Here is a 144179-nt window from a genome sequence, read left to right as displayed (position 1 = left end):
TCTCCTCTATTATTGTGTCTCTTGGTATGTCTCTTATCCTTAAGAGTGGTTTCTCTGGCTAGTTATCACCCTTAAGCGTCTTCTTTTGATGTGTCTTATCAGGACGCTGGACAGCACCCTCCTCTTGTAATATGGTGTTTTCACTTGATGGACCTGCAACTGGCTCAAGAGACTCTGTCACACTCCGATTTCTCTCTACCATTTCTCCTTTTTCTTCTTCTTCTCCTTCTTCTTCTGGGTGTGTACCGAGTTCGAGTTCTAACCCGTATCTCTCTACTTCTGGGAGAATCTCTCCTTGATTTAGTTCTCCTGCTGCCTCTACTGAGATAGGCACTGTGTCACCTCTCTCGAACTCATTAACTGTTTGAGGGACGAGGCTGTTCTCAGTGGGCTCTCCGGCAGTCTCAGTTCCTTCTTGACTGTTTTCTTGCCCTGAGACTTCTCTTACTGAAGCTGTTGTGCCGGAAACTTCAAGTTCCTCTTCAACAGGACACATTACCTTTTTTGTGTGACTGGCATGTATCCAGTTTGGAACTCCTGCACACTTTACAGCAGTAGTAGTTGTCAAAATTACTTGATATGGCCCTTTCCAACGTGGCTCCAGACACGTCTTTCTCACGTGCTTCTTGACAACCACCCAGTCACCAGCTTGTAGAGAGTGGCCTGGATCGCCAATCGGTGGCAATGTGTTAGCTTCCACCTGGTGAGAGAAAGAGCGAATCACATCAGCCAAACTTTTGCAGTAGTCCAACACCATATCATCTGTGATATTCACTAGAGCATTTGCAGATACTGCTGGTAATCTCATAGCTCTACCCATGAGAATCTCATGGGGAGATAGTCCCGTATTCTTGTCTGGGGTGTTTCTCATTGACATCAGCACTAAGGGCAATGCATCTGGCCATTTCATATTGGTAGCTGGGCACATTTTTGCCATTCTCGATTTTAAAGTACCGTTCATTTGCTCCACTAGTCCTGATGCTTCGGGGCGGTAGCTACAATGCAGCTTTTGTTCGATGTCAAGTGCGCCACACAGGAGTTTAATCACCTCATTGTCAAAGTGTCTGCCCCTATCTGACTCTGTAAAGACCGGAAACCCGAACCTTGGTATCAGTTCCCTAAGTAATAGTTTTGCAACTGTGAGACTGTCATTCCTACATGTGGGGTAGGCTTCAATCCAATGACTGAATACACACACAATCACCAACACGTACTTTAATCCTCCACAAGCAGGCATCTCAATGAAGTCCATCTGCATTTTGCTGAATGGACCACCAGCTCTCCCAATGTGGCTCAAAGTTACCACTGTCCCTTTCCCAGCATTCATCTGTTGACAGATGATGCACCTGTGACAAATGACTTCGGCAGCATGTCTGAATTTTGGATTGAACCAGTCGATTTTAAATGACCTAATCATTGCATCCCTCCCGAGGTGAGCCTGTCTATGATACAGCCTGGCAAACTGAGATAGAAGGCTGTTTGGTAGGACTAGTTTTCCTTCCTCTGAGACCCACAAATCATCAGCTCTTTGTACACATTGCATTCTTTGCCAGGAGCGTTTCTCTTCTTTACTTGCACGACTCTGTAATGTCTTTAACTCATCTAATGTGTCAACCACCCGTAATGCAAGGTTTAAACATGTGTCACTTTCAGTTTGCGGTAACAATTCCCATTGCTCCTTGAACGATATACAGTTCAATGCGCAAAACCTTGCGACTTGATCTGCATAACCCTTTCCCATGGACACAAAGTCTTGTGATCTAACATGAGCATTGCATTTCACCACGGCAATTTCAAGAGGTAACTGAATTGCATGTAACAAGTCCTTTATTTGTTCACCATTTTTCACAGGAGAACCAGAAGAGGTCATGAAACCTCTCTGTGACCAAAGTTGGCCAAAATCATGTACAATTCCGAATCCGTATCTGCTGTCAGTATAGATAGTGACTCTCAAGTTCACAGCTGCGTGGCATGCCTTGGTAAGGGCAATTAATTCTGCCACTTGAGCGGAAAACACTCTCTCGAGCCAGGAGGCTTAAATGATACCAGCTATGTTACATACCGCATAACCAGCTCTCAGTGTTCCAACAGAATCTCTTAAACAGGACCCATCAACAAACATGATACAGTCATTTTCTTTCAACTGTGTGTCCTGAATGTCTGGATGTGGTTTGGTACATAGTTTAGTTACCTCAAGACAGTCACGTTCAAACTCTTCCTCATTGTTAATTTCAGTGTTTTCAACAGGAAGTAAAGTTGCCGGGTTTAACACGGTACACTGCTTAAGTGAGACATTTGGTGACCCCAGTATGATTGTCTCATACTTAGTGAGACGAGCATTTGTCATGTGCTGAGTTTTAGTTTGTCAACAAAATTTCAACTGAATGTGGAACCATTACTGTAAGGCTGCTGCGGCGGGGTCCAGGGTAGCTGAAAAATATGCTACAGGGCGATTTGCACCTCCATGGACCTGTGTTAAGACAGACAAAGAACAAGCATCACGTTCATGACAGAACAACAGAAAAGGCTTCGTATAATCAGGCATTCCTAATGCTGGTGCCCTGCAAATGCATTCTCTTAACTCCATGAATGACTCAAGCTCTTCCTTAGACAAAGCTATGGTATATGGCTCATCCTTGATGTCTTTGCCTGTCCGTTTTAGCAAAGGTTTTGAGATGATCGAGAAGTTGGGTATCCACTGGCGACAGTAGCCCACCATTCCTAAAAACATCCTGACATCTCTTTTTGTAGTTGGAGGGTTCATTTGCAAAATGGCTGTTATTCTTTCCTTTGATATTCTCCTAGACCCTCTTTCAATCAAATGCCCTAGGTATTTCACCTCTTTCTGACAGTATTGTAACTTCCTAGGTGACACCTTGTGCCCATTTTTCCCCAAATGATTTAGTAACGCAATGGTATCATATTTACAACTGTCCCTAGTTTTGGATGCAATCAGCAAATCATCAATGTACTGCACTAGGGTCGAATTAAAAGGCAGTACCAAGGACTCCAAATCCTTTTTCAATATCTGAGTGAAGATGGACGGTGATTCAGAAAACCCTTGAGGAATTCTGCACCAAATGCACACCTTATCCATGAATTTGAAACTGAACAAAAATTGGCTATCCTCATGAAGAGGTATCGAAAAGAAGGTTTGTGAGAGGTTTACAACAATAAACCATTCAGCATCACAGAGAACCTGGAACATGATTACTGCTGGATTGGGCACCACAGGGCAACATTTTACCACAATTTTGTTTATTTTCCTCAAATCCTGCACAATTCTAACTTTCCCACAGGGCTTCTTCAAACCCATTATGGGAGAGTTACACGGACTGCTCAAAACCTCTTTCAGGACTCCCTGTCTCAGAAAATCTGCAATTATTTGTGACTCTTCGATGAGAACATCTTGTGTCATATAATATTGTGGCATCTGAGGGAACACCGCATTTGGCTTTATCTGGACTCTAACTGGTTCTACCCCTTTTATTAGACCTACTTCTTTTCCGGTCAGGTCCCATACTTTCTCTGTTACCGTCCCCTGCAACTCAGCAGGTAGATCAATCATGGTAAGCATCGGGAACAGGGTAATCAAAGGGTAATCCTCATTGGCTGTCCCTGTTTCTTCCTCTGAGAACTGACCTTCATCTCCTTCATCGTCACTATTTGTCTGTATTTCGATTCCGTCATTGGAACATGTAATCGAACATTTTGTCTTGTACAGTAAGTTCCTTCCCAGTAGGGATACCGGACTTGAATCGCAGACTACAAACCTATGTAGCCCTTGAAAGTTGCTGATCTCAACCTGTACTGGATCTGTAATCGGGTTTGTCAGATACTGGTTTGCTACTCCGACTACCCTTATGGTACGCCCTGAAAGTGGCAATTTTGGAACTTCTGCACTTCTGACTGTAGAGCGTGTCGCTCCGGTATCAACCAGAAATGAGACCTTATAGCCCATCACTTTTCCTTCCACATATGGACCCCTCTGATCAACCTCTAAGGATGCTGCAAGCCTGCATTCTTCACTGTCTGAGCTATCGTCTGACCATTCCCCATTCATGCCATTTTCACCTCGTAATGGGAACTGTTGTACTGTATTATTTTGACTCATTACCTGACCTGTGACCTGTTGAGGAAGCATCACCTGTTGCTGTCCCATCGGAGCCATTGGTAATTGCATTTGCTGTCAAGGTACCACAGGAATCTGCTGTTGTACTGGTTGCATTTGCACTGACTGAAAACGCGGCATTTGCATCTGCTGCATGGGCTGTACCCCTTTCATTTGTACCAGATTGTTCTGAAAATTCGGGTTTTGATGTCTCATTTTCGGATCCCTTACATTTTGTAATGTACCAACATTAGCACTTTGCTGAACAACACCATCCTGCACCATATTCGGGCACTCCCGTGTCCAGTGCCCCACACCCCCGCACGCGTGCCATGGTGACATCTTTTTCGCCCCTTGTACGTCATTGTGAACCACAACAGTATTCAAGTCCGGACCGTGATTCACAAACCCTTGGCCTCGACCTCTCGGCTGTGTCTGAAACACACCATTCATTTGCGGTTGTTGTTGTATCATCTGTTGAACTCCCTTTCCCAGTATTCCTGGCTGTGCAGCCCTTATCTGCATCACCATTACTTTCTCTTTCAGCTTTTTCTGTTTCAACTCAATCTCATCACTACAGTATTTTGCATACTGTAACACTTCATCAATCGGCTTCGCTTGGCAACAAATCAAATGATTCTTAATCATCTGGCTAACTTCTGGTCATAACCCTTCGACAAATCTAAACACAAGATGGTTCATGTCCTTCGGTTCAATAGTCTCAGTACCACTAGAGTGTTTGAAGGCTTTTAACAACCTTTCATAGTAAGCATGTATCAATTCCTTAACCTCTTGAGAGGTCCGGGTGATTTTCTGCCAATCAGTCACCTTGGGCGACACATTTTGCTTCAAAAACTCAATCACCTTATGATAATACTTCATCACCTCTTCAGAGGGTGCCCCGGTCACCTTATCTCTTGCCGGCACCTTCGTCGGCCAATCTACCCCTCTCTTGCATTCAAGCCACAAATCAGGCGGAACAATGATCTCAAACAAGGTATTCAAGTCTTCCCAAAGACACTTTGCAAGTTTCACAAACCTGTCTGTTTGCTGATACCACTCGATCGGTTTCTCTCTCAATCTGGGATAATCATTGGTAAAAGATAGGATGTCTCCTCTGGACCACGGTACATGGACTAAGACACCGCCAGCTGTCTCTCTCATAGGTAATATTTTTACTGAATCCACATCGGGGGAGGCCTTAGATTGGTTAGACCCTGGACTGTCACCCTTTTCCTTGTCTCTTTTCTTTGCCCACCTGCCTTCCCATTTTTCCAATGCACCCCAGATTTGTGCACTTTGCAACAATTCTTTCAAATGTGCCTTCATTCCTGCAGACCTCATGTGCTCAAAATCTTTGGAATCAAAGTCTAATCTGTAACTTCTTTTCAGATGTTTAGAGTTTCTGATGTCAATATTGTATTTATCTGCCAAATTTGCTAATCTCTGATGCACCTTGCCTACTTCTTTGGTAATCTTAGGACACAGGAATCTTAATTCTGCTTCCGTGTATGACTCCAACCTATTTACTCCCATCGTACCTTCCACTAATTCAGCAGTTTCTGCCCCCAATCTTACAAGGTTAAGGTACTCGTCTTGCTTTTCCTTTTCCGGTTCGACTGTAACCACTGCAGCCTTTTGTGAAGTATAAGTCTTCTCTAGCCATTCATTTAGCTATTGGACTGTGAAACCCTGCAGTGAAATGTTCCCTGCATGTATCATCGGTGAATGTGAGGTGTTCGTACTCATTGTTTGTGGAGTTAAAACTCCTAACCCTGATTGACGCATTGCTTCTATGGGTGTCCCCACTGGACTAAGGTCCATTAAAGACCTGGGCTGTTCAACTGCTTGCTCTCCCGGGGCCATTATCTGGGGAGTTCCCATAGACCCTATTCTTATCACATCTTGAGTCATCACTCCCTGATCACATACGCCAGTTTTGCCCTGCGCATACAATGGCACTGGTGGACCAACAGTAATTGGCAACGATATGGCAGCAGGTGTCTGACCTGGTCCCAGACTCCGTGGAGCAGTAATTCCATAGGTCTGTTCCCAGGTACTCGGGACAGGTACTAATGGCGGACCAGCTACTAGGTTATACCCTGGTATCAGCTGTGGCTGCCGTTGGGACAGTAATTTCGGAGTTCACTCAATCTGCACTAATTTTGATTTCAGGTATATCGGGTCTGGCGGCACTATCAGATTTGTAGTAGTCTCAAGTACTGGGACGTCTGGGTAGATTCTCTGTATCTGCGGTGGAGGTTGCAACTGTATTGGTATGTCTGGTGCAGTGGGCACACTGACACCATTCTGTATCAAAGCTGTACCACTAGCCTGTACCGTATCAGCAACTCCCTTTTCCTGCATCTGGTTCCCAGGATCCATGCTAGTGGTTGGAGCACTATCGCTCACCGCATAAGGCGGCAGGCGATCATGTAATAACCTGTCCATAAATTCCTCATCGTCTGAATCATCTTCCTCTTCCCAAGGTCTTTTATTTTCTTTAGATTTGCCTGAGTCTTTGTCTGTCTTACAGGAGGCTTTCTTTCCCTGCGTTTCTTCTCCCTGTGTTATTGCTGGGAACAGTTTTAGTCCGTCAACAATTCCCCTTCTCCACATTTTATTCTCGTTATCCCATCTAGCCTCAGCATAGGATTTTTCTGCCCTTCTCAGCCTTCTATGAAACCTTTCTTGTCTATGTTTAAGAGCCATCAAATCCCAAAGCCTCATATTGAGCTGGCCTCGAAGGTGGTTTCTGTGTACTTAACATCCATCTTAAGTTTTCCAGCACCTTTGGGTTGAACGTCCCATGCTCCGGAAACACTAAACATCCCTCCTTCTCTGTTCATTTGCGCCATTGCTTCATCCATAAACATGGCGCAACACCCTTCTCTTCCATAACCATATAAGCTGGAGTACCCTCGGGTGGTGTAGGCTCCCCATCAGTTGCTACGATATATGTGTCTCCCTTCAGAGCACTCTTAAATGCTTTAACAAAATTCATTTTTGCGATTTTCCCTTGTTTTGTATTTAATCAGAAGTGAATTAGTTCCCAGGACACTCTTCACCCACCTTTCTCAACCTATTGCCTCCCACGGATGGCAGCCAATCCGTGTGCGACCCCTCTAAACAACTGGCCTATCTCAGCGCGGCACCACTGACGTCACACTCACACACACTGCAGCTGACAAAGTCTTGCGGCTTGTCCGCTCCTCACTGAATCCACACAAACTAATGCAAATTATTGCAAGCTCCTTAAATGACAACACAAACCTGTCGGTTTACTACAGGAAGGGTGACACATTCGCTTCAGAACTTTACAGAGATTTCACTTGAAGCCTCAGCCGCTACTTTCTCCTTATCGGCTCCCGCATACGCAAGCAGAATTCGACCCGCAAATTCTACTCTCGACTTGTCAATGGCTCGTCATAGTGCACTTTAGAATCTGCCAAATCTCCATCGAAGGTTTCACACATTCGTTTTGACTCAAACTTGACTTGTCAACCACGCCCGATTGACCTATTAAATTGCACAGATTACAACATAAATCCAAGTGTCTCCTACACTTGTCAACATACTCCAGAGTCTTAGACCACGACAGGTCCGTACATAAACAACCAACCACGTGGATAATTTTGATCACCAAGCGCCACACTCATATGAAGTACGCCGACTTCCCTACTCTCATACTGCGGAGTACGCCTACTCCTACTTAACAACACATACTTGACCTAAATACACACAAATCTCACAATCACCTGCAAAAAGGCATAAGCTAAGCAAGCGCAAAAACCCTAAACCACACACATTATGGCGCCGAGAATATCCCCAACTCACTTAGGCAGGCTCCGAGATCCCGGGAAAGTCATGGTAAACTTAGAAACCCATCATATCTCCAATTTGCATTATCACAGAAAAACAAATTAAACAATGATTTTCCGTCCTAGGGCCTCAAAGGGCCAAACCGTTGCTCTGCTACCAGAACTGCTAACGCGTCCTTCTATGTCAATTTATTACACATTAGGACTCATTTTAGGCCAATGAATCTTGTGACCCAGTGGAGAGACACCGTAGGACGAGATAACTGATCAATATGTCAAGCAATATATCAATAATATCATCAATATTTACCACCAGAATGTACTTTACTTTGGATAAAGTCATTAATCAAATTTTCGACGCAACCATGACCTTTCAGCCATGAATACCCACACCTTTTGATAGGATTTTATGAATTTTATTCCCTATTGATTACAATCTACGAGGAGAAGAGTTAATCTCAATACCAAGAAGGATAAGAGTATAGTCACAATATGGCAACTGTGATAAGATTTCATTAATGCAAGAATCACAAACATAAGAACGTAGCACGGCACGAACATAGATCAGAATACAGCAAATGTCATATACGTCTCAGTTCAGCAAAGAGTAACGTCAGTCATTTGTCTATTTACGTCAGTCAGAGTGAATTTCCTATCCTAACCACTAATTAGCATCAGCATGTTGGGCTTCATGCAAAGCAATTTAGAACACCAATTTAGAAAACATCTAGCTATGGTCTCTATCAAAATGAGCAGTTGGTACCTAGAAAGGAAAAGCAAACAGACAAATTACAAATTGCATTGTCATAATTACCCTCCAAGGATTAGGACAGCACACAGGATCAGTCTTCGTCTTTAGGACATCAGTCAAAACGCCATCAGTCTAAGCTCGTCTAAAGGACGGGGACACTTCCCTCATAAGGAGGAGAAATGCAAAGGGCAGTCTATGGGTGAGGATGATTTAATAAGTCTCAAGTCACCCCACAGAGTTACAGAGTTTCTGGATAAAATCAATAGCATTCCCTACCTAGTTCTTACGACCCTTCTGTGACATGGGTTTTTATCCCTTTTCCATAATACCTTCCCCCAAAATTCTATTGGACATTCACTATACCCCACTATCTTTAACCTATCAAATTATACATTAGGTTATTCCAATTGTCACCCCACGATAATTCATAACATTTTGATTGGTCTTCATAATTGATGCCTTCGGAGGTGGCACATCCGTGGGTTTACTTCACAGTTTGGCACGTCTTCTCGGGCCATGAGTTCCTTTGTCCATGGTTTAAACGTCCTTGTACATTACATTAATCAACTTTTGTTTCAACTTTGTATATAAACTCATACTAAAGCAGCAAGCATGCAGATGAGAACAGAATCCGTACTGATACATTCATCTTTCCAAGTTGAAGAATAAGAACATTTGCATGGTCATGGCCCTTTGAGAGTCAGCACACTGAAAAACAGGAAAATGCTTTTAATATGAGAGCTAGGCAGCTAAATCCACAGCTCACGCTAGCTTAAGGCCTATAGGATTTTCAATGCAATATCGTAAATACTAATATAAGCTTGATTTATCATATCACAAACAATTTTACTCATTATTGTCATTAGTTCACATTAGTAGCTCCACATATCATAGTCATAATTCAAATGCACGTTAAGCAAATCACTAATTATTGTCGTTTTCTATGCAGCATCGTTAAGCACTGATATAAGCATTTTCGTATTTAGTATATGTATTATTTAAACTACGCTCTCTCAGTCTTATCTTTGTTTTCAGTGTGGGTGACCTCTGTCATTTAAGTTATTCTATGCCCCTTGGTCGATGCTAATTTGTAGTCTTACTTTCATGTTTGTGAAATGTCTCCGGTTTTGGTTTTCAAAATCCGATCACCTTATTTGTGCATCATCACTCGGTAACCAGCGCTTGACAAGCTACTCTGAGTCCAGAACCTCCACTCTTCTGCACTGGAAGAGTGTTCAAGTTAAAAAGAACAGATGCCACTCCGTTTAAGGACGCTCCCACATGGTGACCCCTCCAGTGTCCATATGTCACGACTTCACAAGAAAGGGGATGCAGACACACTACTTCAAGACATCCTTTCATTTTGAACTGTACGCAGAGGTGTACACATGTGCACCTTCTCTGCGGGTCAGACTACAGGGATGTATGCATGGTATCTTAATAGGGAATACATCTTTTCTTTCTGTAAGATTTCAGCAAGGTCTGCAAAGATTCAGTTAGTTTGGGGGACCGCTCTCTTTCATCCAATGCCTTTCATAATTTTGCATTTAATATTTGTATTGTTTTTTAGGAACACACAATTAAATACCTTTTAGTATGGCATTGATGTCACAATCTTCTTAGAGCTTGGTTTTGATCCAAAATGTGTAATTTTTAATATATTGACTTCTTTTGTAACGTGCCCGGACAGCACATGGTCAGCATAGGGTGTTTACAGAGCAAGGGAGGAAAATGAGAAGGAGGTTCAGGAGAAAATGCAACCAACTTAGATGGATAATCACTGATGTGGGTTGAAGGTTTGTGATGAGATATCAGAAGAGAACATAGAGGGCACAAAAATGTGATGAAGCAAGACAAGGAACAGTCAGAAGACTTTATTACAGAGGCGAGAACCCTTCATCTTGAAAGGGACTAATTTAACACAATACATGTTGACATTGGCCAAGCCAAGATGAAATACTTATCATATCAAACAAAACACAATGCAATGACACCCCAATTGGATTACCACCCACATATCCATCCAGTGAACATCTACCCTTGTCCTGGGTGACACCAGCACTGCACCCACAGTCAGATCTTGCCAGCCACAGCAAATAGATCGGCAATCAGGGTGAATCTCACACACCTGTAGACATACAACACTAATTACTCAGGAACAACAAAAAGTAGAAAAGTAATGGCAAGGCAAATTAGTACCCAGAAAAACACAATGGATTTATTAACAAAATAATGATGATGATTAAAGCCCTTTGGCCAGTCCATAGCCTGACTACAAAATCCACACCACAATGAATCAGCTAGCCCAAGGGAAATGACCTCTCATAATTGGTACTCCTGAAAATACCCTACTCAGATTGCACAAGCAAAAACCAATAGTCCTTTGAATGTTATAGAGGCCTAGGGGTATTCAAGTACCTGTAGAAGGCCCTTAACATGTTGCTCAAAGGCAAGGCACATCACTGTCTTTTTTTGTCATGCAAAAACAGATTCCCTTGGATGAATGGTTGTACACAACCACATATAATTCCCACATTACTGCAAGTCACTCCCTGATGTATGTCAAAAGGTGGGAAATGAACCTTCACCATTTAACATGTGCTAAGCACTTTGCTAAACGATTCTACAACAATGGCATGGAAATGCTCATTTAGAGTAAAAACTGTTGGCATGCACACATATGTGAGGGAATCAGACATCATCCTATGACAACAGGTAGCCCGTGCATTAAATAGCTGTGAAAATGAAATAGCGAAAGTGAAAGGTACAGACCCTAACATATAGGCACAAGGAATGATGGTCACCAAAATCATCTCACTGGACAATCACTACTTACCAAGGAACAGTATTGATTTGAGACTGCACCCTAAGGGCAATGTATTCTCTGGCACATGTATGTTGGCAAGCTTCACATAACAGACTGTAGTGAGGCACCAGCACTTGTCACACACTGAAGACAAGTGGCCTGGGGGGACAAATGCCAATAGACTCACTTGAACAGACAGATGGATGAGTACAGTGATCTATTACTCCATGTTGTTGTGGGCTGACGCACTGAAGATAAGTGGACTGTTGGGTACAAATGATACCCACAACAACAAACATCATAACCTGCATGATCACTGTATTCAGCCCTGTTTTGGCTTTGTTGAGTTAGTTAGGTGTGGACTGTACTCTGTTGTGTCCTAGGTCACTGGGCCAATAGGCAAGACACATTAGCATGCACCAACTACCATACCTACACAAACAATCACTCATCTTGTGTGTCACACATGGCCCATCTTCAATCTTCAGGAGGAGATGACAGAATTTAACACATCAACATGCCAAAGTAACAGGTAAGAATATGTACAGGATTCACCCCTTGTAGCTGCTGTGCCCCCTTCAAATGCCCATCAAGCTCGGGGTAGGCCACTGCCAGAATGCGGGCCATTAGGGGGTTCAGGCTCCGATTTGTGCACCCCGCCCTGGTTGGGGGGACAGGCCCAGCTGGACCTCTACGATCTTCTTGGCCCAGCATCTCAGGTCTTCACACTTCTTCTGTCAGCAGGCACTCCACTAGCTATGGACTCCCAGGGTCCACACCTTCTAGGTGATGGCTCTCCAAAACCCTTTCTTCTGATAGCCATTGACATGTATGGATGCAAAAGACAAATCAAAAGGCTTTCAAACACATTTTTTGCCCAAATGGTTATGTCACACACAATTCAGAAACACCAGGCACAAAAATGTTTTAACCACACCACAAGTATAAAGCATACATGCTGATAAGTACAGGGACATGACTACACACTTTTGGAGTCATCTAACGACTAACCCACTACCCTGCTCATGGCCTGCACTGACTAGGCAAGTCTACTGACATCAGGTAGCCCAGGCTCATGCAACATGCACTGTGATGTGAGCCACAATGAAACAGAAAACAACATTGTGGCCTTCTGAAAGGTAAACGCCTTGGGCCGGACTGGATGGTCACATGTACATCCAGATACATTGACTCAATGCATACAGTCCCTCCGGGCAACTGCCATAGTACAGAACTCACCTAAACACATAAGTGACAATTAAAGGGCTGCCATGGGTGGCACAGAAAATCTCTTCCTTGTGTGGGTGTGGTTATGTGGGCTACCCAATGATAACTTATACCACTTCAGGGTGGGTTTGTGTGGTATGTACTTATAGCACAGAGCACACTTTTTACCATATGTAGCAATCCTACAGAGTTGGCATCCAACATACTAAGGCATGTTTGCTCTGATTTGGTGCATGTAACTAAGTTAATGAGTCACACGTCATGCCCTCCTGGAATCAACCATCTGCACTCAATGACAGTCAATGACATACATTGAAAATGAGGCAAAATGCACAAATGTACTAGGTCATGGAGTTACCTTAGTACCCATCCCTAATGTAGTCAAGGGACAAAGGCTTTCAGGCCAAGGCTTGCCACTGGAGACTAATTTTGGCCACATGCCAGGATCTGCAGGTCTACAGGGAGTGGGCCTGGTGCCACAGTAGCATAGTCACAGTAACTCTACCCCAACTTGGTGTATGCCCCATGCTGGGAGATACATGTGACAGGCCCTGGTCTCTGCAGGCTCACATGTCCATCACTTCTATGCATGACAGTACATCACGTGCCCAACCTCTATATGGGTTGTGGCTTGTGTGGCACTCTGAAGAGCACAACGATTTTGATATGGTTCTCATACAACAGTTTGCCAAAGCCAGATCTGAGCAGAGTGCTCTGTGGCACTATACACATTGCTTACAAGATCCTCAAAGGACTCAGACTGTATACATACACAGCTCATGCTGTGATGCACAAACATGTAACTTAACATTTACAACCATCATATCCAAAGATATTTCAGCGTATGGATGTAATGTCTCCTTGCCTAAATATATGAATGCAACACAATGAGTGTCTAGGCTTTATCACACATCACACAACACAATTTTAATCTGAAAACATAGAGTAGTTTTCTCCAGTACCTTCACAATGTGCATCCCATGTATGGCACACAAAATGTGACAACAGGTACCCAAAAAATCTAACTAGCACACAGAGGCACATTGTAGTCTATGAGGAAGGAAAGGATGGTGCTGAACAGAGTCAAATATGGTTATAAGATTCTTACCTGCTCCTCTGGTGAGCCACAGAGCAGGGGTAGGACCTCCTCAATGAGCCTCTCCAGCTCCTCAGGAGAGATGGCAGGGGCCCTTTCACCTCGTTGGCTTGGCAATATTGCTCCTAGAGGTGGCACACAGCAGCTGAAGTGGTGGAGGTGTTGATGGAAGTAATGTCAGAAGTCAAGTGAGCGAATTTCCAAAACACGGTGTACATGTATGCCACATATGCAGTCATCATCGCCGATGCCCACAGCCATTGGCCCGTGACCGTCACAAGCAACAATATTAGGCTATGGCTGTCCACAGCAGTTGGAACCGCCCACTGTGCGATCAACCTCCACCAGCCCCCGCGGGTAGTTCCTAATGTCCAGTGAAGTTCATCAGACATCCGCATTTTGGTGGTCGGAAATATAGTATTGAGCTCTGATAAATGCATCACAACACCAATATATGTGTTGGATCATCACAAACATTCTAAAGCAGCCTTGATGTGTAGGTTCTACTACACAATCACAAGTGTAGTGTGTCGCTGGGCACAGATGGCATATTATGGTGGTGCACTGTCCACCGTTGCTGATGGTATTTTTGCCAGTCAGAACAGACTGTTACATTTTGAGGGGCATTTGAGGAGCAGATAGTTGGGTGCTGCTCAAATCCATGTTGTAATCACATGTGCTGACAACCAAGGGGGTCACATTTGACCTTTGTGTAGTTGACAGCTGTGATGTGTGCTGTGTGTAATGTATTTCCAGTCAGAAATGCTTTGTCACCTGATTTTGTTGTATACATCATGTATGTTGGTGTGGACACAGTGACTAATGCTCCAACTCATGTATTCTGACAAATAGGTACCCTGGGTTACAACCTCCAGTGCACTGTCCATTGCCAGACCTTCAAACAATGGAAGAATGTCACATCATCAACAGTGCCATCTGAATAGGCAAATCATTGTGGATTTATGCTGTCAGTCCTAGCCAGATCTAATGCCTGAAAACACAAATCCAACATGCATATCACTAATTGTTCAACTCATGGCAGTATTACACTTCCTGGCCATAGGGTCCTTCCAATGTACAGTGGCCATATCTCATGGTATGTCCCAACCAATGTTCAGTGGTGTGTTAGGAGACGTGCTATCAGCAATGATGAAATACATTGAAAGCTGTTTCAGGTTCCCCAGACAGAAGGATTTAGCGAATGAGAAGGCTGACTTCTATGGTTTTGCTCACCTTCCAGATTTGGTGGGAGCCATTGATGGCACACATGTTTGCTTGGTGCCCTGCAGGCCAGTGAACAAGTCTATCACAACAGAAAACATTTCCATTCTATCAAAATGCAAGTTGTCTGCTTGTCGGATCTCTGCATCTCAAATGTCTGTGCCCGGTTCAGCCCATGAATCCTTTGAATGAAAATAGCACATTACCACAGCTTATGTCACAACTGCAACCAGAGAGGGCTGGCTGGTTGGTAATTCAAATCTGTCCAGATTTTGGCAGTCATTATAAACACGGCGGTAAACACCGCTGACCGCTGTGGCGACGGTGAACAGAAGACCGCTATTGGCGGTGAACAGAAACCCGCCATATAATGAACTAAAAAACAGAATCTGCCAAAAATCACCAGTCCACGAGTCACTGCCAGGACCCTGTCGACGGAAATGCTGGACCTCCCACCCCGCCACCGCGGAGCACACCCACATCCCACCCTCCAAATAATGACGCACAAATCACCATGGCGGTCAGTGGAAGCCGAACGACCATTGGCGGTGCAGACCGCCACGGGCGGCAAGTGGACCCAACAGTAAGAAGTGTACACATTGGATAAGTTAGAAACCCACACACCTGACAAACATACGCAACCCCATAAAAAACTCACACACACCCCACAATCCTTTGCAACAAAAGTAGGCCAACGAAGACAGAGAACACCAGAAGCAGACACCGAATGCCACAATACACGAGACTCACCCCGAACCACAGAGGAGCACTCTCACCGCAATTCCACCCCCGACACCATTCACCACACTCACCATGTCACTCCCCAAACATCCACGCTTTACAGAAAGGGAGCTAAGGACCATGGTGGACGAGATCCTGAAGGTGGAGCCACAACTATTCGGGCTGAGGTGCAGCACACACCCATCGCCAGGTAGATGGAGCTGTAGCAGACCATTGTCAACAGGGTCAATGCAGTGGGACACCATCCACACACCAGGGACGACATCCACAAGAGATGTAACGACCTGAGGTGATCTCTGAGGTCCTGGGGGCCTACCAGCATACCCATGACAGATTGGCCCAGATAGTAGCCACCCTGGAGCAGAGTCAGAGGATGCAGCAGGAACACCAAAAAGAGGCCATAGAGCAGTGAAAAATTCACAACTAAACAATGGCCAACATAGCAGGAGCGCTGCAGCCGCTTGTACAAACCCAGTCTGAGACCCACACAGTACAGGAGGCCCCCACTACAGCACAGGAGACAGACCGGACAATTACAGCATCAGCAGCAACATTCTACAAACTACCCTCAGAGGAAACACAAGGAACAACCATGTCATCCCCTATAGTTCAAAAGCAGGCTCCCAAACTGACCCTCAGGCCAAGATATGGGACTGGAACCCCTGCCAAAAAACAAGGCCCCCTCAAAGAAGTGACTCTGCAACAATCTGTCCACCAACTATCCCACACAATCAACCACCAAAAAGTGCTAACAATCAATAAGAACTCATGTTAGCATTGATTGACCTACCAATACTTACAACAAGGCTGCTACCAGGTTGGCATTTAGGATAACCACCCATGACCAACTGCCATCACTGTAATTTGCACTATTCAATCCCTGCACCTAATAAAACACATATCACACCTATAACAATGTTCCCTGTCATAATGTGTGAACAAAGTGAAGTATGGATGCAACTGGCTGATAACTACTTTATTTGTACCTGGGTAGCATGAAAGTACACACGCACCGTACATGTTGTTGGTCCTAAATATATTAACAAAAAGAACCACAACATTTTATTCTGTCCTATGCAGACCTGAACACAGTTGCAAGTAGTACATTCAAACCCCCCATAGATGACAAGGCACACTGACAGTATGTTTCACAAACACAAATGTCAGCCCTTAGTCCCACATAGTTACTGGAAGTAGAGTTGTATCAGTTGGGTCCTGGAGTTGACATCTTCCCCTTCCTCATCATCACCATTACTCTCGTCCCCACTCTGAGGTAGCTGGTCTGGATATACAGCTCCATCCATTTCCAAGAGGGGGATAGAATTTCTCAATGCCACATTGTGCAGCATGCAGCAGGCCACCACTATTCTACAAAACTTTTCGGGCCCATAGGCCTGGGAACCCCCAGAGATATGTAGGCAACAAACTCTAGCCTTCATGAGACCGATTGTGCGCTCTATCACCCTCCTAGTACGTCCATGGTCCTCATTGTAATTCCTCTCTGCATCTGTCCCCGGATTCCTCACTAGTGTCAGGAGCCAACACAAGTTGGGATAGCCAGAATCACCTAGAAAAAGGTGCAAAACAGAGCAGTCATTGTCAAGCCTCAGAGTCAGACAGCCTGGCTGTCTGCTAGGTGGCAGTTAGTGACAGAAACACCTGCCTATGATCCGCCCTCTGTCCTCTTGTAGTGTCCATCTTGTGTGGCACACTACTGTTCCTCAGCACAAAGGAATCATGGACTGAACCGGGGAGCATGGCATTCACATGTGAGATGTACTGGTCTGCAGTACATACCAATTGAATGTTCATGGAGTGAAAGTTCTTCCTGTTTCTGTACACCTGTTCACTGACTCTTGGGGTTATTATAGGTATGTGGGTGCCATCAATGGCACCTATCACATTGGGAATGTTGGCAAAGCCATAGAAGTCAGACTTGATGGCAGGGAGGTCAGTACTTTGGGGAAACCTCACAAAGGACTGCAGGTGTCGTACAAATGCATTCAGAAATCTTGTTAGTATCATGCTGAACATTGGCTGTGAAAATCCAGCACCCATGCCCACAGTCACGTGAAAAGAGCCCGTGGCCAGGAAATGGAGTGTAGAGAGCACCTGTACTTCAATAGGGATGGCATGCTGATTTACAGTTTGCCAGAGTCAGTGCAGGATCCAGTAATACACAAAGTTCAAGAATAGTTGCAAGGGTGAGTCTGTAATAGATTATGATGTGATGCTCCACCATGGTCCGCATATCCACAAGTGGTCTGTACACCGATGGGGCCCTTTCTCGCCACAAGGGTCTGTACCTAGGAGGATATTGAAACACGTGTGAGGAGAAAACATACATTGGCACACCTTGTCAGTCATTGAGCACTGCTGACTTGATTGTAGGGACCCAAATGCTAAATGTTTTTGACATAATATCAACTAGACCATAATTATTGATCAGGGTATGTAATGTGTGGTATTGTTAATGGTTACCTGCATAGGTGTGTTAGGTAAACATTAGGGCCTGCATTGTGCAGATAGCAGTATTATAAATGCGTAGTTAAGGCCAAAATGTCTGCCCACCTGTAATCCAGAACTGTTGTGGTGGAAGTGACCTCATACCGCTAGCGGTTGACATAACGTCGTAAGGCGGTGTTTACCGCCGTGAGCACAGTCATTGTTTAACATGGATGCCAATGGGGAATCCTGGCGTATCATGATCGCCGCCATGGAAGTGGCTCGTGCTGCAGGGGAAAGGACCCCGGCCTTCACCCAGGAGGAATTGGAGAGGCTAGTGGACGGGGTCCTGCCCCTTTATGCCAAGCTCTACGGACGGCCAGAGGTACAGGTGAGTAGAAGGATTGGGGGCAATGGTTGTGTGTAATGGATGGTGTTGGCAGTACATATGTGTGCACCTCTGACCTTGCATGGGCCATGGTTCATGACATGCTGCGTGCATATGTCCTGTTATTCGGTTTGTATTGTCAGTCTCATAGTGGATGTCTAGCCAGCTGTATATATTTGCGAAGTGCCTGACCTCTGTGTCACATTTCTGTGTCTCCCTTTTAGGTAAGAGCCCACCAGAAGAGGGCACTATGGCATGCCATTGCCAAGGAGGTGTGGACCCTGGGGGTCTACAACCGGCGGAGCACCCACTACAGGAAGAGGTGGGAGAACCTGCGGCTCTGGGTGCAAAAAATCTATGAGGCCCAGCTGGGGAAGTCCTCCCAACGGGGAAGGGGTGCCTGTCGGGCACTGACCCCCCTCATGCTATGCATCCTGGTGGTGGCGTACCCAGACCTGGATGGGTGCTTGAAGTCACAAGGGGGTAAGTACACATACCACATTTTTAACCCCCAATGGATGTCTGTGTGTGTATTTGGGTTTATGCTGCTTAGTTGCAGGGACTCTGACTGATGTCCATCTACATGATAGCCCCCATAGGGAGCAGGGTTGTTTGGGTCAGATCTCCTACACGTCGGGTCCTTAGGGTGTTTAGGGAATTGGTGTAGAGCAGAGTTCCCTGTTCTCTTGTGTTGTTTGTGTACATCAGCATCATCTGGCGAGGGAGCTGAGGCACCAGCAAGTGGAGATGCAGCAGCCCACGGATCCTTGGAGGCAGAGTCATCCGACGCTGAACGGACCAGTGGGGTGGAGGGCGAGGGGAGTACCACGGGGGAGGCAACTACCACTGGAGGTAGTGACTCCGATGCCTCTTCCAATGGGGGCTCCCTGGTGGTGGCGGATTCTGGTGGGCACACCCCTACTGCATCATCTTCCGTCCCCCCATGCCATTACCGCCCTCCCATTTGCTCCCCACCGAGTTGCGTGCCCGCTCACCCAGAAGGGTAGGCATCTCCTTCACCCCAGGCACCTCCTCCCCTGCCCCTGTCAGCCCTGCTGCCCTCACGGAGGAGGCTATTGACCTCCTGAGAATCATCTCTGTAGGGCAGACAACCATTGTCAATGCCACCCAAGGGCTAGCATCAGAGATGCAGCAGACCAATGCCTATCTGGATGGCATTCACGGTGCTGTGTCTGGCCTACAGAGATTTTTTCAGGCTCTGGCCTCCTCATTGACGGCAGCCAGTTTCCCTGGTCATTCTGTCCCCCTCCAACATCCTCTACCTCTTCCAGCACCCTACTCCTTTCATCCATCCAAAGCACACAATCTGACACGCAGTCAAGGACCTCAACACACAAGAAGCACACTTCTAAACACAAGCACCACATCTACCATCACAAGCATTCACACAGCCAACATACACATGCACACATAGCAACATCCACTTCCCCTAGTGTGCCCACTTCTTCCGCCTCCCTATCTGTCCCCTCTACATGCACACCTCCAGGCACTGCAACTTCAGTCACTGTTGCTGAGCCTATTCCTGCACTCACCACAATAGCACACATTCATACATGCACCCCAGACACCACATCTGCACCCACCGCAACTACTGTAGTTGACACATGCAGCACACTCACCAGACTTGCAGACACCCACACAATATACATTCACACTGGCAGCCTGTCTTCTCCCACTGTGACCACCCCCCTCCTCCAAAAACACACAAACACACCAAAACACCCACCCATCACACATCTACCATACCTGAGCATACTGTCCAGCCACCTGCATCCCCAACATGCACCCCTAAACCACTTACGTCCATATCCTCTGCCTCCACTCCCACCCCCTCCTCCAGGTCCAACCCAATTACTCCTAAAAAACGTTTCCTCTCCCGTGCTGACCTCTTCCAACCCACTGGCCCACCCCGTCTTGTCCCTAAACGTGTGCACCTCCTTGCCCTTTCCACTCCTTCCACTTCACAGCCCGCCCCTGTCTGCCCTCACATTCCCATGCCCCTTACCCAGAGAGGAAAAAGCCCTGTGCAGAGCCAATGCCATTTGGCTCCACCCTGGCAAAGCACACTCCCACACCTTCCAAGGCCAAACCCAAACCCCCTCCACCTTCTGAACGCAAATCCAAGGCCCATCCCCGTCGTAAATCCCCACCCCTCCCCCCCTGACCCTCTTCCCTGCTGTGCCTGGATGCCCCATTGTTGCCCCTATAAGGTGGAGTACCATAGCACTTTTGGGAGTCAGGTTGGGACCATTGTAGCTCAAAAAAGTATGGCACTATGGACTGGCCATTGGCCTTAATGTGAATTGTTTGCTCAGAGAGCTGCATTAAATGTTTATGTGTTGCCTGTGTTTTGGCAGCACACTCTTGATCTCTGGTCTCTCGTTTAGATTTTTGTGGGTGTGGGGCATTTGTAGGTACTATGGTCATGTTGGATTTGCCTTGTGTTGGGTAAGTACCTCTTGCTGTAGGATTTATGGGTTGTGCTGTTGTGAAAGGTTGTGGGAGTGTTGCAGGGTGGGTGGAGTGGGTGGGTATGTAACTGTGCCCTTTCTTCCCTTGTTTCATAGGTTGCGGTACTTACTGTCATCGTCTTCATCAGCGGTCTTGGTCGTGGAGGTATATGGCAAGGATCAGGGCTGGCATGATCTGCAGCTCTCTATCCATGTCTTCTTCTGCGTATTGTGTGAGCCTTCGGCGAGTGTTTCCTTATATTTGGTTTGTTTCCGCCTGGCTTTGCATGGCGGTGGTTCCCGCCCCGGAACTGACGGCGGTCTAGTGGTTCATTATTTGATGGGCAGGTTGGGCCTTTCAGTCTGCCTGTGGGCCGGCTCTGCCGTCGTTGTCGGCTCTCCTCTGCTGGCGGTGGGTGGTTTTCAGGATGCCTGTGTTTAAGTTGGTTCATTATTTGGCAGTCCGGACCGCTCTTCTATTGGCGTTTTTTACCACCGCCGCCAGCAGTGCGGTGTTTACCGCTGTGTTCATAATGAGGGCCTTTGTGTTTGCAATGGTAGGTATTACAATCATGAAGCGAGTGTCTCAGTGTGGCACTTTTGTCTCATTCCTAAGCGTTAGAATCAGCATATCCAAGCCGTCCTGGTTATTGATTCCACTGAGAAATCCAACTACGCCAGGGGAAGTCCACTTCATTGAGGCCCATGGAAGAACACAGTGGGCAGTTGAGTGGGCTTTTGGGCTCCTGAAGACCAGATTTCACTGTCTATTCAGGACTGGAGGAGTCCTTCTCCACTCACCTGGGAAAGTGTGTCAGACCACTGTGGCATGCTCCATAACATCGCCGGTGGAAGAATATCCCAGAGAAGGGGGACCCTGTGGTGCCACTGGGTGAGAATCCTGAAATGCCAAATTAAGGTGATAGTAGTGATGAGGAAGGAGCTGACTTGTGACAAGATCTCACTGACAGCTTCTTCTCATGAGTGTAAGTATGTCATGAGATGTCATGACTTTGACTGTACTATGAACCTTAGTTGTGATAATGTGTGGAGTTAATTCTTTGAAATAGGGATGCTCAGGTAAACTCATCTAAAGGGTGTTCAGTGGGGTAGCTTTTGACACATCCACATCTTGATGATGATGCTTTGTTTGTGTAAGATTTATTGTAATGTACTATGTTCTTCAGATGCTTGCTATGTTACTTATGTCATATGTATGGTTTCATACCTATACTCCTTGTTTTGCTCTTCGTTCAGGTACCTTCACCATGACATCTTCTTGTAGGCGTTTCAGATTTGTGACATTGGCAGGTATGTGATACTGTTTGGACATGCAAAGTGGACATGGATCGTTCCTGGGAAGGTAGGTCACAGCCTTTGGGGTACAAGACCTATGCCAAGAAAGCTTGCACAGTGATAGGATGGAAGACTCCATTGGATTTGTCCCTTGTTCTGTGGTGGCCCTGATGCATCATGTTTATCGTCATGTGAAAATATGAAGTCCTAGGCCAAATTCATGTTAATTTCTCTTCACATTGGCTAAACACTCTTTTTGTATGAACTGTATGTTGCTGTTGACGTGTTTCATCATTGTAGGCCAAAGTGCCTGTGGCACATGAGTGACTTTTGTTTGGATCATACCACAAGATGCAGAAGCACTGGATTATAATGACCCTGTGATCAGAAACTGTTGTACTGCCATCTGTCTGAGAGTTGCACTATATGATGTTGAATTACTTTTGGGTGGTAGGCGATATGGCTCCAGATGATGACATAAACCACTTCAATGTTTGCCTATTCTACAGGACAGTGTCTGATAAATCCCTTCCTTCCATAGTCTGGAGGTCTGTACCTGTGCATTTGATTATTTACCCAGTATGATTAGTCATGTATGATTTACTATGGTTCAGACATATTGGCAGCCTATGCGCTGAAGAATGTAATACAATGTCTTCTTTGATAAGGCACTTGTATGCATGTTTTGTGTGGAAAGGTTGTAATCCTGAGCTGGACAATGTGTACATGCAACATATCCCTGCTTGCACAAGTAACTTGGATCATCATCATATGGTTCACACGGTCTGACATATCCACATGGCTACATGTAAAATTTACGACAGCTGACAGTGATGGGTGAATTTATTGCAATGTCACTACATACAAAAATATTTGTGACAGAAAGAAACAAAAATGTAAAATGAAGGGGTCAGTCATGGAGATGAAATCATTGGAGTAGATGCCACACCCTTGGAAGTCCAAAGTCCAGAGTATTCCTCCCATTGGAAATGGAATATGGTTCAGTATCAGTCCACATATTATATGTGTGACATACAAAGAAGGACATTAAGGAAGAGGTTTATTGCTGGCAGCGAAGGGGGTTTTCCAGCCGCAACTTCTGGATTCTTGCAGGGATGTCCCCACTTGCGGGGGTGATCAGCTACTACAGAAGCAGGAGTGTCTGTAGGTGGTTGTGCCTTTGGCAGGGCCTCCCTTCTTGTGGTTGGCACTGATGTACAAGGTCCTGATGTTGTTGACCCAAAGGAATGGGAAGATTGGGTTGTAATAGTCCTGTTCAGGGTTGTATGATTGACCCTCAGCACCCGTGTTAGGGAGGCGATTGTTTAATTGTGGGCTTCCATTTGTTCACACATGTTCCTATGCATGTCCCTCTGCAGCTGCTTCATTTCCAGTCAATACCTGGCCCATCATGACCTAGGACTCCTCATAGACCCCCAAGACTTGGATGATGGTATCCTGGTTGAGAGTGGCCTCACTCTGCCAGCCCACAGTATCCCTCCCACACACCCTACCATTACAAGCCTGTGCCCTTGGCACAGGGTGCCCTCTCCGACTGGGTCCTGGAACCTCAGTTTCAGGATTGTTGGGATGTTGGGACCCCAGGATCCATGACTGGGGGCACAAAATCAAGAAAACTGTGCTAGGCACACAGGTTAGGGGGGTGTTGTTGCCAGTGATGTGAATGCAACAAGGCTAGGAGATGTAGTTGTGGGCACAGTGAGACTCACTGTTGCTATCTGACCAGGTTTCCTAGATTTGCCAGGACCATCCTCCATGTCCACAAGTCCAGGAGTGTTGTCATCACTGAGGACTTCATTTGGGGGTGAATTAGTAGTCCAAACGATGGGAGAGGTCTGCCCAGGGGCTGTGCCAGTTTGACTTGTTGAGTAACAGAGTTCATTGTTATTGGTTGAAGTGTCCCATCTACCTTCAAAGGTTTTGTGTCACAGCAAGTGGAGAGATTGGACATTCTTAAGTTGTAGGGAAGCTGATTGTGCTATGTTAACATGGTATTGGAGTACTTGACATGATGTGAAGCTTGCCTAGACTATTGGACTCAAGCAGCTCAGTAGATGTGCTGATGATTTGTGTGTGGATGAGGGAATTAAAATGACATCTTACCAACGGTGAAGCTGACACAGTGGAGAGGCAACATGAGCATTTTACCATTTGGAGGCCTAGTTGAGTGTGATACAGGCAAACACACAACTGTATCTGCAGTCAGCATGGGTGCAGTGGTGTGTCAGTGTGTTTGCTGCTACTACCAATCTGCTGATGCAGCGTAAGGCCTAAGGAATACTTGGTGTGCTGACTTGGAAAGGTGTCATTCCTGTCCTCACTAGTTTCATTTTGGGATGCCAGATCAAGATGAAGCTAGTTATATATACACGCCTCTGAGCTGAGCATGATCTGTATATTGCTCACTCCCAGGAGAGTAAACTTCGTTTCGGAGCTCACTAACAGATGTACTTGGGCAGGTGAACACTGACTGGTCTTTGGAGTTACAGAAACAAGGCCTCCTGGGAGTTGTAGTCAGGTCACTCCTTTTAATTACTAACACTTGCAAAATGGTATACTCCTAGATGAGTAAACTTAATTTGAGAGATAACTAACAGATATATTTGGGCAGGTACACACTGGGCTGGTGGTTGGAGTTAGAGCAACAGGGCCCATCGGGCTTTGCAGTCAGGTCAATCTGCCTATTTCACAACAATTGACAAATGGCATAATACTAGGTGAGTAGACTTCATTTGAGGGTACACACACAGGTGTCTTTGTGCACATGAACACTGGGCTGGTGTTTGGAATCACAGAAAGGGGGTCTCCTGGGAGATGTAGTGAGGTTAATCCCTCTTCTTCCAACACTAGACAAATGGATCCTCCTATATGAGTAAACATCATTTGAGAGTTCACTAACAGATGTATCTGGGCAAGTGAACACTGGGCTGGAGGTTGGAGTTAGAGAAAGAGGTACCTTTGGGCTTTGCAGTCAGGTCAATCCCTCTACTTCCCAACACTTAACAAATGGCATATTACCAGGTAAGTAAACATCATTTGAAGGTACACACAAAGGTGTCTTTGTGCAAGTAAACACTGGGCTGGTGTTTGGAATCAGAGACAGGGATTCCTGGGAGATGTAGTCAAGTTATTCCCTTTACTTACCAGCGGTAGACAAATGGTATCCCCCCAGATGAGTAAACTTCATTTGAGAGTTCACTAACAGTTGTATTTGTGCAAGTGAACACTGGGCTGGTGGTTGGACGTAGAGAAACAGGGCCAATTGGGCTTTGTAGTCAGGTCAATCCCTCTACTTCATAACACTTGACAAATGGCATTTTAGCAGGTGAGTAAACTGAGTTTGAGGGTACACCCAGAGGTATCTCTGGGCAAGTGAACACTGGGATGGTGTTTGGAGTTAGGGAAACAGGGTCCCTTGGGCTTTGCAGTCAGGAAAACCCCTCTACTCACCAACACTTGACAAATGGCATACTACCAGGTGAGTAAACTTCATTTGGGAGTACACACAGGTGTCTTTGGGCAAGGGAGCACTGGGCTGGTTTTTGGAGTTAGAGAAACAGGGCCTTCTGGGAGTTGTAGTCAGGTTACTCCCTCTACATACCAGCTCTCGACAAATGGTATTCTCCTAGATGAGTAAACTTAATTTGAGAGTCCACTAGCAGATGTATTTGGGCAAGTAAACACTGGGCTGGTGGTTGGAGTTAGAAAAAAGGAATATTGTGCTTTGCAGTCAGGTCCATGCCTCTACTTCCTACCACTTGTCAAATGTTGGGTGCTAAATATCTGATGCCAGTCTGCATTTATGTTGGAGCATACATTTACATGTTGAAACATTCCATGAATCCTGGAATGAATTTTTGTTATTGAAACACTTACAGGCACCGTTCAAACATATGGCTTGTGGTGGACCTTGATCGCTGTGATGTTAGGTCCAATAATACACACTGACAGCCTTACATCTCAGATACTCTGGGTATTGAATGTAGTTAGAGTCAATGAACAACATAATGGTAAAAGCTGAGCCGTGAGCATGCAGTTTAGCAACAGTTTTTGTGATGTAGCTTACCAGACTCAATTCCCCCAGGTATTCCTGTCAAGCCCTCAGTGTGCATGATGGCCAAGACATGCTCCTCCCAGGGAACGATTTGTAATGGGTCACTAGGAGAGCCACTGCTAGTCTTGTTGGCCTCGATCTGTTACCTGGTGGCCAGGGAACGAACCTTGTCCCTCAGGTTTTTCCTCCTCTTCCTAATGTCCTCCTATGTGCGCAAGGTGGTGCATTCAGCATTCACTCTGTCAACGATCCTTTGCTTCAGTTCCATTTTCCAACTGAGAGGAGTGTGCTGGTCTTGGGCTGCAAACCATTGTGGCTCTACTCTTATGATTTAATTCACCATGACTTTGAACTCATTCTCTGAAAAACAGGGATTTTTTTGACATGACATGGTTGAACCTTGCCCCTCAGGTCATTCATCCTCATCCTAATGTCCACCTTTGTGTGCGACGGTGCATACAGCATTCACTCTGTCGATGATCCTTTGCTTCAGTTCCATTTTCCAACTGAGAGGAGTGTGCTGGTCTTGGGCTGCAAACCATTGTGGCTCTACTCTTATGATTTCATTCACCATGACTTTGAACTCATTCTCTGAAAAACAGGGATTTTTTTGACATGACATGGTTGAACCTTGCCCCTCAGGTCATTCATCCTCATCCTAATGTCCTCCTTTGTGTGCGACGGTGCATACAGCATTCACTCTGTTGACGATCCTTTGCTTCAGTTCCATTTTCCAACTGAGAGGAGTGTGCTGATCTTGGGCTTCAATACAATTGTGGCTCTACTCTTATAATTCCATTCACCATGACTTTCATCTCATTCTCTGAAAAACAGGGATTATTTTTGACGTGACATGGTTGAAAGGGGTTTAATAGGATAGTTAAAAAAAGGGGTGCCTAATCGCTCTGAACAAAATCAAATGTGGTCTCTTGGTTGCAGTGGAGATGCAAAGGATCATGGTCTGTGAAGGGGTGTGTTTTATAGTGTGATTTCCAAGTGTGCTCACTGGGTCCTAATTGTCAGCTGTACTCTTTTTGAATTCATCCAATGTGCACTTGACTGTTACTTTGCTGAAAGGGGAACCTGGTGGTAAAGTGCCATTGGCTACCCACCACAAGGGGACCACCACAGTGACTGTGTGTTTGTTATAGGCTCGGTGGTTTGCTGTGGTGCTGATGGCAGTAGAGGTTGGACCGCCTAGACAGCAGACCACTGCACTGCTGGCAGTCTGCCTGCTTACATCATAATATGGTGGGCTAGGAATTGCCGGCACTGCTGTGTTTTTAGGACCGCCATCATGGAGGTCTGACGGTCCAAATGCCAAACTGGTAATCAGGCCCTAAGTCTTCAGTTGCATCTGTAACTCTCCTGTTAAATCTCTGCCTTGAAGCTAGGGAACCGAGGCACAGGATGGTAGCACAGATTAATTTGTTCTGTTTGGCATACAGATCATACACTTCCATTCTTTCTGGCTTCACCCAGCTTCCCCTCAATGATGCCCAGGAGTCTATCATTGCTCTATTACTGCATTTCTTTCAATGGAGTGCCAGGTTTAGTGCGTCTGGCCTTTATAAGTAAACTTACAAGGGTACGCAAAGAGTTCGGTGAGCCTTTTGACTCGCAAATAAGATGTTCCCACCATACATCCAGTACAGGCAGATCAATAATCAATCAGTAACATCAATAATCAATGATAATCAATAGCATTAGTGATCAATGGAGTCAATAATTTTCATACACCATAACTAAAAGGTCACGAAAAACCACACTTTTTAGTACAGTTAGAATGTTTATTTCCCTATCTTAACAATGCTAAAGTCACGCACGATAATCTCAAAATCAAATGATACACATACAGAAACATCACTGGCTGTCCAAATCTGCAAAAGAAACACAATCTAGTCAAAGCTTGAACTACTACAGATACTAAAGTTACAGTGCAAATTAATGACAAGAACAATTGCACAAACTACAGTATATCACATACATTTAGATTCAGCAAAGAAATACATAACGTTATTCCCGATAGCAAATTCTCATTTGTGAGAATCCTTATCTAACATCATATTAGCATCAGCATGTTGGGCTTCATGCAAAACAATTTAGTAAACACAAATTTGGAAAACATCTGTCTATGGCTCTATCAAAACAGTGTGGTTGGTACCTTGAAAGAAAAAGCAAATAGGCATAACAAACACAAGTGTAAAGGAATACCTCTCCTCAATTAGATCAGCAAGCTAAGATAGTCTTTGTCATCAGGACATCAGTTCGGTCAGCAAGACATCAGGATTCAGCATCAAAGTTCGGAAAAGGCAAAGTCTTTAAGCAACTCGAAAGAATAGAGGTAAACCCTCAAGAAGAAAGGGGAGAATGGCGCATCTCCTCTTGGTGCAGTCCTGTTAAGTTAAAGTCCCTAACATTACTTCCCAAGTCCCTATTGGTCAAGGGATCACATGTCCACTTTTCCAATAAAAATAAAACAACAAATCTATGATTTCTACTAGTACTCCTTTCACATGTTGCTGATTGGCTTCTCCTGTAATGTTCTCATCATCCGGCTTGTCAGGTAATAATATTGTTGCAGCTTATACTCCAGTCAGTGTCTATATAGTTCTTCTCCTGAGAAAGTCAGTCTTAAACACATTACACTCATAATGTTACATTTAGCAAGAACAGCATCTTCTCGCAAGTGGTTCTCATGAGAAAGACTTTTAGCTAAGAGCACATTTGGACAGTACAGTGGAAAATCACAGTTTTATTATTTGAACAGCCATTTCATTAATCGGTTTAGAAATACAGCTTGACATGAGGCCGTGGAACTAGTCCAAGACCTCCGCTAAGTTAAGGCCTAAAATTAATAAAACAATTTCATAATGCATAACCTTCAATATGACATATTACTAGATTAACCAAACATATGCTCAACATTTCATATTAATAAGCCATCAATAAGTGTACTTCATGAACATTGACGGCCACTCATCGTGATCACATTTTCAAATGCTTGCATTATTTTTCTAGGTTAATACATTTTCTACACAAATCTATTCCTCATAATACATGAATATTGTTATTATTAATTGTTTTAAAATATAGCGTGTGAATGCAAGTGGTTCTGAATGTATTTTTATTGAATTTTTAACAGTAATTTATAGTGTCATAGCAGGTTAATAGGTTTGTAGGCAGGGGCGGCCGATAACTACCAAGAGTGCTGGGGCGGGCAAATGAGTGGGGGAGGGTGCATGCACATGTGCATGCTACATTTAAGGAGGGGGAAATAAAATAAGGAAAATAACAAATAACTTACCTTGCTTGCAAAGTGACTGCCATTTCCTCCTCGCTCCAGTTTCCTTCTTCTCGCCAGGCTCCAACTCCCTTAACGAGTCTTGGTGCTGCTCTCACGCTGTTAACCAGCATGAGAGAAGAAACAGGGTTGGAGGGAGTGGCCTCTCTTAGTGCTCCCAATGGCACTGGAGGCCAGTGCTTGCTCTCAACCCAGCTGTCTAAGACAGGAGGATTGAGAGGTTTAAGGTGCGAATGTCTAGCCATCACAAGACAGCCCGCCAAAGAGACATGCACACTTAAAACAAGTGCACTGGCAGCCCACTACTCCTCCATGCTACGGCACTTACAATCACCTGGCTCTGCCCCATCCTGACACTAGGTTCAGGATGGCTGATGAAAAATAAAATGGTAATAAATTAACTTTATTACAATTTTATTTTTCATCTCTGAGCAGTGTCTGGGGGGATATTTGTCACTATAGAGGGATAAGCTAGGAAGTTAGTTAGGTTATAATTAATTAAGATTTATTTAATACATTTTGCTTAATTCTATGAGTGACATTTATTATGCAATATTATGTAATACTGATTTATTTTGCTTTATGGTATTTGCGGTCTATTAGTTTTGTAGAAGTTTTGGGTGGGAAGTTAATGAATTATTAATCAACAAACAATTATTATTAATTGATTATTGATTTTGGGCTAATTTTTAATTATGTAATTTATGGAATACGTATTTATTTTACTTCTATTTTGGTTGCAGACTGCTAGGTTTGTAGTGTGGAAAGTTAAGTAATAATTAATTGAAAATATATTGTTAAGTAATTATTTATTTGATTTTTAATAATGTAAAATATAGCATTCTGATTTATTTTACTCATATTTTAGTTGCTAGTTGCCAGGTTTGTAAGGGCATAGAGTGGGATGTTAATTAGGAATAACAAATTACCTACTAATTATTATTTGTAAATTAATTATTCAATTGAAGTTTAAATATGTAAATCACAAAATACTTTTTATTTCCATTTTATTTTAGTAGTGGGATGCTAGTTCTGCAGGGGTTTAAGGTGGGGAGCTAAGTAATAATTATTTAACAATTATGTATAAATTGTTAATTCATTATTTGCTTATTTTAAATGTGTAAGTTATGGAATAGTTATCTTGTTATTTATGGTTTAGGTGTGGACTGCTAGGTTTGTAGGGGTAGAGGGTGGGAAGTTGTTGTAGGACTCTTACTATGGGGGTAAGACTGCTGGTATTGGGTGAAAGTACCACTGCATGTGGTTGACTGAGTCCATCCCACATCACCACAAACCAGTGGGCCTAACCCTTTTTGCAAGCTAGCAGCACCTGATCCAAACCTAAAAGCAAAGGTGGCTTGTGGCAGCCTGACGCATGACACTTTGACTCCTCAGGGTAGGCGTGGTAGAACAGATTTTTACCCCTTTCTCTCATTTCTCATACATGAGGAAACGGACAGAAAAATGCAGGACAAGTTCTATCACGTTTTATTGAAGGAGCTGCATTCTGTTAAAAACATCACAAGCTATGTTTATTAAGACAATTAAACACAATACAGTTATTATTGTGACCATGAATGTGAAAAAAATGAAAAGTCCCAGCATCCTGGTACAGTGGTGAATCTAAAATCCCTACCTACACTTCTAGCATCTACATAAGAGCATAGCAGTGATAGCCCTTTTCTGCTGCCCGTTCTAGTCCCTGGAAGGAAACCCCAGCATCATACCTGAATAACAAAGCAGGGGTCTTTGCCTGTGGTCTTATGCAGTCCTCACAAGTGGCTGGAGCGACAAGGACAAGCTCAGCAGAGCTGTAATGTCATGATACAGCTTAAGATGGATGCCTGGAATGTCCCCTCAAACCTTATTTTGCCAGTGTGGAGTTTATTGCAGCAAAACTTGTTGTGTTCTGAGAACTGGCCTGACGTGGTAATGCATCTGTCTAGGTAAGGTTGACTTCGTACTCTTGGACAGGCAATACTTGGTAAACTATGATGTGCAGCCTTAAACAGAGGCACAAGATGAAATGTTGTGCAAAGGAAATAATAGCACTGCCTGCATGAAAAGGCAGCTGATAAAAATAATAAATCATAACTGCTAAAATGAAGCCCTGCTCAAATATTAAAAAGGAATAAATGGAATGAACTGGGCAAAAGGGCACAGGCAGCAGGCCCAAAGCTAAAATAAGTGTGGCCAAACAAACAGCTAAAATGAACTTACAACAAAGATAATTGAATAACAGATATGCATTAACTAATGTTTTGTTAATTGAATAGTAATTATGTAAATTGGTTAATTGTTTTGAGATTCTTTTAAACATATACATTTATTTTAATGTTAATATTTTTTTTATATTAAGAGTTTAATATTTTCTACTTTTATTGGGTTATACATATATGTAATGGGTCTAATGTGAAGTACTTTCCCTACTCTTGCTTAGACTGCAGTAGAACTAGTAAAATTATCCTCTTCAGAGTATACCCCTTTGAAGTCCTACACTTTCCCTACTGTTGCTTGGACTGAAGTGAGAATAGTAATTTGACCCCTACGAAGTTTGCTGCTTTCCCCACTGTTGCACTGACTAGAGTAGGAATAGTAAATCCAACAGTTTCTTTATTATTGTAGTGACTCAATCAATCAATAAATCAATCATTTGTTAAGTGTGCTACTCACCTGATAGGGTCTCAAGGTGCTGGGGGAGGTGCTACTGCTCGAATGGCCAGGTCTTGAGTCACTTCCTGAAGGTCAGGCAGTCCTGGGTCAGACGTAGGTTGACGGGAAGGGAGTTCCAGGTCTTGGCAGTGAGGTGGGAGAAGGATCTGCCACCGGTTGTGGTACGGTGGATGCGGGGGATGGTGGCGAGGTTGGAAGGGCAGAGCTGGCATGTTGGGACGTGGAAGTTGAGATGCTCGTTGAGGTAGGCAGGGCCGGCGTCGTGGAGAACCTTGTGAGCATGGATCAGGAGTTTGAAGATGATCCTTTTGTTGACGGGGAACCAGTGGAGGTCTCTGAGGTGGGCTGAGATGTGTTCGTGGCGAGGGAGGTTAAGGATGAGTCGTGCTGAGGCATTCTGAATGCGCTGAAGTTTTCTCTGGAGCTTGGCTATTGTTCTCGTGTAGAGTGTGTTGCCGTAGTCCAGTCTACTGCTAACAAGGGCGTGGGTGACTGTTCTTCTGTTTTCAATGAGGATCCATCTGAAGGCCTTGCGAAGCATGTGGAGGGTGTTAAAAAGTGAGGTTGAGATGGCGTTGACTTGCTTGGTCATAGTGAGCGATGACTCCAGTATGAAGCCGAGGTTGCATGCGTGGGTGGTGGGATTGGAGTGGCTCCTAGAGTGGCAGGCCTCCAGGAGTCGTCCCATGCTGATTTATTGGAGTCGAGGATGATGATTTTGGTCTTATCCAAGTTCAGTTTGAGGGAGCTTACTTCCATCCAGTTGGCGATGGCGTGAAGTCCGTTGTGGAGTTTGGTCTTGGCAGTGGCGGGGTCCTTCGTGAGTGAGAGGATCAGTTGTGTGTCGTCCGCGTAGGAGACAATTTTAAGGCAGTGGGATCGGACGATGTTGGCAAGTGGGCCATGTAGACGTTGAAAAGGGTGGGGCTGAGAGAGGATCCTTTGGGTACTCTGCGGATGGTTTTGGTGGCTTTAGACAGGAATGGATGGAGGCGGACTCTCTGAGTTCTGCCAGGGAGGAAGGATGTGATCCAGTCCAGGCCTTGTGGCAGTTTCCAGCATCGTGGAGGCGTGTGCGAAGTGAGTGGTGACAGATGAAGTCGATGGCTGCTGAGAGATCAAGGAGGATGAGGGCCACGGTTTCACCTCTGTCGAGCATGATCATGATGTAATCGGTAGCAGCGATGAAAGAGGTCTTGGTGCTGTGGTTCTTGCGGAAGCCCGATTGGGAGATGTCGAGCAGGCTGTTGTCCTCCAGGAAGCGTGATAGTTGCCTGTTGACTATCTTCTCGATGACCTTCACTGGGAAGGGGAGTAGGGCGATGGGTAGGTAATTCTTCAGGTCTTCAGGGTCTGCCTTGGGTTTTTTGAGCAGAGCGTTGACTTCGGCGTGTTTCTAGCTCTCCGTGAAGGTGGCGGTCTCGAAGGAGCTGTTGATGATGGTACGGAGCTGGGGGCGATGATTTGGCTGGCTTTATTGAAGACATGGTGATGGCAGGGGTCGGCGGGTGATCCAGAGTGGATGGTGCTCATGGTCTTGGGGTTGTCCTCATCGTTGGTGTGGGTCCAGGCACTCAGGAGGTTGGTGTGTTTGGCTGTGTTGGGGTTGGCGTTGGCAGTGATGGTCGTGGGGATCAGGGAGGCGAGACTGCTGTGGATGTCTGTGATCTTGCAGTGAAAAAAAGTGGCGAGGGAGTCACAGAGGTCTTGTGAGTGGGGGGATCTGCGGAGCAGGACTTGGGGTTGGTGAGTTCTTTGATGACGCTGAAGAGCTCCTTGCTGTTGTGTGCGTTGTTGCCGATTCGTTCTTTGTAGATTGATCTTTCGGTGGTCGGGATGAGCTGGTGATGCTTGCGGATGACAGTCTTGAGGGCAGCGTGGTTGCTCTCTGTTTGTTCTTGGCGCCAGATCTTCTCGGTTTTCCGGCACTCCCACTTGGAGGCCTGAAGGTCGGCAGTGAACCAGGGTGCTTTCTTGCTGGTGCGGGTGTTGGTTGATTTCCTAAGTGGATCGAGGGTGTTGGTGCAGTCGTCTAGCCATTGTTAGGGGTTGAGGGCGGCGGTCTTGGGGTTGCTGGTGTTGGGTGGCAGAGCGTGGGTGAGGGGGGAGATCAGTTGGACCTTTGGTATCTTGTTCCAGCTGTGGTGAGGGGTCCATTTCTGGTGGTGGTTAGCAGTGGGTTTCTGGAAGGAGAAGTGGACACAGTGGTGGTCGGACCAGTGGAGTTCGGTGGTATGGGTGAAGGTGATGTGTCTGCTGGTTGAGAAGATAGGGTCTAGTGTGTGGCCGGCTGAGTGGGTGGGCATTGTGATGAGTTGTTTGAGACCGAGGTTAGCAAGGTTGTCGAGCAGGGCTGAGGAGTTGCTGTTGTCAGTAACTCCTCAGCTCCAGATGAAAATTCAGGTCGCCGAGGAGCATGTAGTCTGTGGAGGCGAGGGCGTGGGCACTGATTGTGTCGGCGATGGCATCGCAGAACTTTAAATGGGGACTTGGGGGTCTGTAGACAAGGGTTCCTCTCAGGGTGGTGTTGGCATTGACGTAAATCTGGAAGTGCAAGTGTTCGGCGGCATCGAGAGTGCCATGGGTGTTGGTTGAGATCCTGATGGTGCTCCTGTGGACTATGGCGATACTGAAGAAAGAATAGTAAATCTAACACCTCTGAAGTCCAACACTTTACTTATCTTTGCATAAATTAGAGTGTGAATAGTATGTTTAATAATCTTAGGCTCCATAGTTTTCATATTGATTAGATAGATTTTATAGCATTAATTGTTTTTTACATTTTATATTGTTTGTTTTTATTTGAAATGCGTTTTTAATATTTACAGTTTTTTTAGTAAATGTGTTTTTTTTTACTTTTCAATACAATATTAAAATTATGTCACACTATAAATATATATATTTATATACATACAAACACATATAAATGAATCTGTGTGTTCATATAAGTATATATTTATATATAACATTAAATATCAGTGGGACAAATTTAATTTATATTAAATGGAATTTATATTTCATAATATTTGCTACTTTAAACTCTATATGAAAAAATATATCTATGTCTACATTAGGACGATATTTTTTCCAAACCTTTGTACTTACCGTTATTAATACAGGCGCAAGATATTGTGGTAAACAATATTTTTGAAAATATATTTTTGCCAACAATATTTTTTACCACAATATTGTGTCAGCGATGCTTGGTTCAGCATAGGCACAGGGACCACGAATAGTGGTAAAAGATATCTCTGAACTTAGAAAGAGCTCAAAACACACAAGCAAACCGCTGGTTAAATGTAACGTCCAGGAAGGGTTCCATGAATTTAAACTATTCAAGTGGAGTTCCTTATAAAAATAGCTTTTGTTAATGAAACTAATGTAGACAATAGGATGATCCTTGAATTCCTGAGCACTGCGAATATTAAGGTTAGCCTCTTGAGTTAAATTTGGATCCAGCAGGATTCAGCAGTTGCCCCTGCTCATTCATTTCTAAACTCTGTCACTAGCTCACAAACAGCCCAGCACATCAGTTGATGAGCACACAGGCATAGGTGCTAATATCAATGACCTGTTTTGGGCTCTCAGGAGCATTTCATTTCACTGGCCCCCTCATTAATTTTCTTGTGCACACCTGGTCAGTTCTTCTATCACCTCTCATTTTAACTGACTGGGCATAACAGCTACCAGACTTTTCTCACAGGGCTTACATGCATATGGTTGCAATAAAACAAGCAATTAAGACAGGACTTCAGCTCTGGGGATAAAAAGAAGAAACTGTCTCTCCTACTTATGTCTACTACCCCTCCTGGGGTAAAGGCCATGAACCAGGACTCTCCAGCTTTCTCTGTCCTGTGAATGTCTTTTAATCTGAATACAGGTGTAGACATCTCCTTGCGGTCACCTTCAAGGCCTCAGCGCCAGGTGTTTCTTGACCTTCATCTCCACTGCCATTTGGACTGTCTTGCCTGTCTCGTACATGGTCCTCATGTTCCATGGCCCTATAGTGATGATCTCAGTTGAAAGCAGGTGGATCAGCTTTATGGCTTCCACAAATTTCTGCCTTTCACCACAAGGTGTAATAGCTCTCCTTGAAGGAGGGTCCTCTTGCCCCAAGGCTAGGCTGTCTTTTGGTTGATGTTTCTGTATCTAGGATGTTTTTACATGGTGGGGTAGCTAACTTCATGCAGAAATCTCCTCCTTTCACCGCTAAGCTTGGGACTGGCCATGGTGGAGTTTGTCTCTCCTAAATCTGGTAATAATCTTCACTCTAGGAGGGACTCAAATGAGAATAGTTTCACCTCAACCAGGCAAAGATGTTACAAAACTTGTGGCATCAGTCTGGAGCTGTTTGTGATTATGCAGTGTTGCCATTCTAAATAGCTTAATGTCAATGCTCCTTGTACCAGTGCCCATCAATCTTTTACTACAGAATAAGGAGTGGGAGGAAGTCACTCTTACAATTGTTTCTTAGATTAAAAATATGTTGAGAAGAAGTAGAAAGAAGAGAGACAAAGGCAAACTAACAGAAACAGTATTGCGTGGTGTGGCATACAGGAAACGCCCTCTAGGGCACACATGGAGGCCATTTTGTAATCTGCAAACCACACAAGGAACATTCAAGTAAGCATATCACAAAGATAGCAGCAGTGCTTTGTTTGTAACACAATAAGTGCCAGGGTACTTGTGGGAGGCCACCACACTTCACACCACTCTTTGACATTGCCAGCGTATCAAATTGCATACTTACACAACTACTAACTATCATACTGCTACAGATGTGACAATTCGGGCTGTTAGAGGCCCCCAAAGCTCCAAGAATGGCTTGGGCGCAGCAGGTATTATTTGTTTTTAATTTACTATAAATTCACAAATAGCTGTTTTGCTCATCTCAAAATTATACAAACAGCGCCATCATATGGCAGCTGTCACAAGTGCCAGTGCTGATAACTAAGTGCCATTGCAGAGGACCAGAAGACCCCGGCTCAAATTAAGCAGTGGCTAGCAGTGGTAAAAGAAAAGTGTTGTTGTACATCCACATCAAGATCTTTAATGTTCAGAAAATGGTATATTAATAATATAAAAAGGTGGGGGGTTAAAACCATTAAACAACTATCTACTAATGATGTGTACCAGTGCAGATAGAGGTGCCGTTCAACTCCACAACAAAATCCTAGAAAGAAATGGAAGGAAAGCTGCTATTATGCCATGTCAAATATTTAAAGAAAAATTAATATATCTGTTTACAATTTGTTCTTTATTGAAAAAAGTGCTCTAGCACCATAAAGGCCATGGGATGACAGGTGCTAGTTAGATTGACCTTAATGACCATAAGTGTCTGACAAAGTGAATTACTGTGACTTCACTCTGAACTTTTTCTCTGAAGGTAAGTTTCATACCCACAGCAAGAATTTATAATAATATTTTGGGATTTTTGTAGTTGATGTGACTCTAGTGTCAATCACTATTATACTAATAATGCACAGGTGTCGGAATAGTTCGGAAATATTGTGCTTCACCATGAGTCCTTCTTCAATTGCATAATGGTCGTGCTTTCGCCACTGACTCAATACAATCAGCTGATCAATACCATAAGAGCACCACAATTTCGTATCATAAGGAAAATCAGCTCTGGATGCAACATCCTTCAGTTACCACATCATCCCAACCAGGAGGTAAGAAGTACTGAGGATGCAAATGGTGAGACGTGGGCTTTGATAGAACATGCACACATCACACCATCATTAGGGACTTTGGCCACATGATACATGAGGTTAACACTCAGACAAAGATGGAGGATGTTCAATTACCTGGGTATACTAGTGTGTCTTTGACTCTGTTATATGTAAATAATATGCAGTCCTGTCACAATGTACTGCTCATTCATACCCATGATAAACAAAGACGTGGCAGGCACCTTTACCATAGGACAGACAGTAAACTGCGTTGACGCCCCTCTATTGAAGTACTAATTCGCTTTGTGGAACGCTGACTGACATGGTTACTAAAGTCATGTGAGGGGTGATTTACGTGACCTTTAAACTGGTGCAAACACAGGGAAAAATCACTGAGGTCTGTTTTGCTGCTTGTGTAGTGCAGATTGAAGCACACAAACTTTACCCAATCTGTATTACAGAACCAGGGCAAGAATGTCCGCATGGATCGTGGAATCAGTGCCGAAGAAGTAAAACATACGTGTTGGCGTATAAATCTGCTCATGTCTGCCTAAGAAATTTTTAATAAAAGACTTCCTAATCCAGCACACTTTGTCAAAAATGTACCTTTAAGAAAACTGTGTTGACAATCATTTTAGATTTATGTAATGATGACCAAACTGAGTTTGCACCTAACACACAGTCCCACTTGTCAGCTTGTGAAAGTGGAAAATATATATTTTGCACTTTCTATTATTCAACCGTATCAAAATTATTTAAAGCAGCTCTATCCCATGTTTCCCCTTGTGCAAATGCCATTTAGTCCATTTCTCATTAGAAAATAGCAAAACAAATGTTGACAATAGACTGCCCTGTTTTCTTTGCACCAGTGCAAATCTTCTGGAATGTGACCCTGGTTGGTATTGTAAGCGGATGTCTGTATTTTTATGTGGAAACGTATTAAATTTGGCAAAAAAACACAGGCAAAACGTTATCGGTCTAATCCGCCCGCACAGCTACATTAAAACACGCAGAACCAGCACCGATAGTTGTAAATACTCAAAATCTCATCATATGAACAAATGACCAGTGTTTTTCTGGAAAAGGGTGTCAACCATTCGGGTGATGAGTGTTCTTTGAATCGGTCTCTGCTTGGGCTATTTTCCTCAAGCTTCACTTACATCTTTTTTTATGTTCTATCGAAGCCCATGACAGATCTAATTGTGCTTCAACTGCCATTTTTGAATATTTGTCATCCTAATTACCACTGCAAAATGGCCACTGTCTTCAGAGAAATCTTTGTGCATTGCAGAGGTATTTAATATTAGAACCCTCTGTTTTCAACTATTATATAATTTTTAGATGGTGCATCTCAAGGCTATAATGGAATGCCAACAGGCCAGAAATTAGCTGAATCTTTAAAAATATGATAACTTGTTTGAGATCCTTGTAAACTAATAAGACACGGAAATATGCGCTGCCTGCTCTATCACCCAAGGCAACACTTCAGGTTAATGCTGATTCTGAGCTAAAGAGGGCAATTAGGCATGGAAAAAGGCAATAAGTGCTCACATTCCACAACTGGAACAAAAATGTGATTGCATTCAACTTTGTGTGCAGAATTCAGCAAATATCTTTAATATTAAAATGTAATGTACCAGTTTAGAGCAAGTTTAGAGCAACTTTACATACATTTGGCTGACACTGCAAATATTGCGTCTGGGCTTTAAAAATGTATGTGGTCTTTTGACAGGCTCTGTCAAGGGGTTAACTCAACCAAGTGCAACGTAATTCTCAGTTACCAATTGCAGATTCTGAATCAGTTGCGCCGTGATCTGTGTAAAAGAATGGGCAGACTGAGGGCCTCATTTTCAAGGCCATCGCGGTACACTGCGCCAGCGGGCGTCATCTTTTTTTATATACGGTTGTCCATCTTCAAATACAAAATCACAACTTCCTTGCCTCAAACCAAATTTCATCTTTAACACAAAACACACTGGATCCCACATTCCATGTATGAAATGAAGTTAAAAGATAATTTTTCTAAGTTGGAATTGTAATGTTCTGATTGGTGATTTAACTCATATGTTGTTTTATTGTCACCTACTAGAAGACCTTTGGCAAAAAATAGTCTTATTCATTGAATATACTTTACAAATAAATGGCCCACATGACCCATGTATACCGACTGTGAACGACAAACATCTTTTGCACCTTATTCTTACCAGTGGATGGAAGCTCATTCTAAGCAACTGGAAAATACGACCTAGATTTATTTTCAGTCTTGGAAAGAACTTTTAATATATACAAGAGAAGTGGATAACATCTCACTTCAAGTGTTTCCTTGAAAATAAACCACTAAACCTATCTGGGAAAAACTGGACTCTTATTTAGAACAAATGAAACCTCCGTGAATGTTTATTTCACTTTTGGAGGGCGTGGCTTAGCAATCAAAGATGGCAGGCATCTGCTCTGGCCCTGGGACAGAGCAATTCGCAATAATCCTGTCCCCATATGTAGTTTGTGACTGCATCAACCAGCACAGAGTGAGTGCTACAACTGCGTCTAAAATTGCGCTTAACAAATCGCACCGGGCCCCAAGCATGGCACATAAAAATCTGCCAGATTCTACCCTCAGAAGCTGTGCAGCGGGCCCCCAAGGCCTACTGTCCAGGGAGTAGTACAGGACCAAGTGGTGCGAGAGTCCTGGAGGCAGAGCAGAGTGCTGATCGGCCCCCGCACTGAAGGGTACCCGCCTATCACAACCCACCTGCAGATGAAGAAGCACAATCTGCCTGGAACGGCATGCACCTGAGCTGAGCCCTGCTGGAGGACCTGAGGAGAGACGGCCGGGCTGCTGGGATATGAATGCCGATCAATACTCCAGCACTATCCTAAGGTAGAAGATCAACCTCACTGAAAGAGTAGCCCTGACCGCTGACTCTCCCGGTTGTGGTCCAGCCCCATCCCAGAGCCCCCTTCTCTTGTGGAGAGGCCCGCTGTTAGACCTGACAGACTTAGGGTGGTCACCCCTAACTATTTGCCTGCCTCCCTCCTCCTTTTGGAAACAGTTTTTGCTGGTTTTAGGACTCTGCACACATTACCACTGCAAACCAGTGCTAAAGTGCATATGCTCTCTCCCCACCCACCTAAGTAGCCCCTTAACCATGCCTCAGTTCTGCCATTGCAAGGCCTGTGTTTGCAGTTTCACTGCCACTTAGACTTGGCATTTAAAAGAACATGCCAAGCCTTAAACTCCCCCTTTTCTACATATAATTCACCATTAAGGTAGGCCCTAGGTAACCCATGGCAGGGTGGTATGTAGGTAAAAGGCAGGATATATACCTGTGTAGTTTATATGTCCTGGTAGTGTAAAACTTCTAAATGTATTTACACTGCTGTGAGGCCTGCTCCTTTCATAGGCTAACATTAGGGCTACCCTCATATACTGTTTGGGTGGTAGGTTCTGTTCTGAAAGGAGTAACACAGGCATATTTAGTATGGGCAGAATGGTAATGCAAAATCCTGCTGAATGGTGCAGTTGGATTTAATATTACTGTTTAAGAAATGCCACTTTTAGAAAGTGAGCCTCTCTCTGCCCTTAAATCCTTCTGTGCCTTACAATCCACGTCTGACTGTGTTAGTTGACAGCTCCCTTGTGCATTCCACTCAGACAACCCCAAACACAGGATACTCAGTCACACCTGCACACATCTGCATACTGAATGGGTCTTCCTGGGCTAGGAGGGTGGAGGGCCTGACATTTACATATCAAAGGACAGTAGCCTGTCCTCACACAATGGACTTCCCGACCTCCTACTGGGACATGGCAGACAGGATGTAACTGAAAGGGGATCTTGTGTACTTCTAAGCCACTCTTTGAAGTCTCCCCCACTTTAAAGGCACATTTGGGTATTTAAACAGGGCCTCTGACCCTACCAACTCAGACACTTCTGGACGAGATACCACTGGTGAAGAAACTCTGAACCAGACCCTGCAACCTGCCAAAAGGAACTGCCTGGCTGCCTAAAGGACTCACCTGACTGCTTTCTGCAAAGGACTGCTGCCCTGTTGCTGCCCTGCTGCCTTACTGTCCTCTGGCTCTACTGAGAAGTGCTCTCCAAGGGCTTGGATAGTGCTTGCCTCCTGTTCCTTGAAGTCTCAGGACCAAAAAGACTTTCTCCTGCAAGGAACTCCTTGTGCGGCGAAAATTAGATGCACAGCCTGCCAGATTCGCCGAACAGCCTGCATCGCAGTGAGAAAAGCACTGCATGCCAAACCGGAACAATGTAGCTCGGATCCCGGAGTGGACCGGAACTTTGATGCAAGGCCAACTGAATCGACGCAAAACCGAGCCGGAACAATGCAGCCCAACTTACTGCGAGCAGAATCTACGCAGTGCCTGCCATGCAACAGAAATGTCCACTCATCGCCCACCGGATCGACGCAACTCCTGTGACCTCGTCCTGCACGGCAAGTATTTCTCCGCATCATCCCCAGGGTGTCTGAAATCCTGCAACCCGGAGAGGATCCAAGTCCGCGCCCCGGAAATTGACGCAAAGCCTTCCCTGCATGGAAAATTATCGACACATCATCTGTGTGCGCCCGAAGAAACCAACGCACACCTCCCCGTTTTCCACGCATATCCACCTCTGCGGTTCCTTGCAGAGAATTTGAACTCAAACCAGACATTCAGTGCTTGCAAGAGAAACTTGTTGCTTTTTGAAGACTAAAGACTCTTTTTATCAATCTCTAAAGTAATATTTTTACTTGTATTCATCAAATCTTGATCGTTTTGACCTTTAACCAGATACATATTATATAGTTTTCTAAACATTGTGTGGTGTATTTTTGTGGTGTTACACTGTGTTATTGCATGATTTACTGCACAAATACTTTACACATTGCCTTCTAAGTTAAGCCTGACTGCTCAGTGCCAAGCTACCAGAGGAGGGGGCACAGGATAATTTGGATTTTATGTCACTTACCCTGACTAGAGTGAGGGTCCTCACTTGGACAGGGGGTAACCTGACTGCCAACCAAAGACCCCATTTCTAACACCTGTGAGCTGCATACCACAAACCCCTGCAACCTTGCACCACCCAAAAGATCTTATCTGCCGGCCTCCTCCACAGATTGTGCCAGAGTGCTGAGATGAGGAAATGAGATTGCCCCCACATGCCGAGGACAGGCCCCAATCAGTGCAAGATTGGCGTTCAGGCCAGTGCAAGGAGAGTTGGGTGCGGAAAACCCTGGAACTGCATAAGACTGAGCGAGAGGGGAGGTTGGCACAATTCTTCCACCCTCAAGACTGCCACTGCCTGGGCCACAGGAGGCCCTGTGCGAGCCTGAGCCCATCATCCCTTTCCACAGACTTTAGCGACTACCTGCCTCTGCATCAAGGTGATACACTGCAGTACCCAGTGACCTGGCAGGCCCTATTTTAATTTCCCATGGACATTTCTCCCCTTCCCCTCATGCCTGAAAGAATGAGCTAGAGGATGGATATCAAGAAGGGGGCCCCCCAGACATAAAAAAGGGCCCATCTATGCATGTATTGAAGGCCTTAGTTCTCCTGATTAAATCTGCACATCTGGAGACACTCACACACAGTCCCAGCACTGAGGGCCTCACAACAACAAGCCCATACATCTGGTTTCCTGGCATGCAGCAAGGCAGCCTTCTGGGGGAAGAGACACAGACCTGTCCGCAATCAGAATAACCCCACCTTCCGCTCTTCCACCCCACATCAGTGCTCTACTGCCTGGCACAATGTAGGTGGTCTCAAGCAGTGGCTCCTGATGAGGACCCCCCTCCACCAGTATATCCTAGATGAACAGCCAGGCCTACAAAAAGTTGCTCTTCCTCAAGGAGTCTATCAAGATGCATGAGACGATACCCGCATCACATACCAGTCAGTTCACTCACCCTGTTCCCCAGAGATACTTCGGGGAGGAGGGGAGAACCCCCAAACCACTTGTCGGGTACTACCAGCCCCAGACTCACAGACATGAGGCGACTATTGCAATCTACACTGGCCTAACTGTGTGGGAGTGGCACAATTTCAGACTAGGCCTCACAACCGGCAGACCCTGGTGACTGTGGACAAGGAGAGTCCCACACCAACAAGGATCTTGACCCTCCCTGGAATGGAACGTCACAGGGGCATCATACAAAAGAACTCCCTTGTCACGCACCCCAAACACCCCTAGTTCATCAGAATGATCGCATCATTAGATCTCAACCTTCAAGACTACAGAACAGCCCCTGCATTGGAAAGCGTGGGCGGATAGAAGACAACTAAGGGTCCCTCCAGCCCACTATCACGACAACTGGCTCCCCGGACCACCAGGAATGAGGAGACCCAGGATCCCCCCAACCCCAGGATTCCGCCACTAAACTAGATTTTAAATGCCATTGAATCATCAAATACATCTGTTGAATCTTGCATTGAGGAGGTCCGGGTGCAATTCAGGCTTCTTTGCGAAGACCACAAAATACTACCCTTTACTACCCTCTACGATCACAAAGGCAGAGAGTGTAGATTCAGACATTCACGTGCAAGTAGAACACCTAGAGAACCGTGCAGAGGACGTGGCGGAGAGAGCTTGGTGAAGTATCAGATGCATTGTGGGCTTGCCGAAGGGAGCAGAGAATTCCCGCTCAATGATCGATTTCCTCAAGTAATGGGTGAAGGCCTTCACACCAGAACAATTCCTCTCTCCATATTTTTCAATGGAACGTGCACACTGCGTGCCCGCTTGCAGACCCATACCGGGGGCACCCCAGTGCGTTAGTGGATATGCTCCTCCACTTCAAAGATAGGGATGTCATCCTCCAGGCAGCGAGGCAGTCAGGCCCGCTAGAATATGAGACTGGTGAATATCAATTTTCCCAGACTGCACCATATCCATGCAGCTCTAGCGTTTCTCATTTCTTGCTGTGAAAAGCTGGTTCCATGACTTAAATGTCCAATACTCTCTACTGTTCATGTTGAAGCTCAAGATCATGTAAAATCAACTAACTCACTTCTTCACTGAACTGGCCTCTGCTTCAGACTCAGTGGAATCCCACTTTGAGGACACCACTTGCCCTCCAATGACTAGCAAACCTACACCCTACCCAGGAGAAAGGAGAAGTTGGAAAAACAGACCATGGAATAGACCAAGGGAAACTCCAGAAACACTTTCCCCCCATAAACTACACCAAAGCCAACAATCCACTCTAGACACTGCATTTGCACTCCATCAATCCCCTTCCATGTACAACACAAATACTAGCACTATAACAAGCAAAGATGACTTGAGCCTGGATGAAATGCAACACAAAGGACTGCTGACTCACCCACTGATCATGACACAGTTGGCAGACTACCTACTCTAATGTCCCTCACTCTCGTAGAGGGGACCTTCAGCAGCTCATGTTTGATCCTCTAGCAACATGTCATGGATTGCATTTCAAAGGCCCTCACACTCTCCCAACTCTTGACACATGACAGCTGCAAGTCAACACCCCTGTTATCTGTACTAGCCCCTAGAGCACCTGTTTGGGTGTGCGTCCACCGACTGCAGACCCCAGTTCTGGTATATGCACTGGTATATGTTATTGCCTGCCTTCTCTTTCCCAGCACGAGAACCATATGATCCTCCTTGTAGCGGGCCAGCATGAGGATACTGGGAGGGGACCCCCACACCACCTCTATACCCCACCCACACACCTGACACTGCTTTATGGCTACTAGATGCACCACACAATTTCTCAGGCAAAGTGTGTGAAGGATGCCACCTGCACACCACAGTTTTTCAGTATATGCTTACATCAAATGCCAAGAAGCACATCAATTTACTGTCCACCTTACATCGGGAGAACTCCAATGCCTTAGCAGACCATGGAGAGCCATAGTCCATGACAACACATTCTCCACATATGTCCCAGGTGTCCTCCTCTGGAGACGCCCATGCACCCCCTTCCAAACCCTAACCAAAGTGGTCGACAAAGAGGGGTGGCATGTTTTTGCTGACAGCTATCTTGATGGCGATCCTGCCCTCCTAGACTGCAAATACGCCCCCATCTTGGAACAGATGGCATTCTTGCGCCCACTTGTCAGGAGTTTTAGCCCAATCAGTGGGAATCCCATGAATGTTAGACGGTGATTATAATAATGTCCTAGACCTCTCTCTTGACCAGTCACACTCCCCCACTCTGTACCCCAGCCCATCAGCACTTTCAACAATTCTTCCACTGGGCAAAACAATGGTCCCTATTCGATGCATGGAGAACCCATAACTCAACCCTACACATTTTTCTCACTACTTGCCCCACATGATCTTTTTGTATGATTAGACCACTTTCTGCGCTCCCAGAATTTGATCCCCCAGCTGATCCACTCCAACTCCTTAGACTGAGTCTTTTCCTATAACGCTGCATGCGTTGTTGATATTGAATGGGGCTCCCCTCACCCAAAGGTTCCCAACTATAGACTCCCCAAAGAAACACTTGACGACCAGGCTTTCTGCAATACCCAGCAGACCCACATTTCCCAGTACTTCAAGGAAAGCCACAACACTGCCAGTACTCGTGCCATCAAGTGGCACACTTTAAAGCTGGTCTTCGGAGGCCTCTGCATACAAAACATAACGGGTTGGCAGCGAACTAGAAAAGACAGTCTACGATGCAGGCGTGTCTGTGACAGCTTTAGACAACTACTCCCCTATCCGGTAGCAGGAAGTGTTGTGCCCTAACGTACGCCAAGAAAATCCAGGCTGCTGTGGTGGAGGGCCTCCTCTGTCATAGCTACACAAAATGCACAACCAGACTCGATGCCACAGGTGACAACCCGGCCACCTACTGGCATGGCTGATTCGCCAGGAAGCCCAAACTCCCCCATCACCAAAATCAATATGGACATGGGCCTCATCCTAAGATCCCAAACACCTATCTTTCAAGCATTCAGATCCTACTACACAGCACTGTATAGGGTACCTCAAGTTCCACCCCTTGAGATAATTAGGAGCTTCCTAACCCTCCCTCTACCATCCATCAGTGCTCTAGAGTGAGAGGATTGGGACAAAGTAATTACCATAGCAGAAGTGAAGAAGGTCATACAGGATTTAGCTCGTAATAAGAGTCTGGGGCTGGATGGGCTTCCCATAGAATAGGACCGGTTTGCGTCCAGCCTTGCCCAACGTTTAGTGGAGATCTACAGTGAGGCCCTCACAACAGGATCTCTCCCAGCCTTCATTCAAGAGTCCCTTCTTATACCTTTACTGAAACCAGATAGGGACCCCACACATCTCTCCTCCTAACATCTAATGACTGTACTGGGAGCCGACTACAAGATAATGGGAAAGGTCCTAGCGCAGTGCTACCAACAGGTACTTCCAGACCAGAATGGTTTTACACCTGGTCACAGCACATCTAATAACATCAGGCGGCTCTTCCCTTCCATGTGATAGATCAGGCCTCCCTCCAATACCCAATGGCAGCATGTCTCATATTAGACCTCTAAAAAGTGTTTGATTCCTTGTCCTAGGATTATCTATTTGACATCCTACAGGCGATGGGTCTGGGACAGCGTCTGCTAGTATATGTGAAATTGCTATACACTAACCCCTCCTCCAGGGTGTGCATTGACCACCTGATTTCCTTCCAACTTCCCATAAGCCAGGAATATGTCAGGGATGCCCTCTTTCCCCATTCTCTTTTCCATAGCCATAAAAGTCCTGGCTCATTGCCTTCATCAAGAAGGCCATCAATGGGGTATTCCCTTAGACGACCTCACACATGGCATGTCACTATATGTGGATGACCTCCTCTTCTATATCTGGAACACTTCCAAGGACAGGGCCTCGATCTCAGTGCCCTTCCCTGACTTTGAAGCAGTGGCAGGACTTAAAGTGAATTGGCAAAGTCATGCGCCTTTCCGTTCAAACAAGATGCTCCCCCCCAAATTATCTACATAGGCAATACCCCAGAGGCCTAGAAATCGGTGGCAGTACAGTACCTGGGAATTTGATTGTATCATACTCAAATGATCCTCTTCAAGGGCAACCTGAAACTATCTTTTACTGCCATCAAATCCCAAAGGTGGTTCTAGCAGTGGCTTCTTCTGGCCCTAACAGGCAGAATTGCATGCCATCAAATGATTGTCCTCCCCCGCATTCTATATGACTTTGCAAACGTCCCTGTGCTTCCTCCTTGACATTTCAGCCAAAACTTAGACCAGCTTCTGGGTGATCTCTTGTGGGACAGAGTGAAGAGAAGGGTAGCTCTTCATAAACTTTCTGATGGGACAGGGAGGGCTCAGGGCAACATCTATTGAAAATTACTACCTCACAGCACAGCTCTAATGGGTTTACCCATGGCTGGCAGGTAGAAACAAGCATGGGAGAAGGTCTACTCCCCATTCATGCCATATGCCAACTCCACCATACAGTCATTAAATGACTTACTCATGGTCCTTGCATGGTTGGATCACCCACAAGTGCCTTGTGAGGGTCTTCCAGATGATGAGAACGGTAACCCCCTGCTCCCCAAATATCCCCCTCCCGGGCCTATCAGGCCATCTAGGACCTTTTTACTACGGATCAATTAACAGAATGGTACGCACACACCCTCGATCCAGTAGATACAACCTCTTTCAAGAAGGCCAACACCTGACATTTGACCAACTCTGCTGAGAGTAAAAACCTCCTGTGGGGCAATTCCTAACACATGGACCATTATTGATGGTGCTCCATTCACTCTGGGAGCACTAGAAATAGAGCCACCTACCCACACAGTTATGCACATCCTTTATCTCATGGGAGGGGGGTGACACCTCATTATGTGGCTATACAAAATCATTAGAAGTCACCCAGTCACCACACTTAGCCACCTATGGCACCTTTGAAAAGAAGACCTAGCAAGACCCCTACATGTTACAGAATGGACCAGAGGCCTACAGTCACCACAGACTGTCTCTGGGATTGCCCACCTTGAAATATATCCAATATATGATACTTCACAGGGCCTACCTCTCACCCTTACAACTAAACTGCATGTACCCCACTGCAGCCCTATCCTGCCCCAGATGTTACTCCCGGACGACTGACGGCTGACCTCCAGCACATGCCCTGGTCCTGTCCGAACATAGCAACCTATTGGAACACAATCCACACCACACAAGCTATACTCACTACATGAAACTTTCTGAAGGCCACATCCCAAGGCATCTATCCCTGATGCAAACACCAAAAGATGCGGGTGCACTTCACCAGTCTTGCACTTCTCTTGGCCAAGCATCTGCTTACCATGCACTGGAAGGCACCCCAGCCTCAGACACTTTCCCACTGGTGCAAAGCATTGCTCCACTGGGGAGAGCCCGAGAGCTCGGAATTGACCGATGAGGCCTTCCAAGTTCTACTGACCTGACGCCTTATGCCCCTGAAACACTAAACAACGTCACTGTCTCTGAATCCCAGATATCCACTAAAGGGCCAATCTAATGCTCTCTCTTAGGAACCCCACATCCACACCACCAACTGCAGATGTTACGACTCCACAAAAGGGTTCTCACCCCCAAAAACGCACCCCTTCACATGCCCCTCCCCCAGTGCTTTGACACCTAACCCATAACTCCGATATCATTCAATCTCCCCTACTAGTAAGTCTCATGTCCCCCTCCAAGTGATTCCCCCCTTCGATATATTTTCCCAGCCCCAGCCTTCCGTGCCATTTGACAAAGTCCCTATTTACTATGCATTCTCAGATGCCCGAACACGCAGGACAATGCATGGAGGAATACACACCGCAGCGGCACAACTCTTGGCAGCAATGTGTAAAAGATAACACACTACACAAGGCGCACTGAGTCAGCACATTTCGTATCCTATCTACCCACCAGCACATAAACCATGCAGCGTTTCCCGATAATATACGTTATGTCATCCTGACCCTCGGAATGGACCCGTTGAGGCCGCTCTTTCCCATAATTGTTTTGTATATTTCTGCAATACTGCTGTCTTTCTATTGTCATCCTTTTTTCAATCTGTGATTTATATAGTTGTAGAACGATAATAAAACCCTAAGAAAATGGTTTAAAAAATGTTTATTTCACTCTTAACCCGTAAGGTGCAACTGACAACCATCGGCCATCACCAGGGAGGGCTTTAAAAAAATATATTTTTTTTAAATGTTTTTTTAAACCTTGGAGGAGATCTCCCCACCCTCCTCCCACCCATCTGTGACATCAGCATGCCACGAGGCACGCTGACATCCCAAATCCCCACCGGAACAGCCATCGGGAAGCAGTTAAGGTTTGCTCCCACCTCCTGCGGAGTTTTATGGGGTTTTAGATGCACCCCATGTTTGTGGGAGGCATCACTCGAAATGGGTAAGTCTTACCCTTCCATTGATGCCTCTCACAAACAGGTTCCTGATCATGGATCGCTGCGTTCTGCAATCTCTAATTAGGAATACCACTAGGCCCCACTAGACCACCATGGAATTGACAAGGTGGGCTGGGCCCAATCCACAAAGGTAAACGTAGACTTTTGATCTAAGGATACTACTTGTAGCTTACCTTTGTGAATACCAAAAAGTCATAAATGTGACTTTTTGTCCAAACTTAGACCAAAAGTCTAAGTTTAGCTTTGTTGTGAATAGTGAGAGAGAGAGAGAGAGGGAGAGAGAGAGAGAGAGAGAGATAGCTCTATACATATGTGTATATGTAGATAGATAGATTTATATGTATGTTTATATATATATATATATATATACAGTATATATATATATATATATATATATATATACACACACACACACAACTTTCTTGCAGAAATAAAAATGTCAAGATAACGCTTGTGATTATGTCCCTGCTAGAGAGATATTTTTGTGGTAATTATGGGCACTCTAGTGGACTTCCACTTCGCCACTTCGCTATAGAAATTTAAGATATTTTTGGGCCTTATGCTCAAAATGGGGTTAGGGCAGAAATCAACCTTGCAGTCCTACTGGTCGACTCACATCGTTTGTGTAACCCCCATCTTCGCACCACACATGGGCAGAGATTGTTTTTTGTTATTGCACCACATGCTGCATTTCAAATACAATTCTGCTTCATTGTCCTGGGACTGTCCAGACCATGACAGGTTGTTCAAAATTCGGCCTGCTGTGGAGCATTGAGCTGCCAGGTTTCCAGGGATTTATACTCCTGGAAAGAATATAGCATTCGATGAGTCCTTGATCCTGTACAAAGGGCGGCTGCTATTCAAGAAGTATATTGTGAGTAAAAGAGCTTGCTATGGCATCAAGCTGTACATGCTGTGAGCGCTCTTTTGGCTATGTGTACCAGCTTGAGAGTGTATACAGGGAGGGACTCTACTTTAAACTTTGTAGGTTTCCCTCCCACGCTAGAACTCACAGGAAAGATTGTATGTGAGCTTGTCCAGCCATTCCTTCACAAAGGTAATAACCTTTGTGTGGACAATTTCTGTAAGGCAGTAGATCTGTTCAGTGAGCTCTACAAAGCTGGCACTGTGGCCTGCAATACATTTTGTTCTCACCACAAAGGATTCCAACAGGAGCTTGTTTGCAAGAAGCTCAAGAAATCCCAGAGTACTGCATTACATTCCAACACACTGCTTGCACTCAAGTTCTCGGATAGGCGTGATATGTACAGGATCACTACAATTCATGATGAGAACAGTTTCCACATCACGGTTTGGTTCAGATGGCCGAATTCCATAAGCCTTCTTCTATACTTGATTACAACAAATACATGGGCAAAGTGGAGAAGAATGACCAGGTTCTTCAGTCATACAATGTGAATTATGAAACATGTTTTGGAAGGGTCCAAAACTTGGTACAAGAAACCGTTTACCCACCTGTCCCAGATGACAACATACTATGCATATGTTCTTTATCATCAGACAACCACAGGAAGGCTCATGTCTTTCCTTGACTTTCAGTTGTCTGTGATTGAAAGTCTCACTGCTGCTACAGAAGCAGCAGCGTCCACTTCATATATGCTGGAGGATGTGGAAAGGTTGCAGAAGCCACACTTTGCTGATTGCATTCCTAACACACCCAAAAAGGATCAACTATGTCATTGTTCTAGATTGTACTCAAAGCATGAAAAGAGGCAGGAGAGTCCTTCTTACTGTCTCCAGTGCCCATCTCAGCCAGGTCTGAATGTTCCTAATTCCTTTATGTTGTATCATACTAAAGCAAATTTCTGGGAAATTGACTGAGGTGGAGCTTCCATTGGTTAAATCTTTCAACAACTTTGCATGGTTACTTGACGTCTGTGGACCACAACTTCGTTAGGCAAGCAGACAAAGAATTTTAGTTCCCCCACCTCAGGAAATCATGGACTTCCTTATGACTTGCTTGACATCTTTATCCAACATCAGAACGTGGTAGGTCTGCTGTTCACTGATTGACATGTTCTTTAGAGTCCCCACACTGCACATACTGGTGGGCAGAACATATGCCACATTGTCACGGAGTACCCTGTGTGGCAAAGTGTTAAATGCATGACTGCATTTTAAAGTGCTTGTTAAGGAGCTTATGTATGCTAAACAAGGACTACCCTGATTGCCCATGAGAACCAGAGTAAGTGTATTAAGCCAAACAAATGTCCTGTGGGACTTATTCACCAACATTTCTACTTGCTTTGAAAGTGTGCAAACTCAATTTGTAACTTGTATCATAACCAATGTTACAAAAACTTACAAAGTACAACAGCGCTAAAAAAGTATAAATATGGGTCTGAGTGCACTAAAAGTGCATGAAAGACATGTCTTCCTGAGCCTCATATGGCTGTGATGGGAGACATTAGTAAAGGTTCACTACGCATGCGTCTGGTAATGTTCAGGAAAAGGAGGCAGTTAATTGACAGGTGGTAAAATATATTTAAACGTATTCTGTCCTGTAGTGTATGAATGTGATGGGCCCTTGTCTAGCGGTGGTAAGTTGATATGAGTGCACTGATTGGTTGGATTGGGCTCATAGCTGGTGGTATGAAAGTCTTGTGTGTTATGCATGAATGGCGTGTGAATGGACCATAAAGAGGTGGGTGCTGTGAAGAGGCGTTATGACTCATCTTCATAAATATTCAGATGCTTTGAAACCAGAATTTCTGGAGGTGCTAAATCCAACCAGGGTGAGTAGTGGATTAACTTTAGTTAAGATAGCCCTTACTTAGAATTTCTTGTTTTTTGTTTTTTTTCTCATTATGGGCAGCTCTGGATTTTGGGCCCTCGCTCTGCCAGCACCTAGGCAAACCTGCACGTTTAAAGAAATTAGACAGCCAGGGGATTTCAGAGGTGCAAGACTTGCATGGCTCTCACAAGCTGTTTTTACCCAGAGTCTCCTGCAAAGCTCATACTTTGCCTAAAAATCAAATTTCCCTTTCATTTCCCTGAGGAAAAGAGCTGGAATCTGTGGGTAGCCACAAATGTCCTACCACCCAGCATTTCCCCAAGTCTCCTGAGAAAATGGTGCCTCATTTGTGTGGGTGGGAAAGTGAGCGTGATAATGAAGGGTCCAAAACGTATTGTGGAGTCATATAAATGATCTATCACAAAACAAACTGGTTTTGAAAGGTGGCCATCTGCGTTTTTGGTCCCAGGTTCGGCGGCCACATATGGACATTTCTGAAAACTTGACACCATGGAAAGTCAAGGGAGGTATGACTTGTGTGGATTTCTCAAAGTTTTCTTAACCAGAATACCCTGCCAAGTGAAGCCACACCCACAACTGCTCCTTGGAGACGGTCACCTTCCCCAAAGTCTGGAAGCACACCGAAATCCAACCACTCCTGAAAAACCCATGGCCGATCCTCTTGATCTCATGAACTACCACTCCATCTCTCTACTGCCGTTCTCAGCCAGCCATCGAAAAGGCCATCAACACAGAGCTCCGCAAACACATTGATAATAACAACATCCTGGAGATCTCCACGTCGGGCTTCAGGAGCAACCACAGCACGGAGACCACCCTCCTCTCCGCCACAGGTGACATTCACTCGCTCCTCGACTACAGCCAAACAGCAGCCCTCATCCTACTGGACCTCTCAGCCACTTTCAACACGGTCTCTCACAGCACCCTCTGCTCACTCCTTCCTGACCAGCAGAACACAGAGAGTCAGACTCCCACCCTACCGGTTGCAAACTTACAGAGATCAGCTGTGGAGCGCCCCAGGGTTTCTTCCTGAGTCCCACACTCTTCAACATCTACATGGCCCTGCTCGTGTCGATCTTCAGAAGCCATGGACTGAACATTGTCTCCTATGCTGACGACAGCCAGCTGATCATCTCACTGACCAAAAACCCTTCAACTGCCAAGGTGAACTTCCACAATGGGATGGAAGCTGTAGCAGCCTGGATGAAGGAGAGCTGCCTCAAGCTCAACTCAGACAAGACCGAGATCCTCATCCTGGGACCCTCCACATCTGCCTGGGACAACTCCTGGTGGCCTGTGACATTCAGCACCACTTCATCCCAACGAACCACGCATGCAACCTCGGCTTCGTCCTGGATTAATTTCTCTCCATGATCGCCAAATTAACTCTCTGAGAGTTGAAAAAACCTCACGGTAGCGTTATCACGCGCTCCTCCGGACTACTGGCACCGTCTCCATCGCACTAAACTCGCGGAAACTGCAAGGCTTCAGACTGGGGCCTCTTGGACCCCTTGTTAGTATTATCGGGTACTACGGATACACCATAGGACCCATTCCCATGAATACGGCAAGCCTCATATTATAACGACAGAAGTGCCAGCCTTAAATTTTTGCGAAGACTAATCGTAACCATTGGATATAAAGTATCACCCAAAGGGGCGACAGAAGCCTAATTGGAATTTATCTTCTCACATACTTGAATCTATGAGCCTTGAAAAAGTCCATGAGGACGAAACACGTGTTGGCTGTTTTCTGATCTCTCACTTGCTTTATTTCACGTAAAGACACGTTCACCATTGGAATACCGTGTCTTCTTTTGCAATATCATGGATTAAAATATCTTTTGCAACTCTACTCATCTTGGACTGCATTTCTACTATACAGATTTCGAGTGCCCTGGTCCTTTGTTCTTTGCCAAATTAACTCTGTTGCATCCTCCTGTTTCCACACTCTCTGACTTCTCTGGAAAATATTTAAATGGATCCCAAATGACTGCCACAAGACCGTAACCCATGCCATGATCACCAGCACACTCGACTATGGCAACGCCCTCTACACCGGCACCACCCAGAAAAATACAAGGAAACTACAGCACATCCAGTACGCCTCCGCCAGACCCATCCTGAGCATCCCCAGTTGCAAACACATCACAAAACACCTGAAAGACCTCCACTGGCTTCCCGTTGAGAAACAAATGTTCTTTAGAGTCCTCATCTACACATACAAGGCTCTCCACGACTTAGGAACTACCTACCTAAACAACCGCATCATCTTCTACTCCCCCACCATACCTCTCCACTCCGCTCAACTTGCACTGGCCACCGTACCCTGCATACGGAAGACTTCAGCTGGTGGAAGATTCTTCACCTAACTCATGGCAAAGAGCTGGAACACCCCGCCTCTTCACCTCAGGCAGTCACCATTGTTACCTGAATTCAGGAAGGACTTTAAGGCCTGGCTCTTCAACTGATTCACAGAGGACCAATTCCCCACAGCGCCTTGAGACCCTTATGGATGAGTAGTTGCTCTTTACAAAAACTAATTGAATTGAAAAATCATTTTTCCTTCTGTTTCTGTGATGTAAACTACAGGACTGTGCAGAGATCCACAAAATTCCTACCACCCAGCATTCCCCCACTTGTTCTGGTAAAAAAGCTACCCCACATGTGTGCCTATGCCTGCTTCCTGTGTCAGAAATGGATCACCCAAGGGTCAACAGTGGCCCTCATGCAAACCTACAATTGACCCTTGTGTCTAGTTTTCAAAAATGTACAGGTTGGCTACGTTTCTTTAGGTGCTGACTGAACTAGGGTCGAAAATCTTGAGCTACCCACATTGGGGGAAAAAAGGTCAGTTTTGGGTGTAAAAATGCACTTCATGCATGTTGCATTTTGGGCCATTTCCTATTGCGGGCACAAGGCCTACTAACACAATTGAGGAACCATTTTTATCAGGAGACGTGGGGGAATGCCGAGTATCTGGAGGTTTGTGGCTGTCTGCAGATTCCAGAACTTACCATCACAGAAATTTGAGGAAAAAGTGTTTTTTTCATCAAAGTTTGAAATTTTCAAGGGTTTCTGGGTCACAAATGTGGTGTGAGCCGCACACGTCAGCACGCCTTGGATACCCCTAGGTGTCTAGTTTTCAAAATTGTACAGGCTTGCCATGTTTCCCTGGAGCTGGGGTCCAAAATCTCAAGCTACACACTTTGGAAAAAAGGGTCGGTTTTTGATGGACAAATGTGGCGTGTCCATTTTGCGTTTTGGCCCATTTCCTATCAATGGCACTTGACCTTCTCACACAAGTTAGGTACCATTTTTATTGGGAGACCTAGGGGAGTGCTGGGTGGAAGGAAGTTATTGGCTTCACGTAGATTCCAGAACTTTTCATCACAGAAATGTGAGGAAAACTATCAGACATTCAGATCAATCTGCCTTTATGCCCCGCATAGGGACATGGTTAAATCTGAGGCGCCTATAGGAGGTCTTACATCTGACCGTTGACCGACAAACATAACCCTCTAATCTTCTTTCATAGGATGTCAAAATGGCCTTCGATAGTGTAGAATGACCCTACCTCTTTGCAGCCCTCACTAGGTGTGGGTTTGGCCCCAACTTTTTTGGATGGGTCAGGTTGCTTTAGCAGGCCCCACTGGCCAGAGTAAGAGTCAAAAATGCTTTCTCCCAACCATTTGTTCTATATCGGGATTGAGAAAGGGCTGCCCTCTATCCCCAATGATTTTTGCAATATCTCTAGAACCTCTTGCGGCTTGGGACTGCCAGCACCCTCTTGATCAGTAGGGGAGGGACTGGGAGGAACATATTTTGCTATAAGTGGTTGACATCCTTCTCTGTGCCACACAGCTGTGGCTTACAGTCGTCAGGCTCCTTCACATCTTCCAAATCTTAATGGATTACAAAGGATATAAGATCAACTGTGACAAGTCACACATTTTCCCTCTAACAGGGGATGTTCCCCACTTGCCAAAACGTGGTGTTGGCCCCGGTGGTGAAGGATGGATTCCACTACCTGGGCATCCACGTGACACTAGACCCTGGGAAGTTCCTCAATAGGAACCTCTTTCCCCACCTGGATTGCCTCCGCAGTGAAATGGCCCACTGGTGCACACTCCCGATCTCCTTTATGGGCAGGGTCATCCCCCTCAAAACTATGACCCTCCCTAGTCTGCTCTTTGTACTACAAACTACACCCTGCATGACCTATTCGAAAAGATTAATCACAAGCTCCTCCAGCTCCTCTGGGATGAAGGCAGCTCCAGAAAAGTACTCTGCAAGCTGAAAAAGGGTGTTTACAAGAGCGGGCTAGCGGTCTTTGATGTACTCAGATACTATTGGGTGGCACAACTGATAGTTTGAACGACTGGGTCTAAGCGGATCCTACAGAGCTGGCTTACGGAGTCAACAGGGAGGCTATGGGGGGGTCAGGCTACCTGCTGCTGTTGTACAGTAGAGGAATAGAAAAAACCCTACCGCTCCACACCCAGACGGTGGTACGACTCTGGCTCTAGGCAAATAAGTTCCTGGGCTGGAACTATAAGTTGACAGAGAAAACCCCATTATCTGACAGTGACCTGTTGAGGGAGGTTAGGGGGCTACCAGGAGTTTCCAGGTGGACAAATGCAAAAACAACAGTTGATGGACGGAATGTAGACCAAATCATACATTCACCCCCAGTCACAGATCTGGGTTTAATCCATCAGTTTTTTAGCTCACCATGACATTCCAGTTTGGACCCAGCCATATGCAAATCAGTCTTGACCCTGTTCCCCATGGGAACAGTCCAGCCCAAACTGCCAGGCCAGGTTCTCCCTAGACCAGAAACAAGCATCCTGGGACTGGTTTCGGGGTATCACCCCTCTTCAGCCAGGCTAGCTTGAATCTGGTGGCATAGTGAGCACGGGACCCACGTCTGGGCATACCCTTCCCACTTGGGGTGACAAATGCAAAAACAACAGTTGATGGACGGAATGTAGACCAAATCAAACATTCACCCCCAGTCACAGATCTGGGTTTAATCCATCAGTTTCCAGGTGGAGCCTGATTGAGATTGACTATCTGACAAACATCTGGAGAAAACAGGTGTTTCTCTCCTGTGGACCCTAGAAGACTGTCTATGAGGTGGGGGAGACTAAACACTACCACTGCTTGCAAGTTGGAGAACCATACTATAACAAGGGAGCAGCTGCCCAAATCCCCGCCATTCGAGGACCATCTTCTTCTCCATCCCATGCTGAAGAAGGTGGCTTCCCTAACATTTTGAAAATTGACGTACAATTCCACTGACCTACTAGTCACGTTTTGGTAGGCCTGGGAGGGAGACCTTGGACTCATCAAGGGCAATGAATGGGCAGAGGTGGAGCAGAGTCCCAAGGAGGTGGCTATCAGATCCCAATTTCTTCTTGTCCAGCTGAGATTACTGCAGATAACCTACTATTCCAGAACTCTTCTGTGCATGCTGGGGAGGTGTCAGACGGATCTCTCTGTTAGGAAGAGTAGCCAGGTGAGAACATTGTATCACATACTGTGGGACTGTCTGTCTCTCCAGGGCTACTAGAGGGGTATAACAGAAATAATGACCTGGGTGACAGTCCTCACTGTCCCACTGGAGGCCCGCTGGCTCCTGCTTCAAATAACAGGTGCGGAAGTGTGGCCAAGGCACCAGAGGATCCAGCTGAACTTGGCGGCTGGGTAGCCAAACTATATAGTTTAGTATATCTATTTGTATACTACTAGTATGGGCTTGGGGTGCAGACAGACCGCCTAGAGTGGAGGATTGGGATTTGGATCTTGACCGGTGTCAGTACATGGAACACATGGTATATCAACGTAGGGGCTGCCCAAAAAAGTGGAAATAGATTTGGGGCAACTGGCTAACCTACAGAAATCAAGATTAGGTGGGTGTGGGATCTTGCAATTAATAATGGGATTTCAATGCCGCTACAAACCGTGACTCACAATGAGGTTGCTCGGCTGTATGAACTACAACTGTGAAACCAGTATTGTCGATTATGTCAATGCTATATATGGAACACTGAACATTGTTTTAATAAAAAGATTTACAACAAAAATTTCTTTTTTTTAAATGTTAATTTGAGGAAAATTTGTTTTTTTTAGTCAAGGTTTGAGGATTGCAAGGGATTATGGGTAAAAAAATGTGGTGTGGGCCATGCAAGTCAGCCCACCTTGGATATGCATCTGTGTTTAGTTTTAAAAAATGTACAGGTTAGCTAGGTTTCCCTAGGTGGAGGTTAAGCTAGCGTCAAAAATCTCAAGCTACCCACTTTGGGAAAAAGTGCCAGTTTTCAGTGAACAAATGTGCTGTGTCCGTGTTATGTTTTGGGTCATTTTCTGTCACAGGCACTAGGCCGACCCACACAAGTAAGGTACCATTTTTATTGTGAGATTTGTGGGAGCATACAATAGTAGCATATTCGTTATTACCTATTGGATGTCACTGCATTTGTCCCTTTCAAATTAAAGCTAGTGTATTAAAAAGATAGCATTTCGAAAAATATCCTCCAAATCACCTGGTAGTATGGGTACCCACAAATGCAGAGATTTAGAAATGACCACTGCTCCTAAACTCTATATCTTCGTCCCATTTAAGAAATACACAAGTTTCCATTCTTCACTCTGCCTATTTTACTGTAAGAACTGGTCTATACTCGGTACTCAATGAAATTTTTTTTTACAGTGCAGCTCAGTTTTTGGCTCTTAGAACCTTGGCTTCTTGGAGAGCCTACAAACCATATATTTACTCGCAACCAGAAGGTTTCTGTGGACGTAATGGTATATTGCTTCTGATAATCAATCATTGTTACAAAAATTTACAGATGAAAATGTAGTCACAAATGCCTGTTTTTTCCTGCTTATTTTCAATATTTTTTTTATTTCAACAGTTCGTTTCCTTGGCAAAACCTTGTGGGATCTACACTGATGACCCCTTGCTGAATTTTGAACTTTGTCTACTTTTCAGATATATATAGCTTTTCTGGATCACCCATGGGTTTCACACTGGTTTTTACCACAAACTGTAAGTAAATTTGAGACCACAAAAAATAGGGAAAATAGGCTACCTTCTAGAAAAATGCCAACACTGTGGTACAAAATTTGTTTTTTGGATTCAGCTCTGCATGTTCCTGAAAGCTGGGATGATGAGGATTTTAGTACAGGGAACCGTTTCTGTATGTCATTCATAGGGAAAAAACAGACACTTTTATCTGCAGCATGTTTTCCCTATTTTTCTAAAAGAAATCAAAATGTTGCTATATTGTGCCTATTTTCTCAGTCCCCTCCAGGGGAATCAACAAACCCTGGATACGTTTACAATCCCCAGAATGTTGAAAAAACAGGATGCAAATTTGGTGTGGATCCCTTACGTGGACAAAAGTTATGTAGCCCTAAGGCCGAAGTACCCAAAATAGCCCAAAAGGGGCTCACCTATGGGGGTGAAGGTAAGCAGCTAAGGGGTTTGTTAACATGATATTCTGGATGATATTGTTTACCTTGATGTTTTCATGGCTAGTCTTTTTCTCTCTTTTATTCTTCTTTTCTTCTCTTTTTCCATTGATATAATTGTATTTAAGTTTGGATATTCTACTGCTTAACCATGCTTCGTATAAATTAACTTGTATGTGGGATTTGCGGCTTTATACTTTGCATATGGCTGTATTTCCATTATTTACAAAAGCTAAAGAGTTTTCTGAAATAAAAAAGAAAAAGTGTGTAGAGGTAAAATCAGATGAAGATTAAGGGGGTGATTCTAACCCTGGCGGTCGGTGTTAAAGCGGCGGCCAACCCGCCAACAGACTGGCGGTAAAAAATATGGAATTCTGACCCTGGCGGGAACCGCCAACACAGACAGCCACTTTAACACTCCGCCCGCCACGGCGGTACAAACAAACAGCGCGGCGGTCACCGCCAACAGCCAGGCGGCAGACAATGTACCGCCCACACTATCACAACTCACCAATCCGCCACCTTTTCCGGGGCGGGAGCACCGCCGATAAAAACACGGCGGAAACAGACTACGAACGGGAAAACGCTCACCACTACGCACTCCAGGAGGAAGGAGGACAGCATGGAACCCGAATTAAACATCCTACCTGCTCTCGTCTACCTTCTAATCTACCACGAGTACGAAGTCCGGCGCAGACGACAACGGTGAGTACTGCACCTACGACACACGGGAGGGGGAGGACGAAAGGTTACGGGCACACACATATGCGACCCCCCCCCCAACTATGTACACACCAATGCAGAGCAACAAGTCACAGTGACACCACCCAAACACCCCTGAAAAATGCTAGGACATAATCAAATTTGGAATAAATATTTATGTACCAAAAAGCTCCTGAAAATTATCGTACAACCATGAAAGATATTCACAAGAAAACAAATGACATACACATCAGTGTATAACTGAAGTAACAAGTCCTGCACATCCTACGAATTCATCATGTCCGTGGGCCAAAGTTTTGAGAAACAAGGGCAAAGCCCACACAGGAGACCTGAGTCCTTTGGAGAGAACACTGCAGGGGCATCAGATGTAAAAACTACAGGCACCTCAGGGGGAAGGGAAGGGAGGGGCACCACAGCCACATGAGTCCACGACGCCAGATCCATGAGGAGCTACCATGCCCACTGTACCATCCTGGGGAGTGCAAAGCCACAGTCTCTCAATGTCTCTACAGTGGGTGGGCTGCCCACTGTACCATCCTGGGGAGTGCAAAGCCACAGTCTCTCAATGTCTCTACAGTGGGTGGGCTGCCCACTGTACCATCCTGGGGAGTGCAAAGCCACAGTCCATCAGGTGGATGACAGTCTCCACTGGTCAAGGAGGAGGCATGGTGGGCACAGTGAACCATAAACAGTGATTGAGACGGCGGTGCCCAGCGGAGCGGTGTTTGAGAAGAAGGGCCCAGCGGAGCGGTGCTTGAGATGAAGGGCCCAGCGGAGCGGTGCTTGAGATGAAGGGGCCCAGCGCTTGAGTGTAGACGTCACAGGGAGGGAGGAGGGAGACGAGGAGGAGGGGGACACAGAGGTGGTTGTGACTGTTGGAATGTCTGCATCTGGGTGTTGCTTGGGTGAGTGTTTGTGGGATCTGTGGTGCTTGTGTTTGGATGAGCTGCTCTTGGGTGTTGAGGTGTGTGCAGGCTGGTCTGATGGTGTGGATGGGATAGGCTGAGGAACAGGAGACAGAGAAAGGCTGGAGGCAGAAAGAAGAGGGAGGCTGGAAACAGGGACAATGGCTGCCGTCAGTGCTGAGGCCAGAGCAGTGAACGCTCGTTGATGGGCAGCCTGACCCGAATGAAGGCCCTCCAGGTACGCATTGCTCTGTTGCACCTCCCTTTGCACACCCTGGATGGCATTCAAAAGGGTCGTCTGCCCAACAATGAGCGTCCTTACCAGGTCAATGAGCTCCGCACTGAGGGCAGCAGGGGCAACAGGGGCAGGGGCTGAGGTGCCTGGGGCAAAGGAGACGCGCGCCTTCCTGGGCGAACGGGCACGGAGCGAAGACTGAGGGGCTGCTGGGAGGGCGGGGCTGGTGCGCTGAGTGGCGGCTGTACCTGTGGAGGCGGGGGGCACGGATGTTGCCGCCACCGCTAGGGAGCTCCCATCCGAGGACGTGTCGCTGTCGCTGCTCTCACCAGCGGTCCCTGTCGTGGTGCTCCCCTCGCCCTCCGGATCACTGGTGCCCTCGGTGTCTGTTCCTGGACCCACCGGGGCCTTGTGTCCTGCAGCTCCCTCGTGCTCCGATGCCAAATCTCCTCCGCCTGATGATGCTAATGCACACATGCACAAGAAGATGAAGAGAAAGGGTGGGGGGAGAAAAAAGAAGGCCAGGTTGAGTGCATGCAATGTCAACACCGTTGGCGGAGAGGACAGACACAGGAGCCTAATGCACTAAGCCGCGCATTCGGGGTACACTACTCAGTACTACTGACTAGGACAACAGGCCAAGAGACGTCAAACGCGCACATGGGAGATGCTGGACCTTCAATGGCTGTACTTGTCACCCTACAGAGGTGGGGGCCGGGGGCACAGGGCCATGCCTAAGGGAGAGGACTACACTACAGAAAGCGCCCTGGCCTAATGTCACCCACAGCCCTCCTCCCCCACCCAGACGCCTCCACTGCGCAGAAAGATAGGAGAATGTGCTGATACTCACCCCCTTGTGTCTGCTGTGATGTCTTAAGGCGCCCATCCAATTCAGGGTAGGCCACCGCCTGGATCCGGGACATCAGGGGGGTCATGGTGCGACTGGCACCCCTCCTAGGTTGGGAGGCCATCCCCAGCAGTGTTTCTGCGGTCTTCCTTGTTCCGCGGCGGATGTCCTCCCACCTCTTGCGGCAGTGGGTGCCCCGTCTGTTGTGGACCCCCAAGTTCCGGACTTCCTTGGCGATGGCACGCCAAATCTCGATCTTCTGATGGGCGCTGACCTATTTGACATGTACAGGGTGGAAAGGAGGAAATCATCAATGACCTGCATGTTAGATGTGATTGGCCCCCCCCACCAACTTTGCCATATGGCACATGCTCTCATCTGTCGGGCGTTGCACTCCTCATTCGCCCCCCACCCCACCAACTTACATCCACCCCAATCCACACAGGCATAGCCCATTCCATGTGCACCCGGTGTACTCACTTGTTGGTCTGGAGGACCGTAGAGTAGCGCATACTGGGGGAGGACCCCATCCACGAGCTTCTCCAACTCTTCAGACGTGAAGGCAGGGGCCCTTTCCCCAGTCGCAGCAGCCATTGTATCTTCCAGACCGAGGTCACAGCAGCACTTGCAGTATAGGTCCTCTCCTGTGGATGATCAGGTCTCGAGTGATTAATCAGATAGAAAATGGCGGTCACGCCCGCGGCGGTGCGTACCGCGGCGGTGTGTACCGCGACCGCCGGCGCACATCGTCATTGCCTCCTGAAACCCATAGGGTTCAATGTTAACCAATGCGGCTTTGCGCCGCAGTCTTCGACCGCCTACCGCCACGGTGTGCCCCGCCAGCGCATTGACCTCACATCCCATTGTCCCACTTCACAGGTCAGGCAGCCGCCATTTCAAGGGCCTACATGGCTTAATTTTGACTGCGACACACAGGCCTAGGCCTTGCATTGCCACACATACACGCCTTTCAACCCATTGCCATTCTTTAACTGTGCAAGCTGTCTGTACGTACCTGTGGTTTGCCTGACTCTGTGCTCCATGTTGTCCTTCCTAGGCACCGTCCGCTGGGACTTGCGAGGAGAAGGACGAATCCTCGCGTGTACCGACCGCTGATGGACCTGTCGACAATGGAAGAACGCCATATAATACTTCGATACAGACTTGACCGTGCCACTATCCATGAACTGTGTGCCCAGCTGGAGCCAGCCCTGATGTCCCCCATCCGCCAACCCACAGGGATTCCCCCTCTGGTGCAGGTTTTGTCAGTCCTCCATTTTTTGGCAACTGGGTCATTCCAGACCACAGTGGCCATGTCATCTGGAATGTCTCAGCCTATGTTTTCAAAGATTTTGAGCAGAGTGTTGTCTGCCCTGATGAAACTCATGCGGAGCTACATCATTTTCCCAGAGGAGGGTGACTTGCCTACAGTGAAGGGTGATTTCTATGCCCTTGGACATATCCCCAACATCATTGGTGCCATTGATGGGACCAATGTGGCTTTGGTACCCCCAAAAGACGATGAGCAGGTGTACAGAAACAGAAAAAGTTATCATTCGATGAATGTCCAGGTGGTCTGTTTGGCTGACCAGTACATCTCCCATGTAAATGCCAAGTTCCCAGGGTCAGTGCATGACGCGTATGTGATGCGAAATAGCAGCATCCCCTATGTGATGGAGCAGCTACAGAGACAACGTGTGTGGCTAATAGGTGACTCTGGTTACCCCAACCTGCCTTGGCTACTGACCCCAGTGAGGAATCCCCGGACCAGGGCAGAGGAACGGTACAATGAGGCCCATGGGCGAACTAGGAGGATCATCGAAAGGACCTTTGGCCTCCTGAAGGCCAGGTTTAGGTGCCTGCATATGACTGGGGGATCCCTGATGTACTCACCAAAGAAGGTGTGCCACATCATCGTGGCCTGCTGTATGCTTCACAATCTGGCATTGCGACGTCAGGTTCCTTTCCTGCAGGAGGATGGTGCAGATGGTGGTGTTGAAGCAGCTGTGGAGCCTGCGGAGAGTGAAGAGGAGGAAGACTCAGAGGACGACACAGATAACAGGGACAGAGTAATAGAACAGTATTTCCAGTAGCACACAGGTAATAATCACCCATGCCATTTTACATTTCCTGAAAGCCTCCTGCATCTCAACTTTGTCGATTTCCCCCCAGACCTATAAACATGATGTTTGATTTCCCCCTCCCTTTTCTGTGCTGTATGAGCCACTGCGTGACCTCGGCTTGGTTGGCCCATGGACTAATGCTAAGTTACCTCGGTATGTGTAATTCACAATGTTAATAATACGTAATTGATATGTAATGTGTCATACATTTGTAAATAAGACAGGCTGAGTCCTGATTGATTTCAGTGCAATGTGTGATTTATTATTAGTGCATAGATATTGGTACATGATAGTGAAACAGTGATGGGTGGGGGTGGAGTAATGTCCATGGCGGAGTCCAGTTCTCAGTCTCACAGGTGCATTGTCCATATGCCTGTGGCAGGATGGAGCAGGGGCAGTTCAAGGTTTGACAGGGTGGCAATGTGGAACAGTGGGAGGACTTTAGGGGGTATGTGATGCTGGCGGGGGACTTGACATCCTACTCTGTCGGTTTTTTTGATCTCAGGCTCCTTTTGCGGGGCGGTTGTTGTTCAGCAGGAGGTGGGGTTCTGGTGGGCTGTCGTTGTGGTGGGGCCTCCTGTCCACTAGCGCCGGCGGAGGTGGTAGGCTGTTCCTGTTCCTGGCTAGTGACAGGGGCCCTGTGTGATGCCACATGGTCCCGAAACGTGTCCTCTATACGGTTCAGGGCCTGGACTATGCTCCCCATAGCGGTTGAGATGTTGCTGAGTTGGTCGCTGAACCCCATGTAGCGTTGCTCCTGCTGTGCCTGGATCTCCTGGATCTCCTGGAACCTGGCCAGTACCGTCGCCATCGTCTCTTGTGAGTGGTGGTAGGCTGCCATGATGGTGGTGAGGGCCTCTTGGAGAGTGGGTTCCCTGGGCCTCTCCTCCCCCCCCCTGTCACACAGCAGCCCTCCGAGTTGCCCTGTTTCCCTGGGCCTCTGTCCCCTGGACGGTGTGCCCACTCCCACTGCCCCCAGGTCCCTGTTGTTGTTGGGTTGGTGGGTTACCCTGGGGGCCCTGTAGTGGTAGACACACCGCTGCTTGATCTGTCCTAGAGACAGAGGCATGGGCCCGCTGGGTGGGAGCTGTGCTGTTGTTCCCAGAGGGGGTTGGGTCTGCAGTGGCTTGTGTCTGGGTGAGGGGAACCAACTGCCCAGAGGTCCCCGATGGTCCGGGCTGGTCGTCAGGTTCCAGGTCGACAGAGCTGCTGTCATCACTAGGGGCCTGTTCCGGGGGTGGGATGGACATTTCTGGTCCCTCCTGACCGGTGTGTTGTCGTTCGGGTCCTGCATGGGGTAAGAGGGTATGGTTATTGTTTCTGTGTGTGCATTAGCTTGCGTTTTATGGGTGCCCTTGTCCCCCAGTGCTGGCATTCCCTTGGGGGAGGTGTTGTGAGGGTGTTTTGTGGGGGGGGGATGGGTATGTGCAGTGGTCATGCTTAGGTGATGGGTGTCCATAGTTTGGGGGTGGCATGCAGGGGTTGGTGTTGGGTGGGTTGTGCTGGGGAGACATTCTCAGGGAGGATGTGTGCTGGGGGGTTGGGGGTGAGGGTGGGGGTTAGCATGATGGGGGGGGGTGAAGTGGTTGGCCTTGTACTTACCAGAGTCCATTCCTCCGTGTACTCCAGCGAGGCCATCAGGATGCAGGATGTTTAGTACCTCTTGCTCCCATGTTGTGAATTCGGGTGGAGTGGGTGGGGGTCCCCCGCCAGTCTTCTGCACTGCGATGTTGTGTCGCGAGACCATCGAGCGCACCTTCCCCCGTAGGTCGTTCCATCGTTTGCGGATGTCCTCTCGATTTCTGGGATGCTGTCCCACCGCGTTGACCCTGTCCACGATCCGCTGCCAGAGCTCCGCCTTCCTTGCTATGGTGGTGTGCTGGACCTGTGAGCCGAAGAGCTGGGGTTCCACTCTTATGATCTCCTCCACCATGACCCGGAGTTCTTGGTCCGAAAAGCGTGGGTGCCTTTGTGGTGCCATGGGGTGGTGTGTATGAGGTGTGGGGTGGTGTATGTGATGATGTGTGTGTTGGTGTGTGGTGCTTTGTGCTTCTATGTGGTGTGTGTGATGTTGTGGTGTGCCTCTGTGCGTCTGGCTCTCTATTCTCTGATGTGTCTCTCTCTCCTTCGTCTCTGGTTTTTGTTGGTAGGGGTTTGTGGGTGATGTGGGTGTGTGTTTTATATGGTATTGGATGTGTGGGAGTGGTGTGTGTGTATGTGTTTCAGGTGTGTGCCTTTCAAATTGTCCAATGTGGTAGGGGTTTGTAAAGGTGTGTGTATTTTGACCGCGGCGGTGTGTACCGCCAATGGAATACCGCGGTTGAATGACCGCCGCGTCGATTTGCGGGTCATAATGGGATGGGCGTATTTCTGTTGGCGTGGCGGTGGAGGTTTGGTCTTCTCCAGTTTACCGATGGCCGCTGATGTGGCGGACTGCAGTGGAGGGCGGATTTTCTGAGGTTTTGCAGTTGTGGGTCAGAATGTCCGTGGCGGCTGACCGCGGCCGTGGCGGTATTGTGGCGGCCTTCTGACCGGCGGTAAGCGGCTTTTACCGCCTAGGTCAGAATGACCCCCTAAGTTTACAAATACCACTGTTTCTCGAAATGAAAGTATTTTTCTTATTATTATTAGAAGTAGAATTATTAGTATTATTATTGTTGTTTAATAATAGGAAGGGATAAACTATTCACTCATCAACAAACAACTCTACTTTAAAGGCTCCTCTTCCAAAGACATCCAATGGTTTAAACACTGGTTGCACTTCATACAGACCTGGATATCCAGTAAATACCTGAAACTCAGTCCCAGCAGATAGAATTCTTGGTACACATCTGCCGTGTTCATTCTGATTCAGGCCATTGAACTAAGGGCAGTGTGTGCTGCTACATGAAAACATAACAAAAGTCAATTTCCTCGTGAGAGCATGGTTACCTAGCCCCTTCACAACCACCTACATACTGCACAATGGGTAATTATGAGAAGTGTCTGAGTAAATTACACTTTGAAACCTGCTAGAGTCAAAGAACCTCTGGCTCAGAACATATGTCCAATAGCCCTGATCCTAATCCAGTTATAGAAAGTAGCAAATATGATGTGAAATCATTGTTGAGGCTATGCAAGTAAACCTTCAATATACGGATAATAAAATGAATACCTTAAATGCTCAACTTAACTGATAGGCGCATGAAGTCACATGAAAGGCAGAATAGAGGATCTCAAAAACGGAAGGCAGCCTCAGCAACAAGAGAGTCACACCACGCAACATGGACAAGTTGCTCCATGTTATAGCAATGAAGATTTCGAGCCATAGTCGTGCTGTAACAATAGCTGCATCTTGGGGATCCTGGAGTCTAACAAATATGGGGAAAATGGAGGACTTTTTGTTACTCGTCCAGGAGACCTTCTAGAGATAAAAAGCATTCACAGATGACTAGATGCACAATCTCCACTTGGAGCTCTAGCTCGTCCCATTACAGCATGGATCCTTAACTTTAGGGATTGAGATACAGCTCTGAGGGAAGCCTAAGAAAAACACATCCTGTCATTTGATGACAACACAATCTCTTCATCTGGACTTTACTGTAGCAATCCAAGAAGCACATAAAAAAACATCTAATGAAAGAAGGAATCCCATCTGCAATGCTATACACAACTTGCCACAAACTTACCATGGAAAACACCACATATTCTGGGCCTCGCAGCAAGCTCCAAACTATATGAAGAACTCCACACTGAGTGAATCCTAAAGAAGTAGACCTCTCAACTGACCTGCTGTGGTCCAGACCACAGTGACACAGAATGACTCTTTTTCAGTTGCCTATCCTACACGACATTGACAGCTGAAGTTTGGGGCTACTCCTCCTGTTTGATATCAGTTTCCCTACAGGTTGAATACTGCAGTCTGTCTGTCAGCTTACTTCTGTAAATGCACTGAAGTGCTTTCCCCACACAAGACACTTCCAAAATGAATCTCCAATAGGAGTGACTACCTTCTCATTGGCCTAAACCCATGGACTATTCGCCAATTGGATTACCTAGTAGTTTAAGCTGTGTAGTTGTTAGATGCTGTCTATTGTTTGGTCGTTGTTTCAATCTGGAACATGTCCTGGTGCAGTTGAGTCCCCTGAGAGGAGGGATTTGGGTTTGGGATTGTTTGAAAGATTCACTGTAATGTGTGACACAATATTTATATCCATTAGTATTGCAGATAAGAGAACATACCTCTCCTTAATGTGACAGAGCAACAATCAAATGCTGGATAATGGCACACATAAAATACCATGTGCAACGAAAACAAGACCTGAAGCCTCACTTGTCTAACATGGATTGATAGGGGTCTTAATGACCCCCGTACATGCCGTCAAGTGCTACCATTCCTGGAGAGGCACCATGGTGATATACTCTACTCCAGGAAACTCACTTCACCCCCAGAACACAGAATCCCTTTGCCAACAGATGGACTTCCCCACGCACAACCCCCTCCTATTCTGCATATGTTGGAGGGGTAATCATATTGTTAAAAAAAGGAACAGGATTTCATGTGCAGGGAGAATGTGTAGACAAGCACCACTGCGGCATGCACAATGCCATTCTCATCCCCATAGTGAACTGTTATGAAGAGTATCTATAAATCCCTAGTTATTAATATGGGGGTGACTTTAATTGCACACCAAAGGGTCATTTTGACAGATCCTCGAATACACTGAAGAATCGATCAGAAGCATCCCATATACAGCAAGAAATTATGTACACAGTCTGTTAGATACCTGGCACTAGAAAAAAACAAAGAAAAAGGAAGCACTTACAACTCAGCGGTACATCACTCGGACTATTGATTACTTGCACTCGTTGTGATGACCTGAATACACATGACACAGCATATGACTCATACATTAGCTGATCACTCTCAGTATTGTTTGGACTCTCCCCACCAGACCCACTCCCATATGGGGTACTTGTTGCTTCAATGCGATATTTCTAACAAATATGATGTTTCAGGAAGACTCGGGCAGGAGATCCTGGAGTATTTCAAAACCAATATAGGTATGGTAGATCAAGTGGGTACAGTTTTGGGAGGCTTTTAATTCTACGATTAGGGGAGCTAAACAGAACGTAGTTCACAAGACATTATACCGATACCTGAATAGCCTCGACTGCAGCATAAAATGGCTGGAGAGAAAACCTGAACAACCTAATCCTTGAAAGAATTAGGGCTAAACTCAATGAATGCACAGAAACTGTAGAAAGTGAAAGGAAATACCTTGGTAAAAATAGCAGGTTCCTAGCACATGGTGGGGGTGTGCTAACAGTAAAAACTTTAGAGACACGGTGATTAAGCAAACATGGGCCGGTATTGATATAACAGAGCTTAAAGACCTTCAGGAAATCATGATCAAATGACAGAGCAGATCTCAAACATACTTTCGAATTATTACTATTAGTTCTCCACCTCAAAAACAGCCAGACTTCGACACGCAGATAGATGAATACCTCGGGGATACCGTCATTGACTGTCTAAGAGATAGATGAGATTAAAATTGTCATAGCTGGGCTCCCAACAGTTAAGGTTCTGAGGAGAGATGGATTTCCAGTAGAATATTACAAGTGTTATGCCGATATCCTTGCGCCACATTTACTGGCATGAATGAGAAAGTCAAACAGCAAATATTGCTCGCACCTACCATGCTCAAAGCATAACTGATCATACTGTTGCAACAGGATAAAACAGAAAATAAGTGAACATCTTACAGGCGGCTGTCACTAATTAACTGCACCGTTAAGATTTTAGCTAACCACCTATGCCTTCTACTATCAGATCTAATAGGACCTGATCAATCTGAATTGATATCGGGCTGCTCTACATCCCACAATTTGCGCACTTTTTTGCACTATTTAATGATTTAGAACCTGAGCTATTGGCAGTGGCCTTGTTCCTTGAACTAACCAAGCCATTGATTATCTCTAGTGATTCTACCTTTTCACTATACTGAGCAGAATGGGGAATCTCTAGTTATTCCCAGAAGGGAATAGACGTCTGTATACAGTCCCTACCGCTAAATTTCAGATTAACAATGAGGTAGCTCAACGTATATACATCTCTTGCCGCACAGGGCTGCCCTCTCATGCCAGTGCTGGTATTATAGCCATTAGCGGCATAGCTCCAACAATGTCCCTCCGAATATGCTTTACACTATGCCAGAGGACATTTCCTGATCTCTATGCACGCTGCATGCGGACGACACAATACTGCAATATTGCATCCTTGATATCAAATAATGAGCTTAAACCCAGTGATGCAGGGGCGATGTTTGCTTTGATGCTTTATATGGAGTGTTGAATATGTGGTGGAAATCTCATAAATAACAATAACATCTTTACTCCACCTTTTCTATTGCAGTTTTGCAGCGCATTCTCGCAAATATCTAGGTATCTGGATACACCAAAATGTATAGGTGGTTGTACGTGATATTTATGGAGTAGCACTCACCAACATCACAGAGCAGATCACACATTTGAATGCCCTCAAAATATCCTTAGCAGGGTGCATAGGCATAATAATGGTAATTCTACCCAAACTGCTGGACCTATTTGTAAATATACCTATAACGCTCACTTATTCATTCTTCCGCACAATAAAAACACAACTGATATGACTAGCATGTGCAGGAGGACACACCAGGATCAGCTGGGACACTCTTATGCTCTGATTCAATAAAGGAGGAATTGCAGGCCCAAATCTTGAACATTATCACGTATGCACGGAGGCACATTTTGCCCACTACTGGCACTGTCAGACCCCATAGAAACCTCATACCCCACTAGAAGCACACAAAGTGGGCCCTATGCCAATTTACTCATTGATTGACACACTTAGGGGCATATTTGCAAGCCCCTAGTGCCACCAGAGTGTCACTTTTTGTGACGCTCTTGTGGCGCTGTGCACTGCACAATATGTACAAGGCAGTGCTAAGCACTTTTTGTGGCTAAAAGCCACCTTGTAAATATGAGCCCCTTCAATGCAGTTTTCTGCAGCAGAGGGGCATGCAATGGGTGTTGCTGTGAGGGCGTTCCACAGTAACACCCATTGCTTTTGCCACTGCCACAGATTTACAAGGAATCTTAAATCAGAGGCAGTGCCAAAAACTAACGCCAACCGTGGGGTGGTGTTAGCATGGCTCAACAAGGAGAAATACTTCTATTTCTCCTCCGTTTTTGCTTTTTCCATGTGTGCTGCATTAGCACACATAGAAAGAGCAAAATGCCATGAATGATTGTTTATGTGCAGGAAGGTGCCCCTTCCCACACATAAACAATCATTCAATAATGACGATTTGCTAGTTCTATGTGTGCTGCATTCTGCAGCACACATACAAGTGCCAAATCGCCATTGTCGATTGCTTATGTGAAGGAAGAACACCTGCATTATTCCCTTCAATGCAGACACCCTTGCACTTTGGTGCAAGGATGCCTGCGTTGGGGCTGGCAGCTAAATTTAGTGCCAGCGCTAGGGGAAACACAGAGGTGAGCTGTATTTTTGTGAATATGACGCATCTCAGTGTTTCAGAAGTGATGCAGCACAGCGCTGTCAATTTTGGTGTAGCGCCGCACTAGTTCCTTGTAAATCTGACCATAAGCCTTTGTTTGCAGGCAAATCCTCTGCCACTGCGTGCACTATAAGGCATTGGTAGGGTCCATGGAGGAAGGCTAAGAGATATTATCTATTCCCCTGTGCAGCCACTGCACTATCACCCTCTAGCACCAACAACATGCAAATCTAAGGAATGGGCACAACCACAAAAACGTGTTATTCTAAACTGGGACAACGTTCACAAGAGCAGCACATTCATTACTTTAAATTACTTGACTTTAAGGGGAGCATGCAGGGAACCCCCTTGAACACTTTATTGTACTATCGCCTTATAGGGGCAAGCACATTAACCACCCTTGAAGTCCTGTCAGAGCGTGACACTATCCACACATTAGATAACATATTAACTGTTGCCTCTGCTAAGCACTTCAACCTTTTGCCACGCATCTCTAAAGGCACTTCCTGAAAGGAACCATTTGGCCAGAATGAAATGGGTTTGGAGACAACTCTAGAGAGCTGGAAAGTATGTTGCTCCTAAACAAACATGATATTCACAAGCAGCAGAATGCATATAATTCACTACAAATTGTTGCAACACACATACTATACCCCAGACTTTGAGTTTTAAAACTAAAGGTTGATATTTGTCAATATCAGAATGAAGAACTATATCACAATGAAGAAAAGCAATATGTACGTTATGACTTGATAGTACTTCTTCACAGGCCAATTTATCACTAGTTAGATCAATAGTTGAAATCAGTTCAGAGCACTGCCCCACCGAAAAAAAATAATGAATTTCATTTACATTAATAAAAATAACCAAAATGTATTGTTAGAAGTAAGGTGGTTAACACACAAAATACCCTTTAGCCTTGAGCATGGTCCAATTGAGTAACTTGTTATTAATGTTAAAGTTATTACTGTATTACATATTAAGAACATTCTTCAAGAAACAGATTTTTAAAACTTATGCCTACAGGAGATTAATCAAGTGATTATGAGTTTGGTGGTCCAAACGCCGGACCACCAAACTCGCGGGGAGGGTGCCACAGCCATGGCAGTGGTGCCCCACACCCTATTAATATGTTTCCGCCGGTCTGACCAGCGGGTACATTGCAAATGAGCATTCCCGCCAGTCAGAATAGGCAGGAACAGTGCTATGAGACAGCACTCCGCTCCCTTAAATGAGCAGAGTGCTATCTCATAGCACAGAGGGGGCCGACTAGCACTCTCGGAATGCGCACTGCTGTCTGCAAACTCGTAATGAGGCCCTTAGTGAAGATTGTTGGAGGTGGCTTCACATGCTTTGAGTTAAATGATTGTAACATCCCTGTATAGCTGTTTGGAGGTACATTTTTAAATTGATCTGAGTCTAGGCTTGTTCAAAGTATGTGATTATTTTTGTGAGTACTAGTTGTTTTCTTTCTGTTTAATGTGGTTTAAGTGTTTGCAGTAAGTGACGCTTTGCTTATTTGGTAGTAGGCCATATATAAAAGGAATATTTGTGTTTTGATATTCACCGTGTATGGTGTATATCTGAGTGAATAGTATGGGACACATTTTGAAGGTCCCATCCATCATCCAGGTGTGACTAGGGCTAGTTTTAGTAAGTTATTACCCATTTCTCATGGTTTAGGTATAAAAGGAAAGGTTTCTCATTATGTGCCATTGTTAAATTTTCAAATATGTCTATGCCTTGATATCTTATAGGGGCAGGAGGAATACCACTGGGGGATTTGTTTAGTTAATGCAATGAAACATTTTTATAGTGGGTATAAGTGGTAGTTCCCATGTGTTATGCTCAGGGACATTGGGAAGTTTATCTTTTACGGGTTTGGTTGTGGGTTCCTTGGAGCTAGTGGTTATTTACCTTAAATCATGAAATACCTTGCTTCAATTTCTGTCACATTTGGGGGGTGGTTGTGTTCTCTTGCATGAATTACAACTTTTGTACTGGCCCTCCCACAGATTGCATAGAATAGTATTTGGCACGTGACGGTAATCCGATCGCCACCAGATTGCGGGTACTACCGCCATATCACAATGCCTGCAGTGACATAGATGAAAGACCACTGTGGTACTGCCCACACAACCAGCAAAAATAGACCACGGCATTGGCGAGAGAAGCCAAGGCATCTGTCAGAGTTGGCAATACCAGTGCAACCGCTGGTCCAACAACAATGTTTCTGTCCGCTTACGTGACAGTGGCGGTGCAACCACAACAACTGAGCTGGCAGAAAGAGAGGTATATAAGGCTGAAACCCACCTGTACTCAGCTTCACACATTCGGTGCTGCCATGAAGCCAATCCATCACATCCTACCACTGCTTGTGCTGCTCGATGGAGCACAAAATTGTTGCCGTCATGGACGTAACTGACGGTAAGTCAAACACATACCAGTTTCCCAGGAATCAATGCAACTCAATGGACCGCCATTGACCTTGTATATGAGCTATGCTCCGTAGTCTAAAACGTTGTCTGTGCCCTGGTTCAGAGTCGCACACAATGTAGGTCACAATCACAGCCCCATTGTGCCCAATTTGGCCAGGTCACTGACCCTGCACCGCCACACACTAAAAAACTTTCAGTGACAGTGATGTGTTCAGAATTTGGTGTCATATAACAGTAGATCCTCACCAATCTCACACCTACAAATTGAAGTAACATCCTCTCATTGTTCACATGCTAGGGCCTGTCATGAAATAGAGATGCATCTGTATGAATATGTCATTGAACCCAAACACACCACCTCCTCCTCAACATCCTTGTAATGGACTCACACATATTCCCCGCATTACAAGAGAATGCAAGGTAAATGGGATGCAGAATAATTTGTGGAACAAATATCCAAAGCACACAATGCAAATAATCTCTGCAGAATAGGTACGTGGCATCAGAGTAACCCCAGATAGGCTGCTGCCCTGGGACACATTGCACTTCGCATATGCCTCTAAACCACTATTTTCACAGGAACGGTGGCATGATGAATATCAGGGACAACCACTAGCATTACCAAGTGTCATGCCCATGAGGCAAATGTGTAAGTGCAAGTCTAGAGCGCAAATACAAGAGTAACAGCATGGGTCACATAGTTAGCTAAAGTAGGTGTAAGGTACACACATCAAAATGATCACATGTCCCTTCAATTGCATAAAAAGATTGCTCAATTGAACACCTTCTCTGTGTGGACAAACAAACCTATAGCCTACACACATGATACAAATGTACAATCAACATCAGGGGAAGAAATGAAAGCCAATAGATGTTGGCAATGGCCAAGCCAAGATGGAATACTTACCATGTGAAGCAACACCCATTGCAATGTCATCCCAATTGGATTACATCCCACACATCCATCTATCCAACAACTCCCCATGTCCTGGATGACTCCAGCACTGGTTCTAAAGTCAGATCTTCACCACTGCATCAAATGGATCATGAAACAGGGTTAAACAAACCCATCTGTAGTCATACATCACAAATTATAATACATGAACATCAAAAAGGTAGAAAAGTAATGGCAGGACCAATGTTTAGCACAAACAAATGACCTTTCTTGACAAAACTCCAAAAAATGGACTAAAGGCCAATGGCCAGTCCATGAAAACATGTGCAGAGCACACTGATTTTCCCTAAAACTTCCCTCATTAATCACTGCCACAGAAAACTCCACGGGAAGGGGCATCTAATGGACATTCAAAGCACCTCAATGATCACCCTTGGGTGAGGTGGAGTTTAAGATGGGTGGGCTTGGTTTTGGGAGGGGTGGGCTCCACTTTGGGCGGGGTGTGCTTCTTTGTGTGGGTGGAGTATGGCTGGGTCCTGGGAGGGGCACAGGTGTCACCGGGGAGGACTTGGACGTGGAAGGGATGAGTTTGGTTGTGGACAGGGTCCTTTTGGGTTTGGGAGGGGGGATTTCACAGGGGTAAGGGCAAGGCCAAACAGAAAACTTTCCTTGGAAAAATGAGGAGACTGCACAGGAGAGATTAGGGGTTGGGAGGTTGAGGAAGTGCCTGTGTCTTGTGTGGCTTTGTGTGCTGGGGTGTGTGTGTGTGTGTGTGTGCGAAGTATGTTTGTGTTTTGTTGGTGTCTGTTGTGTGTGTGTGGGGGGGCATTTGCGTTTGTTGGTAGGCTAGGATGTGGATGTGATTGGTAGAGTGGGAGTGGTGTGTGTGTCCGTGTGTGTTGGGTGGTGTCTGGGGCATGTGGGGACTAGTAGGTGTGTCTGTGGGTGTTGGGGTGGTATGTGGGGGCATGGTGGGAGTGGTGGATGTGTCTGTGTGTGTTAGGGTGGTATCCAGGGGCATGGGGTGAGTGGTGGCTGGGTCTGCGGGTATTAAGGTGGTATCTGAGGGTATGTGGGAGTGGTGGGTGTGTCTGTGTGTACTGGGGAGGTGTCTGGGGGCATGGAGTGAGTGCTGACTGAGTCTGTGGTTGTTGGGGTGTTGTATAGGGGTATGGTGGGAGTGGTGGCTTGTCGGTGTATATTGGGGTGGCATCTAGGGGTATGGTGGTTGTGGTGGTGGTTGTGAGTGAGGTGGATGACTGTTGAGCACTTGTGTGCTTGTGTGTTTTGTGGTGTTTGTGTTTATGTGTGCTGCTTGTGGCTCTTGAGGTGTGTGCATGCATATGGAACAGGAGCAGGTACTGGGTGTTCCACCACCATTAGGCAGTGTCCGCTGAAGGTCAACTCTGAAGATGATGATGTGGATCCGGTGTCCTCCCTGGCACTCCCCTCATCCTCTGGGCCACTGTGTCTGTTATCTCATAACTGGAGGAACTGTGGACAGCTGCTTCTCCACTGATGTCTGCTCTGTCGCCTCTGCTTGTCTGGGATCATACTGAAATCACAAATACAAAAAGGGTCATTCCATGTGCCTCAACACACTTGAAAAACAGCTTTGATCACAAAACATTACCAAAATGTACAATAGCCCCCAAATACAAGGTCCTCTAAAGTGCCTTCAACATTTGCTACACCACATACATGCATGCTACATGACTATAAACATTTGTGCACAGGAACATTCACATACAACCTCAATTGCATGAGACAAGTTGTCCAATCACAATACCAAAGGATGGAACAGGAGACATTGGGCCAAATCTAGCAAGCCTTTTGCGCCTCGCAAACTGCGAGAAACGCAGTTTGCGAGGCGCAAAAGGGCTTACGCGATGGCCAACCGCAAATTGCGAGTCGGTACCGACTCGCAATTTGAGGCTGCGACTCGCAAATAGGGAGGGGTGTTCCCTTCCTATTTGCGACCGCATTGCCATGCAGAGTTTCCTTGGGACCGCGAATGCGGTCGCAAACCAACTCGCAGTTACCATCCACTTGAAGTGGATGGTAACTCATTCGCAAAAGGGAAGGGGTCCCCATGGGACCCCTTCCCCTCTGTGAATGCCAATAAAAATATTTTTTCAGAGCAGGAAAAAACCGAAACCAAATGGTTTCGGAATTTTTTCTTTTTGCAGCTCATTTTCCTTTAAGGAAAACGGGCTGCAAAAAGAAAAAAGAAAAATGCTTTATTCAAAAAGCAGTCAAGGACATGGTGGTCTGCTGTCTCCAGTAGGCCACCATCCCTGTGAGTGCCTAGACTCGCTATGGGGTCGCAAACTGCGACCCACCTCATTAATATTCATGAGGTGGGTCTTTGCGACCCCATAGCGAGTCGCAGAAGGTGTCAGAGACACCTTTCTGCATAACATTTTGCGAGTTGCAAATTGCGAGTCGCTAGTACTCGCAATTTGCAACTCGTAAAATGTTTTTTTTCTACATCTGGCCCATTGTCACTTTAAATGGTTTGGCTCTTGTAGCACCCCTCACTAACCTGCTGGCATGAATCATGGCAATGCCAACTTAACTCTCACAGATGCACCACAACGTCCTGTAATCACCATACTTATATATTTATACAATACCACATCATGCGGAATTGTTGGGCAAATAATCTGACCATTTTGCAGTTGGAAGTATAGTAGCAGGAAGGAGGTGACATTGACACACCCATGTCACACTGTAAAAATGCACCAGTGGTTACTTCACAATGTGTACATTGTCTGAATAGTCTCATGGAAGTTGTACTAATGTTGCCTTGCTAGGTGGCACATCTTGCACTGACGTAAAATGGAGATGATCTGATCAGAATGTCTGGGAGATTTGTCCAGAAATATCAACAGCACAATGAATCAGCTAGGCCTATGGAAATCACCTGCCTTGCTTGGAACTGCTGAGAACACCCTTCTAACATTGCATGACTAAAAGCCAATAGTCCGTTGTTGCTGCTCAGGGACTCTCTATTACCTTAAGAGGGCTTTTAACATGATTCTCAACAGGAAGACACAATACTCTACCTTGTTGTCATACAAACACATATCCCATTAAATCACTGAGTGTACACACTCACATATGATTCCAACATTTCTGCATGTCACTCTCTTATGCATGTCAATAATCAGGTAATGAACCTATACCAATTGACATGTGCTAAGCACGTAGCAAAATGATTCAACCATTAATGACATGGAAATGCATATTGTAAGTACTGTAGATCTGCCTATTATGTCCATCATTGTTCCTGCAATTGTTCATGAAAAATGATATGGAGTAACTGCTTAGGGTATATGTGACCCAACAAATAATGTGAAATGTCTGTGGTACCACATGAATAATATACCCATCATACACACATATTTTTAAAGGGACTTTGGCATGCACACACATTTGATGGAATCAGACATCATACCATGAAGACAGATAAAACATGCATGAACCATTAGTGGGAATAATACCTCAAAAGTGCAAGGTCCACATTAACATGTTAGAACAAATAATGTTGCTAACAGTGATGTCGCCCAAATCATGTAACTGAACATTCACTACTTACAAAGGGAAAGTATTGCTCACTGACTGCACCCGAAGGGCAGTGTATGCCATGTCACATGTATGATTGTCACCATCACACGAGGGACAGTAGTGAGGCACCAGCCCTCTTGACACACTAAAAACAAGTGGCCTGTTGGGGACTAATGCCAATATGCTCACTTGAACAGACACATTGCTGAGTACAACGATCTGTTATCTCATGTTGCTTGATGTTGGGGCTGGCACACTGAAGATAAAGGGACTGTTGGGTACAAATGACACCCACAACATGAAAGAACATGAGATTATTGATCACTGTACTCAGCCATGTGTCTGCCCAAGAGAATATATAGAGAGTGAACTGTACTCTGTTTGTGTCCCCGGTCACTAGGACAATAGGCACGGCACATCAGCATGCACCAACCACCATAGCTACAAAATAACAACCCATCTTGTGTATGACAAATGGGTCATCTCCAATAACCATGGTAAGATGACTGCCTCTAACACATCAATCTGGCAATGTAACAGACAGGAATCTGCCCATGACTCATCCCCATGTGGCTGCTGTGCTTCCCTCAAATGCCCATCAAGCTTGTGGTAGGCCACCGTCAGTATGCGGGCCATCAGGGTGATCAGGGTCTGGCATGTGCCACATCCATGTTGGGTGGATAGCCCCAGCTGGATCTACACGATCTTCTAGGTCCAGCGTCTCAAGTGCCCCCACCTTTTCCAAAAGTGAATGCTCCACCGGGGATGGGCCCCCAGGGTCCTCACCCTCCAGGCGATGGCTTTCCAAATCCCTTGCTTCTGATGGGGATTGACCTGAATGAATGCAACTGATAAATTGTTTTAATGGTTGACTGGTTGTTTAATACACATCTTGGAAACACCTAACACAAGCATTTTGAAATTGGCAACACACTGCATGTATAAAGCACACATGGTGATATGTAGAGGGACACAAATACTCACTTTTGTAGTGATTTGCTGACTATCCACAACCCTGGTCATGGCCTACACTGACTAAACAAGTCCACTGACATAATGTAGTCCAAGCAACCTGTACTGTGATGTGAGCCACAATGAGACACAACACGCCACTGTAACCTTCTGACTGGTAAGCTATTGTGCATGATTGTACAGACACATTAAGTACCATGTAACCAACTACACAATAAGACTTAAGTGACAATGAAAAGGCTGGCATGGGTGTCACTGAAAGCTTCTTCTCTGTGGATGTGTCAACATGCTGTCTACCTAATGGAATCTCATCCCACTTCTGAGTGGGTTTGTGTGGTCTGTGCTGGTATCACAGGAGATACCTGTTACCATATGTGGCACTCTGACAGAGATGACATCCAACATAGCGAGGTATGTTTGGTGAGATAGGTTGCATGTTACAAAGCTAGTGATTCACATCATGAATTCCCCTGAATTAAACAGCTATGTGCACTGTGTGTTTGCCACTTGTGCACTAGGCCTGCACTGTACAAACATGACTTATGGAAAGGTGACAATAGACCTGTGAGAGTAAGTGGCCTGTCATAGTCAGTATCACACACTGGTAATGATGGTCAATGGAAATGAGTATTAGGTCAGGTGGTTAACTCAATCCCCATCCCTAATGAGGTCAATGTAAAAGCATTCAGGCTTGCTTATAAGACAAGTGCCTCAGTTACATAACCACAGTTAATGTGCGCCAGTATGGGCTATGTCACAGACTATGAAAAGGCTTTGACAGGCCTTGCCCTCCGCAGGCTGAGCCTACAGAACCTACACAACCATCACATTTCCATCACTTCTATGCATGACAGTACTTCCTGTGGCCATCCTATATGCGAGCTCAGGGTTGTGGGGCATTCTGAAGGGCTCCATAAGATTTACTTTGTTGTCGTACCAGAGTTTGCCAAGGCCAGATCTGGGCTGAGTGATTAATGGGACTTTACACATTGCTAGCAAAATCCTCAGCTTACATAAACAGTTAACATGCACAGCTCATGCTGCAATGCTTATACATTTACTGTCTCATTTACCATAATTAGATCATCACATACATCATTGTTTGTCTGTAAAGTTCACTTGCATAGACATATGAAGGTAAAACAAGGACGATCTAGGGCTTGTCACACATCACGCAACACAATGGTCATTTGAAATATCCAGAGTAGAGGGAACCACACTCCACAACCTTTACATCCTATGTATGGATCACAGATTGTGACAACAGGCCCCCAAATAACTCACTGGGACTCAAAGGAACATTGCAGCATGTGAGGAAGGAAAGAGTGGTGTTGAACAGAGTCAAATATGCTAATGAGGTAGTTGCCTTCTTCTTTGGTGAGCCATAGAGCTGGCCATACAGGGAAAGAACCTCTTCCACTAGCCTCTCCAGCTCCTCTGGAGAGAAGGCAGGGCCCTTTCACCTGCTTGCCCTGGCATGATTGCTCTCAGAAGCAGCACAGACCAGCTGACGTGGTGGAGGTGTTGGTGGCAGCAGTGTCAGGAGGCAAGTGAGTAATTTTACAAAACGTGGCGTACATGTATGCCACATACATGGTCATCACCATCGACAGCCACAGTCATTAGCCCGTGATCATCACAGTCAACAACGTTAGCATATGGCTGTGACCGCCGTGGCTGAAACTGCCCACTGCAAGGTCGACTTCCGCAGATGGAGGGAGATTCCTAATGTCCAATGAATGAGGTCAGGCATCTGCCATTTTGAAACTACAGTTTTGCAGGCTGTAAAATGTGTCATAACATGTATAAATGTGAACTAAGATCTCAAAATATGCCAACATCCTTTGATATGTATATTATCTAGCACAGTCATCAGTGCAGTACGTTGCTGGTCACACATGTCATATTACTGCAGTGTACTGTAACTAGCCGGTGGCAGTATTTCTGGTGGTTGGTACACTATCAAGGGGCACAAGAGGAGGAGATAGGTGTGCTTTGTGCACATGCATGTTGTAGACATATGTCTAGACAACCATAGGGATCATAGCTGGACCTTAAGTAGCAGAATGTTTTGATGTGTAATGGGTGTAATGTATTTTCTGTCAGTAATGTTTTGTCACATGACTTTGCTGTCACTTATCAGATATGTTGGTCTAGATACTTTGACTAATGATTTAAATCATTTGATTCCACAACTAGGTACCGTGGGAGAGAGAGAGGTGGCAACAACTTCCAGTTTACCATACATTACAAGACCATCAGACCATGGAAGAACATGATGTGATAAAACAGTTCCGTCCGAATAGGCAAAAAATCCTGGATTTATGTCTTCAGTTGGAGCCAGATCTCATGCCTGAGAACACTAATCTGACATGTGTACCACCCATTGTGAGACTTATGGCAGTACTAAACTTCCTGGCCTCAGGGTTCTTTCAGTATACTGTGACTATATGTGGTGGTATGTCACAACCAATGTTAAGTGGTGTATTAAAAAATGTGCTATCAGCAATGATTAAACATATTGACAGCTATATCAGGTTCCCCAGATATCAGGATTTAGCCAAAGTGAAGGTTGACTTTTATGGATTTGGTCGCCTCCTACATGTGGTGGGAGCCATTGATGGCACATATTGCGTTAGTGCCACTGCATGCAAGTGAACAAGTCTATTGCAACAGGAAGAACTTACATTCCATCAATGTGCAAGTTGCCTGCTTGCTAGATTTGTACATATCAAATGTCTGTGCCTGGTTCCCACGTTCAGCCCATGACTCCTTTTTCATAGTGTACAGCAACATACCCCAGCTGATGTCACAACTGCAACCGGAGAGGGCCTGGTGTTAGGGTTTGTACACAGCAAAGAGCATGTCCCCTCTCACTGCACTAGTGGGTTCTGTAATAGCTCCCTTTTAAACTTACTATTGAAAGCCTTTCTTGTTATCTCACCTTCCCCCCCCCTAGGCTTCTGTGTATGTTGTTTAATGTGCTGTTTTGTTTACACATTGGGCCTTGCTTTTACCAAGGCTTCTTTAAAACACTCCTCCCTAGGCCATGTGTTAATCCAACTCATTTGCATAATAACTGAAACTCTGCACACCTTTCAAGAACATGTGCAGCATGTGAGGACCACACCCAGCTCTTCAAACCACACCCAGCTCTGCACACCTTCCAAGAACATGTGCAGCATGTGAGGACCACACCCAGCCCTTCAAACCACACCCAGCCCTGTCTATAAAAGGCATCCCCCGAGCCTCACCCAGTGCTTGTGCTCGTCTACCTCCCGCTTACCTGAGAACAGATCCCTCGGCGCTGGCACTCCTGCTCTTTACAGACTTTCATTGACTTCAATGGGCGCAGCTTCTGGCTCTTCCTTCTTCCGGTTTCCGGTTCCTCCTTGCTTCAGCCTCTCTCCTATGAGTAACCTGCAAAAGAGAAAGAAGACAAGGTTAGACTGATCAGTATCTCTTGCCAGCAACAAGTAAGTGCAAAACCTTTTATTACCTGAAAGAACTTTGACAACAATTTCTGGATTTGTGTATAGACAATTTGAAACGAAATACCTTCCACGAACATTGTGATTCAAACTCTTTGTTACAAGAATATTTTGCAGAACTTTGTGAAGCAAACATTGTTTTTTCTCATGGAACTTTTAAGAATCGAACAGTGGAAACCATTAACAGCAAGGCAAACAGTAAATCAAGGACTTGCACAAATTACATGCTGTATTTTGATGTAAAAGTACAGTATTTGTTTTATAAAAGATTCTGGAAATATGGGAAAAAAGTTTTACAGTAATAGAAAACACATCCCAGAGCAGTAACACATTCCAAACCTGGAAACTAGAGACCAGGATCCAAGAGGTACTTTTAGAAGAGAATTTCTAATAAATAAAGGGATAGTCAGGAACCCATTTAGGAATAGGTTGCACTTATCTGTTCTTTGTTTATGTTTCATTAGGCACCAGTTTCTACAGAAGTCAGAAAGGGCTGCAGATTTGTGCAGCACTTCAACAGTGGAAACGCAAGAACGGTGTTGTCTCTCTTTTTTTTATTTTATCCACTTCCCCCCTTCCCTTGAGCTTCTGTTCTTAGTGCACTGTTTTAAAAACTAGTGTGCTGGAACAAGCAGTTTCAGGGTGGGGTCGGATTGTCTTCAACCTCCATCAGAACTGAACAAGAACTCAGGTGAGCTGGGCTTTGACACCTGGCCTGTTGGTAACTCATCTGTCTTAACTGAGTGTGTGCAATGTCAGGTACTATAATCAGGAAGTGTGACTAACTAAGCCTGGGGAAGTCCACTTATGAGGCCTATGGAAGGACACAGCAGCCAGTGAAGTGAGGTTTTGGGCTCCTGAAGCCCAGATTTCGCTATCTGGACAAGACTGGGTGAGCTTTCCTTTACTCACCTGGGAAGGTGAGTCAAATCACTGTGGCCTACTGCATGCTCCTTCACATCGCCCTGCACAGAAACATCCCTTACACCCGAGAGGACCAAGAGCCTGAGGTGCCACTGGCGGAGAATCCTGAAATGCTAAATGATGATGATAGTGGTGAAGAGGAAGGAACTGATTTGCGACAAGATCTCATCAACAGCTTCTTCTCATGAGTGTAAGTATGTTATGAGATGTCATGACACTGACTGTACAATGAACACTTGTTATGATGAAGTGAGGAGTATAACTGTAGTACATGTTAGGAAGCTGAAGCTCTGGGAAATCTGTCAAAGGGTGTATGTTGCTGAAGCTTTTGACACAATCAATCACACTTTGGTAATGCTGTTTTGTATGTGTCACATTTTTTAATGGACTGCATTCTACTGACGTCTGCTATGTGAATTGGGTCATATGTATGTTTTGAAAACTTTACTCATTGCTTTTGTGTTTGTTCAGGTACCTTCACCGTGGCATAATTTGGACATTTCAGAGCTGGCAGGTATCTGATGCTGTTGGGACATACAAAGCGGTCATGGATTGTTCCTGGGAATATATGTCACAGACTGGGTTTACAAGGCCTGTGTCAAGGCAACTTGCACAGTGATAGGGTGAAAGTTGAGGACACCTTGTTCCTTGTCATGTGGTGGCCAGGTGCATCTTGTGTGTCATCATGTGGTCAGTAAATATGTAGTTCTAGTCCAAATTCATGTTAGTTTCCCTTCACATTGACTAATCACTCTCTTTGTATGAACTGTATGTAGCTGCTGTAGTGTTTAATAATTGTAGGCCAAAGTGTCTGTGGTACATCACTGACATTTGTTTATGTCATACCACCAGATGCAGATACACTGGATTGTAATGACCCTTTGATCGGGAGCTGTTGTACTGCCATCATTTCTGAATTTTGCATGTTATGATGTTAGTATCCTTTTGTTAGGTAGATGACCTTGCTCCAACTAATGACATCAGCCAAATTATTGTTTCCTATTCTACAGGACAATGTCTGATATATCCCTTCATTCCATGTTCTGGAGGTCTGTCCCTGTACATTTGATCACATACACAGTATGATTCCAACCTGTATGATTTCCTACGTTTCTGACATCTTGACAGCCTAAGATTTGAACAATGTAGTAGAAATCTTCTTAGACAAGACACTTGTATGTATGCATTGGTGTAGCATGGTTGTGAACCTAAGCTAAACATTGTGTGCATGCAACATATCCCTGCTTCCACAAGTAGCCTGTTTTTTTTTCATTCTATGGTTCACATGTTCCTACATATCCACATTGCTAAATGTGACATTTAAGACAGCAGACAATGAGTTTGAGACTGGTGAATTAATTATAGTGCTAAGGGTGAAAACAAACTTCTGTGAAAAAGTGGCAAAACTGAAAAGTGAAGGAGTCCATCATGGTGAATTAAATCATAAGAGTAGATGCCACACCTTCGGAAGTCCAAAGTCACAAGTACTCCTCCCATGAGAAATGGAATAGGGTTCAGGATCAGCCCAGTGAATGTGTGACACACAAATGGATGAGGTTTCTTGCTGGCATTAGTGGATGTCTTGCCATCTGCACCTCCTGGGTTCTTACATGGATGTACCTGCTTGCGAGGGTGGGGGGTTTCAGCTGCTGCCGAAGCAGAGGTGTCTGAGGCTGATTGGTCGTCTGGCAAGGCCTCCCTTCCTGTGACTGCTGCAAATGTACTGGGGCTCGATGCGGTTGGTTCTCAGGAAGAGGTAGATGGTGGTTGAAAAGCCCTGCTCAGGATTGTGTGTATGTCCCTCAGCACCTCTGTTGGGGTGCCCATGTGTGCATTATGGGCATCCATTTATTGGATCTGGTCTTTATGCAGCTGCTTGATTTCCTGCACCTGGCCCATTATGCCTTGGGACTCTTGATAGACCCCCAAGACTTGGCTGATGGTATCCTGGTCAGGAGCAGGCCTAGCGGCCTCACTCTAATGGCCCACAGTATCCCTCCCACAGACACTACACCCATAAAGCCTGTGCCCTTGACCTTGATACCGTGTACCTTCTCCTATGAGGTCCTGGACCCTCAGTGTCTGGATTGTTGACTTGCTCCTCAGGATCCATGACTGGGGGGCACAAGATGATAGCAACTGTGCTAAGTACCTGGGATTTTGGGGGGCACGTTATCTGTGATATTGATGCAACTGTGGTGGGACGTGCCAGTGTGGGCACATTTAGACTCAGTGTAGTCATCTAACCAGGCTGCCCAGATGGGCCAGGATTGTCAACCACATCTACATGTCCAGGGGCGTCATCATCACAAGGGCTTCATCCAGAGGTGGGTTGGGAGTCTGGTCAGTGGAGAATGTCTGGGCAGGTGCTTTGTCAGCTGGACCTGCTGAGAAATAAAGTACATTGTTATTTGTTAAAATGTGTAATCTACATCCAAAGGCTTTGTGTCACTGTCAGTAGAGAGCTTGGACAATCTGGAGTGGTAGATTAGCTGATTGCGCTATGTTGACAGAAGTTGTTGATATGACATGTATGAAGCTTGCAGAAACTATTAGACCCAAACAGCTTATTAGATGTTCTGATCAGTTGCACTTTAGATGAGGGAATGAACATGACATCTTACATACTTTTAAGCCATTTAGGACATTGAAGAGGTGATATGTATATTTGACCATTCCACGGCCTAGTTGTGTGAGATACAGGCAAATGCACAACATTGTTGTATATGTAGCTGTAGTCATCATCTGTGAAGTGCTGAGTCAATGTGTTAGCTGCCACTCCCAATCTGATAAAGCAACTTTATGCCTTGATGTACTAACTTGGTAAGGTGTAAATCCTGTACTCAGTAGTTTCATTTTGGGATACCAGGACAAGAGCAAGCTAAGTAGACAGACACATCTCTGAGTTGAGCATGATATGTAGATTGCTCACTCTCAAGTGAGTGAACATCATTTGAGAAATCGGCTCACAGATGTATTTGACCTGGTAATTCGGATTAAAGGAAATGTGCCTCTGTAGTGAATCCTATTAGTTTTAATGGGAATCAGGAGTTTAGCTTAGCCTTCTCGTTTGCAAGCTTGTGCCCTCACCACCTAGTGACTTTTAACCTACATAGCCTGCTCTGTTTTAGCACATTTATTGAATTATTTCTTCCAAGATGGCTGCTATGTTTATAGTTAGGAAGATGTTTTAGTTTCACATTATCAGTGCCACTCTGTAAAGGCGTCATTATCAGCATCAAAGATAAATGATATATGTAGGTATTCACATTATGTACTTTCCCACTTTTGTGTGACAGTAGCATAATGTACCTTTCCAAGGAATTGTTTATATAATTGCCATCGCAAGCATGCCTTCTTATCTTGTGTTTGGGAACATACCTGCGTTACGGGTCCTACAAGATCTGTGTAAATGCATCTCACACAGACAAGATTACCATAAGGATTCTTACTAGATGACATCGACGGTATCTATGCTACATGTTGCCTTGATGCTGAACCAGCCTTTGTGTCACCACTGAGTGTGATCTAGAGACCTCATTCCAAGGTAACAAGGGTTGGGGGCTCTTCTCATGGACATGATACTGACAGATTAGGTTTAACACACCTAACTCTCTTTAGGTTTTGAGGTCAGGTTCATCATGCTTGGGTATTAGGGTCTATTTCACACTGTTTTATATTTCATGCGATTGCAAGATGGTGGGGGGTCTTTGTATTCTTGACTCTCTTTTTAACCATTCTATTTCTTGCATTGTTCATTATCCTAATCATTGCAGCTCATGCAATTTACAGTAGATTACAGACATGTTAATAAAACCTATTGAAAACTTTACTGCATTTCCTTCATTGCCTGTATGTGACTGAGACATGTTGCTCAAGTGAGAAAAGGGTCATCTCCATTTAACCACGACTCCCCAGAGATGTCTTACTCTTGAGTCCATGCATAACGGCTGCCACAAATCAACTTTTACTATTTGGGTTTTTGGTGAGGTACTGCTTGTGAGCCGAGAGGATTGGGCTGGCAGTTGCGACTTGTTGTAGGATTGTCTGAGTTGAGTGCAAACAAAAGTGCTGTCATCCCTAAATCAGCAGTCTTGCCTAGGGCAAGAGTCCAACTTCTGGTAGTTGTAGGCATATCACTTGCTAGCACCCAACACTACACAAGTGCTAAACTCCCAGGGGTGGGTGCATGATTTGTAAGATGACACACAGGTGTTTTTGGTCAAGTGCAGTATGGCCTGTAGGATTGTATTACAGAATCCTGGCCTCATGGTAGTTGAAGGCGTGTCACTTGCTGGCTCCCAGCACTACACAAATGCTAAACTCCCTTGGGAGGGTATATCATTTGAAAGATGGCACACAGGTGTATTTGGTCAAGTGCAGTATAGCCTGTTGGTTTGTGTCACAAAAGGATGATGGACGGAGTGCTGAACAATGCAAATACTTACCCGCAGTCACAGATCTGGGTTTTATCCTTCAGTCTTTTGCTCACCATGCCACCCCAGTTTACAAATGTGTCTTGACCCTGTTCCTCAAGGCTGGTCCTCCCTGGACCGGAAACAAGCATCCTGGGACCGGTTTCAGGGAATCACCCTTCATCAGCCAGGATAGCTTGAATCCAGTAGCACAGGACTCACGTCTGGGCATTCCCTTCCCACTTAGGGCAACTTTAGCAGCACAAAAGGATGATGGGCGAAGTGCTGAACAATGCAAACACTCACTCCCAGTCACAGATCTGGGTTTAATCCATCATTCTTTTGCTCACCATGCCACCCCAGTTTGGACCTAGCCATGTGTAAATCAGTCTTGACCCTGTTCCTCATGGGAACAGTCCAGCTCGAACTTCCAAGCCACGACCTCCCTGGACCGGAAACAAGCCTCCTAGGACCGGTTTCAGGGTATCATCCTTTGTCAGCCTGGCTAGCTTGAAACCAGTGGCACAATGAGCATGGGACCCACATCTGCTCTTTTTGCATTTGTCGCCCCAAGTGGGAAGGGTATGCCCAGGCGTGGGTCCAGTGGTCACTGTGCCACCAGATTCAAGCTAGCCTGGCTGAAGAGGGGTGATATACTTAAACCTGTCCCTGTATGATTGTTTCTGGTCAATTGAGGACCTGGCCTGGTAGTTTGGGCTTGACTGTTCCCATGGGGAACAGGTCAAGACTGATTTGCAAATGGCTTGGTCCAAACTGGATTGGCATGGTAAGCAAAAAAACTGATGGATTAAACACAGATCTGTGACTGAGGTGAATGTTTGATTTGGTCTACGTTCTGTCCATCAACTTTTCTTTTTGCATTTGTCACCCCAAGTAGGAAGGGTATGCCCAGACATGGGCCCCGTGCTCACTATGCCACAAGATTCAAGCTAGCCTGGCTGAAGAGAAGTGATACCCCGAAACCAGTCTTAGGATGCTTGTTTCTGGTCCAGTGAGAACCTGGCCTAGCAGTTCGGGCTGGACTGGTCCCATTAGGAACAGGGTCAAGACTGATTTGCACATGGCTGGGACCAAACTGGATTGGCATAGTGAGCCAAACAAATGATGGACTAAACCCAGATCTGTGACTGGGGGAATGTTTGATTTGGTCTACATTCCATCCATCAACAGTTCTTTTGCTGCCCCAGTGGGAAGGGTATGCCCAGACGTGGGTCCCATGCTCACTATGCCACCAGATTCAAGCTAGCCTGGCTGAAGAGGGGTGATACCCAGAAACCGGTCCCAGGATGCTTGTTTTTGGTTCATGGGAAACAGGGTCAAGACTGATTTTCATATGGCTGGGTCAAAACTGGATTGGCATGGTGAGCAAAAAAACTGATGGATTAAACCCAGATATGTGACTGGGGCTGAATGTTTGATTTGGTCTACATTCCATACATCAACTGTTCTTTTTGCATCTGTTGGTCTGTGTTACAGAAACAGGGCCTCGTGGTAGCTGCGGGCTTGTCACTTGCTGGCTCCCAACACTTTACAAATGCTAAATTCCCCAGAGAGGGTACATCATTTGAAAGATGACACACAGGTGTATTTGGTCAAGTGCAGTATGGCCTGTTCGTTTGTGTTACAGAAACAGGGTCTCCTGTTAGTTGTAGGCATGTCACTCTCTTAACTTCGCAACATTTGACAAATCTTTATTCTTCCATATCTGTTGGAACACTACAGTTAGGTGGGGGCCATACATTTACATATTGACACATTCCATGGCTCTGGGGAGGATCTTTTGAAGCTAACACATTTGCAGGCTTCATTCCAACATATGACATGTAATGGGGATTGGTGCATGTGATGTTTTGTAGGACAATACACAATGGCAAGTTTATATCTCTGCTACTCTGTGTGTCGCATGTTGGGAAAGTAGTTGAACAATCCAGTAGCAAAAGGTGAGATGTGAGCATACAGGACAATGAGGATTTGTGACAGTTTTGTGGTGTGACTTACCAGACTTCTCTCCACTAGCTATTCCAGTCAAACCCTCAGGATGCACGGTGTCCAAGACCTTCTCCTCCCAGGTAAAGAGTTGTAATAGGGCACTTGGAGGACCACCCCCAGTCTTCAGGGACCCCAGGTGTTGCCTGGAGGCCTGGGAATGCACCTTCAGTCTCAGGTCGTTCCACCTCTTCCATATGTCCTCCTTTGTGCGCAGGGTGGTGCCTACAGCATTCACTCTGTCAATAATCCTTTGCCAATTTCAATTTTCCTACTGAGAGTAATGTGCTGGACTTGGGCTCCAAACAATTGTGGCTCTACTCTTATGATTTCATTCACCAAGACTCCCAGCTCTTATTCAGAAAAATTGGGATTTTTGGGATGTGACATGGATGTAAATTAAAGTGTGTGACATGTACTTACTCAACAGGAAAAGTGAAATAGGGAGTAGATGGAAAAAGTGTGTGCAAGCTGTGAAAACATGTGGTGGCTAATCTATTGCTGGCATGCAGTAGTGGTCCCTGGTGTCTGACTTGCTGTGCTGCAGTGGAGAGGCAAAGGAACATAGGCTCTTATTATGACATTGGCGGTATTTTGCGAATATTGTAGTAGTGACAGCTGCCAACATACCACTGCAGAGGCGAACATCCACCTGCCAGATTGTGACACACACACACAAAACCGACAGAAGCCAGCCAGAAACACAAATCCACCAGACCGAACAAACACGAACAACTGTCGAACTAGTTACGTTACTGTTACGCCACCAAAACAACACCCTCCAAATAATGACCCACGAATCACCACAGCAGATATTCAATGGTAGTGGTGCACACTGCTGCGGCAGTAATGGCCACCCAAACCAAAACAAGCCAACATTGGCCTGTCCACAAAACCCACACCTGACAAAAATACACACCCCATACTCCCACCAACAGCACTAGAAAACACCCCCCACATCACCCACAATTCTTTGCAAACACTAGAACACCACTAGCCCTTGCCAGGCCAATCCCAAGGATAACTGAACACACACACACCACAACTACCCATTCATCCATCACGCACCACACACACACCACCACATCACTCAACACCCTCTGCACAACACACATGCCACACAACACCCATGTCCCCACAAAGGCACCCCAGTTTCACTAATGAGGAGTTGCGGGTGATGGTGGACGAAATAGTCAGGGTAGAGCAACAGCTGTCTGGAGCACAGGTACAGCAGATCTCCATTGCCAGGAAAATGGAGCTATGGCAGAGGGTCATGCACAGTGTGAACGGCGGGAGATAATACCCACTGTCAAGGGACGACTTTTGGAAGAGGTGCAACGACCTACGGGTGAAGGTGCATTCCATTGCAGCAAGGCACCAGCTTGCCATCTGGAGAACTGGTGGTGGACCCCCACCTCCTCCCCCACAGTTGACAGCATGGCAGAAGCAAGTCTTGGCAATACTGAATCCTGAGGGCCTCACTGGAGTAGCCGGAGGACTGGACACTGGTGAGTCACCATTACCACCCTACCAACACCTATACCTGCATGCCATGTCACCTTCTCACCCTGACTCTCTTCACCCCACTCCATCCTACACAGTGCACCACCTCAATTACCACACCTAAATGTCTACTCTTGCATGCCATACCCACTGCAAGCACATCCCTCCTAGCTCTGCGTGCACATCTACCAGCAATGCATGGACAGCATGTAGAACTACCAATCCCAAAATCCATCACCATACACCACCAAAGGTGGGAGGACAACACCAATATCATTGAGAAAGGTAGAAGTCTGAAATATGTGACAGACAATTACCCTAACAAATCACTTACATCCCCACATGTGCCCCAGCCAATGTCAGCAGCAAGGAGGTGCCACAGCAACCCAGTCCCCCACCAGTAGATGCCCTCAGTGATGACAGCACCTCTGGAGGTCTTGATCTGGATGAACACCCTGGCCCATCTGGGACCGCTCGGCTACCACATCCCACAGCCACTCCACCACAGGCCCCCCGTCAGACACCACAGCAGCCAGCCAATGCCCCCAAACCTCTGTTCCCAGGACATCAATCAGTAGTGTACCCACTTATGCAGGAAACCTAGTCGACACCACAAAGGCAAGACGATGAAGGTCCTGGTGCAAGTGGGAGTGGGCACACCGTTCACCGTTCACCGTCAGCGGACACAGGCACAGGGGGGCCAAGGACAATCAGAGGACAGCTGTGCACCAGGGGGAGGCCAGACCCAGAGAACCGAGTGCCCAGAAGGCACTCACAAATGTCTTGGGGGCATACCAACATTCCCAGGGCAGGATGGGTAAGAAGATTAACATCAGGAGAACCAGCAGCTGCAGCGGGAACACCACCAGGAGGTCAGGCAAAAATTGCAGGCCTTGAATACCACCATGGCCTCCATTGCAGGGGTGCTGAGTGACACAGCAAACATCATGCATGAGTATACAACAGACCAGCGGACCCCTTCCACTAGCCAGTGTACTGACCAGCCCTCCACATCTGCTGCACCTAGTGGACAGGAGGCCCTGCCACAGGACTCACAGGCCACCAGCACCCCTCCCCCTGCAGAAGGTGAACCACACCACAAACGTTCCCTGCAACCCAGAAAGACACCAGAGACAGTTGCCAAGACCAAGACTACCGCCAGGAGCTGAGCCCCTCCAGAATGTCCCCCTTGTATTTCACTGATTCACCTTGTTTACTTTGGACTGCCATTGCTTCTCTTCCTATGGCCCCATGGACACTGGAATTGTGCTACAAACTGACTGGGCCACTACATTGGACTTCTCCCAACCATCACCCGACTCCATTACACTCTCCATTGTTTTTTCGTTATTCAATAAACACCCTTGAACACAACTTGAGTAATAGTGCTTATCAGAAAGAAATGTGCAATGTATTGAACTGTATTGAACTGCAGTATCCTGTGAAAATGTCCTGTAATGTGTGAATCACTCCAAGAAATGTGCCTCAGCAGTCCGTCGTCATCACATCAGTCCACAGTTGTAACCATACCAACATCTGCAATAAGGGAAGGAATAGGTGACAGTCAATTGTGATGCAAAGGTAGTGACTGGCACAACACAACAGCCACACAGCACTGTACTAAAATGGAGACAAATATATATCAACAGTCTTACCTGAGTGTCATTGGAAGCATTGCTGAATCATATGTGGCCTGTTGTCCACATCCTGCTCCTTGTCCTCCTCCTCACTGTCCTCAGTGTCCACTGCTGTCACAGGTGCATTGTAACTCCCCTCCTCCTGCAGATAGGGCACATGGCATCTAAGGGCTAAATTGTGCAGCATGCAGCAGACCACCACAATCTGACAGACCTTCTCAGGGGAGTAGGATAGGGATCCACCTGTTAAATGGAGGCACCTGATCCTGGCTTTCAGAACACCGAAAGTGAGTTCCTGGTACGCCCATGTGCATCATTGTAATGATTTTCAGTCCCTGTTCTCGGTTTCCTAACAGGGGTCAACATCCAGGACAGGTTTGGGTAGCTGGAGTCACCTGGAAGAAGTGAGGGACACATTAGCCTTCTATTTGTAGGTTTCCGGTGTCTGTAGACTAACAAGTGTTTGTCGGTGTTGGACTTTTGCTTATGCAGGGTCATCCTGAATCTTTTTGCCTCCTGCCTCCTATTTTTTTCTGACCTGTCGCTGTTGGCTTTTGAACTCTGAACACTTTCCCACTGCTAACCAGTGCTAAAGTGCATATGCTCTCCGTGTAAATTGTATGTAATTGGTTTATCCATGATTGGCCTATTTGATTTACTAGTAAGTCCCTAGTAAGGTGCATTAGAGGTGCCAGGGCCTGTAAATCAAATGCTACTAGTGGGCCTGCAGCACTGGTTGTGCCACCCACACAATTAACCCTGTAATCATGTCTCAGACCTGCCACTGCAGTGTCTGTGTGTGTATTTTTACACTGTAAATTCGACTTGGCAAGTGTACCCACTTGCCAGGCCTAAACCTTCCCTTTTCTTACATGTAGGTCATCCCTAAGGTAGGCCCTAGGTAGGCCCAAGGGCAGGGTGCAGTGTATGGATAAGGTAGGACATATAGTAATGTGGTTTATATGTCCTGACAGTGAAATACTGCCAATTTCGTTTTTCACTGTTGCAAGGCCTGTCTCTCTCATAGGATAATATGGGGGGTACCTTTAAATATGATTAAAGTGTAGATTCCCCTAGAGAGTAGATGGACATGTGGAGTTTGAGGTCCCTGAACTCACAATTAAAAAATACATCTTTTAGTAAAGTTGATTTTAAGATTGTGCGTTTGAAAATGCCACTTTTAGAAAGTGAGCATTTTCTTGCTTAAACCATTCTGTGACTCTGCCTTGTTTGTGGATTCCCTGTCTGGGTCAGTTTGACAGTTGGGTTGTTTTTCACCTCGCACTAGACAGTGACACAAAGGGGGCTGGGGTGTAACCTGCATTTCCTGATTAGCCATCTCTGCTAGGAGGGGGGGGTGGAGTGGTCACTCTCATCTGAAAGGACTGTGCCTGCCTCTGACAATGCCGACTCCAACCCTCTGCTGTGTGTCTGATGCCTTGCCTGGGCAAGGCAGGATTTCACAAGTAGGTGTGAGTCTCCTTTGATGAAAGGTGACTTCAAAGACTAAAATAGGTATAAGAAGGGCACCCAAATATACAGACTTGAGAAACACTTCTGGAACCAAGAGGAACCTCTGCCTAGAGAAGAGCTGATTGCTGAGGAAGAAGTGCTGCCCTGCCTGTGACTGTGCTTTGTGGAGCTTTCTTGCAGTGCTGCTTCTGCCAGAGTAAGAGGGCAAAGACTGGACTTTGTGTGCCTTCCATCTTGTGAAGAAATCTCCCAGGGCTTGATTTTAGAGCTTGCCTCCTGTTGTTTGAAGTCTCAGGGACAGCAAAGACTTCTCTCTGCCAGCACCTGGAGTCTCTGGAGAGACCCCTGCTCTGACAAGTGGTGCCCTATCCAGTCCCTGGGCCCTTAAAAGGAAAGCTGGTGGAAATCCAAGGAAATAGACTTCGGACGACTCCGGACCGACGCAGCTGCTGACTCCGGTAACGCCGCCTGCACCCGACGCCGTGACCTTCGCTGGATCGCGACGCTCTTCACAGGCCCGACGCTGCAGCAGCCCTGCTGAAGTCTGCGACTCCGTGGAAGTCGCCGCACCACGTCGTGACCGACGCCGCTCTAAGTGCACGGATTCAACGTTTCGCACAGACGCCGCGATCCCCGACTTCGCGCATTGGCTTGTTTTCACTCTTCACCAAAGGTACTGTACTTGGGGGTCTACATGACTCCGTGTCCGGCACCGCTGGTGTTGGCTTGTTGGGAACGACTCCGTCACGACGCTGTGTTAACATCTCATTGAAGCATTTTTGATTCTAAGCGCTATTTTTGAGTTTAATCTCTAAAAAATCATAACTTGACTTGTGTATGTCGGATTTTTGTCGTTTTGGTCTTGTTTTGTTTAGATAAATATTTCCTATTCTTCTAAACCGGTGTTGTGTCATTTTGTAGTGTTTACATGAAGTTACTGTGTGTGTTGGTACAAATACTTTACACCTAGCGCTCTGAAGTTAAGCCTACTGCTCTGCCAAGCTACCAAGGGGGTAAGCAGGGGTTAGCTGAGGGTGATTCTCTTTTACCCTGACTAGAGTGAGGGTCCTTGCTTGAACAGGGGGTAACCTGACTGTCAACCATAGACCCCATTTCTAACAGTCGGCATCAGGATGAGTTTTCATCTGCAGGCGGAAAGAACATTTGGCGGGTCGCCCGCTCTGCATGCACGTGACTCGGAGGTCATGTATCACTCAATAGCAGCCCAACTGAAAAGTTAGGATCTCAACCTCAAAGGAAGCACAGTCAGATTAGGGAATGCTTTACGGTGCGTATAATGTTTATATTTGGTTTGGGTTAGTGACGCAACCCAGAGCCTTTTAATGGGACACCATCACTGAAAAGGATTAAGTTTAGTCATGCGCTCCCGTTTTTAAGAGCACTACATCTTCTGCATTACACATTTGGAGATCATATGCATCTTATCTCAACATGTCCCCATATATATTTCAATGCCCATGAGCCACCTTTATAAACTTGAGACTCTGAGGCTTCGATAGGCATTTCAATTGGACGCACTAGTTTGGACACGTACAGAGAATGTGGAATCCTTTTTCTTCATCGTATCTTCGCTTCAGTCACCTCATTAATCCAAAATATCTCTCTCTCTCTCTCTCTCTCTCTATATATATATATATATATATATATATATATATATATAGATAGATATTATTATATATATAGATACATCTATATATTTTTATATATATATATATTTATCTCTCTCTCTCTCTCTATATATATATATACATATATATATATATATATATATATATATATATAGATATAGATATAGATATATATATATATATTTTTTTACACACAGGCTCTGATCGGGCCCCTTTTTGTTCTAGTAGATTATTCTCAATGAATATATCACTATGTTTATTCTTGTTAATGTGTGTTAATGTGCTGTTTTGAGAATATTGAGGATTATAAACGAGTAGTGAGACTGTCTTTGTTTGGCTTTGGTCTTTGTAGAAGCCTTAACCCGCTCCACTTGAGGGTTTGATATATGCTACGCTGTGACCTGTCCCATTAAAAAAGAGAGGATTGTTCTGGGTGTGTGGCATGTGTGGTTGAGGTGTTGTGCATGTGTGTGTGTCACTCTCCCCTCCCTCCCTTTTGTGCTAGGCGGCTGTACTCACTGTCGTCATCTTCGTTGGTGTTGGTGCTCCTGGACGGCCATCACATGGTACAGCGTCTGGAAGACTTCCAGTTCGGGTTTCATGGCGGCCGCAGACTCTTCTGTGTCCCTGGAGGTGAATGCCTCCTTTTATATGATGTGCTTCTGCCAGGCTTTTGGTGGTGATGCTAACACCCCGGAAATCATGGCGGTTTGCTATGTCATAATATGGTGGTCAGATCCTTGTCTGCCGCCAGCTTGTATGTGGCTAACGCTGCGGTCAGTGGCCGTACCGCACTGGCAGTTGAGGTGGTACATTGTCTATGGGAGGGATCACCGACATGGTCAAAATTTCACGGTCATTACCGCCCATCTGGTGATGGTACTACCACAATTGCCGGCGTGGCAGTCACCTGACCGCCAATGTCATAATGACCACCATAGTCTGGGAAGGGGTGTGTTTTATAGTGTGATTTCCAGGTGTGTCCACTGGGCCGATGTAGGTCAGTTGTGTTGTTTTTTTATTTATCCAATGGGCACTTGTCTGTTGCTTTGCTGAATGCATACCACGGCGGCCGAGCACTGTCAGCTGACCACCGTAATTGGACCCCCGCATTGATTCTGTTTTTGTAATGGCCATGAGAGTAATAGAGTACGCTACAGCAAGGTTGCTGAACACCACGTAGCTGGCAGGGCGTCATTTGTCATGGCAGTTCAGCCTGCATGCATCATGATACAATGGTCTCAAGACCACCAGAGCAGGGGTCTTCCAGGGACCACCAACAAGGTGGTCTGGTGGTCCGACAGCCCAACTTGTAATCGGGCCCTATATGTTTGTTATTTACATAGCAATGTATGCAACTACTTCTAATTTATTTACTTACATATTTGTTCTTTTTAAATTGTTTTGCAGCTTTTCCTTTGGGGGTGAAGCAGGTGATTCCTTTTCTGTTTGAAGAAAAAAAGCTCCAGTTTTATTTCAAATGTTTATTTCTTTATAGTTTGTAGAGGTTAAGAGTTTTAGGTTTATTTTTGCTCACTATTATGGTGCATTTATATTTCCAATAGTTTTTGCGTACTTACTTTGTAAGATCTTTTTGTTGATTTTTTATAAGAGTTTTTTTCTGCCAGCTTATCACTTTTTGAAGTCGTGGTGTACTTCTTTTAGGTAGTACATATAAAGAGATAGAAGTTGTAGGGTGTTTTGTTAATTGATAGCTATTTTATCTTTTTAAGTTATTTTACCAGTACATAGTTTAAATATGTTTTACTTACTTGGTTAGGTAGTTGTGGAGATATATTTCTTCTTAAAGGGTCTGGTAGAGTTTCTTCCTCTTGTAGTGTTTATCATTTTAGATATATTTAAAAATTAGAACACCTTTTATATTGTGGATTTAATTGTTCCTTTGCTTTTATTAGTTAAGGGTGTTTAAAGTATGATTTTATTAGTTAATTCAGTTTTAGTTTGAATTTTTTTATCAGTTATTTCATTCTATGGTAAGCTCTTTTTTGTTCTTAATACATTTTGATATGCATTTTGATAGTTACAAATATATTTTATTATTTATATATATATATACATATATATATATACACAATATATGTGTGTGTGTGTGTGTGTATGTTGATGTATAGAAGTTTGTAGTTGATGCCATCTATTTTTTGGGGTGAATTGTAAATTTAATTTAAGGATATCTGTGAAATCTTTCATGTTTATTTGAAATAATTGTTCTGCATATAAAGTGTTTTATTTAATATTTATGAATTATATTGTTACTTAGGCAATATTATTGTAGAAGATATTGTGTGAATTTATATTTTTGACATATTACGTGTTTATTTAAAGATGACAATATTTTTGTATCTGGTTGGTGTGTTTTGATATAAGTAGAAATCGATATTTGTGGTTTTATTAAGTAAGTATGGGAAGGGGATATTTTTGTAAACAATATTAAGTTTCCGATAATTTTGTGATTTGATATTGTATGTATTGATATTATGTCAGTGATCTACCATTTCATCACCTTCTGTATTACATCAGGCAGACTATATAGTTTAAAATAGTTTCTCCTGTTTGTGTTTCCCAAATCCTCAGTTTGTTTCCTTAGAACTTCAATTTCTGCATTCAGCATCCCAATCACTGCCTCCATTGAGCCCACTTCAGGTAGGTTTGATTAACTACAGCTTCAAACAGTTCAATTTTTAGTAGGTGCAAGAGCCAATTTAGTGGGTAAGGGAGGGTCATTTAGCTTTTTCATTAGAATGAGATATGCCTGATGAAGTATCCTTCATAGACGTTTTTTGTACATGTATTACTATACCATGGACTTGCTCAGACACTTGGCTCACCTGCTGGGAAAAAGACAGAGGGTATGCCTTCCAATTTGATTTCTATACTAGAATCACTCTTGTATGAGGTGAAGGGGCAGTCCTGGAGCCTTTTTAGCCTTGCTTGTACTACCTAAACCAGCTCTGATAATTTGAAAATTACAAAGTTAATCTCATGTAGGTCACCCTCGAAGCAGAAAGTTCTGAGGTGTAAACACTCACAAGAACCGGGGGTTATCTGCAAGATTTAAAAAAATTCACTTTCTCTTAACTATAGTCATTTATGAAGCATCAGAAGGCCTACCTTCGAAATATTTCACATTTTAAGCTCCTCTGAGTAACAACAAAAAAACAGAATGGTGGCGTGCTACTGAAACGTCAGAGGAAATATTCCAGTTTATTGGCTAACACAACTAAATTTCACAAAATTAAACATACCTGCAAAGTCATGCTATGTCAATGTGTCCTTTGCAGCAAACGAGAATTATTACAGTCTCATTTAAAGAAGCTGTTGATCAACTCTGTTTGAAGCTGAAGACAGCATTAACAGTAAGTGACCATCTATGTCAACACCAACCCACATTAATTTTGTAATTCTTGACTTTCTATCAAGAAATGGAAGAAACTCTCTGGGAGATATGACTTAAAGTCAATAGCATATTTCCTGGGTGTGACAATATGGCATGCAAATCACTTTCTAAGAACAGCAGGGTAGATGACATTTTTCTAAAACATAAGAGGCCAAGTTTACACACATTGAGCAGAATATGAGAAATGTATGAATTGTGGACCTAACCCCGTGACTTGCATAGTTTTCAGTGTTTCTGGGAAGTCACAAAAATAGTCAGAACATCATATGGAAATCTACAGAAATTATAGCTTTACATGCATTCTTCCACTTCTCTGCACTTAATCTGGAAGACAGTTTGTAAACTGAACAATACACGTGAGTAAGTGCAGTGGAATTTTACATTTACATAGGGCACTTTTTCCCCCAATCCTGGCTTCCTATGCCACAGGAACTATGGGGTTGTTCCCTTCCTGCTTCTATTCTTGAAGCACACTGCCTTGTGCCTTCTGCAGGATTAGGTATATATGGGTATTAATGGTTTGCTTTCACGTAATTGTATGAGTTTGTATTTGTTTTACACATTTTGTATGGCCCGCCAGACTCGCTGGTGATGGTTGGACCACCACACTCCAGGCGGTCCAACCGCCACATTACAACTCTGGTGAGCAGACCCACCAGGGAACCGCTGTCACTGCCAGGAACATAGTCCCCGATGGGTAGATGGTGGTCTGAGTTGTGCTCGGCAACAGCGGCGCTGGACTCAGCGCCGCCATGATGATTACAACTCAGTTTTCTGCCAGCCCTTCCATGGAAAGGCTGGCAGAAGCCAGTGCCTGGGGTCCCAGGGGGGCCTCTGCTCTCCCCATCCCCATGGCAGGGGCAGTGCATGGCCCCCCTGCCTAGCACCATTGGAATGCGCACTGTCTGCTTTGCAGGCAGTGCGCATTCCGAGGGTGATGTAGTTCTGCAGTATTGGTCTCGGTCCTTTAGGGGTACCTAGACCAATCGCGTAGCAAGGTTCCTGCCAGGCTGACTGGTAGCACTGCCGTAATACAATGTTCCTACTGGTCAGCCCAGCGTGAACAATGTAATACAACTGGGGGGATGCTGCCGGCATGACAGTGGCATCCTCTCTGCGGCATTTGCAGTCCTGTGGTGCAACCACTAATGGCGTAATGAGCCCCTTAATCTGTACAGGCCCTGATTCTGATGACCAGGACCTTGCAGTCTCTGCCTACTAATGTTTTTTGTTTTTGAACACCTAAATTGCTCTTAGGAATGCATATATGCCTGTGAACCCTATTTGGTTTGTAAAATTAACATTTTTGCAAATGAATGAAAGGTTGCTTCCCCAAAGTATTCGTACGTTTATAGTACAGGTAACACACTTCCCATGTCCCATCAAAGTTTCAATGTTTACAAATCTATAACAGGTGCAGGGGACCACAGAATGGCCCCTGCACTGCCCATGCACTTTGCACGCTTTGTAGACAGTGAACATTGGGAGGGTGCTAGTGCACCCGGCAGGCGACAGCATTGCCACCTGCTAGATTACGAGCCGGAGACAATGTGTAACCTGTTTCCCGCTAGGCCAGCGGGCGGAAATTTAGCAGGAAACCCATAATAGCTTCAGTGGGGAGGTCGATGAATAGGCGGTGGCCACTGATAGAGCGTTGCGTACCTAATAAATTACCGGTATCTGAACGCTCTTGGGGTCGATGAATCTTTTGACCTAGTTGGGCTCTCCTCACCCTTGAGTAATCAATTTAATCAAATCAATAATCAATAACGAACATAAGCAATACCCTGATCAACATAACACTTCACAATTAATCCAGAATACATTTCGACGAAACCATGACCTTTCGGTCATGAATAACCACACCAGTTTATGCAAAGTTAGTGAATTTATTTCCCTATATTAACAAAGCTAGCACAATATAAACATATCTCAACATCAAATGATATATGTAGATGAACATTAATAGCTGTCCATTACGACGAAACAGATGCAATCTATGCAGCATTTGAATAATAATGCCTTCGATAATAGCAATGCAAACCACTAAAACTATAATCTGGAATGAGCTAATAGCATACATTGGTCAGCATAACAAGGTCTCAAATTGCATCGTGCGACAGATGAATCCTCATCTATCCTCAAATTAGCATGTAGGACTTCATGCAAAAACAATTTAGCAACATTAATTTGGAAAACTCCTAACTAGGGCTCTTATCAAAAATCAGCAGTTGGTTACCTAAAAAGAACACAATGCAATTGTACAATTTCTTTTCATATTTACCAAATCCAATCAGCATTCAAGGAAGTCTTCGTCGCACAGGTACCGGTTTCAATCAGCATGGGACCAGTTACGATCAGCATGGGACGGGGCAAAGGGGTAGAGTGGACGGGGCAATTGCCTCTCAGCGGCAAAAGGACAAAACTATTACTTCATGCAAAGGGACGAATCAAAGTTAAAGTCTCTAGGGCGAGAATTAATTAAAGTCTCTTTCTCTCGATTAGAGAAAGCATCAAAGTCTCTTTCAAAATGGCGTCGAACATCAAAGATGACGAATGGCTGCTGGGTGCAATGGCTGCAATGGCAAATGGCAAAAATGGCTCCTTTCTTCTCGTGCACCTGGTTTAAATAGACAACAGTTCAAGTCCAGTAGGGTCTTCCATTGGAGGGTTCATAGGTTGGCTTCAAATTGTCCAATCAAAAACTACAGTTCACAAGCTTCTACCTAAGCATACATTATCCTTGGAGTCGGGAACGTAAGTTGCAACATATTTTACCAATTAACTCACTTTCAGAGCGTCCATTGTCTGCACCTGCAGATTGACCTTGGAGCTAAGAAGAAGAAATGCCAGGCTGGCACGAAACCTTAAAGATAAGCATGTGAACGATCCCACTGGAAAAGTACAGCTTCAAGCAAGAATACACTTTTATTAGCACGTTGGAAAAATACGAGCATCTAAACCGTGAGACAAGCAACTAGGCCAAAGCCTCCACTAAAGTTATGCTAAGCTAAAGGCATTTCTAACAAGCAAATCATGGCACACGTTTACGATTATGTCAAACTAGCACAATTCTAATACATCACGTTATATAAAGCACGCTTATAAATGTTGGCAAACTACTCTGAGGGCACATTTGTCCCCGTACAATCTTTATTAATTCGGTTAAAGTCACACTCGATTATTGCGATACTACGTTTAAGCGCTAATAAATGTAAAACCTTCATTTCAGCGTCATCAATCCCTCCTCTGATGACTACTTGTCATCACACAAAACCATTCCCACAAATTTTATTCCATTAAAATTCTGTCAGTTCTCTCTGCCTTTTAGTCCCCCTTGTTCTTGCTTTGTATTCTTCTGCCATTCTTTTCATCATTTTCTCTTCCTTCCTTCTTTTAATTCTTTCCATAATCATTATTATTCCCCTTTTTATTCCCCAAATTCCAAATATGCAAATCAGTACTATTAATATTCCCTGTATTATTTTTAATAATATTCCATTCCAAATGCCACCAAGCCAACTTCCCACTGACGCAATTCCCTTTCCAACTTTCTCCCAAACTCCTGGTTCTTTCAATTCCTTCAAATCTGCACTTTCTTTTGTTAAATTCGCAAGCATTGTTTTAATTTTCACACTGTTGTCCGGAATATAAGTACAACAGTGGCGCGCACCAAGCATTTTGCAAACGCCGCCATCCTTTGCTAAAAGAATGTCTAAGGCAAGCCTGTTTTGAAGAGTCATAGCTCTTTCCGCTGCAAGTTCAGCATCTATCAGGATTATAGCACCTGAAAACTTTGTCAACATGTTATCCACTATAGTAGACAACTTTCTTATTTTGATGGAATTCAACACAACTCCCAATGAAGGAATCATGGCTCCAAATATATCTCCTACCACAGCAGCTGAGGTCTCTCTTTTCTGGATACGATGAGATCCAGATGTCTTTGGAATCACTGATAGGTCATCCAGTTGATAAACCTTTGGGAACACTATACCCAAATAACATCTCCCCCACCATCCTTTTGGAAGACGATAATAGGCATTATGCCCACAAATGTAATATACACCCGGTATGACAGGGTCAAGTCCGTTCAGCATGAATGTCCATTTGGCCTTAAAAATAAACGTATGTTTGCATTCACTCGCTCCTACAAAAATGTTGTCATAATAATATTCACCTCGATATATACAAAATTTCCCTACATGCCAAGTATCTAAAGCTATTCTCCCTTGTGTTTTTATTGCAGCAAAAGCATAATTATCTACTGAAGTCCTCTTATGTAGCTCTTTTTCTAATTTAGCATTCATTTGTGCCCTTCTATCATCTGTGCGATCTAAAAAGCTAATTTCTACTGCAGAGAGGGAGCAGGTAAGGTTCTCCCTATGAGCGTGAGCTGTTTCAAAAGGTAGCATTGGCTCGAAAAATTCCCTCATTATTTTAGCATCCCAATCTTTAGCAATCTGGCTAAGCTGCGTGATTATAGGAACATATGCAAAAGTAACATCATCATTTGAGTAAAAATACTGTATGTTAGTTTGACCATAAAACCTAGAAGTCACTATACTACATGTAATCCCATATGTAAGAGGCATGTGGTGATAAGTCACCCCTTCCGTTACCGATGTCGGTATCTGTGTACACACATAACAATCTTTCGCATCCATAGTCTCAACATATTCTGTTAGCAAGCGATAGAAAACATTATACGAAAGCTCCTTCTTATCATGCAAGTGTCTCTCATCTAATTCTAGTCTTTTCAGTGCGGTTAGTTCAGTGACAGTAACAGGAGCAAAAGTAGAAGCATCAATTTTCTCATTCTCACCCTTCCCACGCATTCCAAGCATTATTGCCATTATTATTAATACACATGCAATTATCAAGCCTACACACACATATTTACAATATTTCATTCTACTGTTTTGTGTAGCGTACCTAGTCATGATCTGTATAGAATCAGAGAGCTAGAAGCACCTATAAAAGAAACTATTTAGCAATTCAGTTACAAAGCTGAACGAGCGCAATGTTCACACAGTCTTCTTCAGGAGGCCAAGTCACTTATCGGTTAGCAGCATTTGTCTCAATTCGGCAATAACTCAGTCCCTTTTTTTTTTTTTTTTTTCAAAGTTCAATAACTCACTCTCTTTTTTTTTTTTTTTTTTTCAGTTAGCAACGTCGTCTCAAATCGGTTTTAAGAGTCAATCAGGTTTTCAAAGTCTTATCAAGTTAGCAAATGTCTCATCCGGTTTAGCAATGTCTCAGCTAGTTGTATCACGTTAGATTATAGCAAACAATGTCATTTACCAGCTTTTCAATCAACAGTGTCCATAAAACTTTTCTTTTCTATTGGTATCTCTTCTTCTTCGTTCTCGAGGCTAAGAGATACAAATTCGTCAGTCCAATTGTCATTGACTACATATGCCCATTCTGGACCGGAATATCTCCTGTTTGGTATCCTTTTCCTTTTCAATTTTGCCTCTCTCTTTGATTCTGCCTCACTGGTACTTTCCACTTTGGTCAAGTCTTTTTCTTCACTTGATGTCGGTACCACGACAGACACTTCTTTTCTTTTCTCTTTCACTCTTGGCCCTTCACTGTCGTTCAACGTTTCTCTCGTTCTTACTTTTACTGGTGATATACTTGGTCTTTTCTTTGCACTGTGTCCACTTGATGGACCTGCGATCTCTCCTGAAGGAGTTTGAACAGTTTCGTTCGGTTCTGTTTTGTCCCCTCCTCCTGAGGAGACAATCACGTTTTCCTTTTCTTTATCTGTACCGTCTGCTTCTGGGAAAGCCCTCCTCTGATCAGGCTCTCCTGCCTCTTCACCTCTTTCGAGCCCTTTGTCACCGCTACTTTCTTCAGGCTCTTTGTCACTTTCAGCTGCTTCAGGCTCTTGGTTACCTTCAGCTGCTTCAGGCTCTTGGCTACCTTCAGCTGCTTCAGGCTCTTTGCTGCCTTCAGCTTCTTCGTCGCTGTCTGATGTTTCTCCTTGGTCTTCCCCAAGTGAGTCTGTTTCTTCGTCCTCAGAGAATATTTCTCTCTCGACTATCTCTGCCTGTTCGCTTCTAATTCTGGTTTGCTCTGTCTCAGCGCTCGGCACTTGGTTATCAGATACTGGCAGTTTCAGCGCTTCAACTTCCTCATCTGTGGGACACAACACTTTCTTTGTGTGACTGGCGTGAATCCAGTTGGGAACTCCCGCACACTTCACAGCGGTAGTTGTCGTCAGGATCACTTGGAAAGGGCCTTTCCAACGGGGTTCCAGACACGACTTCCTCACGTGCTTCTTTACCACGACCCAGTCACCTGCTTTCAGTGTGTGTCCTGGACCTTGGATCGGTGGCAAGGTGGTTGCTTCCACCTGGTGAGAGAAAGAGCGAACCACGTCAGCCAGACCTTTGCAGTAGTCTAACACCATATCATCTGTAATATTCAAAAGCGCGTTTGCGGGAACTGCAGGTAGTCTCATGGCCCTGCCCATGAGAATCTCGTGCGGGGACAATCCAGTCTTTCTGTCAGGGGTGTTTCTCATTGACATTAACACCAAAGGCAATGCATCAGGCCATTTCAAATTTGTCGATGCACATATTTTCACCATTCTTGATTTCAGTGTACCATTCATTTGTTCCACCAGTCCTGATGCTTCTGGGCGATAGCTACAATGCAGTTTTTGCTCAATGTTCAGCGCTGCGCAAAGTAACTTTATAACCTCGTTATTGAAGTGACTTCCCCTATCTGATTCTAAAGAGATCGGGAATCCGAAACGTGGTATCAACTCCCTCAACAATAGTTTTGCAACTGTAAGGCTGTCATTCCTACGTGTGGGGTATGCTTCAATCCAGTGACTAAAAATGCACACAATCACCAACACATACTTCAGACCTCCATGCACAGGCATCTCAATAAAGTCCATCTGCATTCTACTGAACGGGCCGCCTGCCCTACCGATGTGGCCCATGTTCACAACTGTTCCCTTTCCTGGGTTCATCTGCTGACAAGTGACACAACGGTGGCAGACTGCTTCTGCAACTTGACGGAATCTGGGGTTAAACCAATCAGTTTTGAACAATCTTATCATGGCATCTCTCCCTAGGTGAGCCTGCCCATGATAGAACCGCGCTAGCTGCGATAAGAGACAGTTTGGTAAGACAAATTTTCCCTCATTTGAAACCCATATCTCATCTGGTCTCTTTGTACATTGTGATTTAATCCAGGAAGCTTTTTCATCCTCCCTGACGCTATTCTGTAATGCTTTTAGTTCATCCATTGTATCTACGACTTTCAAGGCAAATGCTTCAGCTGGTTCAAGCTCTGGCTCATTTATCGAATTCCATTCATCCTTGAGCAATATACAGTTCAAGGCACAAAATCTTGCGACTTGATCCGCATATGCATTTCCCAAGGAAACATAGTCCTGTCCTTTTGTATGAGCACTACACTTTACCACTGCAATTTCGGCTGGCATTTGAATGGCATGTAACAATTCCCTAATTCTCTCCCCGTTTTTCACTGGGGACCCTGAAGAAGTCAGGAAACCTCTCTGTGACCATAATTGCCCAAAATCGTGCACAATTCCAAACCCGTACTGACTATCAGTGTAAATGGTAACCTTCATCAATGCAGACAGTTGACATGCTCTTGTAAGGGCTACAAGCTCTGCTACTTGTGCAGAATAGACTCCTTGAAGCCAGGATGCTTCCAAGACACCTGTTACAGTACATACAGCATATCCTGCTTTCAATATTCCCAATGCATCTCTTAAACATGACCCATCAACAAAAACAATTTGGTCATTTTCATCAAGCTTGGTATGCTTGATGTCAGGTTGGGGTTTTGTGCAAAATTCAGTCACCTGAAGGCAGTCATGCTCGGCGTCTTCAGCGTTCTCAATTTCAGCATTTTCACCAGGGAGCAAGGTTGCTGGATTCAACGTAGTGCACCTTTTCAGCTGCACATTCGGTGAGCCCAGAATGATTGTTTCATACCTTGTGAGTCTTGCTCCAGTCATGTGTTGCATTCGGGAGCGGGTCAAAAGTATCTCAACTGAGTGAGGGACCATGACTGTTAATGGGTGTCCCATCACTATTCCTTCACTCTGAGTGAGGCTGATACCAACTGCTGCTACGGCGCGCAAACACCCTGGAAGTGCTGCTGCGACCGGATCCAAAGTAGCTGAAAAATACGCTACTGGTCTGTTTATGCCACCATGGGCTTGGGTCAAGACAGACAAAGAACATGCATCACGTTCATGACAAAACAATGTGAAAGGCTTTGTGTAATCAGGCATACCTAAAGCTGGAGCCCTGCACATGCATTCCTTCAATTCAATAAAAGCATCCATTTCATCTCCTTTCAGCTCAATTTCATCCAATGCATCCTTCTGGGTCAGTTTCAGTAAAGGCTTTGCTAGAGTTGAGAAGTTGGGAATCCACTGGCGACAGTAGCTCACCATTCCCAAAAACTTCCTCACCTCCTTCCTCGTCTTCGGTGGACTCATTTGAAGTACACTTGTTATTCTTTCCTTCATTATTCTCCGTGACCCTTTCTCTATTTGATGACCCAAGTATTTCACTTTCTTCTGACAGAACTGCAACTTTGAAGGAGACACCTTGTGTCCATTCCTTCCCAAGTGGTTCAGTAAGGCAATGGTGTCGGCTGTGCAGCCATTTTCTGTCTTCGATGCAATCAGTAAGTCATCGATGTACTGTACTAGGATTGACTCGAATGGCAATTCTAACTCTTCCAAGTCTTTCTTTAGAATCTGATTGAAAATTGAAGGTGACTCAGAAAACCCTTGAGGAATTCGACACCAACTGTAAACCCTGTCTAAGAATTTGAAACAAAAGAGAAATTGGCTGTCCTCATGAAGAGGCACCGAAAAGAATGCCTGTGACAAGTCGATGACTGAGAACCACTCAGCATCGCAAGGGACTTGAAACATTATCACAGCTGGATTCGGTACTACAGGGCAGCATTTGACTATGATGTCATTTATTTTCCTCAAGTCCTGTACAATTCGGACCTTTCCACTCGGCTTTATTAGTCCCATGATTGGTGAATTACATGGACTGCTTAACACTTCTTTCAGTACTCCCTGTTTTACAAACTCGTCAATCAGTTGGGCGACTTTCATGAGCGTGTCTTGTGCCATGTGGTGTTGTTGGGTCTGGGGAAAAGTTACATTGGGTTTTACTGTCACTTTCACTGGTTCCACTCCTTTCACCAATCCCACCTCTTTTTCTGTCATATCCCACACTTCTTTTCCGACTGTTTCCCGTAATTCAGCTGGAATATCTTCTTCAGTTATCATCGGAAGAAGGTTAATCAGAGGATATTTTTCATCGACAATTTCCATCTCTTCCCCTTCTACACTGTCCTCTTCTTCCCCATCACTACTCGTCTGAATTCTGATTCCATCGTACGAACACATGATCGAACATCCCAATTTGCACAATAGGTCTCTCCCTAACAGTGCTATCGGGCTTGAGTCACATACCACAAAATTATGCAACCCTTTATAGTTACCAATTCTGACTGATACTGGATCTGTGATTGGGTTTGTCAGGTACCTGTTTGCTACTCCCACCACTTGAACTGTTCTCCCTGAGAGGGGCAAATTTGGTACTTCAATGCTCCTAACAGTCGAACGTGTGGCTCCTGTGTCAACCAAGAATGAAACTCGATGACCCATGACTCTTCCCTCCACATACGGACCCTTTTGATCAACTTCCAAGGATGCTGCAAGCACACAATTTCCCTCCTCATCTGAACTTTCACTCTCCCATACATCGTTTATTCCATTCTCACTGTATAATGGGAACTGTTGCACTGTGCCATTTGTACTCATCACCTGATTCGAAACCTGTGGAGGAACCATCACTTGCTGCTGACCCATTGGTGCCAAAGGTATTTGCATTTGCTGATTAGGTACCATTGGTAACTGCTGTTGCATTGGCTGCATTTGCGTCATCTGCATACGGGGCATCTGCATCTGCTGCGGCTGCATAGGTTGTAATCCCTGCAGCTGATTCATGGTCTGAAAATTTGGGTTTGGACCTCTCATTTTCGGTCCCCTCATTGTCTGGAATGCATTGACATCATTGTTTTGCTGACCAACACCTGTACCTTCCTGCACCATCATCGGGCACTCGCGTTTCCAATGTCCGACGATCCCGCACACGTGACACGGCATCACCTTTTTCATTGCCTGCACACCATTCGGAATCACAACAGTGTTCAAATCCGGACCATTACTCCCGAAACCTCCTCTGCCTCTGCCTCTCACCTGTGGCTGAAACACCATATTTCCCTGCGGCTGCAGCTGCGGTACCTGCTGTTGGAACCCTTGCAACCCTGTCTGAGCTGCTTTAAGTTGCATCACCATCACTTTCTCTTTCAACCTTTTCTGTTTTACCTCAATTTCGTCGCTACAATATTTCGCATAATTCAACACCTCATCAATCGGTTTCGACTGCCAACAAATCAAATGCGACTTTATCATCTGACTTATTTCTGGTCTCAACCCTTCCACAAATCTAAACACAAAATGAAGCATGTCCTTCGCCTCTATTGTTTCCGTGCCACTGTAGTTCTTGAACGCCTTCAACAACCTCTCATAGTAACCATGAATTGACTCTTTAGCCTCCTGGGCAGTCCGATCAATCTTCTGCCAATCCACATTCTTCGCGGCAACCTTCGTCTTCAAATGCTCAATCACCTTATAGTACAAGCTCATTACCATAGGTGACGGTGCACCCGTATCTCTGTCTCTCTCTGGTTCACTTGTCGGCCAACCTACAGCCCTTTTGCATTCTTCCCACAAATCTGCCGGAACCACAATCTCAAAGAGGGTGTTCAGGTCTTCCCAAAGACATTTTGCAAGCTTCACAAACCTATCAGTCTGTTGATACCATTCAATCGGTTTCTCTCTCAGTTTGGGAAAATCATCCGTGAAAGACTGAATGTCGCTTCTGTGCCACGGTACATGTATTAATTTTCCCCCTGCTGTCTCCCTCATTGGTAACATGGTTACTGCATCGCTACTCTGCGGTCTTTTCTCGTTGTGCTCTGAGACACTGTCTTTCTTCTTTTCCTTTTTCTTTGCCCACCTGCTCTCCCATTTGTCTAGGCACCTCCACACTTGTGCACTCTGCAGCAATTCTCTAAGGTGTGTTTTCATGCCTGCTGACCTCATGTGTTCAAAGTCTGTGGTCCCGAAATCCAATCTATAGCTCCTGCTCAAGTGTTTTGTCTTGTCTATCTCAACCCCGTTTTTGTCAGCTATTTCTTGCAACCTTCTGTGTACCTTGTTCACTTCTCTCGTAATCCTGGGACATAGATACCTCAGCTCTTCTTCCGAGTAGGACTCCAACCTATTCACACCCATAGTCCCTTCCACCAATTCTTCTGCTTCCATGTTCAACCTTACCCTATTCAGGTAGTCTTCTCCCTTCCCACTGGTTGAGCTTTGCGTGGAATTTAGACTGTTGAACCACTGTGTCAGCTGTTGCGCATTCAACCCCATCAGTGTAGCATTCACATCGACTGCCATTGACGGTTGCGGCAACTTTTCAGTGTGCGATGACAGCGGTATCATCAATGGGGGACTCGACCTCACCACTGTTGACTGAGCACATATCGGACTAAACTCCATCAAGGACCCAGATCCCGTTGGCTGAGCCACTATCGGAGTTGTCTCTGGAGTGTTTTCTATGCACCTCCTTTCTATCCCATTCTGCACCATTAGTCCTTGACCGCTCATACCTGAGTTAGGCTGACTGTACAAAGGTACCGGTGGACCTACAGTAATGGGTAGGGATATCGCATCTGGGTTCTGTCCATTCCCCAGGCTCTGAGGCATGTTCATTCCCACACTATGGGTCATCTTTGCCGGCCTGCCCATCTGACTCCCCGTCATCTGAGCATGTGTGATTCCCCCTGCATCTGCTTTTGAGGCATCAAAAACTGTGTTGATTCAGCTTGTGCCAATGTTGGGCTGTGACCATTCTGTACTCCCATTACGGTTGGATCTAGAATCATTCCCGTACCGTTATCACTGCTGTAGTACCTTGGGACCTGCGGCTGATAATTTTCTGCTGTTTTCAGTATAGGCACATCTGGATATATTCTCCTAACCTGCGGTATCTGCGGGGTGAACAGTAAACTCGGGTCCTTATATCCCGATGGCGTTTCTGAATTCGGAGTTTCATCATTCTGTACCGGTGCCGGAGGGGCAGAACTGGTACTTGGACCTTGTCCACTCTCTGCATAAGGTGGTGGACGGTCATTCAGTAATTGCATGATGAACTCCTCATCCTCTAACTCGTCTTCCTCTCTATCTTTGGAACACCTCCTGTCTGTCTTACAGGTAGCTTTCTTACCTGTCGCCTCTTCTTCCTTTGCAATTGCGGGGAACAATTTTATCCCCTGCAATACATCTGACCTCCACATCTTCTGTGCGTTATCCCACCTAGCGCCCGCTAGTGTCTTTTCTACCTTCCTTATCCTGGTCTCGAACTTCTTCTGCTGTTGCTGTCTGGCCATTAGTTCCCAAATCGCTAGAGCCTCAAACTGTGCTGGCCTCGGAGGTACCTTCATGTCGTACATCGCGAATCTCAAATTCTCTAGGATCCTTATATTGAATGTCCCATGGATCGGGAGCGCTACGCTCCCATGTTTCTCTGTCAGTTTGTGCCATTGCTTTAACCAAAGGCCGGTGCTACCCCCTTTTCCTCCATTACAATGTAAGCTGGTGTACCTTCGGGTGGCGTCTCCTCTCCTACGCTCGCTTTAACGTAAGACTCCCCCTTCATCGCACTCTTTAATGCTTTCAAAAATTTCATTTTCTCGGCTTTTTATTTCACAAAGTTTGTAATCAATAGGTGACTTTAATTCCCGGAATACTCTTCGCTTGCCTTTCCCCTTCCAATCGAGCCCCACGGACTGCGTCCAATCCGTGCGCGACCCTTCTCTACAACCAACCTATCTCAGCGCGGCTCCTAGTGACGTCACACTCACACACACACTGCGGCTGACAAAGCCTCGCGGCTAGTCCTCCTTCACTCAGCTCCTTTCGTAACAACTTCTAGCATGTATCGCGAGCAACCAAAATAATAATAAAACAGATCTGTCGGTTTACTACAGGAAGGGTAACACAATCGCTTCAGGACCTTAGGGATTTTTCACTAGCCTCGGCAGTTATTCCATCTTTCTCGGTCCCCACTTTCGCAAGCAAATCTGACCCGCAGACCTACTCTCAACTTGTCAATGATCTATTCTAGTGCACTTAGAATTTGTCAAAGCCCGAAGTCGAAGTTCCTTTCACTCCCTTAACACACGTACCGACTCGTTGACCACGCCCGATCAACCTACTAAACCGACCAGACCACAACATAAAACAAGTGTCTCATACACTTTTCAACATACTCCGGAGTCTCTTGACCTCGCAGGGCCCGTCTCAACAACAACAACCACGTGGACCTTTTTCTGCACAAAGCGCCACATACACATGAAGTTCGACGACTTCCCTACTCTCACACTCGGAGTCGCACCTCCGCTATTTTCTATGAAGTTCGACGACTTCTCTACTCCTACACCCGGAGTCGCACCTCCGCTATTGTCTAAAATCCTCGCAACCTTTTCACACACTCTGCGGCAATAAGCTGTGCAAGCGCAAAATCCTAACTTCACTCATACCGTCACTAGTACCACCAACGCCGATTCCACACCTCCATTCTCTCCATTCGCAAGCTCCGAGATCCTAGGAAAGTCGCGGGGGACTTAGCCCATCATCATTCTCTCAATCTGTTTTACCCAAGAAAAATCTAATTCAACTTCTCGAGTGGGGTCCCAAAGGGTGAACCCGTTAATTCGACACCATATACTTTAAGTGTGAGGGGTCCCAAAAGGCGAAACCGTCCTCTGCTACCATCTACTGATAGAGCGTTGCGTACCTAATAAATTACCGGTATCTGAACGCTCTTGGGGTCGATGAATCTTTTGACCTAGTTGGGCTCTCCTCACCCTTGAGTAATCAATTTAATCAAATCAATAATCAATAACGAACATAAGCAATACCCTGATCAACATAACACTTCACAATTAATCCAGAATACATTTCGACGAAACCATGACGTTTCGGTCATGAATAACCACACCAGTTTATGCAAAGTTAGTGAATTTATTTCCCTATATTAACAAAGCTAGCACAATATAAACATATCTCAACACCAAATGATATATGTAGATGAACATTAATAGCTGTCCATTACGACAAAACTGATGCAATCTATGCAGCATTTGAATAATAATGCCTTCGATAATAGCAATGCAAACCACTAAAACTATAATCTGGAATGAGCTAATAGCATACATTGGTCAGCATAACAAGGTCTCAAATTGCATCGTGCGACAGATGAATCCTCATCTATCCTCAAATTAGCATCGGCATGTAGGACTTCATGCAAAAACAATTTAGCAACATTAATTTGGAAAACTCCTAACTAGGGCTCTTATCAAAAATCAGCAGTTGGTTACCTAAAAAGAACACAATGCAATTGTACAATTTCTTTTCATATTTACCAAATCCAATCAGCATTCAAGGAAGTCTTCGTCTCACAGGTACCGGTTTCAATCAGCATGGGACCGGTTACGATCAGCATGGGACGGGGCAAAGGGGTAGGGTGGACGGGGCAATTGCCTCTCAGCGGCAAAAGGACAAAACTATTACTTCATGCAAAGGGACGAATCAAAGTTAAAGTCTCTAGGGCGAGAATTAATTAAAGTCTCTTTCTCTCGATTAGAGAAAGCATCAAAGTCTCTTTCAAAATGGCGTCGAACATCAAAGATGACGAATGGCTGCTGGGTGCAATGGCTGCAATGGCAAATGGCAAAAATGGCTCCTTTCTTCTCGTGCACCTGGTTTAAATAGACAACAGTTCAAGTCCAGTAGGGTCTTCCATTGGAGGGTTCATAGGTTGGCTTCAAATTGTCCAATCAAAAACTACCGTTCACAAGCTTCTACCTAAGCATACATTATCCTTGGAGTCGGGAACGTAAGTTGCAACATATTTTACCAATTAACTCACTTTCAGAGCGTCCATTGTCTGCACCTGCAGATTGACCTTGGAGCTAACAAGAAGAAATGCCAGGCTGGCACGAAACCTTAAAGATAAGCATGTGAACGATCCCACTGGAAAAGTACAGCTTCAAGCAAGAATACACTTTTATTAGCACGTTGGAAAAATACGAGCATCTAAACCGTGAGACAAGCAACTAGGCCAAAGCCTCCACTAAAGTTATGCTAAGCTAAAGGCATTTCTAACAAGCAAATCATGGCACACGTTTACGATTATGTCAAACTAGCACAATTCTAATACATCACGTTATATAAAGCATGCTTATAAATGTTGGCAAACTACTCTGAGGGCACATTTGTCCCCGTACAATCTTTATTAATTCGGTTAAAGTCACACTCGATTATTGCGATACTACGTTTAAGCGCTAATAAATGTAAAACCTTCATTTCAGCGTCATCACCACCCTGTCCGGAGTTTGGTGGATGGAATTTTCCATCTGCCAAACTCAAAATCAACCCCTTTGTGTCTTCTCCCCATAAGGTCTCTGCCCTCTTTTGGTATGTGATCTCTGTTGCATGTCTTAATTGCTTTGATGCCACTGTATTTCTGTTGGAATGTGGCCTTTTTATTTTGCTGTGCATAGTAACTATAATGAATGTTATTGATTCTTCTGTATAATTTGTTTGTATTTGTGGCAGTCTGACTTTCACCCTTCCAGCTCTGATTCTTATAAGCACTGTGAATGTGGGCATGGAACCACTGGATGGGACAATAACATAAACTCAACAGTTGATGCAGTGGTTGGTCCGCTATGCCCCCTGTTCAATTCAGCTGACTCACTTGAATCAGTCACAAGGAAGTTGAATGCATTGAACTAATACTAAGGACCAGTGGAGGATGAATAAAGTACAATCATCTTCTAATGAAGAATCAGTAACAGTAAAATTACGTCAACGGCACAGTCCTAATATTCTCATAATTAACCATCACCATGTTGAAAATGTGCCACTTTTACAAAACTAAAGTATACAAACCTGGCCACATTACTGCTACAAACTTTGCAATATGACTTCTGATGAACTAGACGTTTGCAGGTATTGCCCAGGTGTGTGATCGGCCTGGGACCTCTGAGAATGTTCAAGAAAGGTGAAAAAGACTTTTTGAAATTCGAAGGAAGTGGAGATGAGTGAGTCAAACTTAGAAGCTACTATGAAGGGTACTTGAGGAACGCAATCTTCCACCACAGATCAGCATGAACTGGTTCGCGATAAATCAGGGCTTCGTAGTTTTAAAACACGTTTTAGTAAATATGAGCCTCTCATTTAAAACTTGATGGAGGCGCCACATGGAGAGACACCAAGGGATCCTGTGGATTATCCCATGGCTGGCGGTTTTAAGGCGTCGCGGTTTACATTAGAGTCCCCTTACCTTGGGTGACCAAGCCCCCTCATTATTAGTTGTGGAATTTCCTTTATTCATTCTGGCATGCCTAAATCGCACTGGTGTGCGCTATCCATTTATTGTAAGTGTGTAAATCACTTCATGACATATTTTATTAGGAAGGCTGTAATTTGAGCATTGGGCGGCTTTCCTATGTATACTTTTGTGAGGTGCTCTGGCTGCCACCCGCAGCTTAAATAATGTATGCTAAGCTCTCCAAAGTTGCCACTCTACCTGCTTCCAGGGTTGCGCCCTTCGTGCTATCTCTCGACGAACTCTGACTGCAGTGCAACTCTTTTTAAACTCGGCTGCTTTCTCTTCCTTCCTCTGGGATGGCGACGCCTTGATTAAGGTGCAAGTAATTCCTTCGTTACTCCTCTCAACCAGACACAGCCCAGAGGGGGCAAGGGCTCAGCTGCCTGTAACATCCCAGGAGGGCCAGGAGTTCAAAGACAAGACAGGCTTTGCACGTGTCAGACCCTTTCCCCCGCTCTCTGATTGTGTTTGTATGCAAAGCATTGTCTGCGCGCTAATTCTGCAGAGCAGAGCTTGACAAGCCCGGCTTTGGCGGTGTGAGACCTGAATTCAGAGCAGCTCCTCGTCTGTTCTATTCCACCAACAGGTTGATGCCCGAGCTCCGTGCACCGTGCTATCAGAGCGCCATGTCATGGTCTGTCCCGTTGTTCATTTGTCACTTCCCGTCAGGAAAGTGAAATCGTACAGCGGTGAGAAAGTTTAAAAATAACTATTTTTTTAAGATTCAGAAATGTAGTAGGCGCCCTGGAAAGAAAGGGTGTATTGCATACAGGTAATGTTCCAAATGCATAATATGGACGGAATGCAATGTATGTTCTTTTTCAAACATATGTTATTGATTTTTTTTTCCTCTAAAAAAATAAAACAGAACAGTCAAGTAACTGCATTACAAAATATACAGGACTTACTTAATAAAGTTTTGGCCCCCGAGAAGGGGCACTTGTCCATTAAAGGTAAATGAATGACAGGGAGCAGGTAAGCAGGGACGAAGAACAAACTGCATCTTGGGAAGTAGACTACGAACAGCAACTGCTTGAAGTTGCACCGCAGCAGGACCACCACCAGGATGTGGGACTGAAACTTCTCCCGTCCACTTTCCGAGATGGGTCAAAAGACCTACAGAAATTCGGCATAGTGTACTAGTCTATCAAGTGGTGCACGAGGCGAGGGGTACAGTGGGTCGTGTACATTGATCCTACAGTCCACCAAGTCCTCCTTTAGCTTAGCAGCTCTTTGGACATCTCTCAGATGCAGTTCTTCAGCGACCCACCCATTCTCTGACCCATCCCTTAAGAGTGGGGTGCTACTTACCAAGCAACTTAATGGTAATTCTTCTTTTAGTCATTAATATTATTAGTAAGATTTGCAATGCAACTTTTTTCTGGGTTTTGTTTTTCGACTTAAAAGATCTTCTTGATTTCAAAAATGCCTTCAGAGTCAAATTAAGTCCTATAGCAACAGTGTCACTGTCCACTATGATGGGCCAATCCTGGGTGAAACAACTGTGCCTCCAAGTTCCTGCACAGAGGCAAGCAGTGCTTGTCTCTATCTCTTTAGCATGTAATATTCTGGTGGCCAGGCATGTTTAATGTAGTACTCTATATGTATTTATGAAACCTGGCATGGAGCATACTTTATCGCTTGAGACATAGAGGTCTTCACATAGAGTTATGCATCATGTCATTGTTTGGGGTATTTTCGTCAGCACAATACTCTAACAACTTGTTTTACATCGAGAATATTTTTTTCAGCATAAGCATTTGCAGTACTATACAACGAAGTAATAGCCCTAGTGTCAGCAGTCAGTTCAAACAAGGTGGAGAGTACATTGTTGAAAGAGTGCTTGAGAAAAGGTAGGTCATATAACCCTCGCAGGCAAATAATTAGGTCACGTTGTAAACGTGACGACCTAAGGAATGTCATCAATAATTCATGGAAGATATAAAAAAAAGAGGGCAATGCCACCATCTGTGCCTGTTTTTACCAACGGACAACGAGAAGGAAGGCGCTATCTAGAAGCAAGAGTTACATAATCCCATTTGCACTCTACCAAATTGAGATCAGATCTTTTTACTCCAGAAGTTTGGTATAAATTCCAAGTAGTGCAATGCCAGTGTCTCACAGTCGAAATCACACAACCAGCTGGATGTCTTTCAAGCCTAATTTCGAGACCTGCACAGGAAATAAGAAAAATCATCTTGGTTTGCTTTTAAACTCTGACACTCTTTTAAATTGCTGAACAAGCTACAAGAAGATCTCCAGGGATGGCACTGTGTCCTGGAGGAATACACGCATGTCATCAGTATATATCAAAACAATGTGTTTGGTGGCACCCATTCAATCCTGAAGCCAGACAGCTTCTGTTACACAGATCTTTAAGTGGCTACTAAATAACACCAGAGAAATGGTTACACAGGCACTGATTTCCAGCAACCTTGACTAGGGTAACACACTCTACACAGGAATCACCAAGAAACTCCTGAACAAACTCCAAACAATCCAAAATGCTGCTGGAAGACTCATCCTCAACTGACCGCATTGAACTCACATCATCCCACAGTTCAGAGGACTTCACTGGCTCCCCATAAGCAAATGCACTCAGTTCAAACTTTTTACACACACATACAAAACACCACACAACATTGATACGGCCTACCTCAACAAACACCTCCAGTTCCACCTACCTCCCAAAACCTCCATTCAGCTGGACTCTCACTAGCACAAGTACTCCGCATCCACAAAACCAAAGTTGTCGACTGCACATTCTCTTCCATCTCCCCCAAAGCCTGGAATGATCTCCCACATCACATCAGAGCCTCCTCATCACTTCTTGTGTTTCACAAGAAGCTGAAGACCTGGCTTATAGAATAAAGTCACCAGGGAGACAGCTGCCTACCCACCTGCAAAGCATCTGGATACCTTTACAGGTGATTAGCGTGCTTTAAAAATACACATAACATAATTTAGGACACCTTTACCAAGTACCCCTTTCACCTCCCAGTTCTCAGATAGTATGGAATCCATTCTGACATAGACCATCAATTCTGTACAAAGTAAGCAAATCCAGTTAAAGAGCACACAGTGAAAGTTTGGTGGTTGGAAGACCAAGAAAAGGAACCTCCAACTAACAATTTTGAGTAACTTTTCATATCTCGCAGAGCTCTTCTTCACTGTTTTTTGTTTCCTCCATGACATGTGTGAGGTGTCCTAATTTATGTGCTATCTACTGCTTGGCAATATTTCACATTGGTCTCCATGAACCAAGTCACATATCCCAGATTGTTGTTTATTGCCTAGGCTCTTTACAAAAAATGTTGTACCATCATTTAACAATGACAAAGGCCAGTAACCTCAGACATCTAGATCTGGTTTGAGAATTATCCTAGCCTCAGGCATGGTCAGTGGAGGATACACATAATCTAAACTTCTGATTGTACCTGCAAAAAGTCTATCTTCTAAGATGTCACTGTTGGCCAAATAAAACTCAGCTTGAAGTGTATCCCAATACTGAGGCCCCCAATTGCTCAAAAACGTTTGTTCACGTATCTCCAGGGCATCCCTTTTTGCATCTGAAAAGCTGATTAGTTATGATCCACACACAACTGCAACATTGTCCCACTTAGGAAGTACTGGTTTTATAAAGTTTCTAAAAGGAGAGTTTCCTTGATCCAATCATAGGGGTGAGTTTTAGTTTGTCTGCAGCATTCCTGATATTTGCCACGTGTAAGGAGGCAGTTTAATAAACTGGCCAGGGGTTTCCCTGTTTTGACCCATTCTCTGTGTAAAACTACCCATATGAATACTTTCAATTTTTTTCAGTTCATTCCTTCACAGAGATATATTTGCCTTGCATCCTTAAAAAATCCCGGGCAGATAGCTGCCTGCTGTTTGTTTAGTTTCAAATTGTTCTCCTAACATCTTAGCTATTTCGAGGGCCCTCTATATTCATCTCTTCCTATCCTGAGCGCAACACATAATAACTCTTTAGTGATGTCCCACTCCACACCTTTCAAAGAGCCCATGCACTTATTCCTCTTAATGTAATGTGGCAATTCATTGACCATATCCGTCCTAAACAACACAGCCCTCAGTGCATCAGAAACAACCTGCAAATGGTACCCGTATTTTGTGGTATCACACATAGTAGTCAGAAATCCATCTATGCAATACTCAATTGCACTATACAAAGTGCATAAAACTAGATGCAAGTACATACAATATCATGGAATAGTTCCATGTACATTAGAGTAAAACAAGAATTTGGTCTCCCAACATGCATTACTCTGCAAACACCAAACAATCCCATGTCTTTTATATACATACATATATATATATATATATATATATATATATATATATATATATATTTATTTCATCATGATATTTGGAACAGATAATTCTTATTAGCAGTGTCAGAGATTAGAAATTGTATTCTGAAGTGAGTCAATAAATCCGCAGTATATTATATAATTCTGGACACTCCATTTTAACTCATCACCAGAGTGCCCCACTTTTCCTGTAGGGGAAAGGCCAGCTAGGCTTCCCCAGACCCAATCCTGCAGAGGACTTATCTAAACAGGGGTATCAGGTTCAGTAGATGACGTGCTACTGCTGTTGTACAACATGGCTCTTATCCCTGTCTCACTCTTCCTCTCCACTCTCTGTGCACTAGCATCTGGAGTCACCCAACTTCACCCCCCACCCCGTCTGGTATTGATAGGGGTCCTGCCTACTCACATGCCAGACAAGCCACATGGACCCTCAGCACAGCCTCCCACCCATGTATTCAGCCTGTCTGACCCACCCACCTTGGAAACACGCTTTCTACTCTAGTCAATGCTCATCAGCAAGCAAAGGACTAGCTGCTCTCTTTCCTCTTGATTAGAGCAGCAATGGCCTCAGATTCCCAGTCTTTCCAGCAGCAGCCACAGAAATGCCCTCTGATGGTCCTGCAAATGCCATATGTAGGCACTCAATTCTGATTCCACCATTTTACCAGTAGGTGAATGAACCAGGGTGTCTTCATGCCCGGGATCGTTGGTCCCCATCCGCTGAGACAGGCAAGTCCTATGTGTTCTTTTACCAAAACACTTTGAGCTCTACCCGGTTGAATACTCAGTGAAGCAGGCACTTATTCATCGGGATGTGTTTTTTAGCAGAATATGGGCTGCCACAAGAAAGTTTATGGCGACTCCACTCTATAATGATCAGCCACATTCTCATATGTATGTTCTACGTCGTGTCATGCCATGACATGTCATGTGACTGGGTGTGACTTAATCGTGGCTATTTAGAAGTTAGTCACACTTACTTAGAGGAACATCTTTCTGAATCTGGCCGCAGGAAGGAAAAATGTACTGTAAATGATTGTACTCACACAAATGTCCAAATGTGAGTTCATCTGCAAATCCGTTGAGGTTGCAGAAACTAAATTGCAAAGCTTCGGACTTTAACCTTAGATAAAATGAGAGGAAATACAATGAAAAGACTTACACAGGCAGTCACATGGAAAGATATTTCAAATCTAAAAAATATAATTGACGAAAATGCATTTAACTAATATAAACACATCACTTATAGAAAAGGACACAAACATTGCAATGTATGTTTCTCTGTTTTCGAAATTTCTAACGTAACTGGATTAACACATTGTGTCTGACTCATCCTAACGTTAAACAAGTGTTACTTCTAAGTTTTACACAAATAAAAAACAATCTAACGTGTTTCTAAATGAATGTACTAACCATGCATTAGATCCAGTGAGTAAGAGAAAATAAAGTTAAAAAAATCCAATAATCTACAAATCACATTTACATCCATTGTTCACTACCAAAGAGTAATTCATTCTTGTCATTCTGTGTCTCGTTATAAGACAGGGGCCAGGCCCTGGGGTCCACCTTCCAGTTTCGCCCAAGTCTACTTGTCCGTGCTGGCTCCTGTAGCAGGATCTTCGGGTCATGAAGGTGTGGTAGTAAGCACAGGAGCACAAGAGTCTAAAAAAATCACTCACTAGGTTCAAAGTCAATACAGTATCAAGAAATCCAATTTCCCGCATGTTTCACTTTTTGAAGGCATTTCCCATTGCAGAGCGACCAGTTCGCTGTGAAGCACTGCAGTAGTACTTTTTTGAACAGGGCATGCATTCTGGCTACGAACTTCACATTTCGTACCCTGCTATCTTGCGTATGTTACCATGAGGGGTAAAATTTAGCATAGCCTACAATTTAGAGGTTATCTGATTGTTGCCTTCATCCTAACTCGCCATTAGCATCACAAGCCAAAAGAATGTGACAGTGTTACCTCCAGAAGCTAATTCTCCTACTGGTGGGCTCCTTTACGGCACTAAGAGCCCTGTGGCAAATGGCAAAGGAGATCATTTTTAACACTCCTATAAGGAGTAGGTTTGAATCCAAAAGTAGGACGGGTATGGGCATAATATTTTATATTGAAAGCCAATGTAAATGTATACTGACTAACAAAGAATTTTTCAAATTCCCAAATTTCAGTTTTCCAAATTCAAACCCTGCTAAACATTTCTCCCTCCAAGCCTGTTAAGGGTGAATTCACTAATGATTTTTCATGAATTCTGAGTGTTGAATTTGCATAGAAAATGTATTAATGTTGAGAGAAATATTGCATGCATTTGAAGGTGCGACTACCAGAGTGGCCGTCAATGTTCACGAACTGTACTTATTAATCTCTTATTAATATCAAATGTTGAGTTTATATTTTATTAATGTAGTATTATGTCATATTAAGGGTTATGTATTATGTATAGCCTTACTAACTGTAGGCCTTAACTTGGCGAGGTCTTGGCCTAGTTGCATTGCCACATGTCAAGCTGCATTTCTTAATCGACTTACAAAATGTCTGCTTAAAAAATTAAATTGTGATTTTCCACTGTGCTCTCCAAGTGCTCATAGCTGGGACTCTTTCTCATGAGAACTGCTTTCTAGGAGATGATGGATTTGCTAGTGAAACAATGTTTAATGTAATGTGTGTAAGACTGACCTTCCCAGGAGAAGACAATGGATGCACTGACTGGAGTATAAACTGCAACAATATTGATACCTGACAAGCCTAACGATGGGAACAGGACGTGAGGAGCCAATCACTGACATGTGAACCCATATGCTAGTAGAAGTGTAGATTTGGATTTTAATTTCATTGGCTAAATGCAAACATGAGATTCTTTAACCAATATGGACATGGGAAGAAATTTGAGGAAATCTAACTTAGCCGGACTGCACTGAGGTGGGACACCCCATGTTTGTCCATTTTTTCCAGAGAAGAGACATGCTTAACTTTATTCCTCAAAGAGACTTTGCTTTTTTCTGAACTTTGATGCTGAATCTGATGCCTTGCTGACTGAACTGTTGTCCTATTGATGAAGACTGCCACAGCTTGCTGAACCATATTCAGGACAGGTATTCAAAGTTACTGATTGTTGTGTCTATTTGCTTTTGTTTCTAGGTCCAACCACTAATTTTGATAGAGCCATAGCTAGATGTTTTTCAAAATTTGTGTTGACTAAATTGTTTTGCATGAAGCCCAAGCATGCTATTCTAATTTGAAGGTAGTTAGATTCCTCACTGATGATGCTCGCTACATGTAATAACAGTTGATGTCTTTTCTTTGCTGTATCTAAATGTATGTTATATCATTTGTGCAGTTATTCTTGCTATTAATTTGTACTATAATTTTAGAATGTGTAGTAGTTTAAGATTCGATTAGATTGTGATTCTTTTGCTGCTTTGGTCAGCCAGTGTTGTTTCTGTATGTTTATCATTTGATTTTGAGACTAAGGGCCAGATGTAGGTACAAAAAAATTAGCGACTCACAATTTGCGAGTATGTGCGACTCGCAAATTGCGTGTCGCTAATAGGAATGCAGGTACAATGTCGGTGTACAATTTGCGACTCGCACCCGGAGTCGCAACGCAGATAGTGAGTCCGCTGTCTGCGAGGTCGCTGTTTGCGACCGCGCAAAAAACGAACTCGCAATTTGCGAGTGGGTGTTGCAAATTGCGAGTACCATGTAAATTGATTGCAGGTGCTGCAGAACACTCCAGAAACCACTCCAGAACACTCTGGAAACACTTCCTGGCACATGATGATGACATCACAGCCAGGAAGTTTACTAATACACCTGGGAGGAGGGAAGACCACACCCATTTTAAACTGCTGCACAGCCAACAGGAGGAACAGCAGCTACAATGGCTGAAACACCAAGAAAATGAAAACTCAAATTTTCTGAGAAGGAGCTGGAGGTGCTGACAGAAGAATGCTGTCAGCACTATGATGATCTCTTTGGAAAGGCAGCCCTCAATGTGCCAGAAGCAACCAAAAAACAACTCTGGCTGGAGATCCAAGAAAAAGTGAACTCCCTGGGGGTGAGCCACAGGAGTGTGGAAGAGATCAAAAAACGGTGGTATGACCTCTGCTCCCGGACCAAGGAGAGGGTGGCAGAAAGGCTCCGGGAGATGAGAGGCACAGGAGGGGGACCATCATCCGTACCACCACCCACACCCCTGGAAGAAAGGGTGGAGGAGACCCTGGAGCAGGAGGCAGTGACAGGAATAGGAGATCTGGACACCTCTGAGCCCACTACATCAACCAGTGAGTACCATGTGATATGCCTGTAGCCCCATCAATGCCATACCCCCACCCACCATGTACACAGGGGCATGCACAACCAAGATAGCTCCATTACAGGGTAGCAAACACCAGAATGATGCATTATGGGAAATGTAGTCAAGTAGGCAGTTCATAGGCAAATGTTTATTAGGAAGTGTGCAACAGATAGTAGACACTGACAGTCTGTTCCCCATGTCCCACAGGTCTCCCACAAGACACCACCACAAGCCACAGCAGCCAGCCCCATGAGGACAGCACAGGAGCTGCCACCACTCCCACCTGCATGACCAACACCATCCCTGTGATGTCAACACCTGCTGCAACAGTGGTTCAGGAGGCTGCGCCAGCAACAGGCAGGAGTGCCACATTAGAGCACACAGGGCATCCACCGCTGTGCAGGCGACGCAGGTTCAGGAGAGCAGGGCTGCAGGCTGAGTCCGGCCGTCCATCTACCACCAACACCGAGGCGCAGCTGCTCCGTGGTCAGTGCCTGCAGAACAATATGTTAGGGCGTATTAGTGGGATGCTGCACCGCTTTGTGAGGAGCAATGAGGCCAGCATGCAGCAGCTCCATTCCCAATTGGACGTGATTGGCACAAACACTGGGGACCTAGCCCTGTCCATGAGGGAACTGGTGGCAGGACTACTGTCACAGGGCGAGGGTGGGCGGCGCAGGGACCGTCAGCTGCTACAGAGGCTTGACAGGATGGCCACATCAATTGGCAGACTGGCAGTTAACACCACTGGCCTGTCGAGAAGGACAGTTGGCCTCCAAGTAGAAATGGGCCACTTTGCAGGGGATGTGGCTAGAGGCCTGGGCTGGATCACACATGTGATCGATTTAATGGAGGCACGGCATCTGTCCAGGGGCACAGGGGACACACCCCAGGACAGCGAAGAGGGCTCTACAGTGAGCAGTGTCTCTGCCACTGACACTAGGGTGCTCCGGAGTGGGAGTACCAGGCAGAGCACTGCAGAACAACCTGGGACCAGCCAGGCTGGCAGAGGCCGCCGTAGGACATAGACTGGACCCTGTCCCTGATGTAGGGGCACATGACACAAATGTGCCCCATGCATGGTTGGCTTTTTGATGTTCATGAACAGTTAGTAATTGTAAATAGTTGAATTTCTGCACATATTAAATAGTTTTTTTTGTTCCACTTAACAAATGGAGTGTTTGGTCAATAGGTGAGTATGGTTGAAGTTGACACGTACCTTCCAAAGTATTGGGTTGCGATGTGTTCCCGTTTCAGTCTGCCTTGATTTGCTATACTCTGATCCCCATGATGGCGATGTGGTTGCTCCTGCTCATCATCCTCTGAATCAGGGTCTGCAGGGGTGAGAGGTAGCCCACGTCGGGTGGCAATATTGTGCAGGATGGCGCATGCGACAACAATTTTGAATGCTGTAATGGGGGTATACTGGAGGGCATCTCCACTGCGGTGGAGGCATCTGAACCTTGCTTTCAGCAATCCGAAGGTGCGTTCTATTATGTTCCTGGTCCTCTTATGTGCACTGTTGTATCGCCTCTCGGAATCATTGCTGGGTGTTAAGTACGAAGTCATAATCCATGGCCGTAGAGCATATGCACTGTCACCTGTTGGGCACAAACATTACACTGTTAGAAAGTCCTGGTTGGTATGCACAGTGACCTGTGTGTATGTCTACGAGGTGTATGCAGCTCTACCTAGGAGGTATCCGTCTCCAAACTCCCCACGTTCCAGGCGTTGGTGTATCCCACTGTGTCTAAAAATTTAGGAGTCATGGGTACTGCCTCGAAATTTCACTACAATGTCGGTGATGACATAGTGGGCGTCACAAACAACCTGAATATTGAGTGAGTGGGTACACTTTCTGTTGCGGAACAGATGTTCCAGGTTTGAAGGGGGGGCATATTTGAATATGTGTCCCATCTACACACCCTATGACATGGGTAAAGTTGGCAATCCGGTAAAATTGCAGCTTGGTGCTGTTAATTTCTGCCTCATTCCTGGGTAGGTATATGAAGTGAGACGTGTGTGAGTATGGCATCTAGGAATTCCCTGAGGAACCTTGACAGTGCACTTTGAGATACCCTACCTGCCACAGCAATGACCCCCTGATAGCTCCCTGAGGCCAAGAGGTGCAGTGAGCATAGCACTTGCACATGCGTAGGGATGGCGCAGCCGCGCAGCGTCTGGCGTTCTAGCTGTGGTTTTAGTAATTCAATTAATTCTAGTATGGCTGCCCTGCAAAGGCGGTATTTGTCGTATATCTCTTCCTCAGTTTGCTGGAAGAGTGTCTGCCTTATTCTGTAAATCTTCTCCTGTCTCTGGCTCCTCCTCCTCCTCTGCTGGGCTGCGTGGACTCTCCTCCTCACTGCTATCAGGTATATCTCCGCCATCTTGAGTAACCCAGATGCCTTCTGGGTCTCCTTTTATACTTTGGTAATGGTTACCACCTGCTCTGAGTTGGTGGTAAATGGGACATGCAAACTGGGCTTTTTGCGACTAGTCGCAATTTGCGAGTTGCAATTGCATATGGTTTGCGACTCGCAAATTGCGACTTCCTATTTGCGGGTCGCAAAATGGGGTTGCAATCTTTGCGAGTCGCTAACGGCTCGCATCGCTTTTTGAGAGTCGGAAATTGGATTTTTGCATCCCATTTCCGATTTTGCACAGTCGCAAATAGCGATTCGGGCCATTTGCGACTCGCAAAACTTTGCTACATCTGGCCCTAAGTTATGTGACATTAGCATTGTTAATATAGGGAAATAAACATTCTAACATTTACATAAAGGTGTGGTTATTCATGACCGCAAGGTCATGGTGTGTGGAAATTACTAACTCCTATTGATTATTGATGTTATTGATTATTATGGTTATTGATTTGGATTGGTACGTGTTCATACTGGGAAAAACCCGAAGCAAAGTCAAAAGTTCCATCGGCCTATTCAAGTCTCCGTTGTAAGTTTACTTAATAAGGTCTGACGCGCTAACAAGCCCAGCACACATACTTGTAATTGGGGAATTTCCAGAGACCTCTTGAAAGAGCAGAATAAATTTCATATGTTTCTGCTGACTACAAATTATAGACAGACATGAGTCATATGGCAGTATATCAAATGACAGACATGGCAGCAGTAGAAATAGGGCCCAAACATAATGATAGCTGTGTACAAAGTTTGACCAAATACTGTGGTGAGATGTACCATGGGCAAATATGTTGCAAATACTAATATGTGGAAAACTACCTTCTGCAACTTACTGAGTTTGTGTCAATTACAATTACTGGCCATTCATCGAGAGATGTATTTACATAGTCTGAGAAAGTATCATTTTTGGCATAAGCACAGGCAAGTTTTTGGACTGATACTGCTGTGTTTTGACTCTTTGTACTAGGACACTGCCAGTCAGTCCCCAGTGCGTGTGCTCTGATCTCTAAAATGGGGTTGTGAGACCTGTTAGCCTTAGTGTGGTCCTCCCCCAAACTTTTTGCATTTAGCTTTCCTATTTTTGGTGATCTCGCTTTTGTTGGCCCTAGGACTTTACCACTGCTAAATGGTTTGTGCTCTCTCCCTAAACATAGTAGAATTGGCGTATACCCAAATGACACATTTAATTTACTTGTAGGCCCCTAGTAAAGTGGTCCCACCATGTACCCAAGGCCTGTCAATTGTATGATACTAGTGGGTCTGAAGGGAATGAGTGTGCCACCTACTTAAGTAGGCATGCAGAACCTGTCTCATGCTTGTCATTGCAGGCTGTGTGTGCAGTTTTAAAGTGACATTTGGACCTGGCAAAGTAAATCTTTTGCCAGACCCAACCCTTCCCTTTTAATACATATAAATCACTGCTTAGGTAGGCCCTGAACAGCCCAGAGGGCAGGGTGAAATGTATCTAAATAGTGGAGCATGTACCTTTACGTTTTACATGTTCTGGTAGTGAAAAACTCTTAAAATCCTTTTTCACAACTGCAAAGCCTACCGCTCCAGTAGGATAACATTGGATTTCTTTAATACATTTAATACGTTATAACTTTCAATTGCTAACAGGGAGATGGTAACAGGGAGACAGGTCAAGTGTGGTGTCTAAAGAATTGTAATTTAAAATCATATTTAAAGGTGAAGCCTTTAAGAAAGTTAGCATTTTCTTCTCCTAAACATTTGGTGCATGCAGCCTTTTCCTGGTCTACATGGGTAGGTGTGGCTGGCAGTTGGTCCTTGTGCATTGCTTCCAGACAGTGAGAGAAAGTGAAGATATGTGTTGGCAGGATGGGCTGCGTTCACTTAACAACTGGGCAACACTGTCACTTACCACACTTGGACATCACAAGAGCCCTGCCTGAACATGGTCACAAAAGGTTTGTCACTAGTCTTTTGTGTCCCCAGATGAGTTGGACCAGGCCAGGGAGGAATGGGGTGCCTTACACCTGGGGGTAGAGGGTGAAATCCTTCACAACCTTCTTCTACTTTAAAACGGATACCAGGTATACACAATGGACCATCATAGCCAACTCTTCAGTATACATCTATACCTGTCGAAGATTCAGGAGGAAGAAGGACTACTGAGCTATTTCACTGCAAAAAGGACTGCCACTCTGCTAGCCAGCTGTGCTGCCCTGATTCCCTCCTGCCTGTGTGGGAAGGACTGGATCTACATCTTGGACCCAGGACCACCAGAGTGACTACAAGTGCTAGTTGTCTGGTTTCCTCATCAGAGCCTCAAGAACAGAACAGGCACAAACAACTTTGAACCCAACATTTGGACTCTGTCAATTGTGAGTCCTGCCCTACCAAGTGGTGCCACCCCATTCTTGGACCTTCTAAAGTGGGCCTAGAGGTGCTCTGCCAGCCCATCTCTGGTCCCAGCAGAACAGACACAGGAAGACACATTGCCTAGCAAGACTAAACTTCAGAACAACTGCGCAATGCATTCCAAATGGAGGACTTTGCATCACAGCAACACAGCCCATGAGAATTGCTGCTTCATGACTCAGGACCTCACATAGCATCCCCCCAGCTCACCAGAATCCCTGTTGAATGATGCATCTCCATGCAAGGACCTTGCATTGTCATTGCAACTTCTGATAACTGCCTCTGTGTGACACATCTCTACGCAAGAACCTCACATTGCCTCTGCTGTGAGAAGCATTCTCATCGTGGGACTCCGCATCACTCTGCATCCAGGATTCAAGGCACTTTGTTCAGCAGGCCTAACTGGGTCCCTGTAACTGGCCTTCACCCTGAACTTGTGCCTTCATCCTTGCTGGTCTTGCATGTCCACACAAACACAGTTGGTGCTTTGTGTTTTTTGGGCAGTTTTCCCTTAAATCTTTAACATTCTCCAGTTCTAATGATAGTATTTTAATTGTTTTTGCATTAAGTTATTTATTGACTTTCACTCTATTTTTCTATGTTGGTGTGGGATTTTTCCTAGTTGAAATTTCACTTAATTACTGTTTGAATTGCTGCATAAATACTTTGCAAATTGTCTCAAAGTTCAGTCTGACTGCTCTGTGCCGAGCTACCAGAGGGTTAAGCACAGATTAATTTGGGGTTTACTTATGACTTCACCCTGACAATGATTGTTGTTGCGGTATGAGTAGGGTTTTCACCCCCTCAACTCATAACTCAATTTCTTACAGTAGCAAAATTGGTTGACTCTTAATTGCCATGTTTAACCTTCCTATAAGTCCATAGTATATGGTTCATGAATACACCCAAGTCATAGAAAGCTAAATGGCTCCTATCGATTGCCGTGCTTATTGTGCCATCTACTAGTGTGACAGAGAAAACAGAACTTCAGGCCTTCTTGCGTAATCTGACAGTTGCAATCCAGCCTTTCATAATAACACTTTATTGGTAGGGGAAACCATCCTTTTTATAAATTAATAAGTCACCACAGGTAGGCCTTGTAGCCCCCAAATTAGAGTGCATGGTATTTAAAAGTGAGGCATGTAGTAATTTAATGTTACCATGTCCTACAGTGGTGAAGTCCCAAAAGCTATTTTTGCTGCAAAAGGCTTTGGCAATCCTATAAAGAAGAAAACTAGAGTATAGATTAAAATAATACTTCTGCTGTCTCAGATTATGGTACAGATAGAAAAATAGTTCAACCATTATTTTTAATATTTAACAAAAGCCCAGTTCAATGGTGAAGTTGTATTTTTAGTACTTATTTAGGAAAAGTAACTTTTAAAAAGTTACCCTTTCTCTGCCTGAAGTTATTGGAAGCTAATTTGTATTAGTTCTCTAGCAGGTGTGCAGTCAGTACTTGACCTTAAAGAAGAGTGAAAACTGCTCCCAGGGTAGCATCTAAGGCCTGGGTATTGGGAGATGCTTTTCTTACTCTTGCATGAAGACCCATTAATCTCCTTAACGTGTCTTCTCTTTCATAATGTAAGGTGAAACTCGGAGAAGGCAACCCTTTGATCCCTCAGCCAGGTTGCCTCCAAAGCCAGAGGGAGGGGAGCTCCTCCCAAAATTTTTGATGTGACCACAGAGGAGAGGACTACTCATTTCTCTGGTCATACCACTGGGTGGGCATACATACAGACTCTGCACAATGGAGAACGGGTTTTCCCTCATTTTGGATTTTGAGAGTAAAGTGCACTATGGAATTGTTTAAAATAGGGCTAGCAGGAACTAATGCAAGTATGGATAGGGTTGACCCTGGGAATAGTTACCACATTGGTTAGAGAGAAGTCAGCAGTCACTCCCACCTCCTAGCTGGTTGTAACCATTAATATGACAATCCAAGGCACACTCCTCAAATAACTTTCTGAATCTGTGGAAGAATAGAGAATGACTGCACCTGTTGTTTAGGGTCTGTGAGGAGAACTGAAGGGCTGGACCTGCTTCCACTTTTACAAAGGACAAAGAAGTGGACACCAAGTGTCATTTGACTGGATGCCTGGCTATAGCGACACCCACACGCTGCAAGATGCCGTTTTCTCTGAAGTCCCTAGCTTCAGGAAAGTTGGTCCTGGAGCTGAACCAGAATCTTGGCCTGGATTAAGCTTGAAGGTTACCTCTGCTGGATTAGGTATTTTCCCCCAAGTGCTGTTGGTCTGGAGGTTTTAGGACCCTTGACTGTTTCTAGCTGGACAGCAAGTAGTAACCTCTGGAAAGTTGGAACTTGGAAACTTTTTGGACTTCCAGGTCTGCAGAGGACAAGGAAGAATCACCCAAGACAATCCGCCCAAGGTGTGAATTCGCTCGGCTGAAGAAACAGATTTCTCCTGCTTTGAATTACTCTGCCGCAGCAAATCCATTTAAGCAGGTAGGACATAGCTTGCAACCTTGTTTAACTGGAGTATTTGGAGTAAAAATAAATAAAGGTCCAAACATATAAATCTTGACTGGGCAAAGAGGCCAAAAGTATCTGACCAACACAAGGACTTGCCTGAGTAAGAAATTTGAATGTTCCTGCTCAGTGTTGTTCCCACCAAAACCTACAATTTTAGTTGTACCTTGTCCATTGGCTAGCCTCTTTTTAGAAGATTTCCGTGGATACCGGCTGCAGCCTTGCTCCACTTCAGAATTTCAAATCCCATTTCAGATACTTAGTCCAAAGGTAAAATCTCCAATTGGGGCAAACCTGGTTGGTACATCTAAACCACGCTCCATCTCGATTGGTCTGAAATTGAGTCTAGGGTATGTTTGACCTGACTATAGACTATTATTGGCACCTTTTGTTTTTTGGCGCTATGTTTTCTTTAAATCTTCAGAAATGTGTGTCTCTGGTTCCACTCTTTGAATTTTTGCTATTTAAGTGACATTCTGTTTATTACAATTTACTGTCTTGTTTTTTTACACTTTTTAACTGTTTTTGTACCTCTAAATACTTTACAGATTTTCTTTAGGTTAAGCCTGTCTGCTCCGTGCCACAGTTACCAGAAGCTGAACCCTGGTGTAAATTACTGAAATGTTTGACTGGACTTAACAGGGTAATTACTTTTTTTAAAACTTGTGATGGACATCCATCCACCCCAATTAATAATTCACTTTTGCATACACAATAACAAAAAACTGTCAAAATGTAACAGAGTCCGAGGAAAAGTCCACACTAGAAAGACAGAGACACATTTTTTACAGATCTGCGTACCCAGCCTTTAGGATGCAGTTGACTGCTATACCGAAAAACAGCCTGTTTTTACACTTTTGCATTTTCTGGCCACAGGATATTTATTATGCCACTTACACAACCACCACCAGTCACCTTTTCCAATTAGTTCATTGCTCTACGTTGCCCTAGCTGGTTGACACTTCCATATTACCTTTGTCTCCCGTTGCCAGTCCAATGCATTTTTGATCACTGATTGACTACTCTTCTCTCCATGTTCATAATAAAACAATTCCCACCTCTCTCCTGTGCTCGTGTTCTAACCTCCAAACACTGTAACCTGTTTTGGGTATATCATCATTGAGCTATTCAAATGTAAAACTCTCAAACTGCATATGTTTTATAAACTCATAACTTAATGTCTATGTCCTGCACATACTTTAAACAAATATCCAGGTTGTCTGATCATTCTTAACAACATAAAATCATTATTGAAACTGGATGATATAAGTATATTCTCCCCCCCCAAAAAAAAAAACTGTTCTCAAAGAAGCAATAAAATTAGATATTGGTCTGAGGTAAACTAAGGGGAGTGGACTGAATTTCAGGTCTGTTTTCACTCCATGCCTATCAGAATAATATAAAATTAGTGAGACTGATTAGATGTGTTTTAGAGAAGGTATTATAGATAAACAGAATCTCAGAAATCAAAATAAAACATAATTTACAGAAAGTAAAATAGCATGTGATAGTAAAACTACCTTGAAAATGTGGCAATATTGTGGTATTACATTAACCCCATTATGAGTATCAAATGTTCAGCAACTGAATAACACAGATTGCTACATTGTATTGTCTGTGAATGCTCTGTAAAACCAATGATTTAAACTTCTGGCTTTTTCCACTGATCAATCCTACATTAGAAATTTGCATCCTGCTCCTGCATTCCAGTGCCTCCTCTCTCTCTCACAGCCTGTCTCTTCATATTTGGCCAATGGTACCTGCTCTCCCTAGGTAGTGGCAGACCTGGGGTGATCTGTACACATGCAGTGATGTGCTCTGACATTTCTTGTATGTCATTACGGCAATCTCGCCTATGCTTCCTAGCAAACTGTGATATTCTATCTGTGACTGTGAGATCTGGGAAGATCCAGCCAAGGACCTTTTACTCTGTCCATCAGTTTATTTTTCCAAGTTTCCAGGTAACCTTCAGTCATGAGTTACTTTGTGATGTTTTGTTTAGTACTTTTTCTTATCTTCTGTTGGTTACTATGAACATCCCCTGCATACAAGGTATCCCCTGCATACAAGGTATCATATTATGGGCCTCATTCCAAGCCTGGCGGTCATAGACCGCCAGGGTGGCTGTCCGCGGAAGAACCGCCAACAGGCTGGCGGTGCTTCATGTTGAATTCCAACCGCAGCTGTAAAGCCGCTGTCGCCCAGCCGGGTCCGACGGTTTCCCGCCGGATTAGCCCCAGCTGGGAGAATCCTCCATGGCGGCGCTGCAAGCAGCGCCGCCATGGGGATTCCGACCCCCTTCCCGCCAGCCTGTTTCTGGCGGTTTTCACCGCCAGAAACAGGATGGTGGGAACGGGTGTAGTGGGGTCCCCGGGGTCCCCTGCACTGCCCATGTCACTGGCATGGGCAGTGCAGGGGCCCCCTAACAGGGCCCCAGCATGATTTTCACTGTCTGCATAGCAGACAGTGAAAATCGCGACGGGTGCAACTGCACCCGTCGCACCCCTGCAACTCCGCCGGCTCCATTCGGAGCCGGCTTCTGTGTTGCAGGGCCTTTCCCGCTGGGCCGGCGGGCGCTCCCTTGGCGGGTGCCCGCCAGCCCAGCGGGAAAGTCTGAATGGCCTCTGCGGTCTTTTGACCGCGGAGCGGCCAATTGGCGGTTTCCGCCGCCCGCCAATATTGGAATGACCCCCTATATGTTTTAATTTCAGATATGGCAACGAGGATAATTGTGTTTCTTCGTTCTATCCTTCTAAGTTAATTAGGTCTTCTCCCTTCTCATTTTCTCTTGGCTTATGAAATCCTAGATCATTATGAAACAAATTCACTAACCACACTTGACACATTTCTGTCTCTTAATCAACAGTGTCTCAGCATTACTGAAAACTGTGTTTTGTCTAGGGTCACTGCAGTTGTTGCCGCTCCTAATTCCTTAGCGTTCATCTTAGTTCACATGACTTGGCTCTCTCAAACTTGAAGAGATAGTGGACTTATTTCTCATCTCCAATGATGACCTTCTAATCAAGAATCAGAAATGGTAAAAAAACGTTGATCAGTTTTCTGACCATTTCTTTTTTTTTTTTATTTCAATTTCTCTCCTTTAGCACACTTCATCCACCTTCTTTCTTAATTGTTTATCACCCCTCTGGTCCTTCTACTTCATTCTTGGAGGATTTTGAAAACGTTGCAATTTGACCTGACATCCTTGCTGTGGTGTCCCCCAGACATTTTGCCTTCACTCCTCCAGTTTGCTGAATTTACTTTTGATGTCTTTATGAAGATCCACCACACCACTGCTAACCAGTGCTAAATATGGCAAAATTAGCTAATACTTAAATTAGCACATGAGATTTACTGTTTGAAACATGTCTCAGATCTGATACTGCAGCCTGTAATACAGTTTTTTTAATTGCAATTTCAACACAATACGAAGCTCAGGTGAACATGACTGTTTGCACGTACAGTGACAGCTAGCGAGAATCGGCAATGTGAGATCTGCACTTTGCGCAACAGCAATGACTGCTCGCAGTGAGCCCCAAGGCGAAGCTTGAGCAACAACCGTCTGCAACTCCAAACTAGCACTTTGTGATACAGAGATGACTAGCTGCACCACCAGGCCTGCTCTTTGCGCTACAGAGACGATGCGCTACCAGAGCCATCCACGATGCTCCTTGACCACAAACCGAACTCTTTGTGCCAAACTGTGAGAATGTAACTTTTTCAGTGGGACTAACATGGTCCCTTTATCCGGCCCATGCTCCATCGCTGTCAGCCTGAACGTGTGACTTTCCCCTGATCTAGCACAAATAGATAACCACGAGTGGCATTTTCTGTTTTTGGGCACTATTTTTACCTAAATCTTTGAAATTGTTCTACTGATTGGATTTTTGTTGCAGTGATATAATTCTATATCTTAAAATGTACTCTATTTTCCTAAATTGATTTGAACATTTTATTTTGTTGTGTTTTCACTTTATTATTGTTGTTGTGCTGCATAAATACTTTACACTTTGCCTTTATGTTCAGGTTGAATACTTTTGTGCCAAGCTACCAGAGGGTACCACAGGTTAATTTATTGGCTTTTGTGGTTCACACTGACAGGAAATGTGGTTGTTTTCTGAGTGGGACTTTCACCTTCCTCAACCAATATCCCAATTTCTTACAGTTATCATTTCTTACAGTTATCTCTTTTTGTACTTTTACTGAATCACTTGAGCTGACTTTATTGCTTTCTTCCCCTACTCATATCAAGGGGGTACACTGGATTTACCCTTCTTTCCGATTGCATTTGGGATGCTGTCTGCTTCTGTTCTCTCCTGCCTTTAGTCATCCATTTTCTATTTTCTCCTTCCTTTTACTCTCCATAGTTTCTTCATCTTCTATGCACTGCTTTGTAGTGTACAGATTCCTTTTTATGCTCCCAACTTATTACGTTCCACTGACAACTTAGCTGCTATTTCTCCTGACAAAGTTTTTCAGCTCATTTCTGATTTATTATCTCTGATACAAAATGATCTGCCACTTCTGAAACCTTTTAAGCCCACTGTATGACTGACTGGCTTACTTTTGAGCTATCGTCTCTTCACTCTGCCGTGAGCTGCAAGAATAAATCTGCTTTTAATTTATGTTGTTTCTTTCCAGCACATGCCAGGTATGCCTTATACCACTGCAGATATGCTGAAACACGCAGATATAAAATATGTTTTGATCACCACAAGTGTTAATACCTAAATACCTATGAAACAGTTCTTTTGGGCTAATGTCTATCACGAATTTGCACATTATGAATGATGGGTCTTATATTGATGCTGATTTAAAATGAGTTGAAATGAATGGTAGAGACTGTGAGGAGATATTGCCCTGCTGTTACATTACTAGATTTCATTTTCTCTATCATTAATGGAAAGCAACGCTGTTGTAAATGAAGAATGCTAATGCGATGAAGAGAAGAGAAGAGCTTTATTTCACTTCATACACCATTACAGGTTTCCAGTCAAAGGGAGTCAGCTTTAGAGTCTTCATTTGACAAGGGAGGAAAGGGAAGACGGGAAGGAATAGACCAAGGAAAGAGAAATTACAGCACAGCTCATATTTGCAAGTAGAAGAAAATACAATAAAATACAATTAGCAATCTTAAACAAAAGTGCGTGGAAGGAAAATTACTGAATATATAACTACGAGGAACATTAAATTGCACCTGCAAGATAAAGGCAAGCTATACAAGAGTAGCAAAGGACACTTTTAATCATTGCCTAACAATGTCCTATAAATAAAGATATAGGGCAAGGAAACAATGGATGAAGGTGAAATAGGACTATGTCAATCTATATATGCTTTAAAAAGTGGATCACCTGAATCATAGCTGATAGAAATTGGGTTTCTGGTTGGCTAGGGAATGCACCTAAGCCAGGCAGAACCCACCCACTCTAGTCAGGACAAGGGAGTTACACACCCAAGATAACCCCTGCTCACCCTCTTGGTAGCTTGGCATGAGCAGTCAGGCCTATACTAGAGGCCATGTGTTGAGCATTTGCACAACACACACATCACATGTGATGCACTACCAACACCACAAAGGAAACACAACACCAAGTTGTATAAAAATAAACTGTATTGCACAAAACATCAATAGAACAACTATAACATGTCAGTAATACCCTGCTACACAAGCAGTTGTCAGACCCTTACACGGTTACTCTGCAAAAATCAGCAGTAGTCACATATAACACACAGATTACTTGTTATTCTGCAACATAAGCAGTAGTCAGGAAAATCATTAATACAATAATGTACGTCACAAGATCATCATAAATGCCCATAAAAGGAGCATCAGGAGGTGTATGACAATATAATACAGTAATAAGTCTTGTGGCCTGTAGCCACAATGTCAGCAGGAAGGCACCTAGCACCATAGCAGAGAGGGAAAGAAAAGGCTATGTTATTTGGGCACCTTCTCACCTATACACCCAGAGCGGTCACTCCAGCCTTCTAGGTGGAATGTAGGAGTTCCTATGCTCCTATAATCATCCTCATGAGACTTTTGGGGGTTTCAGGGTGACGGCCCCACTTCCCTTCACTGGGTGCCGCTACCACAAGAAATGCAGCCCAAAATTGTGGGGTAAGGGATGCCAGTCCCGTCCCTCCACGCTGAGGGAGAGAGAGAAATTGCCCATCACCAACCACCGGTAACCATCCGCATCCACGATAGTTGCCTCAATTATGCAGCACCACCAGAGCTTCCTCCAGGGCTTCCCCGGATCGGCTGACTTCTCTCAGCAGCGGAACGGCTCCTGCCATCTTTGTGGATCTGTGGGACCCCTCGCCTCCTTCAAGTGAGGCGTCCAGCCCTGGGCTCACTAACCAGCTCTCCTGCTACTCATGTGGGGATGTCCTCTACCCTGCCCCGTCGACAGGGACTTCCTCCCCAGGCTCAGCACACTTCCAGCAACCGCTCCAGACCTGGCTGGGACACAGCGTTCAGTTCTCCGGGAAGTATGTCCTGCTTGTGCCCCTGGTGCACTTCCCTCAGTGCTACTGTACCCTGGGGATACCAAACAAAGAGTGAGCTCCGTGGGCGCTGAATTTTCATGAACAGTCCGGGTTGTGGCGGTGAGCCTCCCTCCAGGCACACGGACAAAATGCTCTCCTTGAGATTTGTCCCAAATAAATAAAAACACTCTCATACAGTGCTCTAAACAATCAAACCAATAAGGTGAGGTGCCCCTCATGCGCTTCTCTACCTTGCAGGAGCCTTCTTGTAGAGTGCTTTCCTTACACTGGAAAGCACATATTTGTGTGGGAGGCAGGGGCCACAGCACCCAGCCCCTGGAGGATACAAGTGGAGCACAGGGTGGCAGGGCTCAAAAAGCAGGCCAGCACAGGGGGTCTGCAGTCAGTGGCAGTTCCTCCTAGTGATCTATCAGGTTACAGGTCAACACAACAGCAGCAGTCCAAGGCAGTTCCTGGTGAGTCCCTCCAGCAGAATTCTGTGTACTGTTCCAAGCATGTTTCTTCTGTGTCTTTATGGGGAAAAAATCCCCTGTACTGATACTCATTTTGTGCAGTGTGAACAAAGAGGTGGAAAGGAGGTTCCACCCAGTTACAACTGGTTCCAGGAGTATCCCCGTTATCCCCAGCACAGGCTCTAGACATCAGTTTGGGGTAAATGAGTCCTTTGTGTGAGGCCAGGGCACAGCCTTTACAACTGTGGGTGTGCCTAGCTTCCCCTTCTCTCAGCCCAGAAAGACCATTCAATATAGAGATACACCTCTGCGACACCTCCACCCTCCCTGTGTACAGGCTGTCTCAAAAGTATGCACAAAGCCCAGCTTTCACTCTGCCCAGATGTGGATTAGAGTCAAGCTGCAAAACACAAGAGTCATAATGCTCACTTTCTAGAAGTGGCATTTCTATAATGGTAATAAAAAATCCACCTACACCAGTAAGCAGCATTTCTTACCACCATTACAACCATACCAAACATGCCTATGCTACCCCTCATAGATCAGATAATACCACCCAGATATAGGGCAGGGCATTTCCAGTGCAATCCTATGAGAAGGCAACACTCACAACAGTGAGAAACCAAATAGGCTGTTTGTCACTACCAGGACAGGCCACACTACTAGGCACATGTCTTACCTTCTCCACACATAGCACCCTGCCCATTGGGATAGCTAGGGTCTACCTTAGGGGTGACTTACATGTAGTAAAAGGGGAGTTCTGGGCCTGGAAAGTAGATTTAGATGCCAGGTTCCTGTGACAGTAAACTGTGCATGCAGGCCCTGCGCTAGCAAGCCTGAGACAGGTTTGAAAGGTTACTTCTGTGGGTGGTGCAAGCAGCCCTGCAAGCCCACTAGTAGCATTTAATTTACAGGCCCTGGGTATAGGGATATCACTTTACAAGTGACTTTCAGGTACATTAAATATGCCAATCAGGTATAAGCCAATGATACAAAGTTTACAAGGGAGAGAACATGCACTTTAGCACTGATTAGCAGTGATAAAATGACCAGAGTCATAATGTCAGCTAAAAAGGGTCAGAAATATTAGGAGAAGAAAGCAAAAGGTTTGGGGAATTACCCTGTAAAAAGGGCTAGGTTCATCAATAGCATTGCAATTAGATTAATTTATGTCATAACATAGGCCCTGATTAAGATCTTGGCGGTGTTAGTGCCAAGTTGCATCAGCGATGGACCCGACAAGACCATCAAGTCGACGGTGTCATGCCCGCCGTATTTAGATGTTACAGCTCTGCAAGCAGTGGACTGGGGACAGATTGCTGATGGAGAGAGATGGCTGCGGAACCCAGTGGACCTTGTACAATGGCTGGGAATATGAAATACAGATATGTGACACACACATACTTTCCCTTAGCCATATGTGTCCCCCTGCACTACACACTACACAACACACCACATACACACCATCACCTATTACAATTCCAATGCAACACAACTTGTACATGCCGAAAACACACAGTGACATGCATCCAAGACACAATGCACACACACCATTGACACTGCGACCACACATGACACAACCACAACAACCAACACAACTACACATTCAGCTATATAAACACACTCACACACATGCACAACTACATATATCATAGCAACGTCTGCCACACAACAACACTCACTTAAATATGTCACATGACAACACAAAATACATAACATTCATTTCACATGCAAGTGACACACTTACAAACAAAACTACATCATCCACTCCAGCTCTCTCCACCTCAACCAGCCAATCCACACACACACATACACTTACTGGCTCACATACACAACAGATTGCACAAACCTACACATTCTGGTCCCCTTGCGGTGCACAAACTTGGACACCATTGTCCAGTGTTAATGTAGCAGCATTGTGGTGCCAACATTTATTTTGCAATGAATGATGACACCACAATGACAGTTATGTATGTGCTATACGCGTGCTGTGCCAGGGTGTCTCCAGCCATGTGTGACGTCATTGTGTACCCCACATATGCATATCACAGTAATAAAAAAAAAATACTGTGACATGTTTATGCCTGCAGTGGGCCCAACCTTCTGTGCTGTGCCCACTTTATGTACCCTGGCAATGCGGCATCCATACCTTTGAGTCAAGCAAATGGAAGAGTTGTATTTTCTCCATGGATCAGTGGCAGCAATGATGGCATGCCTTGTCCAGTCGTCTCCACTCAAAAACAGGGATGGAATGGGGAAAAAAGGTGAGTTTTCATCCCTTTCCCTCCAATCCTCCAGGGAGGTTGGAACGCCACTTTTTTCTTGGAGGTAAGGCACATGCAAATCTGTATGGTGGGGAGGGTGACTGGGGTCCTGCTGGCATCCACTATTCACCCTCCTGCTGTTGATGAGGGTGGTGTTTTCTGGCGGAGATGACGGTTTAATACAGGCTTTTGCCTATGGGACAGCCAACATCTAAATATGCTGGGCAGGCCATCACAGCAGCAGACAGGTTTTTCGTTGAAAGTCAATGGCTGGACCATTACTGCAAAGATCTAAATCAGGCCCATAGTCTCTTGCCATATTGGAGTGTAACATACTCTTTTGGATTTTCAGGAACCGTCACGATCAATCTCAACTTGTGTTCTTGAATATTTACTACTTCCATGTCATATCTCTAATCCAGCAGGACTATGAGGGACTATTTTGCCCATTCCCAGGTCTGACTATTTTCCAGCTTTACCACATTCTTCCCTACCCGAGATATTCTTAAGGGCATGGGAAACCTAGACCCCCCCTTCTGCACAGTTTGGGAAGATCCATTAGTACCTACTCTCCCTCTGTAAATGATAGAATACTTACATGTCTACTTACCTTGTATATGTTTTTTTATATCCATCATGGTGCATGGATATTTTCTTTGATACTTTTTCTCTGTTCACAGTAGATGTTCACTTTTCCTTCATACTGTCATTTTTGTTAGCACGGGGACAATACAAAGCAGTCTTATGATGTTGAATTCGTAGTTCACTAAGGAACATTCTTATGAGGTCTAAGGTAAACTGTACCTCATTGTCTGTGGCTAAGATTTCAGGGGTACCCTCCTCAAAGAAAGTATCCTTGTGAAAACTGTTTGCAGTTTGTGTGTGTATCTGCTATACACATTTTGCAGTGATCCAACACGAGTGGTAATCTATTATTACAAGAATAAAACACGCTTTCTAAGGACACGTATATACTCTGCGCTGAATTT

Source organism: Pleurodeles waltl, chromosome 8 (genome assembly GCF_031143425.1).
Source record: "Pleurodeles waltl isolate 20211129_DDA chromosome 8, aPleWal1.hap1.20221129, whole genome shotgun sequence".
Lineage (NCBI taxonomy): Eukaryota > Metazoa > Chordata > Amphibia > Caudata > Salamandridae > Pleurodeles > Pleurodeles waltl.
The sequence above is the reverse complement of the archived record's forward strand: the minus strand, read 5'-3'. Positions refer to the sequence as shown.